The 103573-nt window shown below is 42.4% G+C and overlaps 6 protein-coding genes and 1 long non-coding RNA gene across 7 annotated transcripts; 3 read left to right on the forward strand and 4 right to left on the reverse strand.

Annotated features, from left to right (window-relative positions):
* Window positions 1-6381: 6381 nt before the first annotated feature.
* LOC115584950 (galactose-specific lectin nattectin-like) lies at window positions 6382-9587 on the reverse strand. The gene is made up of 7 exons (XM_030422918.1): window positions 9541-9587; window positions 8538-8596; window positions 8292-8316; window positions 7410-7501; window positions 7127-7261; window positions 6932-7040; window positions 6382-6740 (listed from the first exon to the last, which is right to left on the reverse strand). The coding sequence occupies exons 2-7, from the start codon at window positions 8592-8594 to the stop codon at window positions 6676-6678; spliced, it is 483 nt and encodes a 160-aa protein (XP_030278778.1). The 5' UTR covers window positions 8595-8596; window positions 9541-9587; the 3' UTR covers window positions 6382-6675.
* Window positions 9588-25496: 15909 nt separating this feature from the next.
* LOC115584949 (lactose-binding lectin l-2-like) lies at window positions 25497-28336 on the reverse strand. The gene is made up of 7 exons (XM_030422917.1): window positions 28298-28336; window positions 27531-27589; window positions 27276-27309; window positions 26363-26448; window positions 26101-26235; window positions 25906-26014; window positions 25497-25717 (listed from the first exon to the last, which is right to left on the reverse strand). The coding sequence occupies exons 2-7, from the start codon at window positions 27585-27587 to the stop codon at window positions 25653-25655; spliced, it is 486 nt and encodes a 161-aa protein (XP_030278777.1). The 5' UTR covers window positions 27588-27589; window positions 28298-28336; the 3' UTR covers window positions 25497-25652.
* A 6430-nt stretch (window positions 28337-34766) lies between these two features.
* Window positions 34767-48412, forward strand: LOC115584951 (suppressor of tumorigenicity 14 protein homolog). Its single transcript, XM_030422919.1, has 19 exons — window positions 34767-35216; window positions 37062-37224; window positions 37577-37707; window positions 37873-37943; window positions 38874-39067; window positions 39298-39333; window positions 39674-39902; window positions 40003-40139; window positions 41309-41406; window positions 41551-41651; window positions 42162-42295; window positions 42399-42503; window positions 43032-43139; window positions 43261-43377; window positions 43819-43944; window positions 44081-44264; window positions 44363-44634; window positions 44745-44881; window positions 45554-48412. The coding sequence occupies exons 1-19, from the start codon at window positions 35175-35177 to the stop codon at window positions 45713-45715; spliced, it is 2547 nt and encodes an 848-aa protein (XP_030278779.1). The 5' UTR covers window positions 34767-35174; the 3' UTR covers window positions 45716-48412.
* Window positions 48413-56866: 8454 nt separating this feature from the next.
* Window positions 56867-60726, forward strand: LOC115585007 (uncharacterized). Its single transcript, XR_003984637.1, has 3 exons — window positions 56867-56926; window positions 57161-57196; window positions 60301-60726. It is a non-coding gene; the product is annotated as an uncharacterized LOC115585007 (long non-coding RNA).
* A 7296-nt stretch (window positions 60727-68022) lies between these two features.
* Window positions 68023-68441, reverse strand: LOC115585679 (keratin-associated protein 4-3-like; the record flags this gene model as incomplete). The annotated part of the gene is given in 3 exon segments (XM_030424251.1): window positions 68023-68040; window positions 68043-68078; window positions 68367-68441. Coding segments are annotated over 3 exon segments (129 nt in total), but the record flags the coding sequence as incomplete, so codon positions are not given.
* A 5343-nt stretch (window positions 68442-73784) lies between these two features.
* Window positions 73785-79392, forward strand: LOC115584981 (uncharacterized). Its single transcript, XM_030422975.1, has 5 exons — window positions 73785-74290; window positions 75118-75417; window positions 76003-76077; window positions 76367-76397; window positions 78741-79392. Exons 1-5 carry the CDS (start codon window positions 73787-73789, stop codon window positions 78776-78778), a joined length of 948 nt encoding a protein of 315 aa, XP_030278835.1. The 5' UTR covers window positions 73785-73786; the 3' UTR covers window positions 78779-79392.
* A 6324-nt stretch (window positions 79393-85716) lies between these two features.
* Window positions 85717-99303, reverse strand: LOC115584976 (macrophage mannose receptor 1-like). Its single transcript, XM_030422966.1, has 6 exons — window positions 99174-99303; window positions 96239-96414; window positions 88289-88511; window positions 86760-87095; window positions 86393-86493; window positions 85717-85908 (listed from the first exon to the last, which is right to left on the reverse strand). The coding sequence occupies exons 1-6, from the start codon at window positions 99208-99210 to the stop codon at window positions 85765-85767; spliced, it is 1017 nt and encodes a 338-aa protein (XP_030278826.1). The 5' UTR covers window positions 99211-99303; the 3' UTR covers window positions 85717-85764.
* Window positions 99304-103573: the final 4270 nt, after the last annotated feature.

Consider the following 103573-nt stretch of genomic DNA (forward strand, 5'->3'; position numbering starts at 1 on the left):
TAACCAGAGAAAATGTACCTCAAAGATTTAACAGTTCTCAGATTCAACATGCCTGAGGCAGACTGAGGTGCCAGGACACTCATTAAGGTCTTCTCAAAAGAGGCTGAGTCACGTTCGCCACCTAGTGCTAAAATTCTGTATTACTAGTCTAGTTTGGAATTTGGTGTATGTCATTTGTTTACACTGGGCTAACCCTCCTTAGGATGAGCAACATAACCAGGCTCAGCAGCCTCCCCAGACATCATGACAAAGGTAAAAAAAAGACCAAAAGGACAATGTCTGAGGAGAGAAAGAGAGCAACCAAGCAAGAGACACGAGTCTCAGACTGGCTTTTAGTCTATAAGCCCATTTCTAAAGATAATCAGCTGTTAGCACGTTAAAGCCAGATGTAATGTTTGTGAAACCTTTGACTGCAGCATGGGAAAAGCACAGACATGATGATGACTTCTTCTGGAGACACCAACATGCTTTTATTCTGATAGAAAGAATGAAGTGTTCATCTTCACTTCCTGTCGCTCCTCTCGCTGTTTAAAGTCAGACTGCTGTGTCGTCACATTCACACTGCAGCTCTGTGATCAAACCTACAGTCAGTCATGAAGAATATATCAAGAAGCACACACAGAAACATCTGCTCAGATTACATAATGACTCCTGAACGTGTTGTTTTAATATTCCTGTTTTCTTATTGTTGTTTTCATTGTTTGCTTTAGTTTCATCCATATATACTTCACATATATAAAGTGTTTTTTCATCTTCTGTTTATTCTGATGATTATTTTACTGCTTTTTCACTATAATATAATCCTTCATTTTATGTCATTTGATTGTTCTCACATTTAAATAGTTTGGACTTTCTTATCACATGTATTTGTTGTAAAGCAGCACATCGTCAGTTTCTAATGAGCATTCTTAAAAAAACCTAAGAACCTTTCACAGACATTTGTAATATTAGTTTTATAATAATTTATGTTTGTCGTTGTTTTTCCACTCTTTCCACAACAAACCTTTCTTGATGTGTAAATACACTAACACATGAACACACAAATACAAAAAAAGTTACGAAAGCAAAAAAAACTGACCCAATTTTTATTTCTAATTTAATTATAACTCATTAATAAACCAATCAAATTGAACAATTCGAAAGTGATTTATTGATGATAAGCATCAAATTTAAAAAGATTTTGTGACTTATTTTCTGTCATTATTGTGTTTTGAAACAATTACTCAATAATTGGACTTTACAACAGCAGAAAGTTTCATTCATTAAATTATAGAATACATTACATTTTTTAAGTTTAAATGTGAAATTTAAACACAGAATAAGTAAAACAACATACTCATGACTTATACCAAACACAAGTTATTGATTTATTCATAATTATGTTATTTTGGTTATTTTAATGCATCATTTCATATGTGGTAAATTCATTCATCATTATAAAGTTTTATATTAATATTCAGGTGGCAGCTTCAGGACTCTGTACCCGGGTCCGTTCTGGTTCTACAGTGGCAGTAAATAACTAAGTATATATTTACTAAAGTACACAACTTATTGATGATATTTAACTATTTTATCTTTGACTTCATATTTCTGCTTGTCAACAGCTCGCAGAGAAATAATTAGATGAAAAATTAAAATTTGCACACAGCTGCAGGGTCTTTCATTCATGCAGTGAATCATGTGAGATGAAGTTTTTCTCAACGCGTTCCTGCCCGTGGAGGGGTGACTCGACCTGCAAGTCTCAGGACCATCAAACCAATTCCAACAAGCTTTTTATTAACCATGTCACTCAAACAGCCGGTGTGTACACCTCAGTGATTGTGATTTTTGTCTACAATATCATGCTGCAAAAGGACCTACCGTGCACCCGCAAAGAACAACACGCAGTATGTTATATCTGCCTCAGCCAGCATGTTTAAGTTTAATCTTTATGCTCTGGATCAACAAAACATTTCAGACAGCATTTACATACATCGGTCACGCTGGATATAAATGTCACTTTTGTGCTGTTTGTTGGATTCCTGTTGGGAAATCAGTTTGTGTTGGTTCTCTGTGGGTAGTGTCAGTGTTACTGGATGGACACTGGTTAGTCTGCTGTTGAAACAAAGAGACTCATCAGAAGTTAGCTTGTAAGAAAAAGGCAACGAGCTGATGACTGTCGCTGTTTTACAAGAATTGGATGTTGGTCTGCAGGTGGCGAAAAACAAATCTCCAGGTTCATTTTGACATTTATAAAGAGAGACTTTACATTTTTAATTTAGAATTAAAAAAGTCAAGGCAGTCCTTCTTCTCAGACATTATCACCAAGAACAAAAATAATGCTCGTGCCTTGTTTGCTACTGTCGACAGGTTAACAAACCCTCCTGTGCCAGTAGCAGCTGAACATCTGTCTACCAGGGCCTGTAATGAATTTGCATCATTCTTCACTGCCAAAATTCAGAACATTAGACAAGCGGTCAGTGCCACTCTACCAGGTACTGGAGGTGTGTTGTCGTTTTGTCCACCTAAACCCAACTCTAATACCCTGACACAATTTGATCCAATTAATGACAAAAACCTTCAAGACATTATACAGCATTTGAAGTCTTCCTCCTGCAGCCTGGATATTTTACCAGCAGGGTTCTTCAAAAAAGTTTCAGACTGCATGATTCCAGACCTGCTACAGATTGTTAACACATCTCTTCTCTCAGGTGTCTTCCCCCAAGCCATTAAGACAGCAGTCATTAAACCACTCCTGAAGAAGAGAACTCTAGACACATTAGTAATGAATAACTATAGGCCCATTTCAAACCTCCCAATTTTAAGTAAAATAATTGAAAAAGCTGGCTTTCAACAGCTGAACAATTACTTAATAATAAATGGCTGTTTTGATGTTTTCCAATCAGGATTTCGACCACATCACAGCACTGAGACGGCCCTCGTTAAGGTCTTCAACGACATTCATTCAAACACAGACAGCGGAAAAATCTCAGTCTTAGTATTACTGGATCTCAGTGCTGCGTTTGACACAGTCGACCATAATATACTACTGGACCGACTGGAAAACTGGGTTGGACTCTCTGGTACAACACTAAAGTGGTTTAAATCTTATCTAAATGAGAGAGATTACTTTGTGTCTATTGGTGACTACACATCTGAACGGATGAAAATGACAAGCGGAGTACCCCAAGGCTCCATTCTGGGGCCTCTACTATTCAACATTTACATGCTCCCTCTAGCTCAAATAATGGAAAACAATGAAATTTGCTACCATAGTTATGCAGATGACACACAAATTTACATAACCATATCACCAGGGGACTATAATCCCATACATACCCTGAGTAGATGCATCGAACAAATCAATGATTGGATGTGTCAGAGTTTTCTTCAGTTAAACAAAGATAAGACTGAAATAATTGTTTTTGGATCCAAGGAAGAACGACTTAAAGTCTCTGCTCAGCTTCAGTCTGTAATGTTGAAAACTACAGACCAAGTCAGAAACCTCGGTGTGACTATGGACTCAGACATGAATTTCAGCAGCCATATTAAGACAGTTACAAAGTCAGCCTAGTATCACCTTAAGGATATATCCAGGATAAGAGGACTTATGTCTCGGCAGGATTTGGAGAAACTTGTTCACGCATTTATCTTCAGCAGACTCGACTACTGTAATGGTGTCCTTACAGGACTCCCTAAAAACTCCATCAGACAGCTGCAGCTGATTCAGAACGCTGCTGCTCGAGTCCTAACAAGAACCAAAAAAGTAGATCACATCACTCCAGTTCTTAGATCTTTACACTGGCTTCCTGTCTATCAAAGAATAGATTTCAAAGTCCTGTTGTTGGTTTATAAAGCATTGAATGGTTTCGGGCCAAAATACATTTCTGATCTGCTGCCGCGTTATGAACCATCCAGACCTCTGAGATCGTCAAGTACCGGTCTGCTTTCAGTCCCCAGAGTCAGAAGGAAACATGGAGAAGCAGCTTTCAGTTACTATGCGCCACATATTTGGAACAAACTCCCTGAAAATTGCAGGTCTGCTCCAACTCTCACCTCTTTTAAATCAAGACTTAAAACATTTCTTTTTGCCACTGCTTTTAACTGAAACAAGTCAAGTCTCTCAAGAGTTGTTTTTTTTTTGTTTTTTTTATAATGCAATTTTTAATGTCTTTTAAATGAAATGTTTATGTCTTTTAATGTAATTTGTGTGTGCCTGTAAAGCACTTTGAGTTGCCTTGTGTCTGAATTGTGCTATACAAATAAACTTGCCTTGCCTTGCCTTGCAGGAAACCGATTTTTAAGGATGACGTTAGACATTATCAGACACTACATCAGTTACAGAGAGATTGTATAGAGAGTTTATGATTTATATACTTCCACTTACAACAGCAAATACATCACAAACACGTTTTATATCAACATAATGAGGAAATGCTCCTCATAAGCATTCTATAAACGTGTGTTGGCGGCTTCACTGACAATGTATCAACTGAAGCATGCTTTATGCTTTTCGTGGTTCTGTTTAGAGAACTCACAGCTGTTGCTGTAGGTCACCCAACCTGTTGAACGAACCTGAATAAAGACAGTACTCAGGATATGAACCCCTGAAAATTACATTTTCCCCAAAATATGACAAAACAAATTGATATCATAGAGTATAAATGGAATTATTAAGATACAGGGCGGTTTGGCTATAAAGACACCTCACTTGGTTTCTATTGGGATTTCTTCACATGTTTGAGCAAATAAAAAAGACTTCAGAAAGGAAGTGAGTCCTTTAGTTGTTAGCTGGATGTCTCTATTGTCCTTTGTTATCAAAAGTAATGGAATTCAAGATAATCTGAAATCAAAATACAGAAGTCAGCTTGGAAGGATATAATATAACATACTAACGTGATATTTTTAATGAATGAATGATAGATTTATAGTTAATTAAACTTTAGTTAAAGCAACATTATTTAGCTTTTTGTCCTAAAAATAACAGCTTCAGAATCATTTGGATGGTGAAGTGTCTTGTTATAGAGTTGACAGTGTAATTTGTTTCTGCACTATGTGACCTCATTGGGAGAATCACAGCGTAACATACATGTTTACTTCAACATACATGTATTCATCGCATAAAATTGTTGTGAAGTAATAAGTTTTGTTTGTTGTTAGCATCTACATTATGTCTGACAAATTGTTACAGACCTGGGATTTGTATTTATCAAAGTGGTGCTGCACTCAGAAACTGCGGGGGGCGACAAATCATACAAAATGACAATTTCTACATAATGATTCTGAATAGTTATTTGACCGTTAACAGACAATGAAAAGCTCTACAGGTATAAACCATTTATTAAACAATTGTGAAGGTTTTTAATCAGCAGGTGCAACTTTTTAGTCCCTGTAGAAATGCTGTTCATAGATGAACTACACAAGTCCAAGTTTATAATTCTGATACAGAACAATAAATTACAGTATCATCAGCATAGAACAGTCTTTGGACCCACAGATGAAGTCATTCATTGTGGAAGTTAAAATGTACTCTGAACTGAACTTGGTGTCCCAGAATTCTCCATTCTTCACACCTAGGTGCAAGATTCAGCTCTGAGCTACTGTTGGTCAGGATGACTGACCCCCTCTGACCAGATAGTCAGAATACATCAGACCTTGCACAGCAAGAACAACATTGTTCAACATTGGAATCCCGACCTTCTCCCGTAACCACCAGCTCCTTTTCTTCAAAGACTGGTAACGCTGAACTGGGCTTAGATAGCATAGCATAGCACAGCTAAGCACAGGACTTTAAACACTGGCTGATGTGATGCATATGTGTTCCATTTATGTGTTTGAGACTGATCTGGTGAATCTTCTCCAAGGGTGGTGCCTCGAGGTGATCTAATGTAAATTGGATAATTTTCTGTATCATAATTAATGATCATCATCATCAATCATTTATTATTATTGATCGCCAAATTTAACCCAAAACTCCCTTTTAATGCTCTATGATCACTGCATGATGGTGCCCCGCGTGAAGCTGTGCACAACAACACTGTCTTTCATTTCTTATCAGTAATCACATCATAAAAATATTAATGATGACCCTGGAATAGAACCTTGGGGCCAAACATTTTATTAATCTTAAGAAAGTTACTACCAGGACACAAAGGGGCTTTTACCCTGATAGAAGGACTGTTACTTTGATCACAAAATTATGTTATTTGTCTATAAATATTTGCCTCACCAACACTGCAAAGAAAGGAATCAGAAATATCATGAAAATATCAAAATTCAGTGGAGGGGGGCTTTAAGTTAAAAATACTCATTACATAACTGCGGTGAGTTTTGTCTGTCATCACCTCTCTGACATTAAATGTGACACACACACACACACAATTAAAGAAACGTATTATGCTTAAAGAATATTTTTATTTCAGTGTATTTTTTTTGTGTTGTTTGTGGTTGAAATGAAAGATAGTGAGTATATGACAGTCAATGAGAAATTAATCAAAAATGTTAAATCATAGTTTAATTAGGCAATCAAATATGCTGCCATTTACTGATTTGGTTTGATTTAAAGCATTAATTGAAAAGTGAATCAACAGAGAAAGTTTGCTCTTATTTAAGTGTAAGATCAAACACAAAGTAAAGTCGTCATGGTGGAAGCGGCATCATCTCGGTACACATGAGGGCAGATGGAGGATGGAGGCATCAACGTCTCCTCACACAAACGGAAGGAACCCTATCGGTACATGGTCTATCATTCCAGTAGTTCCCTGTAAAAGGAAAAGAGTGACTGAGTACAACAAATGTCTTTGCAGTTAATGACTCCTTGAACTGATCAGAGTACATTTAAATATAATGCTTGTTCCACAGACAAATAAAGATGAAACATGAACACAATTATCATATTGTTTTCTTGTCTGTAAAAAAACATTGGGAAGTTTAGAAATAATTTTCATATCACCGGAGTTGATTTGGGTGCAGTCTTCTCTTCCACGGTAGTTGTCAGGCTGCTTGCGAGCCCAGCGAGTATACCGGACCTTTGACCCATCTGTCCACAACCACTTCCGCTCCTAGAAGAGAAAGCTGATTGCTGAACAGCTGCATTGATCGCAGGTTACAGATATGTCTGCAGTGTCAAAGTATAAAAAGGACTCACCTGAATTGCATCAAACATCCCAATCCAGGTAGGCCTATAAGAGCGAAGGACTCTTCTGATCAGTCCCCTGATCCAGGCGTGTTCACTGTAGCTGCGGATTGAGGCCAGGTTCCCACCAAGACGAATGCAGTTGAGCTGATGGAGGAGACAGTGGGAGACAACAGAGAAACAAAATCAGGAGAAAGAAGATACAAGATAGAGGAGATAATACAAGATGGTTCTGAAAAGCTAAAACTTGATCATCGACTACCTGAAGGCCATGAAAGAGCGATTAACTACGCACCTCTGCATCAGCCATCGTCATTCTTCTGGGCTGAACGATGAAATAGCGCGAGCCATACCGAGCCCAACCAGGATTCACAGGACTAGGACAGACTGCATCACAGTTTTCATGTTAGACAAACAGGATGAGGCTCAAATCTGAGTCAGAAGTTTTACATCATATTCATTGGAGTTGCCAAGACACTACAGGTGAATTATGTAAATAATTTAACTCATCAATGTCACCATAAAACTTCCCCAGTTGATCACTTACATCATCATTGAAATCTGTCTAAATTTTTGTTTTTAAATCTGGTTGTAGGCTGCCTGTATTTGTTTTGTGTATAAATTTAACTGGTGAAAAAATCTTACATATTGCACCTTAAGTCAATTACCTCAGAGTTTTCAGAAATGGTAGGCTTAAATAGGAAAATAATACAATTAATGAAATAATATCACCAATGAGGATCCGTCTATAAACTGTACAATAATTAGCATTTAATTGTCTAGGACAGAAATCTGGACTGAAATAGACACATACGTGTGTTTTAGTTGTTTTCTATAGTCTGAAAGAAGACATGTTATGGATTAATGTACGAATATATGATGGCTTCTCCTGTGGTGTCTCCTCTTTTAAAGAAATTAACTTTAACACCCTCCCACCATCAGAACCATTTGAAAGATGCTGTAATTACTTGGGCTCACTTCAAATAATTTGTGTCAGTGGTTTATATAAACAGTCTGATGACACTGTGTAATTTTATCGTTCGATTCCAGAGTGACAACAGTGTTTTTTGCATTGATCAGAGTAGCTGGTGGTGTGTGTAATGAATCGAGCAAACAAGATGATGTGTTTGGGATGAACTTTTGTCACTGGACAGAGTTGAAAATTGTAGCTACCTACGTTTAAAACGAGGAACACTTCGCCCCTGTGAACATGAAGAAGACATTCATGAAATCAGCTCAGAAGGTGTTTGTTGTAGTTAAATCAAAAAGTAGAAGTAGACAAAAAATCATTACTGATTATTACTGTGAAGAAAAAAGGGACATAAAGTGTGAATTTCGTACTGCTGAGGATGGAATAATAATTTCAGAAAAGTAGAAAGGGTCTAATGTAGGTCTGAATAAAACAAACTTAATCATCACTTACGTCCAGCTGTCCGATGGCCAAACAGAGGAGCACAATGAGAGGAAGAGCCGACCCCATCTCTAGAAAGTTATATTAAAGAACTTAGGTTGTTCTGACATCAATTAACAATCAAAATTACAGTAACTTATAGGTTTTGGTTATATACTTCTCTTTGTGAAAGTACTCATTAAACTACTGGTTCAATAGTTTTATACTGCAGGTAAACTTGTTTACTTGAAATATTTCAATATCAACATATGTTAAAGGAAAACTGTAGTTTTGGTGAAAAAAATCAGAAGAGAAAAATCTGCCAAAACACACTTAATAATCAAACCCTCTTTGTTTTCAGGACTACAAGATACATAACACAATTTGTACTGTTTTCCTTTGTTTATATGTGGCGGACCCTGCCACCTTTCTAGGTTTACAAACTCTGCGACGAACTTGTTTATTCACTAGTGGGAAACAATGATTATTCCTGATATTGTATTATTACTTCATTAACATCGTAAATATTAAAATTCTGAGTTTGAATTTCTTCTCTCAAACTACATAGTGCCCTTTTAATATTTGTATATATTATTTTGTAAAAGTATCACAGGTTTTTTTATTTAGGTATAATTTTACATTCTTATCCTTGAAAAATAAAAGAATACAGTGAAACACACATACAAAATCTGAATCTAATTCTTGAGCAAAATATTAAATAATATATATTTTCCAAACATGTGTATACTTATGTAGTTTTGTTAAATGTATCTCTGATAAGTTCATGAAAAATAATACTTTTAGTTTAACAGCAGAATATTAAAAGTCAAATAAACTTCTTTCTTGGAAGGGAAGGTAGCACTGTAAACACCTACAACCTAGAGAGAGATTGCCTCATTAAGTAGACACGATGCAATCAGCTGATATATTTAGTTTTTCTATGATTACCTGTAAATCAGCACTGGGTTATTATCCTTTTCTAAAAGTCTTTTCTGTGAAGCTGGTGCTGTGATGAAAGACAAAGTTAAAACCTTACCGCGTTATGATGATCAGATTCAAGTTGCTCGTGCAGTAGCAGGTTGAAGGATGTCTTGGCAAAGGGAACGCAGCCTTTATATAGTTTTATTCTGGCAACTTATTTCTTTAACTTGTTTGTCATCCACTGAACACAAGACTGTCTGTTTTCTTAGTAAGTATTATTTTACATATTGCCGCAGCCTTGAGTAAATGTGTTCTTTAAACAATTCTATAAAAACATTTGGTTACGTGAGACATCAGCGCCACTTGACACATATTGTAAAAACAATAGTGTGAACTGTCGCAGTACACTGTCTAAGGATACACATCGGGCTGTTTCATCTGAAATTTGATTCTAGTATCAATAAATTTAGGTAGAAAATAAATAAAGGTTGCTCCTCAAGGACAAGGAATAACTTCCAGTCAGACACATGCCGTCTGCACGGGGACAACATTTTTACAGAGGACTACACAGGACTGATAGAGAGCTTCACCACATGGTGCAACAACAATCACCTGAAGATCAAGATCAGAAAAAACAAGTTCATTATGAGAAATAAACAATAATACTTGTGTGTGATCCTATTTTTGATTGATGAATCTAACTGTGGTTGAAGATCTCTGGGAAACATCCATATTTTAAATATGTAGCTTCATGTTCTGTCAGACAGAACAGAAGATTTCTAGGTAGGCACCCGAGGTTGATGTCACTGATTCAGTACCTGATCAAATGTGAAACACAATCTCCCTTCTTTTCCTGACTTATGGCACTGAATATGGATAGGGACAGAATGGAATGGAAATACTCAAGAAAAGTATCTGAAAACTGTACTTAAGGACAGTATTTGAGTAAACTGTACTTCATCGGTCCCAAATATCAGTTTTCAGTCTTCTTGATTTCCAATAATTCTTAATGTCCCTGTAAAAGACAGCAAACCTCTGAGATGAATAATAGCCAGAGTAGTATTTTAGTTGATTATGATAAAGTCACAGTGAGGTTGACCTTTGAGATATAAAATGCCACCACTTCATCATTTTATTCTATGAGACATTTGTGGGAAGTGTGAAATTTGCATTTCAAGTGTTACTGCGATAAATCTGTTTTTGACATCACAAAGACATCTGACAGCCAAAGTCAAATCAGTTAATCCCTGGGTCCAAGTGGACGTTTCTGCCAAATTTGAGGAAATTACCTCGAGGTGTTTCTAAGATGTTGGGTTCCCAACACGAGTGCAGACATGAAAGTACTTCCAAATGTCATTCTTATGGCTTGTCAACTTGTGATCTAGCCGGCTGAACAAACCTTAAGTATCATTATCGCAGTGGACCGCATGCTTCTGCAAACATATCATATGAATGAGAGCATGAAATGTAAAATATACTCAAACAAAAGAAGCGCATGACTACTGTTTGGCTGTTGACACATCCACTGTACCAGGAAGATGTTTTAGCTGAAAACAAATCTAAAACAAACATATCATGAGTGTTCTGTCAAAGCTGCTGGCATGCTGCCCTCCCTCATCTCTTCAAGCCATATTTAATCTTCAGTTCACTCAAATGCTTTTTATTGTTATTATAACAATTATATTTCCAGTAACCGCTACCAATACACACCTGTTTCAAATATGGAATATTAGATAAGATGGAATAAGCAGATTGTGAATGTGGAACACAATTTAATAATGCTGAAGCATTCAGTCGAGAGTCTGACTGTTTGACTCACTTTGTTTTCTCATGTTTGTGCAGATGGCATGTATATAAATCAATCCTTCATATGTATGAATATACAGTAGGTATGTGCACCACCATACTAACCTGTTACTTTTCTCATCTCTTTCATTATTTTATATTTCTATCATCATTCATTGTTAATATTATTTCTAATAAACTAGATAAGATTTTTGCACCTGACAATAAAGAATTAAAGAATAAAGCATGTAGAGAGTTTTTCAGAGCACACTGTGGTACACGAGTCCGACCTGTTGTTGTGCAAATACACTGCTCAAGCATTCAGTAATGATCGTGGGGTAAAATAACTTGTTAAGCTGTTGCCAAAGCCTTTGGTCGTATCCCATGGCCTTCTTCTGTTGATGAAACATGATGAGAATCCTCCACTGAGATTCAAGACCAGAACTGACACCACTAACCCAACTGGGACTATTTTCAGAAGAGGACAATACTAAGACTAAGTTTAGACTAAGTTAATTTTTTTCATCAATTTCTTTGTTAGCATTGTTTGTAAAGTGTCGCAGATTGTAGATCAACAACAGTCATTTACTGCCAGTCAAATACGAGGAGCTGCTTCATCCAAAAGAGAGGCGAGGGCTGCTCTCATAAAAACACGACTGCTGAGTCGATCACACCTCTGACTCCTCCACCTAACCAGAGAAAATGTACCTCAATGATTTAACAGTTCTCAGATTCAATATGCCTGAGGCAGAATTGTTGAGACTCAGTCTGGTTAAGGTCATGTGTTTTTGTTTGTGGTCTTCCTGTTTTAATTTGTAATTCTTACCCTTCCCTCTCGTTTCAGGTGTCTTGACTTCCTGCCCTCATGTTCTCCTGTGTGCTGATTTGCAGCAGCCCCGCCCTGTTTGTTCTCACCTGTGTCTGTGTCTCCCCCTCCCCTTGTGTATTTAAGTCCTGTGCCTAGTGTCTGTCCTTGCCAGTTTGTCCTGTTGTCACGTCGAGTGTCCCAGCCTTTTTCCTTGAGTTCTATAGTCAAGTCAGCAGCTCTTAGTTCCAGTTTAGTGTTTGCTGCCATTCTGTTTTGCCTTGCCTTGTGCATTAAATTTGAGTTCTTTTCTGAACCGCTCTCTGTGTATCCAGTCATGCATTTGAGTCCCTGCCACTGACCCCTCTCAGAATGAGGTGCCAGGACACTCATCAAGGTCTTCTCAAAAGAGGCTGAGTCACGTACGCCACCTAGTGCTAAAATTCTGTATTACTAGTCTGGTTTGGAATTTGGCTGATGTCACATGTTTACACTGGGCCAACCCTCCGTAGGATGAGCAAGATAACCAGGCTCAGCAGCCTCTGCAGACATCATGACAGAGGTAAAAAAAAGACCAAAAGGACAATGTCTGAGGAGAGAAAGAGAGCAACCAAGCAAGAGACACGAGTCTCAGACCGGCTTTTAGTCTATAAGCCCATTTCTAAAGATAATCAGCTGTCAGCACGTTAAAGCCAGATGTTATGGTCGATGGTTCAGGTTACGTTAGCTTGACATGCTGTTACTATTCTCAGTTGTGTGTGGCGTTTGTGAAACCTTTGACTGTAGCATGGGAAAAGCACAGACATGATGATGACTTCCCCTGGAGACACCAACATGCTTTTATTCTGATAGAAGGAATGAAGTGTTCATCTTCACTTCCTGTCGCTCCTCACGCTGTTTAAAGTCAGACTGCTGTGTCGTCACATTCACACTGCAGCTCAGTGATCAAACCTACAGTCAGTCATGAAGAAAATATCAAGAAGCACACACAGAAATATCTGCTCAGATTACATAATGAGCAACTCCTGAACGTGTTGTTTTAATATTCCTGTTTTCTTATTGTTGTTTTCATTGTTTGCTTTAGTTTCATCCATATATACTTCATATATAAAGTGTTTTTTTCATCTTCTGTTTATTCTGATGATTATTTTACTGCTTCTTCACTATAATATAATCCTTCATTTTGTGTCATTTTATTGTTTTCACATTTAGATAGTTTGACCTTTTTTATCGCATGATTTTGTTGTATAACGGCGCATTGTCGGCTTCTAATGAGCATCCTTAAAGTAAGGGATAATGCCCAACGAGGTGAGATGTGGAGGGGCATCCAGGCCCTTACCAACTACAAGATCACATCCTGCAGCAGCAGCAGCACCCTGGCAGAGGAGCTGAACAGCTTCAGGAAAACAGGTGCTATGACAAGAGCTATTTGAGGATGCTCTTCATGGACTACAGTTCAGCGTTCAATACAATCACCCCAGACATTCTTCTCAGCAAACTGATGCAGATCCCCCTCCCCACCTGCATCTGGATTAAAAACTTTCTGTCGAGCCGCCCACAATCCGTGAGACTTGGCCCCCACCACTCCTCCACACTCACACTCAGCACTGGTTCCCCACAAGGCTGTGCTTTGAGCCCTCTACTGTACACCTATGACTGCTCTCCAACCCACCGAACCAACTGCATGATAAAATATGCAGACGATACCACTGTGGTTGGATGCATCTGTGACGGGGACGAGACAGCGAGCAGCTACACTTTCTGGTGTCCTCAGGAAAAGCAATCTCGACACAAAGCTGCTGCTGGCCTTCTACCACTCGTCTGTGGTGAACGTAATAACGCACTGCCTGAGTGCGTAGTACGCAGGCTCCACAGCTGAGGACAGGAGGGCAGTGGAGCGGGTCATAAACACTGCACAAAAGATCATCGGCTGCCCTCTGCCCAGCCTGGAAAACTCAGAAGAAACAAGGCCATCACAGGAGACCCCTCACCGCCTGCCTACCCCCTGTTGGTTCTGTTGCCCTCTCACAGAATAAGTAAATACATGTTCTCATAATGTATAACTAATACTGCCAGTTGATTTTTAAAAATTATTTATGTTTTCTTATCTTTATGCATTATTTCACTGTCAGTTAACTCATTTATAATATTAAGTGTTATTTTATCATTATAAGGTTTTATATTAATATACACGTGGCACCTTCAGGTCTCCGTTCCTGGGTCTGTTTCGGTTCTACAGTGGTGGAAAGTAACCACATAAATATTTACTCCAGTGCAGAACTTATTAATGATATTTAAGTATTTTTGTCCTTTTACTTCATATTTCTCGTCAACAGCTTGCAGAGAAATGATTAAGAACTGACAAACTGGCACCTCAGGGGCACAAAACCTAAACCACCTTCAGGGGCCTCAAATCCACAGGTGAACAGACCTGTGCGCCATGGACAGGGGACCAGTATGGACGACGAGAGGTTGCAGCACAAAAAACTGAGGACTTATGTGCCCTCAGGCCTCAAAAGAGCCAGAGAAAATTGTTTGTGATCATCATTTGGCCCTGTTAGAGATGCAATAAAGTCTTTCTTTGACAACGGTGTATGTTTGTGTGTTTGCCTCACCAACACCACTCACCAAAAAAAAATAAAATAAATAAAAATGGGGTCAAGCACTTGCCTGTCCTGAACACCAGGGCTGGAGTCAGGAGGCATGTACCAGCTCAATCCAGCAGGGGTCCTCCTTCCATTGCTAAGTGAGTGTTTTTCACCTCTCTTCCTGCTCTCCACAAGCCTCACAGGCTGATCTGCAGGCCTAAAAACAAAATACAAAAACATTAATAACAAGCGTGGAAAATAATTGTGGTGAAACAATGTTTATTTTGAATTCAAAGGTGTACTTTTTATATGTACTCAAACACACAGCTGCACCCATGCACAACCTGATGCACCTCTAATTGGTACAATGGTCGGTGTGGATACGCACAACTGTGGGCAGGACTCTGTGCCCGTGCACTGGACCCACAACATGTGGCGATTTATGAAACACTCCACCCTACCTAACCTAGCCAGCTGCCCGGGGCCTGCTCACCTTGCCGATCTACACCATCATGGTACAATCCATTGAACATCCAACGCCCGATATGTTGAACTTCAAGGGACCTTAAAACCTCAAAATTTCAGTTAAAATACGTTGGTAAGGGGCGCTGTTTAGCTCAGTTGGTAGAGCGGGCGTCCCATGTGCAGAGGCTTTGTCCTGGCTGCGGCGGCCCTGGGTTTGAGTCCCGGCCTGGCGCCCTTTACCGCGTGTCTCTCTCCCCCTCTCTCTCATCCCGTTTCCTGTCATATCTTCAGTTGTACTATCAATAAAGACAATTAAAGGCCAAAAAAAAATAAAAATAAAAAATGGTAATGCTCAGCATGATGCCTTTGGAAGTAAAGCCTTCACTTTCAAACGTTTTCAGGGACAACAAGGGATTGAATGTTTTGTTTTATTATTATGGTCAAAACATTTACAACTATTTACAATATACAGCATAAATAACTATTTATACATTATTATTAATATTAAATATTAACAAAAACAATTTAAAAAAAAAAACAGTATTAAAAGAGTTACAAGTGATGTACAGTAACAGGCTGAGCAGGAGTCCCTGCAGTGCTGCTGGGCTTGATGGGATGCCACAATAAAGACCCTGGCGTCAGTGGGACATCATCTGGGTCGGTACTCAGGGTGTTTGGGGGTCCAGTCTCTTCTGTCTACCACATCGTCCATCAACTGGGTTTGCAGTTCTGACTCGATCGAAGGCTGCCATGTCATTAAGAATGAAGAAAGAGGCAAGAATTATGATTTCATAATATCATTATAATAATAATAAATCATTACAACAAACAAAAATATCTACCAAACACATTAAATAGGAATAATGCTTTTAAAATTAAAATAAAACCATATGTGGTGATCAGCATTTTATATGTCTAGCATTAACGTAATGTGTCGGTATGTTAAAGACACCAAACTGTTAGCTAGCTAATGATGATAATATTGATAACATTACTGTGGGTTCAGAACAGGTTTACCTCTCCACAGTCCTCTCTACCAGAGACAAATCAGCGCCGCTTCTCCTCTTCCTCCACAAGCAGGAGGATTAAAAAATAAATCAAGAATTCCTGTAGCTAAAACAGATTTGAAAGTAAAACTTTACTCTTCTTGTCTCTCTAGCGGACCTGGGCTGCAGAAATAGTGATGTACCGGTATGGGCGGGAACATCTGGTGACATAACCAGGAAATGCTCCGAAGTCTATACTGTCCCACGAAACAATGGTTGATGTGGTCTCGCAGGTCTCTTTGAAGTATCCAGCCTTTTGTTGGCTGCGAAGGCCGGGACTTTCAAAGGATGCAGACCCTGAATGGAGACACAGCAATTGTGATAGTGCTCCTTTAAATTAATCCATCCGGGTAGGCAGGAACATCCTATCAGGTGTCCCTGATCTCAACCTATCACACTGTTTGATGAGCCTTGGAGGAGGGACTTGTCTCCCTACCCCAACGTTGTATCTACCACAATGGCTCACCACTACTGATGGCAAAATGAAGCCTCATGAACCAACAAAGCCTTCAGTCCAAATGCATTGAAACATGATTCCATGCTCGAAGCTTCAGACTCTATGGTGACATCTGCTGGTGAAAGTTAAAGTAGGCATTGTGTCATGAATTCACATCCACATTGATTAACTACCATATTCTATCTTTGGGTGTTCAATATGAATTAAATAAATCACTGAATAAATAAGCGTACACTGGACACTGCATTAATTGAAACAAGAAAATCATTGCCTTCTTCACAAAATCATCATCATAATAATAATAATAATAATAAAGTTGGTATTCTGCATGTGAACATTTCTTGTGTTTGTTCATTAGGGAGGAGGATGAATCAGAGATGAATGAAGGTTGGGTATGAACATTTGCTCACATTTCTATGATAATTGTAAGTATCTTCTCACAAAATATGTGAAATAGGCAGAGCCGTATATTCTAACAATCTGCCACTGCCAGTGCAGAAATTATAGAAATGAAGTGCTTTGACAGTACATATAGGACAAAGCCTATTCTGGGAGAGTGATAGTGCTTGTGGACAGGTACATTGGAGTGTTAACAGGGTGGGGTGGTGCTTGTGGGCAGTCCGAAAGGGGGCATTATTGTGGTTGGTGACTGTGTTAGTTTTTCTTACATTAAAATTGATATTTATACAGGAACAGAATTTGTTCCACTGTACCTGGACTGAGTCTGTTCCTCTTCTTGCTGACCACTTTGCAAGCCTTGAAAAAAAACTCTTTCTCATGACGCAGAGGAAGCAGGTGTACATAGAGCACCACGGGCCAATACATACAAATTGAGGTACACGTGTTTGTGTTGTGCCCAAAACTGTATTGGGTCTTCAGAGCGAGGGATATTGGGGTCGTTGAGGTAGTGCTGAAGATCTTCTGTGGCATTTGCTGTTGCACTTAGAACCCTCCTAAGGGGTGTCTCCAACACTTGGTTGTCCAACAGATCCTAAAGGCCAGTCCCTGAAATTGTGACAAAAACATGTTATGAAAGGCCACAATATGATTATGACAATACTGACCATAGATTCATACCTGAAGATTCCCCTGCTGGCTCTGGAGGTGCTGAAACAGGTGTGCTGTCCCTGAGAAGAGATGCACATTTACTGGTTAACCGCTGCACAGCACTTGATGAATTGGTTGGGTTACAAAAACCCATGGTTTTGAGCCTGGGATCAAGCAATGTGGCCATAGAGTGCTGGCTGGCCGTCTCGTAGCCACTCAGCTTTCCCCCCTTGAGATGCAGTAGATTGCTGCAGAGCTGCACAGCCATAACATCTCTCACTTCTCTTGATTTTACCACTATGTTGTGCCTCAACATCCAGACAAGAGTAACGATTTGGGATCCAGACCCATTTTTTTCTGAGGACAGTTCCACAGTGGTCACTTTCAAGGGAGAGAGAACATCAAGGCCCTCTGACATGTGGTACTCAGCAGAGGTCAAGGCAGCCAAATCGGTGTGCAGTGACCCAAGTGCTGCACCCACTGGTCCCCGCTGCTCATATAGCCTGGCCATCATGTCATGGGTACTGTTCCATCTTGTCTCCACCTCCTGTATCAATTTATGGGTTGGAACCCCCATCTGCTGCTGGAGTTCCAGCAGCTGCTCCCTGGCCAGGGTGCTGGTTCTGTAGTATGTGGCGATCCTCCTCGCCTTGCCTCCCAAATCACCCAATCCTTCAGTTTGAGGCAGGGCTTTTTTCACAACATGGTTGAGTACATGTGCAATGCAGTGGCTGTGTCTGATCTGAAGGCTATTTACAAATGCAACCATATTTGCTGCACCATCAGTAACCATGAACGCAACCTTGGACCAAACACCCCATTCCTCCATGAGGGCATTTTTTACTGCTGCTATGTTTGCAGCTGTGTGGGACTCAGGGAACTTCCCCACCTTCAATAAAATAGATGCCAGCTGGTCCTTACTGTCCACAAAATGGCAAGTGACAGCCAGATAGGCATCTATGTGGATTGATGTCCACATGTCGGAGGTAAGACCGACTGCTGTGGCCTTCTGTAATTCCTCCCTGGCCTTCTCTTTCTCCTCCTTAAACTTTGTCACAACCATGGTCTTCAATGCTTTCCTTGATGGCAGAGTATAATTTGGATCCAAAAGGCTCACGAAGGTTTTGAAACCTACATCCTCTACTATAGTGAATGGCTGGCAATCCTTAACAATCATGTCCAGCAGTGCCTCATCAATCATCTCCTTTCTGTTTCCTATAACACAACAAAAGCATGTTAATAAATTATACAGTAGAACTATGGCTACACATAGGCCTAATAAATAGGTAAAAAAGAAGATACTTGCTAGTCCTGACTTGCATGTCTTATTTTGGAAAACACAAATTAAGACACACTTGAGAAGGAAGAATTGAATCATAGAAAAAGTAGCATTCACCCTCAGTGATGGCTGCACCTTGATCAGAGGAACCAGCATCATCACGCTTGGCACGGAAGTGCCATATCATGCCGGAGGTGTTGTTATTGTAAGCCAGTTGCTTCTGACAGATCAAACACTGGACCTTATAAAGACAAAACAATTAATTTCCACTACTACAAATTACGAATAGGCCTATATGAACTTTATCTTGGTTATATTATAGCTCTTCTACATAGCATTTCCGCATCAGAACGCCACTTTACACCTAGCAAATTATTATACTAAAATAAAATAACCTTGTTGGGAGTAACCAGATTGAAATGTTCCCACATCTCAGACCGTCCCCTCTTAGCAACAGGCTGCATTGTATCAACCACAGACAACAACAATTCACAAATTTTACTTGAATCATTTTTCAAAGCAGTCACGTGGGTGTGCGTGAAACAAAGCTTTTGAAGTCACTGATCATGGGTCACAGAACGAATGAAGCTCTGATACAAGCTTTGCTTTAGACCAGTTCATTTTTTCAATACAAACGCCGAAGCAGAGGTGTTATGGGTAACTATTCACCACTCGCTGCTACTCCCTCTGATGAGGAAGCAGCTCTGCTTCGAAATGTCAGGGACAACAGGCTGAATTGGGCCCAACCTGGCAGCCTTTTATAGCCAACATATTTGTTTGTTTTTTTTGTTTTAAAACATTTATCAAAAAATAAAAATTACATTTTTAATCATAGTACATCTTTGTGAGGACCCGGCCCCCTTGGCCCTGCTAGCCACCACCACCAACAGAGCCTGGAAAACAATTGTTTGGACAAAAACAGACAAGTACTTTTCCTTTATTGAACTGCAAACTGCAGAGAATACTAACCTCATACACTGGAAGTACTCCATCTCCACCATCCAGGTCCAGCATCTAGACAGCAGGCCACAGCATAATCAACTGAGGCCTAGGATTGCAGCCAGCAGAGCCCTCAGGCTTCTGCTACAGGTAGCCTCACTATTGACAATGACTTACTCTTACAGGTCCGAGGCGACCCAATTCAGCCTTGCAGCGGGGGCCAGTGCACAGATGAATCATAAACATAGGGCATTTCAAACACCAGTACACACAGTAATATCATTGATGCAGCAGTCACTACTCACACTCCTCCTAAAGACATGGGCAAACAAGTAGCCAAACTCATGGCCTTTATCAATCCTTCTTCACCCACAGACTCGCTTTCAGACAGGTCAGACAGGCTTTAGCCGAAAACATGCAGTCCTGGATGTCAAATACACTGAAAATTCTTAATTGCATTACCTTGACAACGCCAAGCATTATAGTGCCCTACCATATGACAGTGTGGCCTTCCCTACTGCAGTTAACTGGGCCCGAAAAGGTTTTAAGGGCAGGCTACACCACACTGCAGTAGGGGAGGCCCAAGCCCTACTCCAGGAAGGATCTGAACACTCACACGAGTAAGATTCAACACCAACTACTCCCTTGGGGTCCCTGGTGGGGGACAGCCCCCCGAGACTGTACCTGGGGACAGGAGCCTCGGCTCGCAGTTGCAGCCCAACATGTGGCTCTCTCTGCTCCCCAGGTCCAGTCTCTCCCCTTCCCCCGGCAGACAGAGCCAAGAACGGACAGTCCATTAACGGACTAAGAGTCTGCTGCCACTGTCATCCTCCTCTGACAGGGGTTTTGTCAAGCCAAAACAAATACACTCACCACACATACCTGATGTCGTCATCTTAGATGACCTCTGCAGTCTGTGATCTCCATGTTGCTTCTGCAGGGTGTGTGGCGGGACCTTGGAAACCTTACCAGGGCCAACACTGGGCTCACAGATACTACAACAGATGGCTTGGGATAAATTATGAGATAGAGGCATTATAGGCACAACAATGCTAACCTCTTGGTGAAGACCACTTCCTCTGACCCCACCACTTAAGCATCTCTGTTGAGCCGATGCCTGAGACCTCCCCAGTCTCTTCACGCACTCACAGTGAGCTGCAGGCTGTGGAGGTGAGGCCCAAAAAGTCATCTAAACAAGCTAAGCTGACATCTCAGCCTATCAACCACAGGTCCGAAAAAGGTCACAAACTGACAAACTGGCACTGCAGGGGCACAAAACCTAACCCACTTTCAGGAGCCTCCAATCCACAGGTTGCGGCACAAAAAACTGAGGACTTAGGTGCCCTCAGGACTTAAACAAGCCTGAAACTCTACCTGGATGTGTTTGTGATTGCAATTTAGAGATGCAAAAAAGTATTTCTTTGACAACGGTGTATGTTTGTGAGTTGCCTCTGTTGCTCAAAATTGTTTCACCACAAAAAAAAAAAAGAAAAGAAATGTTAAAATCTGCAAACAGCTACATGGTTTTTAATTCACACAGTGAATCATGTGAGAAGAAGTCCAGCCCCTTTCATATGTTGACAAATTCCTCATTTTGCCAGATCTTCTCTGCCATCTCCTCCGGTGCTGAGCCGTCATGTGTTCTGGCTTTGGTTATTTCATGAACACAGCTTCTAAATTTGTGTCCGGCTCACATTTACACTACAAAACAGAGACACGAAGATTTAATTTGATTTGTGTCCGATGGTTTGAGAGACAGATAGACAGACAGAAGCCCTTTTAGATAGAAAATGTGGCACATTTGCAGCAAGGTAAAGGCTGCAATAGCCATTTTTACACTGGGCAGCAAGCCGCCAATTTGGACATCTTTTTTGCGGCTAGGTCCGCGGATTCAGACAGAGGGCGGTAAATTGGGGGTCTGTTTTGGTCCGCCAATTTGCCACCTGGGAGGGTACACTTATTTCCACCTCGACTGCTATCTAAATCCAAGGCGACCCCAGCTGTGGGTCACACAACAGTGCACGTAATCGACACCTCCGCCCATCTCACACAATTGCCGGCACATAGACAGCTCAAGAAACATAAGCCCCCTTTAGATGGAAAAGGCGGCACATTTGCTGAAAGGTTTCTTTCTAAAAGGGAGGTGTAGTATTCCTCCTTTTCCAAAAGCCACCACTGGGGTTGGCATAAAAATGTCACATGACGTGAAGCCAAAGTTGGGCAGTGAACAGTAACAACAGATTTGTCTTCAAAATAAGAGCTTTACATTGCACCCCATTGGAGTTTAGAAGTGGGTTCTAAACTCTTATTTTGAAGAAAAATTCGTTGTCACTGTTCACTGCCCAACATGCTTCACATCACGTCACATGTTTACGCCTACCCCAGTGGTAACCAAGTGGCGGCTTTTGGAAAAGGAGGAATATTACACCTCCCTTTTAGAAAGACAAGGTGGCACCATGCCCCCTTTACCTTGCAGCAAATGTGCTGCTTTTTCCATCTAAAAGGGGCTTTAGATAGCAATAGAGGTGAAAATAAGTGCACCCTCTATGGCATCAAATTGGTGGACCACAACAGATCCCCAATTTACCGCCATCTTTCTAAATCCATGGACCTAGCCGATAAGAGGACAGCCAATTGGTGGCTTACTGCCCAGTATAAAAATGGTTATAGATAGTGAGAAAGTGCCGGCCTCGATAAAGCCGGTTAATCAAATGAATAATAAGTTATATGCTGATGGTTACATTCAGCCCACTTAGATGCAGCCCCAGCAACCCACCTCACCCCCCACCACCTGAACCAGTCTGAATCAATGGTCTGAAAACACAATTCTGCCCCCTCCATCTGAGACCAACTAATCACGTTATAACCTGATACAGATTTTTATTCATTGTTTTCTGGTATGGCAGCAATACCCTTCGGTACTTTAGTATACAAGTCTACTACAGTAAACAATTTCACATGTATTGAGTGAGTAACTTTTTTCTTTGCTAGAATTTAGAGAAAACGTTGTCAGCTCTTTTCTGTAGACTACTTTTCACTCATATATATTGTGAGGGTTTGTTTCACAAAAACAAAATGTGTTACGTTTTCTGTTCCATATTCATTTTCGTGTTTTGTCTGCTTTCTATCACCTATAATATTTGCATAACACAATCCAGATTGCATGTGTGTATGTCTTCCAACATTTCAGTACACCGATAATATTTATTCCAAGAGCACTCATTTAGTGAAGTTTTTGTCTCTATGAGCTTTCAAACACATTCTCTATGAATTCACTTATATTTGATTTAGATTTGACCTATAAAACATTCTTCTAGTTTTTAAAGTTATTCATATTTACGATTCATGCTGGTATGCTTAAAGCCAATGTCGTTCTGATGGTATAATATTTTTTTTCTCATTAAGACATCCATTTTGGTGGTTTAATACATAATGCACCAAATTATTGCATTTTCTTGATAAAAAAAGTGCAACACCTGCATTTTGTAATTACTGACGCAATATGTAAGAACTTCATGCAAAATGCTGCAAAGTTTATTACATATTGCATTCAAGAATTGTATTACAAAGTGTGACAGATCATTACAAAATTCGTCGTTATTACATTATGAATTGAAAATGTTTTACATTATTACATAATGTGGCGTTATCACATCTTGTGGCACTACACACCTCATCGGGTTTCTATTGGGAATTCTACATGTTTGTGCAAATGAAAAAGACTTCAGAAAGGAAGTGAGTCCTGTTAGCTGGATTTCTTTATTGTCCTTTGTTATTAAAAGTAATTGAATTCATGTTAATCTGAAATTAAAAAACAGAAGTCAGCTTGGAAGGATATAATATAACATAATGATATAATTTTAATGAGTGAATGGTAGATTCATAGTTAATTATTCTTGGAGCAACATTATTAAACTTTTTGTCCTAAAAATAACAGTTCTCGAATCATTTGGATGGTGAAGTGTCTTGTTATAGAGTTAACAGTGTCATTTGTTTCTGCACTATGTAAACTCATTGAGAGAATTACAGTGTAACATACATGTTTACTTCAACATACATGTTTTCATCACATAAAATTGTTGTGAAGTAATAAGTTTTGTTTGTTGTTTGCACCTTCATTATGTCTGACAAATTGTTACAGACCTGGGATTTGTATTTATCAAAGTGGTGTTGCACTCAGAAACTGCGGGGGGCGACAAATCACACAAAATGACAATTTCTACATAATGATGCTGAATAGTTATTTGACTGTTAACAGACAATGAAAAGCTCTACAGATATAAACCATTGATTAAACAATTGTGACGGTTTTTAAACAGCAGGTGCAACTTTTTAATTACCGTAGAAATGCTGTTCATAGATGAACTAAACAGGATTCAAGTTTATAATTCTGAGAAAACAATAAATTACAGTATCATCAGCATAGAACAGTGTTGGGACCCACAGATGAAGTCATTCATTATGGAGTTCAAAATAGACTCTGAACTGAGCTTGGTGTCCAATAATTCCCCATTCTTCACACCTAGGTGCAAGATTCAGCTTTGAGCTACTATTGGTCAGGGCGACAGACCCCACACACAGACTCAGGGTCTGTGGATGCAACTAACCATCTCGTCTAACCCTGGCATCACACACACACACACACACACACACACACACACACAAACCTGGAAATAGTACATGTTAGTACTGTGTTTTATGAGACTGATCTGGTGAGTTGGCTCTTTTCCCCTCATCAAGGTGGTGCCCCGAGGTGATTTAATGTAAATTGGATATCATTCTATATCATAATTAATGATTATTCCTGATAATCATTAATTATTATTGATTGCCAAATTTAACCCAAAACTCCCTTTACATGCACTTCATAATGGTACCCCGTGTGAGGCAGTGCACAACAACACTGTCTTTCATTTCTTATCAGTAATCGTATCATAAAAATAATAAAGATGACCCTGGAATAGAACCTTGGGGTCAAACATTTTATTAATATTGAGAAAGTTACTACTAGGACACAAAGGGGCTGCATTAACACAACCTGTTCTTTGATGCTCTTTATTTTAGATCAGTGGTGTCAAACTGATCAAGTAAAGGGCTGTGTGGCTGCAGGTTTTCATTCCAACCAAGCAAGAACACACCTGATTTGGATCTTTTCTTCTTGTTACAGGGATCAGTGAGATATTTATCTGCTGTAAAGTAACACAACAACACTGCAGCAAACTGTTCTCAAGACATAAACAGGCTATTATTCCGATAGAAGGACTGCAACTTTGAGCACAAAATTATGTTATTTGTCTAAAAAAATTTGCCTCATCAACGCTGCCAAGAAAGGACTCCGAAATGTCATAAAAATATCAAAATACAAGTTAAAAATTCTTAGTGAGTGTGGTGAGTTTTGTCTGTCATCACCTCTCTGACAGTAAATGCGACAGTCTGGTCAACAAATACAAGTCTTCCACACACACACACACACACACACACCACACACACACAATTAAAGACACGTATTATGCTTAAAGAATATTTTTATTTCATTTTTGTTTTTTGTATTGATTGTGATTAAAATGAAAGAAAGTGAATATATGACAGTAAATGAGAAAAAAATCAAAAATGTTAAATCATAGTTTAATGAGGCAATTTCTTATGCTGCCATTTACTGATTTGGTTTGATTATTTGATTTAAAGCATTAAATGAAAAGTGAATCATCAGAGAAAGTTTGCTCTTATTTAAGTGTAAGATCAAACACAAAGTAACGTCGTCATGGTGGAAGCGGCATCATCTCGGTACACATGAGGGCAGATGGAGGATGGAGGCATCAACGTCTCCTCACACACACAGAAGGAAACTTGTAATCACAACGGTAATCATTCCAGTAGTTTCCTGTAAAAAGAAAAGAGATGCTGAGTACAACAAATGTCTTTGCAGTTAATAACTTATCGAAATGATCGTAGTGAATTTAAATATAATGCTTGTTCCACAGACAAATTAAGAAAAAATATGCACAATTTTTATCAATTCTTCTTCTTAGGTAATAATACCATTGGGACATTTAGAAATAATATTCGTACCGTAGTTGATGTAGGTGCAGTCTTCTATTCCACGATAGTTGTTGGGCTGCCCGCGATACCAGCGAGTGTACCGGACCTTTGTCCCATCAGTCCACAACCACTTCCGCTCCTGGAAGAGAAAGCTGATTGTTGAACAGCTGCATTGATCGCAGGTTACAAATTTGTCTGCAGTGTAAAAGTGTAAAAAGGACTCACCTGAACTGCATCAAACAGCCCGATCCAGGTATACCTGTAAGAGCGAAGGACTCTTCTGATCAGTCCCCTGATCCAGGCATGTTCACTGTAGCTGCGGATTGAGGCCAGGTTCCCACCAAGACGAATGCAGTTGAGCTGATGGAGGAGACGGTAGGAGACAACAGAGACACAAAATCAGGAGATAGAATACAAACTGGTTCTGAAAAGCTAAAACTTGATCATCGACTACCTGAAGGCCAGTAAAGAGTGATTAACTACGCACCTCTGCATCAGCCATCGTCAGACTTCTGGGTTCAACCACATAATAGCGCGAGCCATACCGAGCCCAAAGAGGACCATAACGACAGACTGCATCACAGTTTCCATGTAAGACAGACAAACAGGATGAAACTCAAATCTAAGTCAGAAGTTTTACATCATATTCATTGGAGTTGGCAAGACACTACAGGGGAATTATGTAAATAATTTAAGTAATCACCATGAAACTTCCCCAGCTGATCACTTACATCAACAATGAATGTCCAAATCTTTGTTTTTAAACCATCCAATAACTAAAATTATTCACAGAATGTGAAATAGCAGTAACTCTGGTTGTAGGCTGCCTTTATTTGTTTTGAGGTATAAATTTAACAGGTGAAAAATTGTTAGATATTGCACCTTTTAGTCAATTATTTAAGATTTTTCAGAAGTTGTAGACAAATGTGCAAATAATAAAATCATTGAAAATATATCACCAATGAGGATCTGTCTATAAACTGTACAATAAGTAGCATTTAAATGTCTCGAACAGAAATCTGGACTAAAATAGACACATACGTGTGTTTTAGTTGTTTTCTATTGTCTGAAAGAAGACATGTTATGGATTAATATATGAATATATGATGGCTTCTCCTGTAGTGTCCCCACTTTAAAAGAAATTGACTTTAACACCCTCTTACACCATCAGAATTGTTTGATAGATGCTGTAATTACTTGGGCTCACTTCAAATAATTTGTGTCAGAGGTTTATAAACAGTCTGATGACACTGTGTAATTTTATCGCTCCATCCCAGAGCGACAACAGCATTTTTTGCATTGATCAGAGTAGGTGGTGGTGTGTGTAATGAATCAAACAAACCAGATGATGTGTTTGGGATGAACATCTGTCACTGGACAGAGCTGAAAGTTGCACCTACCTTTACCACGAGAACTACCTCTAACATTACGGCCCTGTGAACATGAAGAAGAAATTCATTAAATCAGGTCAGAAGGTGTTTGTTGCAGTTAAATTAAAAAGTAGAAGTAGACAAAATATAATTACTGATTATTACTGTGAAGAAAAAAGGGACATAAAGTGTGAATTTCGTACTGCTGAGGATGGAATAATAATTTCAGAAAAGTAGAAAGGGTCTAATGTAGGTCTGAATAAAACAAACTTAATCATGACTTACGTCCAGCTGTCCAATGGCCAAACAGAGGAGCACAATGAGAGGAAGAGCCGACCCCATCTCTAGAAAGTTATATTAAAGAAGTTAGGTTGTTCAGATATCTATTAACAATCAAAATTACAGTAACTCATAGGAACTGGTTATATACTTCTCTTTGTGAAAGTACTCTCATTAAACTACTGGTTCAATAGTTTTATACTGCAGGTAAACTTGTTTACTTGAAATATTTCAATATCAACATGTGTTAAAGGAAAACTCTAGTTTTGGTGAAAAAAATCAGAAGAGAAAAATCTGCCAAAACACACTTAATAATCAAACTCTCTTTGTTTTCAGGACTACAAGATACATGACACAATTTGTAGTGTTTTCCTTTGTTTATATGGGGCGTAATTATGTAATTCTTGAGCAAAATATTAAGTAATATGTATTTTCCAAACATTTTTAAACTCTTCTCCATACTCTTCAGTATAAACTGTGTATACTTATGTAGTTTTGTTAAATTTATCTCTGATAAGTTCATGAAAAATAATACTTTTAGTGTAACAGCAGAATATAAAAAGTCAAATAAACTTCTTTCTTGGAAGGGAAGGTAGCACTGTAAATAACTACAACCTAGAGAGAGATTGCCTCATTAAGTAGACACGATGCAATCACCTCATATATTTGATTTTTCTACGATTAACTGTAAATCAGCACTGGGTTATTATTCTTTTCTAAAAGTCTTTTCTGTGAAGCTGGTGCTGTGATGAAAGACAAAGTTAAAACCTTACCGCGTTATGATGATCAGATCCAAGTTGCTCGAGCAGTGGCAGGTTGAAGGATGTCTTGGCAAAGGGAACGCAGCCTTTATATAGTTTTATTCTGGCGGCTTGTTTCTTTAACTTGTTTGTCATCCACTGAACACAAGACTGTCTGTTTTCTCAGTAAGTATTATTTTACATATTGCTGCAGCCTTGAGTAAATTTGTTTCTTAAGCCATTCTACACAAACATTTGGTTACGTGAGACATCAGCTCCACTCAACATGTAAAAACAATACTGTGATATGTCACAGTACACCGTTTACAGATACGCATCAGGGTGTTTCATCTGAAATGTAATTCTTGTATCAATAAATTTAGGTAGAAAATAAATAAAGGTTGCTCCTCAAGGGCAACCTGTCGGCTCTTTCTGGGAACACCATCTTCACAAACGAATCAACACCTTTCGTTTGAATGCCTCCACGCACCAGTTAAGTAGCAGTGTTGACCTGAATCATCCCAGGGAATAACTTCCAGTCAGCCACATGCCGTCTGCACGGGGACAACATTTTTACAGAGGACTGATAGAGAGCTTCACCACATGGTGCAACAACAATCACCTGAAAATCAAGATCAGCAAAACCAAGTTAATTATGAGAAATAAACAATAATACTTGTGCGTGATCCTGTTTTTAATTGATGAATCTAACTGTGGTTGAAGATCTCTGGGAAACATCCATATTTTAAATATGTAGCTTCATGTTCTGTCAGACAGAACAGAAGATTTCTAGGTGGGCACCCGAGGTTGATGTCACTGATTCAGTACCTGATCAAATGTGAAACACAATCTCACCTTCTTTTCCTGAGTTATGGCACTGAATATGGATAGGGACAGAATGGAATGGAAATACTCAAGAAAAGTATCTGAAAATTGTACTTAAGAACATTATTTGAGTAAACTGTACTTCATCCCAGTGAACATTAGTCCCAAATATCAGTTTTCAGTCCTCTTGATTTCCAATAATTCGTACTGACCCCAAAAAACCCGTCGACCTCTGGGATGAATAATAGCCAGAATAGTATTTTAGCAGATTATGATGACATCACAGTGAATTTGATCTTTTGGATATAATATACCACCACTTCATCATTTCATTCTAATAGACATTTGTGGGAAATCTTTACAAAATTTGCATTTCAGGTGTTATTGCTAAAAACCTGTTTTGTGACATCACAAAGACATTTGACAACCAAAGTCAAATCAGTTCATCCCTGGGTCCAAGTGGACGTTTCTGCCAAATTTGAGGAAATTACCTCGAGGTAATCATAAGATGAAGAAGATAAATTGGATCATCAGCACGAACATAGAAATACTTCCAAATCTCATTCTTCTGGCTCGTCATCATAGTGTCTGCTGTGGTTATGCAGAATCATCCAAACATTCATCTACAGAAAAAATATTGTCGCAGTACACCCTAAATATATCATGAAACTGGAATCAGAACATTTTGATGTTTTTCATAATGTTGAATATTGTAACTCAATAAAGTAGTTTGAGCGCTGTTTGTTAGTCGGACATGTTTGAGCCTGTAATCTAGCCGGCTGAACAAACCTTAAGTATCATTATTGCAGTTGCATGCTTCTGCAAACACATCATATGATGAAAGCATGAAAAATATATGTAAAATATAGTCAAACAAAAGAGGCGCATGACTTCTGTTTGGCTGTTGACACATCCAGTGTACCAGGAACATGTTTTACATGAAAACAAATCTAAAACAAACATATCATGAGTGTTCTGTCAAAGCTGCTGGCATGCTGCCCTCCCTCATCTCTCAAAGCCATATTTAATCTTCAGCTCACTCAAATGCTTTTTATTGTTATTATAACAATTATATTTTATTACAACACACACCTGTTTCAAATATGGAATATCAGATAAGATGGAATAAGCAGATTGAGTATGTGGAACACAATTTAATAATACTGAAGCATTCAGTCGAGAGTCTGACTGTTTGACTCACTTTGTTTTCTCATCTTTGTGCAGATGGCATGTATATAAATCAATATATGTGAAGGCATATGGATCCTTCAAATGTATGAATATACAGTAGGTATGTGCACCACCATACTAACCTGTTACTTTTCTCATTTCCTTTTATTATTTTATATTTTTATCATCATTCATTGTTAATATTATTTCTAATGAACTAGATAAGATTTTTGCTCCGACACCTCTGACACCTCCGACACCTCTGACACCTCCAACACCTCCGACACCTCCGACATCTCTCCGACACCTCCGACACCTCTGACACCTCTCCGACACCTCCGACATCTCTGACACCTCCGACATCTCTCTGACACCTCCGACATCTCTCTGACACCTCTCCGACACCTCCGACATCTCTCCGACACCTCCGACATCTCTCTGACACCTCCGACATCTCTCTGACACCTCCGACACCTCCGACATCTCTGACACCTCCGACATCTCTCTGACACCTCCGACACCTCCGACATCTCCGACACCTCCGACATCTCTCTGACACCTCCGACATCTCTCTGACACCTCCGACACCTCCGACATCTCTGACACCTCCGACATCTCTCTGACACCTCCGACACCTCCGAGATCTCTGACACCTCCAACACCTCCGACACCGCCGACACCTCCGACACCTCCGACACCGTTTTGACTATATTTTACAATATATGTAAAATATAGTCAAACAAAAGAGGCGCATGACTTCTGTTTGGCTGTTGACACATCCAGTGTACCAGGAACATGTTTTACATGAAAACAAATCTAAAACAAACATATCATGAGTGTTCTGTCAAAGCTGCTGGCATGCTGCCCTCCCTCATCTCTCAAAGCCATATTTAATCTTCAGCTCACTCAAATGCTTTTTATTGTTATTATAACAATTATATTTTACTACAACACACACCTGTTTCAAATATGGAATATTAGATAAGATGGAATAAGCAGATTGAGTATGTGGAACACAATTTAATAATACTGAAGCATTCAGTCGAGAGTCTGACTGTTTGACTCACTTTGTTTTCTCATCTTTGTGCAGATGGCATGTATATAAATCAATATATGTGAAGGCATATGGATCCTTCAAATGTATGAATATACAGTAGGTATGTGCACCACCATACTAACCTGTTACTTTTCTCATTTCATTTTATTATTTTATATTTTTATCATCATTCATTGTTAATATTATTTCTAATGAACTAGATAAGATTTTTGCACCTGACAATGAAGAATTAAAGAATTAAGCATGTAGAGAGTTTTTCAGAGCACACTGTGGTACGCGAGTCCGAACTGTTGTTGTGCAAATACACTGCTCAAGCATTCAGTAATGATGGTGGGGTAAAATAACTTGTTAAGCTGTTGCCAGAGCTTTTGCTTGTATCCTATACACTTTGCTCTGAGACATAATGAACGCTTCACATGTACGTTCTTGCCTTTTACCTCAAGGTGATTAAAGTAGTGTCTGTAATTCCACTTTGAAAACATTAACTTTCCCTCCTGACTCGCCATTGCTGCAGCTTACCTCTGCTAGTTTATGTGTGTGAGGCTGCAGTGTGCATGTTTAGTTTGTGTGTAAACTGAACGCTGCCTCTGATTGGCTTACAAACTCTTACTCTACCTTAGCCAATCATCAGCACTTGTGCAGTTGTCTCGCCCCTCCCTCCTCCCTCCTCCCTCCGCTGGCTGAGAGCTGAGTCGGGTGACAGCAGCTTCAGTTTATAACGCATGTAACGGTAACAGTGTTGTAATGATGGAAATACTAATTAAATAGATTACTTGTTACTGAAACAAATAATGCAGCTCATCACTTGTCAGAAGATGTAGCCAAGATCTCTGCTGTTACATCATAAACACATCCAGATAGGAAAAGATCCGAGATCCAAGAGGGTTTCCTGTCATTCCAGACATATACCCAGTAGGTGCAATGAAATCACGTTTCCCAATAAGCTTCAATGCAAAAAAACAACAACAATAATACCAAAGGCTACATGGAACTGCTGAGTCACAGAGTCAAACTGGGGTGTTGTCTGACATCACCTGCCTCAGCTGTGGAGGACTCTCCGTCAGTGGGCCGTGTGAAGAAGGCCGTAAACATGAATCTATTCTTTTAATAGATAACTATCTGTTTGCTGTGACAAATGAATCTTACAAAAACAAAAACAACACCAACACCTCCGACACCTCCAACACCTCCGACACCTCCGACACCTCCGACATCTCTCCGACATCTCTCTGACACCTCCGACATCTCTCTGACACCTCCGACATCTCTCCGACACCTCCGACACCTCTGACACCTCCGACACCTCCGACATCTCTCCGACATCTCTCCGACACCTCCAACACCTCTGACACCTCCGACACCTCCGACATCTCTCTGACACCTCCGACATCTCTCTGACACCTCCAACACCTCCGACACCTCCAACACCTCTGACACCTCCGACATCTCTCCGACACCTCCAACACCTCTGACACCTCCGACACCTCCGACATCTCTCCGACACCTCCGACACCTCTGACACCTCTGACACCTCCGACACCTCCGACATCTCTCCGACATCTCTCCGACACCTCCGACACCTCTGACACCTCCGACACCTCCGACATCTCTCCGACATCTCTCTGACACCTCCGACATCTCTCTGACACCTCCAACACCTCCGACACCTCCAACACCTCTGACACCTCCGACATCTCTCCGACACCTCCAACACCTCTGACACCTCTGACACCTCCGACATCTCTCCGACATCTCTCTGACACCTCCGACATCTCTCCGACACCTCCAACACCTCCGACACCTCCGACACCTCTGACACCTCCGACATCTCTCTGACACCTCCGACATCTCTCCGACACCTCCAACACCTCCGACACCTCCGACATCTCTCCGACACCTCCAACACCTCCGACACCTCCGACATCTCTCCGACACCTCCGACACCTCCAACACTTCCGACACCTCCGACACCTCCGACATCTCTCCGACACCTCCAACACCTCCAACACCTCCGACATCTCTCCGACACCTCCAACACCTCCGACACCTCCGACATCTCTCCGACACCTCCGACACCTCCAACACTTCCGACACCTCCGACACCTCCGACATCTCTCCGACACCTCCGACACCTCCGACACTTCCGACACCTCCGACACCTCCGACACCTCCGACACCTCTCCGACACCTCCAACACCTCCGACACCTCCGACACCTCCGACATCTCTCCGACACCTCCAACACCTCCGACACCTCCAACACCTCCGACATCTCTGTAACACCTCCAACACCTCCGACACCTCCGACACCTCCGACACCTCTGACACCTCCGACACCTCCGACACCTCTGACACCTCCGACACCTCCGACACCTCCAACATCTCTCTGACACCTCCGACACCTCCGACACCTCCGACACTTCCGACACCTCCGACATCTCTCTAACACCTCCAACACCTCTGACACCTCTGACACCTCCGACACCTCTGACACCTCCGACACCTCCGACACCTCTGACACCTCCGACACCTCCAACATCTCTCTGACACCTCCGACACCTCCGACACCTCCAACACTTCCGACACCTCCGACATCTCTCTAACACCTCCAACACCTCTGACACCTCCGACACCTCCGACATCTCTGACACCTCTGACACCTCCGACACCTCCGACACCTAACCAGAGAGATGTAGCTCAACACTTCACAGTTCTCAGATTGAACACTGCTGAGACAGACTGAGGTGTCAGGACACTCGTTAAGTTCCTCTCAGAAGAGTCACGTTCGCCACCTAGTGCTAAAATTCTGTATTACTAGTCTGGTTTGGAATTTGGTCACAAATGTTCTGATAGAAAGTAACTAAGTAGAGGTCAACATAGACATACACACATATATACATACACTTATAACACTAAAATATTAAAAGACGTATGAATAAAAGTAACATTTGGAGGGAAAGCAAGAAGTTCTGAACTGACTTTTTTTCTTATTATAATCAGTAAATAAAGTGAAAAAAAAATTATACATTATTTATTAATGATTCACATCAAATTAATGTCATAAGAAATAAAAATGATAATAAATGGGAATGTTTTTGTCTCAGTGTTCTGTTTTTAAACAATAAAATCAAGAATTTAAAAGTCTGACATTATTAATTTAAAATATAAATCAACGTTCTCATAATGTATAACTGATACTGACTGTTGATTTATTCATGATTGATTGATTTATGTTTTCTTCTCTATTTGCATCATTTCACTGTCAGTTAACTCATTTATTAGATTAATAAAGTATTATTTTATCATTATAAAGGTTTGTATTAATATTCAGGTGGCAGCTTCAGGGCTCCGTACCCGGTTCTGTTCCGGTTCGACAGTAATTTACTCCAGTACACAACTTATTCACGATGTTTCCTCTCACAGAGAAACGCAACAACCTGCGGGGAGCTGCGGGGTTTCAGTCGCGCAGTGAATCATGGGAAATGAGGTGCGGTCGCTTTGATGTGTGTGTAGTCAGTTTCCTCCTTTTTGTCTCCAGGTGTTCGTCTCTCTCTCTCCTCCGAACCGAAACCGCCGTGTGTCTGCTCCGGTCTGAACACGTCCGCCCGGCTCCGACACAAACGACTCCGAATCAGAACCGAACTTTTTAGAGTGGTTAAACACCGTTTTTCTCGACACATTCCTGGCCGCGGCCGGCGGACGGAGACACCTGTCGCTGTTCACCTGTCGCTGTTTACCTGTCGCCGCCATGATGTCAGCGGGTCGGTAATGTCAGCAGAGCGCGAGCGCGACCCGGAGAAAACACCTGAGAGGAGCTGCGGGGAGTAAAGAGACCGGAGGACAAGAAGAACCGAACAACATGGATTTACTGGACTCAGGACAGAAGTTCAGCCCGAGACAGGTGAGTCTGTACCTGTAACACTAACCGGCGTGACGTCACAGGCTGTACCGGTTTGTCAGTTTCACCTGAGATAAAAACCAGAAATCAAACAGAGAAGATCTGAACAGTATGCAGACGGTTGGACCGAGTTCTGCTGCAGACTGAACCCGTGTTAGTGGTTCTGTGTGATCTCACTGGGTCAGAGGCGGTCCCGGTCCGGTCCAGTGCAACACGTTTATATTCTGATGTGAAACACAGAAGTTTAAAAAGAGAAACAAACGTCAAACATTCTGATAAAAAACAAAACAATCCATGAAGAATTCTGCTTCAATCTGAAAACCTTGATGCTGTTTGTTACATCAGGAGGTGGTGGGTTCCTTTCCCAGCAGAACACCACAGCACCAGAACCACCGGTGACGTGTGTGTGGGCCGTGGTGTCTCCTCCACGCTGCAGTAATGCATCCAAAAGGAGCTGAGAACAAGTTCTGATCGTGTGAATGAACATCGTTTTCAGACGGTCGACATTTCTGTGTCATGAACCCGGTTTTGGATCGGTTCTGATATGTTGAGAAACTGGACTTTTGGTTTTAATGAGCTGTAATCATCAGAATTAAAACAGAGAAAGGCCTGAAACATTTCACCTCATATGTTATGAATCTAGAATATACGACAGTTTCTTTTCTTGAATTGATTTCAGAAATGAAATGAACTTTTCAATTATATTCTGATTTCTGGAGGTGCAGCTGTAGATCGTATACCTTTGCCCTCTTAAAGGGGACCAACGTAGTTTTGAAGAAGAAGAACGAAGAAATTCAAATTCACAGACGTTTAATATTTACAATATTAATGATGTAATAAGACGTCAGTATGTCAATATCAATATCTGAGTGTGAGTTCGTGTTCATAAATCAGAGGATTTCACTTAAACATGAGCAGTGTGACATCATCTGTGTGAGACGTGTGTAGCCTAGCTTAGCACAAAGACTGGCAGCAGAGGGAAACTGCTAGCCTAGCTCCGCCTTGTTGTTTACATGTTGGATGTAGTTTATTAAACAGGTGAAGGAGACGTTTGTTACCTGCAGCTGTCACACACCCTGTCACACAGTGTAGCAGGGTGTGTGTGTGTGTGTGTGTGTGTGTGCGCGCAGCAGAAACATTCCTGTGGAACAACACCCTGCTGCTGCTGCCACACAGTCCGACAGGTTCCCACAGAGCAGCTTGTCTGTGACGCTGCAGGTTGTTACTCATCTCCTCGTCTTTGTCCTCAGCTGTGAGGACGATACTCGAGTGCAGCTGGGCTGCTGCAGGTATCAGCCAGGTGTCACCTTCAGGTGTGCATCATATAGACATCCAGCTTCAGTGATCAGCTCTGAAGATGTTCTGTTGATGATTATTTTTCTGATGATTGACGAGTTGTTTTTAGCTTCAGTGACATTTTATAAACAACGATTCAGAGAAGTTGAATCTCAGCAGCACACTCCACCTGAGATCTGTGTGTGAAGATGAATCTACTTTAAGTTTGTCTGGAAAGGTGTTTGACTCTGCAGTCGATCAGCGTTTTGTCTTCAACCCGAAGATGTTCAGTTCACTTTCAACGAGCTGACAGCAGAGTGCAGACAGTATGTAAGAGAAGGCCACCTCGTCTGGGAACGAGACTCAAATCAACTTTTATTACCAATAGGACCTTTGAGAGCTTCATCTCTGAGATCTGAGGTCCAAAACAAGTAGATTCTAGACCCAGTTAACCAGCAGAGTGCTGTTACTCTGCAGAACCAACACAAATAGATCCAATAAACCTCCTGACAAAGCGCTTTGTTCACATCGCTCTCCTCCTCCTCCTCCTCCTCCTCCTCTGTCTCCCTTCAGGACCCGGACTGGGATGCAGCCCTGGAGTTTCTGCCCGCCTCGGACTCCAAGCGGCTGGAGAAGAAACCGGGCCGCAGGAAGAAGCTGTGGATCGGAGTGGGCCTGCTGCTCTCTGCTGCGGCGCTGTCTCTGATCACTGGACTGCTGGTGTGGCACTTCCACTGTGAGCTCATTCAAACAACCTTTATTTAAACACCGGGAGCTGATTGGGCCGGTACCAACTCTCTGTTATCAGGTTGTTGACGCTGAACTTCCAGATATGGGTCGTGTTGGGCTGTCGGCTCACCCACTGCTTCAAACTGTTTACATTAACAATATGTAATGTACGTGTGCAAAGATAATTATTGACCTGGGCTCTCTTTAAGTTGCTAAGAGAAGTAGAACTGAGCTGCAGGTGAAGTGGATTTATTAGTTCTTGATGGAGAAATGAACAACACTTTGTTCACCTTGTTCACCTTTAACCCACTTCCTGTTTCCTGTCCGAGTGTTTGAGGATGTTTGTGTTGTGTCGTCAGTGCGCAGTGATGTCAGAGCGAAGAGGATCTACATCGGCTCCATGGGCATCAGCGACCAGCGTTTCCTGTCGTCCTTCGAAGACCCTAAAAGTCCTGAATTTGTAAACCTGGCCTCACTGGTCAGCCAGCAGGTGAGCCGTCACACAGCCCCACTGCATCATGGGAGCTCTGACCTCTCCACCTCACTAGGTACCTGAGCTGTGATCGTTCTGACCACTTCTGCTTCCCGGCTTCCTCTTTCCTGCAGTTCTTCTATTTATTGATGTGAATATTTATGTGACCTTTTTCTGTTTCAGCTGAAACTGATTTACTCCAAAAACTCAGTGCTCGCCAAATCCTTCAGAGGCTCCTCGGTCCAGGCCTTCAGGTACCGACACACCTGGAACTCTGTGGTTCTCGTCTCTGAGACGGCGCTTTCATTACTTTAGGGTTAGGACGTGGGTTAGGGTTAGGGTTAGGGTTAGTTAGGGTTTAGTTGAGTCATTGTTAGTTAGTTGTGCATAGTTGTTTTTTAAAAGCATTCCAGGAACAGGAGGGATTGAGGGTCCGTGTCCACAGGGCGACATTTAGTTTGACTTAAACAGGCTCCACCCTCCATCAACCAGCGCTCACTGACTGGACCTGATTTGATGAACAGCACTGCACCTGGATTACAAACTGGACCAACATGGCGGCTCATTTGGCAACTTTCTCAAACACAGCTCCGTGAAAAGTTTCTGAAAACTTTTAGATTTGAAATAAGACACAGTCTCAGAATCTGTCTTCATTTTAACTCGACAACGTTTAGTTTTTATTTTGTTTAGAGAGTGTTTGCTGGATGCCCCTGAAATTACGAGCAGGCAACTTGACGCAACGCCTCGTCTCTCGAATGCATTGCACGGCTTCCTACATCGCCAACGCGAGGTGTGAAAACTAGAGATCCTGTGGAAACGGTCCTTCAGTTATTCTTTTGTCTCTGGAAGGTTTTTAATGTGAAAACTCTGGACAGGAAGTGTTGAAGTTTATTTACAGCGACTTTAGTTTCTCACCGCAGTAACTGACCACAAACACACTGTTAAAATTAAACTCACGTGTTTAATCGTTTGATTTTAATCAGTGACATTTAGAAGTGCTTTTATTTTTGAACTTGAGACAGAGTGAGGCTAGCTGTTTTCCCCCTGCTTCCAGTCTTTATGCTAAGCTAAGCTAACCACGTCCTGACATTGTCTCTGAGTGAACACAGATTAGACTCGTATGAACATCAGGGAATACGTGTAACTTGTGGCTGTAAATCCTCATCTCGTCCGTGTTTCTGCAGTGAGGGAGACGGCGGAGGCGATGGCGTGGTGGCGTATTACGAGTCAGAGTTCGACGTCCACGTCTCCCAGCAGGCTTCGCTGGACGAGGCCATCAGGTCTCTGGAGCCGCCGGCAGGAAGTCAGCAGGGTCGTCACGGTCGCCTGCTGCTGAAACCGGCCGACGCTCTGAGCGTCACCAGCGTGGTGTCAGGAGGTGTGTAGACAGTGTGTTACTTTCTGTGAAGGTGAATAATGCTCCAGGTGAGTGTTTTCATGGTGAACGTGTCGGTTCCTGCTGCCGTGCAGAACTGTTCTGTGACCCGACTGTGCTGCTGCTCGATGGCATGAAACCAGAAATTCAGGTTTGACTCTCGTGAACGAGTGAACGCTGCAGACTGAACTGTGATGAGTTTAAGTAAAAGTTGTTTCTCTTTCTATTCACAGCGATCGACCCGCGCATGACGAGGAATAATTTATTTGGTGAGAATTCATATTGATGGAAGTTTTCTTTATATCGGTTCTTTCAAAGTAAAATTACTCCAGGAACAGACGGAGACATTGTTCCAGTCTCGAGCTGTGACAGGTGAAGCTAAAGGTTTGAGTTGGGAACAATCAGTTTGATATCAGTCGATTAATCTTATTGTCCTATAAGTTGATCAGACACAACATGCATCTCCACACGATTTAAAATACGCTGGTTGGAAAGTCTTTGGCGCTGTTGAATGTTAGTCACCATCTGTCAAGACTCGAACATGTCTGATGTCTTACTGACAATAATTGACTTAATTCATAAACGTGTTTGTCTTGTTATGTTTTCTAGTGAGAAAGTCGTTCAGTTCCCACGTCAGAGAGCCGGGAGTCGTCCAGTCTCCGGGGTTTCCGGACTCGTCGTACCCGCCGAACGTCTACCTGCAGTGGAGGCTGCGGGCCGACCCAGGACACCGGGTCCGACTGGACTTCCACACTCTGATCCTGGAGGACGACTGCGAGCAAGACTTCGTCAAGATCTACGACTCGCTCGCTCCGATAGAGAACAAAGTCCTGACAGAGTGAGACACAAATGAGAAACTTTACCAAAGATTTCTGTAGTTGATTCTTTGATTAGAAAATGAAGCGCTGGTCCAGTAAACGTGCTGATCGTCTCTCCAGACAGTGTGGATACCCTCACAACTCGCTGTCCTTCATGTCCTCTGGAAACGTCATGCTGCTCACGTTGGTCACCAGCGACGAGAAGAACTTCCCCGGGTTCAGAGCCAACTACTCCCAGATCGCTGCGACCGAACAAAGTACGACAGGAAGTAGAATCACAACACTGTTCAGTGTTTTTAATGCTGCCGGTAGAAAACCAGAACAAAAGATTCACACGGCGTCTAAAAAACTGACAAAACGTGCAGCTGCTGTTTAGAAGTGTTTGCTTGATGCTGGAGTTGTGATCCATCGGATGTTATATCATCCTAATCTAGAAAGATACTGACGTTTGATTCAAAGATAAATTCTCCAACAACTTTCCATCAAAACACAATTTTTGGGGAAACAAGCAACGATTCAGCCGCGAGCTCGATGAACTCCAGTTCTTTAAACTTGGAGTTTGAGTGAACAGTCGATCGACAGGAAATTAAACTGCAAATATTTTGGTAAAACTCAAATAATTTCAGTCATTCTTCAACGCTGAGAAACAGAATATATTTAGGATTTGGACAGAACAAGACATTTATAGACACTGTGACCAGCTTTTCTTTCTTATTCTTACATTATGCAGATAAAAAAGAATCAAGAAGGTATAAAAAAAAAAAAAATCCAATGTGAATTGTTGTGAAGACCTGGGCTACGTAAAGCGTCATTCACTCAGAGGATGATGTGGTGAAGGCTACGTCACGCGTACATGTGGAAGTAAACAAACCAGGACGTTCTTTCCACAGGGAGGTTTTTCTTTCATCATCAGTTCACACCGATGAGGAAACTGATAACAGACAGTAGAAACAGCTGATCAGTAATACGAGATGAATGTTCACTGAGTTTATACGATAAATCTGTTTTCATCAAACATTTTGTGCCTTAACTCTGAATCACAAACAACAAAAAAACACCTCTAGCAAGTGTACACACTTTTTGTTGTGAATTAGAGGAAGAATTTGCAGTTTCTATAAAACATATAATGCGTCTTTCTTCAAAGTGCTTCATGGAAACATGGCTGGTGATAATAAATGTGAAGGTGAAAATAAGTAAAGATGATTTGTAGTTTCAATCCTTCACTGGGGGAGTTCACCTTGTTTCAGGTATTTTCCAATCAAATATCAGTTTATTGAATCACTTGAGTCTTGAAATGAGAAATAATCTCAAATAAAAGTAGGATTTTTAAAAGGGAGGAGATGTTCAGATTTCAGCTGGAGACTTGATGTAAAATGAGTAAAAGTGTCCTGAAGGTCTAACAGGTGTGAACTGTCTCGTTGTTCAGAGTGTGGAGGAACACTGAGTAGAGACAAAGGTTCCTTCTCCTCGCCGTTCTTCCCGTCCAACTATCCTCCAAAAACTACGTGCGTCTGGAAAATCGAGGTGAGTTCATATTTTATATTACATAATGTCCCTCTGCTGTCTCATAATGGCTGTAAGAAACAGAACAGACTCATAATTTCACCTCTTTCAGAGTGTGAGCGTTCTGTGAGGTGGAAACGTAAAGTTTGTCTTTACATTTTTCAGACCACGAAGGAAAAGTTTGTGAAAGTTCAGTTCAGCAAGTTCAAGCTGGGAAACGACAGCAACCAGTGCTCCAAAGACTACGTCGACATCAACGGTCAAAGGTCAGCCATCGCTCTGTTTCTGCAGGAAGGTTCTGGTTCTGGTTCTCTGTCTCCTCTCTGTAATGTTACATTTGTGAAGTAAAGTCCAGTTCCCCTCTAGCTCAGTCAGCAGCACAGAACCAGGAGGTCAGGCTGATCGACAGGAGTGAAGAGAAAGTCGTCTCTGAGCTCGCTGAACGGCTGCGGATCAGAACAGAATCTGTCAGCACTCACAAGATTGAAGTCTCGTTCAAGTCCTGAAATTTGTGTTTGGGTCAAAAATAAGTCATATTTATTAGGAACATATTTATAAGAGAAGATTTCAGTGAAGCAGGTCTGTGATGTTACACTTGAACTTTGATATTTTAGACTGATGCTCTAAAGATTATGTTTCTGCACTAAATCAGTCAACAGAATCACTCTGGACCTGATCAGAACCAGCAGAGTGTTTCTGAACCTGCCGGCCACCAGCTGACGTGTCCTCGTCTGGTATCCGTCCTGCTGAGTCTTCTCTCTGTGTCTGTGTTGCAGACTGTGTGGCAGTAAGCCTGAGAGCACCGTCATCACCAGCAGAAGCAACGTGATGACCATCAAATTTCACTCGGACTCGTCCTACGTGGACCAGGGTTTCACCGCCGAGTACGAAACCTTTGTCCCAACTAACCGTAAGACCGGATCTCCTTTCCTTCTTGTGCATCCTACAGTTTTTGTTCAGTCCTTTCACGGTGCTTTGTGTTCGGTGTCTGACTGTTTGTTGCCGTCGATCAGCGTGTCCCGGACGGTTCCAGTGCACCAACAACCTGTGCATCAACACGACGCTGCACTGTGACGGCTGGAACGACTGTGGAGACGGCAGCGACGAGGACAACTGCAGTGAGTCCGAACCACGAGCTGTGGACCAAACACAACAACATGTGACCGGATGTTTTGTTTTGAGTGTGGCCGCGATTCAAGATTATTAATATTGTTGATGAATTACTTTCTAGTTTAAACAATAAGTTGTTTGTTTGAGAAAATGCCAGAAAATGTTGTTAAGTTCAGTGTTTCAACAAAATTTTAACTTTTATTTCTTTACAAAATTGCTCAGACAAATGAATCGATCATCAGAATAATTTATTACTTTGATAGTTTAGAACTTTAGAGCATATGAATAATCTCAACCCTTTGTTCCCTCACTTGTTTCCTCCGGAGCTTTCGACCACAGCTGACATCCTGCTGCTGTAAACAGAAAGTAGTCCCCAACAAACCGATTATTATCTCCTTTTTGTTCTAAAACCAGTGAGGTTTCTTTTATTAAGTTTTCCGTCATCAGTGTGAACCAATAGGCTTTGAGCTGAGAGCCTCAGACAGGAAGTCGGCCGGTACCGACAGACCGACCAACATGTTTCTGTGTCTCCTCAGCGTGTGAAGCGTCTCAGATGAAATGTAAAAACGGACGCTGTAAACCGAAGTTCTGGGAATGTGACGGCTTCGACGACTGTGGAGACGAGACGGATGAGCAGAACTGTGGTGAGTCGGACCGAACTGTGGATGAAGCTCAATACTTCGTTCTGTCGTTCAGGTTATAAAACTTGATTCCGTTCATTAATAATGATCTCACAGTTAGAGATGTTCTTTTTTTCTCTTTCAGTAAAATGTAAACCAGGAGAGTTTTCCTGCAGGAACAAACGTTGTATCCCCGAGAAGCTGAAGTGTGACGGAAGAGACGACTGCTCGGACGGATCGGACGAGTCGCAGTGTGAGAAATGTAAGAAACATCACTGCATGATGATGATGACGATGATGATAATGTGTCAGTGACATCACTTTAAAGTTCAGAGACATGCAGGTGGGCAGGAGAATACTTAATTCTGATTGGCTGCAGGGTGTCAATTAACTCCTCAAGTAGTTCCAGTGAAACGGTCACGATGGTCAATTAACGGACGCCTCGTCTGTTGATTCCTGATGAGACGCCTCATCAGGTGATACAGAACAGAGAGTGATGTGTTTAGTTACTTAAATAATATCTGAAGAATATTTTATAGTTGTTAGATAAATTATTAAACATCAGGATGCTTTTAATTGATTGCTGTTGAATAATATATCTCACCTGTCCAATATAGTTTATGACGATATCCACATGCTTGGACCTTTATTAAAGTGTGTGTGTGTGTGTGTGTGTGTGTGTGTGTGTGTGTGTGTGTGTCAGCTCTGGTTCTGCAGACGTGTTCAGAGTTCACCTTCCGCTGCCGGAACGGACGCTGCATCAGTAAACTGAACCCAGAGTGCGACGAAGAGCAGGACTGTGAGGACGGTTCTGACGAGGACGGCTGCCGTACGTTCACCTGACGCACACACACACACACACACACACACACACACACACACACACACACACACACCAGCTTCACACAACACATCATCATCGTACATTAATATGTGTGTGTGTGTCTATGTGTGTGTGTTTTCAGAGTGCGGGACCAGGCCGTACCGCAGCTCTCGTATCGTGGGCGGTCAGGTGTCGCGGGAGGGGGAGTGGCCCTGGCAGGTGAGCCTCCACATCAGAGGGACGGGTCACGTGTGCGGAGCGTCGGTGCTGAGTAACCGCTGGCTGCTGACCGCCGCTCACTGCGTTCAGGACAACGGGCCCAACAAGTACGAGCTCCAAGCCCACAGCGTGTTCACAAACGGCTGTTATTCTGGTTCAGGTAATGACCTTTGACCTCTGAGCTCTTTCCTGTGTGCTGCTGCAGGTACTCGCGGGCGGACCAATGGGAGGCCCTGCTGGGTCTGCACGTGCAGAGTCTGACCAGCGAGTGGACGGTGAGGAGGAACGTGCGGCAGATCATCGCTCACAGCGAGTACAACCCTCTGAGCTACAACAACGACATCGCTCTGATGGAGCTGGACGCCAACGTCACCCTCAACCAGAACATCTGGCCCATCTGCCTGCCCTCCCCCACCTACGACTTCCCAGCAGGCCAGGATGCCTGGATCACCGGCTGGGGGGCCACCAGAGAAGGAGGTGAGTGGACAGAGCTGTACTCAGCAGTGCCTCATAACTGTGGAGATATACTTAGTTACTTTCAATATTGAAAAGTACTTTAACACATCCTCTGATGATGTCGCTGTCAGGCCTCGCCGCCACCATCCTGCAGAAGGCCGAGGTTCGGATCGTCAACAGCACGGTGTGTAAGAGTCTGATGAGCGAAGACGTCACCGACAGGATGCTCTGTGCCGGAGTCCTCAAAGGAGGCGTGGACGCCTGTCAGGTGAGTCAGAGCGAAATACAGGAAGCTTATAACAGGTGACACCAGGATGAAGTGTGTGAAATAAAACCACTGCAGTCACAACATGTTCATTAAAACTTCTTCTGTTCGATGTTGATTGTTGAAATGATCACATGCAGCGACCCAACAGTCAGACGGTTTTCAGACGCTGTGCTACGAGCTGCACTCATGTCGGTAGTTAAAGGAACAGTTCACTCAAAAACTAGATACCACATTGATCTGAGAAGACGTTATTCACTCTTCTGAGGTGCGGTCGAGCTCGTGCACCCACTACAGAGGGTGTGCACGCTAACACTGTTAGCTGTTGATGCTAACAATGACTGGCACCAGTCAGCTGATCGCCTTCATGCACACAGAATAAATCTTTTCTTTTTGCCTTCGGATGTGTTCAAGTAGAGAAACAAATAACCCGGAGAACCGTCAGTCCTGCTTTCATGATGTAATTTTACCTTTTACAGAGAAAATCCAGATAATAATTTGGTGGAAACTCTCTTCTACAACTCATTGTAACAACAATAAACTTTCATTTACAACCGTTAGAAAGTTACTTTGGGGCGTCTTCAAGCGAAGAGCGAGTGTTCGCTCTTATACTTTGACACTTCCTGTGTGGATCTTCTGCTCAGTGACTCTGACTCTCCTCTGTGACTCCCTCAGGGCGACTCCGGCGGGCCGCTGTCCGTCACCGGCCCCAGTGGGCGGGTCTTCCTGGCCGGCGTGGTGAGCTGGGGCGACGGCTGCGCTCGCAGGAACAAACCGGGCGTCTACACCCGAGTCACCAAGTACCGCCGCTGGATAAAGGAGAACAGCGGAGTGTAGCGGACGACTCGTGCTCCTCATGGACATTTATGACGGAGGTGAACGTGGACCGACAGCAGAGTCTGTGAACTACACAGATACTGTCTGAAGTTTTATAGGTTTATAAATCATGTGTCTGATTTCCGTGATTCAGAGTGCAGCGAGGCAGCAGCTGAGAGCGAAACACGTCACAGCTTCTTCTTATATGATAATGAAATACGTAGTGCACTTCCTCCTTCAACATTTCTGAGACAAATAACTGGATTATTATGTCTTCAACGAAAAAAAAGTTTCCAGTTTTATATGAATAACAGTTGAATAACATCCAGTTTAAATCACTTCATGCACGTCATTCAAATCCAAAATCTACCAACAGCTTCATTCACATTTAGAAAACCAAATGATTAAAAGTCGGGCCGGATGGTGATTCAGTCTCTGGTTTGTCCGTTCTGGGCTACTGTAGAAACATGGCGGTGCAACATGGCCGACTGTGGAGGAGGAGCTGCTCCCTCTGTCCATATAAAACTATTCTTAGTTTAGTTTAATCACCCACTGATGGAAACATGAAGATGAATGTTCCTGTTGTAACCGTCAGCACTGTGCAGTGTTTTAACATCACAACACAAGAACATTTACGCCTTCTTTCATCGAGATAATGAAGATTTGATCTTTTGTTTTTTAATTAGAAGTTTATAATCAGCCTCAGCTGCCGTCTGCTTCTGCACGTGAGACAGAAAGAAAACACTCTTCAAGCTTCTTGTGTTTCAGTAAAGACACAAACTGTGATCCTGTTTGGAATCAGGTAGATTCTCACCGTCACTCTGTGATGGTTTTAACTGAAACACTTGACGTGTTTCCTCTTGAAGTTTACTGTCGTGTAAATACTGATGATGAAAATGTTTCTCAGGGCTGAAAGGAAAACACTTAAATATAATCTGACTTTATGTTCAGTGTCGCTGCAGATGTGGACAAACTGGGTCCGTCTTTACTGAAGCTGCTGAGAGTCTGTCTGATAAATCCAATTTTATATAGGACGATATTAGGACATGTATATAATCGACCTATTTATCTGTAAAGCTGAAATTCTCGCTGATAATATTGATTTAACGAGAGAAGCATCCAGGGTTGGAGTTATAATGTGATCTTAGTGGCGGTCTGTAAAACAACTGACCCAACTAACATCAGGCTGTATATAGATAAACAGATAAACAGGAATATAGCTGAACATCAGTTCACACCTGGTGCTAAATGTGTCTGGAGTTACCGGATCTCACTTCCCGGCTGTATATGCAAATATTTGACTCAAAGAAAGAAATCTTTCATGTTTAACTTTGCCGAATGAACAAGAAGGCCTGAACAGTTCAGGATTTGTTGGATGCAGCTTTTCTCAAAGTTTATACAGTTTCTTCTAACGAGAGATCTCTAAATTGAGCATTTTTTAAAGGGAGTCTGGTGACGTTTTCCACTTTGTTCTCCAAAGAAGTAACACATATAGTTACTGGATCTTTTTTTATTTCACATGTTCACTGTCAGGAGGTTTTATTCATTAATACATTTGGTCTTAATGGTGACATCAGTTCAAACTCCTGCTGAAACACTTTGAAAGAGTCCGATGAGAAAAAACAACAAACACTCCAGGCGAGCATCATGTTCGCCAAACTTCCTTCATTCTGAGATTTTTAGACTTTAGAGACTTTATTTGTCTTTAATAACTCGTCATTTAAAAAAATAAACGAGTGCTGGTCGTCTGATTGAGATGATTGATTGAACTGCCCCAAACATCCAACCACCAAATAAAAAAACTTCTGTAAATGTAATAAAGTTACATTTAATCTCTAATTTATTAAATGATTTAACTCAACTGGTCAAGTTGGAAAGTTATAGATTGGAAATGTTTATTTTAGTGCTTAAAAGAAACAAATTAATTTCAGTTTATTTTGCTCGTTTCTAAACTTATAAGTATAATAAAGATAATTTAATCTTTATCGTCAACATGCGATGATTTCACAAATAGATTTGAATAATTGAAGTTTCTCACTTTAAAAATCTCGTTCACCCAGAAGGTTCTGTTAAATGCTTCACAGCACAAAACGAGTCGTTCTTATCAAAGCGAACTGAACAAAAACTTTAAAAGCTCCAAATATAAACCTCTTATTAAAACTGTCTTCAGTAAAGTGGATTCGTGCTGGTTTGATGTTTTCCAGTGTTCTCCAGTTCGTCACGTGGATCATTTTATTTTCTCTTCTCTGTCCGTCTCTTCGTTGGCGGCCATCTTTGTTACACTTCCTGTTTGCGTCGTCTCGTCGGTGCTCTCTGTGGTGACGTGTTTCTGCTGAATGTATTTATTTGTACAGTTTCCTCGTTGGGTTTGTGGAGTTCAGCTCCACGTCTGTCTTTACTTTTATAATAGTTCTACTGTAGTTTGGGGCGCAGGATTCTGAAGATGCAGTAACAGAATTCACAGGACGATTGTTAGTTGCTGCTTGACAAAAGGTTGAATTAAACCATTTGAAGTTTGTGGTTGTAGTTTAGTTTTGTAGGATTGCAGATGAAACCAGCAGACAGGTGTGGGTTTATAAAGCTGCTGCTTCATTACGAGTTCTGATTAAATACAGGATACAAATACAAACGTGTTCATGATATTTGGATGGAACTGAATGTTTAACTGCCAAAAAATATGAAATCTAATAAATAAACCAAAGATGAACATTCACACAACACTCGGCTTCTTTGAGTTTTTATCTTTGAGACTCTCAAAAAGTGAAGTTTGAACAAATGAGCACTGTGAGGAATTAAAACTGATGTGTATGAAACGGAAGCAGCCTGAATCTTAATGATGTCGTACGACTGACATCTCTTTCTTCATGGTGACTGTCAGAAACACGCTGACGATTATAGAGTCTATAGTTTTTAGAAAATCATGGAACAATCTTCCTATTATTTATGATTTCTAAATCTGTGACGTTGAATCGAAGATGTTCTCTTATAATCCCACAAAGTCATCTGTCGTTCTCATCATCTGTTCACCGTCACTTATAACAGTTTCTTTCTTCAGGTGCGTTTGTAAGTTCACATCAGAAGTTCACAACACGAAGAGTTCAAACATCGAATGACATCTGCAACATTTCTAAAGCGTGAACCCGTTCACACCAACACGATGAGGAGAGAGCGTTTCTTTTCTGCTTCATGTGTCTGTCAGCTTTCTGCAGCAGCTTCACCACAAACACTCATGCTTCCTTGTTCTCATGCAGCTTCATGTGAATCGCTTCTGCAACACTCACCATCTTCACATGAATCTGCCCTCACAGTTTTAAAACTCACTGAAAGCAAAAACAATTAATAATCGGTCTTTCTGTACGCTGCAGCTGTTCTCAAAGCTGTTGGTTTCCACTCGTGTCGACGTGTAGCTGAGGATGATCTGTGCATTCCTGAGAAAACTAAATGTTCAAACTTTATCACAACATTTCTGCATTTAACCTCGAGTCTGTTGGTCTCGACAGCTCTGTGAAAGATGACATCATGTTTCATGTGCAGCAGTTTAAACTCTGATAGAGGAGCTTCAGTAAAACTGAACGGTGACACTCAGCTAACCAGCTGCTGATGATAAAGATGATGAAGATGGTCTACAGCTCAGATTTACCTGTCAGAGTTCATCCAAGTTAAACTCGCAGCATAAAATCCATGTATATTTCATTTGCCCCACGAGTGAGGAAACATCCACTGAAGCTTCACCTGTTCAGGTGTGAGCCGGGCTTCAACACAACAACAGCAACCTGAAGATCTTCCATCAGTTTTCATTCTGATGCTCAGGTTAGGGTTAGAAACACATCACGGTCCAGTTAAAATGCCTGTTGTGGTCTCAATTAAAACAGCTAAAAGTTTCCATGTGTCCTTAAAAATATCCAGCGGTGTGACTTTAACTGTGGTCAGCTGTTCAGCAGCCTTGTTGGCTGTAACAACACCAGCTGCTGATGAGAGCTCATATATCACATAACACGTGAACGTGAAGTTCCATGTTTGCTTCACATGTGAACCTCAGACGTCTGACATTACATCCTGTAGACTGCAGAGGAACATGGTGATGATATTCTGTCTCTGACTTCTTACAGTGTATCTGTCTTCCTCTTTGTCTCAGAGTGGAAACAACGTCTCACCTGTCAGAAGCAGCCGAACACAACAAGACTGAAGTGATGATAGCACTGTGAGAAAACGTCTGACCTGCTCAGTGCATCAGAAACATCTTTCTTTCTCTTCTGGCTCACATTCATATCAAACCATGAGTCAGTTTTTGATTTACAGGAGACAGAAATCACTAAAGCTGCAAAGATGAATCAGTTATATGTTGTTGTCAGTTAGAGATTATTAAGTTGTTATTAACATCATGATATCATGAGAGAGGTCTTTTTGCTTTTCAGAAGTAAAGTTGTAGAGTTGAGAATCAAAAGATTCAGGACAGTGATTTAAATAGAGCATGTCTTGCCCCATGCACTCCCGTTCAAAATTAACTGCCCAAAACCGAAACTACAGTAAATCTTAAAAGTGCCTCTTTCGTCCTAATTATGCTTTCACATGAAGGTTTGACTCATATTCAATCCCAAATAAAGCCTCGGTTGCTTTTTGGCGAGAGCTTCACTTTAAAGTGCTGACTGCAGCGACTCTAAGGTATAAAATGAGATCTGCTCATCCATCCATCAACAGGAAGTGACATCATCAGCAGACACGTCCTCCTCTGCAGGCTCTTTAGCTTTTTAGTTTTTCTTTTCTGACTTGTGTCTCAGGATTTCACCTGACCGAGTGAACAGAATGAGTCAGCAGATGTTCACAGAGCAGAAACAATAGAAAGACAAAAAGCTTTGCACACATCGTTACTGCAGAGCGGCAGTAAGACGTCTGTAAGAACTGTTCATTCCACAGCACAACCACAAGAACTTGTGGTTTCTTTTTCTCACATGATGTCCGTGTGAATTTCCTGTCACTGCAGCGTTCTACTTCGTATCATCTTGACACACTTTATCTGTAAAACAAAGCAGAGGTCCAAAACAAAAGAAATAAAAATCTTTCCATTGTTGCATCTGTGTAAAATTCTGTCTGTTCTGTCAGTATGTCCTTTGATATGTAGAAATGTGTTGTGGTTTTATTTCATAAAGCATGCAGTGAGGAAATGAAGGCTGGGTATGTTGCAGCAGGAAAAGGCGTCTCTTCCTGTTTTTCAGAGGCGACCAGCAGCAGCAGCCAGCAGACGCAAACATGGCACCAAACATGAAGGGCGTCTTCCCAAACTTTCCTCTTAAACAACTCAGCCCCTACATCGCATTCATTGTGATTTTTGTTCACAATGTTGTGCTTGGCTATGATTTGCCGTGCTCATGTGATAAAGAACATGACTACTGCGGCACATACATGGCTCTGCCATTTTTCATTCTATTTTTTTTACAACTCTGGATGGACAAGACATTTCAGAGAGTCTGGAAATACACATTTGTCTGCACACGTGGAGGACAAGCAGCTGTAGAAGGAGCCGGTGGAGGACAAGTCAATGTAGAAGGAGCCGGTGGAGGACAAGCAGCTGTAGAAGGAGCCGGTGGAGGACAAGCAGCTGTAGAAGGAGCCGGTGGAGGACAAGCAGCTGTAGAAGGAGCCGGTGGAGGACAAGCAGCTGTAGAAGGAGCCGGTGGAGGACAAGCAGCTGTAGTAGGAGCCGGTGGAGGACAAGTCAGCTGTAGAGCGTGAAGGACAAGCAGCTGTAGTAGGAGCCGGTGGAGGACAAGCAGCTGTAGAAGGAGCCGGTGGAGGACAAGCAGCTGTAGAAGGAGCCGGTGGAGGACAAGCAGCTGTAGTAGGAGCCGGTGGAGGACAAGCAGCTGTAGAAGGAGCCGGTGGAGGACAAGCAGCTGTAGAAGGAGCCGGTGGAGGACAAGCAGCTGTAGAAGGAGCCGGTGGAGGATGCTGGGATTCATGCTGTTGCAGATGCAAATTTGTCCCTGTTTTGTTGTATCACTTTATCAAGGCAGTTTTCATTGGTCTGCTGTGGGTTGTGTATGTGTACATTGATGGAGACTGGTACGTTTGCTGTAAGAAGGATACAAACTCTACAAAGTTTTCAAAACATCCAGACTTGGCCTGCAAAGACAAAAACAAGAACATCACACTGGAGGAAAGAAAACTCATCGCTGAACTTAAAAGTGAATCCTTGGTGAGTTTTTCCTTCTATAAGTCATGACAGTCTCTGTTTCTCTGCTGTTTTACTGGAACTTTATCACATCAGCCTGTGTATTATCTGTAAACTGTAGAAATAACTTTACTGGCTGATGATGTTATCATTTTATTCTGTTTATTATTTTGAGATCAAGAGATTTAGTGAAAAAACTAAAGTTTGTTTTCTCCAGATGATGTGATGATGACGTCACTGTCTTGAGAAAATGAACATTTTCATCCTGAGATAATTATTTTATTTCGCCTGTCTTCATTTACTGAGCAGAGCAGCAGCAACTTCACAGGACGGTTTTTTTAAAGAATGCTTGATAAGGTGGATGATACACAGCCACTCATTTTGTAGTTGAATATGAGATTGTGTTATGCTCAATGTGGCTGAGTGACTCCTGAGGCAATAAACTTGTTATGTCGAAGTAACAGACTTAAATTAATGCAACCACAGCTGATTCTTCTATGCTGATATCGTCATGTTTTTGCATCTTTTTCAGGGAATCGGTCTCTGGATCCTCTGTGGCCTTGTTGCAGCTGCCTTACTGTCATTATTAAGATGTTTTAAATGCTGTTGTGAAAACTCAGATTGTTGCAACAAAGAAAATTTTTATTACAAAGTGATTTTAGAAGAGGAGGAACATGTTCTGAAAGAGATTCTGACAACAGCAGCAAAAGAACATTTGACTAAAGGAATCAAAGACAAATTAAGCAATGATAAATTGACAGAATGTTTCCATGTGGCTGAACAACTGATTGACAGAAAGACTAAACCTCTCGGAGCAGATAGTCAGGTAATGAACCAGCTTCACATGTCTTTGTCATCTTCATGGGTTTTGTTGGCAGTAAACTGTGTTTTCTGTGTCACACTGACGATCTCTTGGATATTACATCTAAAATGATACAAAATTGGACGATTTTATTTAAAAATCTAAAACTCTATTTTTCAATCATCAGATCAATGTATAACTTTTGAAATTGTGTTTAATTTTTTTTCTCTTGACCAATCAGTGAGGAGGGGAAGAATTTACACAATCTCACCGTGCTTTCATCATCACACCTGTTTTTTAGTGTTACTGTCTCCTGATTGGAGACTCCTGAGAAGCAGTTTAATTTAGAAATTACTTTTCAATTACAGCAGATGCTTTAGTCTACAGTGACTTACAGTAATTCATACATTCACACTGATGGTGGCTGCCATGCTGACCAGCACATCAGAAGCAGTTTTTGGCTTCGTATTTTGTCCAAGGACACCTCAGAGAGGTGCTGCTTAAATTCAAGTGAGTGATAATGTCTGACGAGGTGTCCATTATCAGGAATTAATGGACGACGCGGATGCATAAAAACCGTCCGATGCCAGCTAGTGTATTAATTTAGAACGGTGAACAGACAATTTGACTGGAACTACTTAGTAGGTGTCCATATATCAGGGGTTAATGGACACCCTGCAGCCAATCAGAATCGAGTATTCCCCAAGACCATGGTTTAAGTATGATGAATCCTTTGGTCTTAGATTGGTCTAATGTCATATTCTAATATTTGAGATGCTGGATTTCTTTAAGTCGTAACCATCACAATTAGAACAAAAAGGCTTGAAAAATATTTAATTTGATGTGTACTGAATCTAGAATAAATGAAAGTTTCACTTTTTGAATTAAGTTACAGAAAAACAAATGACTCTTTCATCATATTCTATTTTTCAGATGTATCTGTACAAACAGCTGGAGGAGGATTATATGATTTTAGTGCAACTAAACACACTGACTGCATGTTTTATTACAGAATCATCATATTAATAATCCTGTATTCTGGCTGAACCTCATGTTCTGTCATCATAACGAGGCTGATCTGTGATCTGTACAGAGGCCACTAGAGGTCGCTCTCCATCAGACACAAGTCTTTTATCTATCGAAACAAGTGTTGAGTTCACTTCAGAGGTTTCCAGAGGTTTTGTTGCAGTCGCAAAAGGAGCCAGGACCCCGGGCAATTTATCACTGAGCATCGCTGTGGTTGCCGGGCTGGCATAACGACAGGGCTGCCAAGTTTCAGAAAATGACGAGAGTGAGACTTTAGTCATGCGATGCGTTTGGCGAAAAAAATTGGCCTTTTTTAACATCGATTTATTCCTCAAAACTGATGTCCTCACCTCCATGCCAGCAGCTCTCCCTGCACTGTGGCCTCCTAATGCTAGTCTTAATTAACCAGAAATAAGAAATGAAAACTGTATCAAGAATTTTGACAAAATACACTCATCATGGTTCTTGCAGGTTTCAGTAAGTCAAATTGAGGGCCTTTTTAAGACATTTTAAGACCATAAAAATTTAAATTTAAGACCTTCACATCGCATATCCAATAGAAATTTAAAATCAAATAAATTCTGAAAGAATCATTTTATTACAATCAGTCATTAACAGATAAACAGGCAAAAAACAAACTTGCCTTCAAATAGAATATATTTAATTTCATATTAATTAAAAAGCGCACTGTAACTTATAAATGCAAGAAAAAGAAGCACATACTCACACTCTCTCTCTCACACACACTCACCCGTGCTCTCTTTCTCTTTCACAAGATCTGCAGTAAATTCACCAAGTTCTTCTAGGAACTGGGTGTAAGAGGTCTGTACAGTACAACCAGGTGAAGCCTGTTCCCTGGACAAGGATGTTACTATTTGATGAGGATGGTTTTAAAACCAGAGCCTCAAATGAAGTAAATTTAATATCCTGGTTGGAGTTTAGGCTGAGAATAGATTTGTAGATTACAGCAACACCTCCCCCCTGTTTAGAGGCCCGAGCAACATGGGTGTAGTTATAGTCAAGAGGAGAGGCTTCATTTAATGGCAGAAAGGTATTAGGTTTCAGCCATGTTTCACATAACCCAATCATGTCCAGCTTCTGCTCAGTGATCAAATTATTAATCAGTAAGGCTTTGGCTGACAGTGATCTAATATTGATAAAACCAAATTTGAGGGTTTTAAGCTCACTGGAGCAGTTTCCAGTGACCGGCCGTTTGGTGGAGCTTATGGTAGATAGTTTAGGAATTGGAACAAGGTACCTTTTTGTAGTAGTAGGTTTTGGCTGCCTGTGCAGGAAGGGATGACGGGATGCAGTAGTGATTAGCTTTGGTATTTTATTATGTAAGACTGTGTAAGGTGGTTGCTGAGACATTTCCCCACTGTCAGAGGTGGAGATCCAGATTAGATTATTATGATTTACACATTTAGAGGATGATTCAATGGAAAAGTGGCGAGGGGAGGTGACAGTCTCAATGTTATGAACTAAGCTATCAGTCTGGTACTCTGTGCTATGTCCCTGACCAACCATGTTAACTAGGCTAGTGGACTCCATACCAGCACTAACAATAACACTAGCAGGCTCTCTAGAGACCTGCGACCTGCTGAGTGTTACATCCCTTGTGTCAAACCTGCTTCAGACACCTGTCTATATTGCTAGACAGAACAGCAGCGCCGACTCCAGTAGGATGCAGGCCGTCTGCTCTCAGCAGGTGGGGGCGACCCCAGAAAGAGGGCCAGTTATCCACCAACCTGTATCCCTGCTCCCTACAGTGACGCGCCAGCCAGCGGTTCATAGCTGTAAGCCTACTGTACGTCTCATCATTACCCCACTGGGGTAAGGGACCAGAGACAATTAATCACATCTTTCTTGCAGCCTGAAAAGTCCTGGCTACACTATTTTTTGTAATCTCCGACTGCTTCTGACGAATATTGTTGGTGCCAGCATGAATTACAATGTTGCTGTAGCTTGAGACAGAGAAGAGACATTTTCTGTTTTTGTCTTTGCAAACTCCTTTTATTTATTTTGTTTTAAACTTCAGTGTGACGTCTCACTGAGTACAACTAGATAAGGAACAAGTCGCCTCTCACATTAGCCATGTTTATACTGGGCAGCAAGTCGCCAGTTGGACGTCCTTTTTGCGGCTTGGTCCCTGGATTCAGACAGAAGGCGGTAAATTGGGGGTCTGTTTTGTTCTGCCAATTTGCCGCCTCAGAGGGTTTAATTGTTAAACTTTGACTGATTTTCACTGTTTAAAACTCTTTGCAGGAGACTCTTCAAATGGAAAAACTGAGGCTGGAGGTAAATCTGTCTGTCTGTCTGTTTCACCTGGAGTTTTAGTAGTTTTATTAGTTTTACTGTTCAAATAAAGTCGTAGTTATCTAGTTCATCACAGCTCTGCTGCACACTCTCTTGTTTAGTTGTGTTATTGAGCTGGTGAACAATGAATTTCTGTTCTATTATTGTTGAAGTTACATCTTTACAATCAAAGCTTCTCAGATTATGTTCCTGTGATTTCACGTGTTCTCGTTTCCTTTCTGACTCTGTGAAACTCTTTGCAGGTGAAAAAACTTCGTGCTGAAGAACAGAGACAAGAGGTAAATCCATCCATGATGAGAGTTTCAGACAAAATGTGTCAAAAATCAAAAAATGTCATTTTCAACCATCAGATGAATGTATAATTAAGATTTTGTTGGACTGATTGATGAGGAAGTGAAGAGTTCACAGAATCTCATCATGCGTCTGATCGGCTGATCTAGTTGATCATCACGGCTGTTTTCTAGTGTTACTGTCTCCTGATTGGACGACACTTACAGACTCAGCTACTATAGGAGGGTTATAATGTTGTTGTCCACTGATACAAACTGCATGTGTCTTTGTCATTTGTCTTCATCAGCCTGACACTGCAGCAACAGGAGGAACAGGAGGAGCAGGAGGAGGAACAGGAGGAGCAGCAGGAGGAACAGGAGGAGCAGCAGGAGGAACAGGAGGAACAGGAGGAGGAACAGGAGGAACAGCAGGAGCAGCAGGAGGAACAGCAGGAGCAGCAGGAGGAACAGGAGGAGCAGCAGGAGGAACAGGAGGAGCAGCAGGAGGAACAGGAGGAACAGGAGGAGGAACAGGAGGAACAGGAGGAGCAGCAGGAGGAACAGCAGGAGCAGCAGGAGGAACAGGAGGAGCAGCAGGAGGAACAGGAGGAACAGCAGGAGCAGCAGGAGGAGGAGCAGGAGGATCACAGGTGTGTTTGTGTGTTAATGAGTCAGTAATTAGTAATCTTACCATAATATCTGTTCAGCTGACCGTCAGTCTGTTTATCAGCAGCTTCCTTCATGTTGAGAAGAACTGTGAAAAGTAGATGATGTGAGACAGAACACAAGGAAACAACAGCTTCTGCACTTTTATGTCATTTAGATTCTTTTCTTTTTTCTGTCTGAAATCTAAACTTTGACTCACTGTTTGAAACTGTTTGCAGGAGGAAGCTATTGAACTTCAAACAGTGAATACAGAGGTGAGTCTGTCTGTGTGTCTGTGTGTGAATTCAGACCACTCTGTGGTCGCTGTGCTGCTTAAATCCAAGTATGATGAATCCTTTGGTCTTTGATTGGTCTAATGTCATATTCTAATATTTAAGATGCTGGATTTCTGTAAGTCGTAGTCATCAAAATTAAAACAAAAAAAAGGCTTGAAATATGTTCTTTATTTTATGTTCAATGAATCCAGAATATATGAAAGTTTCACTTCTTGAATTAAATTAGAGATAAACAGATGACATTTCCACCATATTGTATTTTGTCTGTACAAACAGCTGGAGGAGGGTTATATTATTTTATTCCAACTAAATACACTGACTGCATGTTTTATTACTGAATCATCATATTAATAATCCTGTATTCTGGCTGATCCTCATGTTCTGTCATCATAACGAGGCTGATCTGTGATCTGTACAGAGGCCACTAGAGGTCGCTCTCCATCAGACACAAGTCTTTTATCAGGAGGAGCTGACTGACTTCAGATCAGAGGAGACCTCAAATATAAAGTTTAACCTGTGAACACTGACTCAGTCCTCTGCAGCAGCTGCAGCTCTGAGCTCTGCTGAGAAAAGGACAGAAACAACCACATTATAAACATGTTTTATTCACAAATAGCTTAATTCATTATATTCAAACGATCATAAATATTCTAGTTCACCATTCAAACTGCATCAGTCCCTCTGTGGCAGGTTGTAAAGTCAGAGCTGCTGCTGCTGACCTCTGCTGTTTGTTTGTTTGTTAGGGAATCAAATCTAACATTTAAATTCATTATTCATTTTGTTTTGTGTCCATAACTACAACATACGCCCCCTAGTGTTCACTGCAAAGACATGCATTTAAAGGAGTCATCACCCGGAAATCTCAATTTCTCTCGTTAAATCATGCATATTGGTGTTGGACCTCTGTTGAAACTTGCCTGAAAAGCTGGAGTTTGAAAGTGGCTTATTTTTTTCGCTTTGGCTCTTTTTCTGAACAGGAATAGCGCACAGTAGTGCGCGTTCCTAAAGCAGGAGATTTTGACTCTGCTCCTGTGGTGACGTTACCACAGGAGGCTACTTGCATATTAAGCACCTGCTCACAGCCGTCCTCAGCCAGAGTGAGCACGCCGAATCTGCTTATTTCTCTGTCATTTTCACGCCATACATCGTCACCGCCAGCATTAAAACTCAGGTCTTACATGTAAAACACGAGTGTGAAAAGTAAGAAGGAAAAAAAAAGAATTTACCATTCAGAGACGTCCTGCTGTAAACGTGTCTCTTCCACCGTCTCTGCCTCTTCACTCTCCCGTTCGGGTTCCGACTCCGGCTCGTACATAAATGCCTGAATTCCGTAAGGTTTGTCATTTAGTGTGTGCGCCATGACAGGGGGCTGTTTATGTTGTGGAGTCTGTGTGCATGCAGGCTCGCCCCCCATTCCGGCTCTGTCCTTCCTGCGGCCAATCAACGCGCGCCTCATTACATATTAATACAATGCACATCCGGACCATTCAAAACCTTGCGCTCAATCTCATGTGAGAAAGTCGCGGTATGAAAAAGGGTCAGAACAAGCTCTATGTTTGATATTTTTTAATTATTTTTTTTCTAATAAGTTTTAAGAATTGATCCAAAGCGATCCAAGAGGGACTGGATATGCAAAAAACCAGGTGATGACTCCTTTAATGAGAAGAGGACATGTTCCGTTTTTATCTTTGCAAACTCCTTTATATATATTTAGTTTTAAACATTGTGCTTGATTCTGAAATGAAACTTCAGTGTGATGTCTCACTGAAACTAAATAAGGAACAAGTTGCCTCACAGATTTTATACTCTGTAACTGTTTGCCTGCTTTTTAACCAGTTAAGTGAAATATTTTGTAAAAAGACATTTAGAGACGTATGAAACACTGACGTTAAGCTCTTTATATATCACACAGCTAGCATGCTACCACAGTTAGCTAGAAAAAAAATGCCTCATTTCAAGCATTTAAAGGTACAATATGTAATAATTGGCCACCTCTTGCATTCATACATACAAACAATAATAAGTATCTCACCAGAGTAACTGCAAACTGCTGCTAAATGTAGCTGCTGTTAGGCAGTTAGCTCAGTTTGCAGTGCAGCTAGTGGTCCTATTAGCTGACTCTGTCAGGCCTCTGATCTCAGAGCACCGAGCAGTTTTTGTAGACATCGTCAAAACTGTTCTTGATTATTTTAGTTTAAAGGTGCAATATGTAAAAATGTGTGTTTAAAACATTCCTAAATTAACTAAAATGATCAACTGAATGTGAAGAAATAACTGTTTTGATGTTATGATAAATATTTGTATTGGATTGCAGAAATATGTATTGAAGTTAGCATGCTAACCAGCTAGCCCCTAGCCACTTTGAACGTCATCATCATGAGATGTCTCAACACTCGCACTGTGCTCAGAGCTTCCAGTCTGGTCAGAGTCAGCTAATAGGATTGCTCGGTAGCTGCATGGTTAACTAAGCTTATGAGCTAACTAAAGCTACAGTTAGCAGCTGCTATGTTTGGAGTTGTTTGGAGTATAAATATGGCAGGTGGCCGAGTCTTACATATACCACCTTCAAATTTGGTCTGTTTGGAATTAAGTCAATGAGAAAACGATCCTCAGTAAACAGTTTACTGCTGAGTTTATGATCTCAATCGTTCATTTCAAGTCTTCCTCAACACAGCAACACATGTTGTGATTTATGTTCCGACAAAAAATACAATAGAAGATAAAGCAGGTATGCTACAGGGTGGGACGTAGTGGCATGCACAGACCTTTGGAAGGGCAGGGGCGAAAAGGAAAAAAAGGGCACTTTAGCACGCGTTTTCAGCAATTGGACCACAAGAGGGGTCGACCCCTTGTGTCACTTCTGGCTCAAAAAAACAAGCTAGACTCAAGGCTTTAATGTGGTACTCCATAAACTAATGAGTGAGGCCATGTTACACTGTCACGTCCTGAATGTCCTCCTGTCCTCCTCAGTCTGTCTCCGTCTCAGGTGAACTTGGTTATAATAATATATATTTAATATGATATATTATATTATTACTGTGTGTTCATGTAACAACTCTTGAAACTGTGTTTTCTCCAAATAGCAAAGTCCTCTTCTTGGAGCCAATGTCCATGAGACATACAGTGAAGATGAGTCGGGACCCATGTGATCGTACATTCTCCTCCTGATGAAACACTTCAGACTAAGTTTTAAACTGTGACTGTGACGTTTGCGATTGGAAGCAGGCCGGAGATTTTTTGTTGTTTTTGTTTTTTCTAACGGCAGCTTAACAAAATGTTTCTGTTGTGATTTATCTTTCTGTATATAACTATGAGACGAGCTCTCAGCTCTCAGTGCTCTGCTCAACTTAATCAGGTGTGTGATTGCAAATTATGATGCAAATGTGTCATGACTGTAGATCTGTTTGTTGTGTTCTTGTCTGGTTTTGTCTTGTGTTTTCTTGTATTTGATTTCCATGTCTCTGTATCTTGTCTTGTGTCTTGTTTTTGCATACCCTCATGTGTCCTTTAAGTTCTCCTGTGTATTTTCCTATGTTCCCTCTGGCTCCCTCTGTCTATTGCTTGGTTCCCTTCATGTTCTCGTGTGCTCCTCCCCTTCGTTACCTCACCTGTTCCTCGTCTTGTCATCAGTGTCTGTGTATTTAGTCTCTGTGTTCCCAAGCAACCTTTTTTTCCAGGCCACAGCCCAAACCCATGCATCAGCTCCAGCCCCAGCCCATGCCGTAGCCACAGCTAGGCTACCAGCCCAGGCCTCAGTCTCGACCCCAGGGCCTGCAAGTCCTGAGGCGTCTCCTTTCTGGGGAGCCCGCCTGGCCTTCAAGGTTTCCCCGCTTAGGAAGCGCCGCTCTCGGTGGCGTCCGGGCTCCTTGAGGTCTGGCGCCCTCCTTTGCTGTCCGGCGCCCTCCTTTGCTGTCCTTCGCCGACACCTGCCAGTGGCCTTCAGTCGGCAGCCCGGTCGACACCTGCCAGTGGCCTTCAGTCGGCGGACCTGATGGCGCCTGTTCCTGCCAGTGGCCTTCAGTCGGCGGACCTGATGGCGCCTGTTCCTGCCAGTGGCCTTCAGTCGGCGGACCTGATGGCGCCTGTTCCTGCCTGTGGCCTTCAGTCGGCGGACCTGATGGCGCCTGTTCCTGCCAGTGGCCTTCAGTCGGCGGACCTGATGGCGCCTGTTCCTGCCAGTGGCCTTCAGTCGGCGGACCTGATGGCGCCTGTTCCTGCCTGTGGCCTTCAGTTTGTGATTGGAAGCAGGCCGGAGATTTTTTGTTGCTTTTGTTTTTTCTAACGGCAGTTTAACAAAATGTTTCTGTTGTGATTTATCTTTCTGTATATAACTATGAGACGAGCTCTCAGCTCTCAGTGATCTGTTCAACTTGATCAGTTGTGAGACTGCAAATTATGATGCAAATGTAAATAAAAAGATTAAAGTTCTGTACAGGAGGTTCAAATAATAATCTTTTCAAAATATGATCCTGTCAGAAGATGGTCTCTGGTTATTTTTATTTAGAATGTTTGAGGGAAATTTTCTAATGTCCCTTATTATTTTGATATGTTGTTCTTACATATGAAGGAGTTGTAGATGCAACATTATTATGTATGTAAAGTGAAATCTTATATCTGTTGACTTCTGACATGAGCTCTGTCTGTAATAGTTATGTGGAGGAATAATGCTTTATTGTTGTGGGTTATTATAAAGGATGAGGAGAGACGGCCTCTCTTCAGTCATCATCTCTGTGCTGCTGATGTGGGATTCTTGCTTGCAAACAATAAAGAACTTCTAGAAAATAAATATTGTGTCAAACTCTCATCTGCACTAGACAAGCGGTTGGTTTTCAGTTACCACGACAAATGTGTGACTTAATGAATGCACATTTATTTTGGACATGTGACAACTAAACTAAACTAAAATTATAATTAGTTAGACAAATAAACATAATAAAATGAAAAGCATGTTACAAAGTATATTCCATGTACAAGCACTAGCTCCATTCACACTGACCTGTGAGTGCAGGGATCCTGCAGTTGGCAGCTAGAATCCTGAAATTCAACTTTCATTCAAATTATAACCCCTCTATGAAAGAAAAGTTTCTGAATATTACCTGGCAGTAGTCCAAGAACTTTAACGCACAGGAATTTAAAAACAGTAAGCTGCTGTGAACTTCATGAACTGTTCTTATACCTATTTTTTTGAAGTGTGAAAAGTGTTTGCAGTGCAGTATTTTTCAGGGGGACGACTCAGAGACGTTCACTTTGGTTTCACATCCCTCCATGTTCTGAGGTGTAAATGTTCCAGCTCCTCTTTGTTTAAGGTTTGCTTTGTTTTCAGAACACACCTGTCTTCACTCACCTGTTGTGCTTTATGCAACATTAATAGGGTTTTGGGTTAAATTTGACTATCAATAATAATTAGTGATTATCAAGGATAATTATTAATTATGTTAATTAATAAGATCCAATTTTTCATCTGATCACCTCGGGGGACCACTTTCACGTTCTGTGGATGGTACCAGTGATTTTCTGTGGATGGTACCGGTGACGCTCTGTGGATGGTACCAGTGACGCTCTGTGGATGGTACCGGTGACGCTCTATGGATGGTACCAGTGACGCTCTGTGGATGGTACCGGGGATGCTCTGTGGATGGTACCAGTGATGCTCTGTCGATGGTACCAGTGATGCTCTGTGGATGGTACCAGTGATGCTCTGTGGATGGTACCAGTGATGCTCTGTCGATGGTACCAGTGATGTTCTGTGGATGGTACCAATGATGTTTTGTGGATGGTACCAGTGATGCTCTGTGGATGGTACCAGTGATGTTCTGTGGATGGTACCAGTGACGCTCTGTGGATGGTACCAGTGATGCTCTGTGGATGGTACCAGTGATGTTCTGTCAATGGTACCACTGATGTTTTGAGTGGTTTTAATCACCTCTGTAGAACCTCCCTGTCCTGGGTCGTGATGAACCATGACAGTTTGTGATGTTCCCGGTCAGGATGCGTTTGATGCTCGTCTGTAAACCAGAATCTTGCTCTGGACTTAAGCCGTGCTAAGTTTCTGTATGAAGTCGATCCTTTGAGGAAGAAGAGGCGATGAGCAGCAGATTGTTCTCTGTTGATTTCCTCCAGATACGACACGGCCGATGATGGTGGCGTCGTCAACAAACTTCACAATCTAGTTCTCCTGATGACAGTCAGTGCGGTCATGTAAAGTCCTGTGGTTTTAAGACTTGTTGCATTAGGAGAAATAAATAAAAATAGCTACAGTAAATTCTAAATCATTGGAGTCTTCTTGTAAATTCTGCATTGAATACAAAACATTAAGTCAAATCAAATCAAATCAATTTTATTTATATAGCCCAAAATCACAATCACATTGCCTCAGGGGCGCTGCCAGGGATTTTGGGCCCCATGAAAAGAAATATTACTGGGCCCCTGCATAGCCGGCCATAAGGCCAGCGAAAATTTGTTATGCTGTTTACATAAAACTGTGCATTTTAATGATATTTTTGACTATAATGTCCTATATGTGTGAAAAGAACAACATGACAGTTCCTTGGTAGGGGAAGCACTGAACACTCAGAATACAATGGAATTTAGATTCATTGTCTGCAACTCTGCAACTTTAATGGTTAAAATATAAAATTCTCTTAAATTACCTGAAAAATACAAATGCATGACATACATGAATTATATAGAATTTCCTGTAATACCATTTGAAATGGCATCACAAGATTCAGGTTTCCTCCCACCATTCTGTTTTACTGTCAGCGATTTGATCAAAAATAACAAAAGAAAATGTGATTTTCACAACCGGTACCCCACTGCTCACTGTCTCCCTCTTGTAGCCCTGCATTTAGGTCTAATTTATCTCCAAAATTACTATTATAGCAATACCACACAATTTCTCTTTCAAACATGCACATCACCCCCCCCCACACACACTTAGACCAGCCACTGCACTCAATGTAAAAACTGTATGCTGTCTTACATTATGTTTTTGTTGTTGTTTTTATTAAGTTTGTAATATGCGTTTATATTTTGTTAAAAAAATCTATTAAAAATAATAATAATAATATAATTTATCTCCAAAACTGTACATGGTGGAAAAAGAGTTGTGGTGGAATTAAACACATAAACGAGGCTCTATGGTTGTTGCGATTTAAATATTGTTAAAGTTTCTCTGATTGGATTGAGAGCAGTCACTTAGTCTGCAAGAACCAAAACATTTCTCCTCTTTTCCTACTGCAAAGCAAGGGGTGAGAGTCCCAAACTACTGACCAAACATAGTATTTCAGTGAGTTTATAGTTCAGTTTCAGTGATAGCTAAATTTCAACAAAACAAAATAAAGTTATAGGCTATATGCTTTTTAAACCATTTAAATCATTCTGAAACAAATACATGTGTTTTTATTCAGAATGCTCTTTATTCATTAATTTCAATTTATCTTTTTTTTCCATAATAATAGATTAATTCAACACAGAGCTGCTCACCTCCTTCCTCAGTTGTGGGTAGGCCTACTGGGGCTGGTTCAGGGGTAGGTGGGGTACTGGGGCTGGTTCAGGGGTAGGTGGGGGTACTGGGGCTGGTTCAGGGGTAGGTGGGGGTACTGGGGCTGGTTCAGGGGTAGGTGGGGGTACTGGGGCTGGTTCAGGGGTAGGTGGGGGTACTGGGGCTGGTTCAGGGGTAGGTGGGGGTACTGGGGCTGGTTCAGGGACAGGTGGGGGTACTGGGGCTGGTTCAGGGGTAGGTGGGGGTGCTGGGGCTGGTTCAGGGGTAGGTGGGGGTACTGGGGCTGGTTCAGGGGTAGGTGGGGGTACTGGGGCTGGTTCAGGGGTAGGTGGGGGTACTGGGGCTGGTTCAGGGACAGGTGGGGGTACTGGGGCTGGTTCAGGGGTAGGTGGGGGTGCTGGGGGCTGGTTCAGGGGTAGGTGGGGGTACTGGGGCTGGTTCAGGGGTAGGTGGGGGTGCTGGGGCTGGTTCAGGGGTAGGTGGGCCTACTGGGGCTGGTTCAGGGGTAGGTGGGGGTGCTGGGGCTGGTTCAGGGGTAGGTGGGCCTACTGGGGCTGGTTCAGGGGTCGGTGGGGGGGGCTGGGGCTGGTTCAGGGGTAGGTGGGGGTACTGGGGCTGGTTCAGGGACAGGTGGGGGTACTGGGGCTGGTTCAGGGGTAGGTGGGGGTGCTGGGGCTGGTTCAGGGGTAGGTGGGGGTGCTGGGGCTGGTTCAGGGTTAGGTGGGGGTACTGGGGCTGGTTCAGGGGTAGGTGGGGGGTACTGGGGCTGGTTCAGGGACAGGTGGGGGTACTGGGGCTGGTTCAGGGGTAGGTGGGGGTGCTGGGGCTGGTTCAGGGGTAGGTGGGGGTACTGGGGCTGGTTCAGGGGTAGGTGGGGGTGCTGGGGCTGGTTCAGGGGTAGGTGGGCCTACTGGGGCTGGTTCAGGGGGTAGGTGGGGGTGCTGGGGCTGGTTCAGGGGTAGGTGGGCCTACTGGGGCTGGTTCAGGGGTAGGTGGGGGTGCTGGGGCTGGTTCAGGGGTAGGTGGGCCTACTGGGGCTGGTTCAGGGGTCGGTGGGGGGGCTGGGGCTGGTTCAGGGGTAGGTGGGGGTGCTGGGGCTGGTTCATGTGTAGGGGGCTCACAGGGCTCACAGACAGCTGCGGCTGCTGCTGCTGCACTTGACGTGTCTGTCAAGGCGGGGGGTTAAAGGGAAGAACTATGGAAATATAGGAGTTGGACCCAAACGCAGATAATCAGAGGACAAGAGGCAGCAATGAGGGGAACAAAAGGCGAGCTTTAATAAAACTAAAGCTGAAGTACAAAAACCAAAAAGGAGCAAGACCAAAAACGAGACAAAAGCAAAGTAGCAACCAAGAGAGCTAAACAAAGTGCAAACAAAAGGACAAAGTACAAAATCAAAAATGCAGATTGCAAAACTCAAAATCCAACACATACCATGAGACACGAGAGGAGGCAAGGCAGGAACATGGACATGAACAGACACTGGCAGAGACAATGAACGGACAAGGAGTGCAGGGGATTCACAGACTAAATACACAGACTAATGACCAGACAAGGAACAGGTGAGGAGAGAGGAGCCCAGGTGAGGTAACGAGAGGGAGGAGCATGGAGGACAAAACACTGACAGACAGAGGGAGACAGACTGCAACTGGGAAAATACACAGGAGAACTTAAAGGACACATGACACAAGAGGGCATGGAAAATCAAAACATGAGACACAAGACACACAACAACATGAATACAGAGACATAAAACCAGAGTCATGACAGTGTCTGTTCAAACATGCATCATTTTTGACAGGAGGGGTGGTCAACTGATTACATATGGGCAGCTTGCTAAACGTGAACAGTGAAATCTAAAAATCCAGAGTTTGTGAGAAAAGTGAGCTAGCTTAAAAACCACAAGGTTAAGATAAACAACAGACTAATGTGTTCCAGAACTTTCCACCACATGAACCAAACCCACCTTGTTTCTGGAAAAACTGGGTGACATACCGACGCCCCTTTGCTTCTCTCTCCTTTTTTGACTACCCGACTTCTGGGGCATTTTGCCTTCTCTCGGTCTGAATACACCGCACAGCAGTTCAGTTGATTGATGGGAGGACCAAACCATATTACGTAGGGGGGGGGGGGGGGGGGCCTTGAGAAATGTTTCCAAAATAAACTTAGTGTTATTATCAGTGCATTAAGTGATGCATATGTATGATTATAAACTAACAAATTAGTGTCATATTATTTTTGTCAGTATTATAATTTTATTAGGGGCCTTTCTGGGCCCCTGTGAATGATGGGCCCCTAGAATCCTTCCCCTTATCCCCCCCTTTTCGGCACCCCAGCATTGCCTCAGTGGGCTTTACAATCTGTACAGTGAACAACATCCTCTGTCCTGAGACCCTCGATTCGAGTGAGGAAAAACTTCACATGTTGATGGAAAAAAAACCTTTTAACAGGGTAAAAAAACAACAATGGAAGAAACCTCAGGAAGAGCCACAGAGGAAAGATCCCTCTTCCAGGACGGACAGACATGCAATAGATGTTGCGTGTACAGAAAAGAGCAACAATTCACAGTTTATAAGTAACATCAACAGAAAATCTGATACAAGTTATGTAAAGTGAGTGGATCCAGGAGACGACCGAGCAGCACGAGGCATCACCAAGTGGAGCCCGAGCCAGACGACCTCCTGTCCACCATGATGACCAGGAAGAGGGCAGGCCACACAACATAATTAGTAAGACAGAGAGAGGCATCAAGGTTAACAGAAATATAGATATGAGGAGATAGTGAAGCGGAGGAGAGCAATGATCCAGCAGAGCCCTGAATTTTGAGAGTGTAATGCCCGAGTTGGAATATATGGTTTAATTAGATCTGACATGTACGACGGGGCAAGGCCGTGTACAGTTTGTATGTCATCAGCAGCACCTTAAAGTCTGATCTTAGATGAATTGGGAGCCAGTGCAGAGATGCTAAGATTGGTGTAATATGAGCAAATGTTCTTGTACGTCTTAAGACTCTGGCTGCAGAATTCTGAATCATTTGAAGACTTTTAGTGCTCTCATGTGGAAGACCTGAAAATAAGGCATTGCAGTAATCCGGCCTAGACGAAACAAAGGCATGAATCAGGATCTCTGCGTCCGCGGCGGACAGGAAGGACCTAATTTTAGCTATATTGCGCAGGTGGTAGAAGGCGATCTTGGTACAGGAGGGACAGCAGGAGGAACAGGAGGGACAGCAGGAGGAACAGCAGGAGGGACAGCAGGGACAGCAGGAGGAACAGCAGGAGGAACAGCAGGAGGAACAGCAGGAGGGACAGCAGGAGGAACAGCAGGAGGAACAGCAGGAGGAACAGGAGGACAGCAGGAGGAACAGCAGGAGGGACAGGAGGGACAGCAGGAGGAACAGGAGGGACAGCAGGAGGAACAGCAGGAGGGACAGGAGGGACAGCAGGAGGAACAGCAGGAGGAACAGCAGGAGGGACAGCAGGAGGAACAGCAGTAGGAACAGCAGGATGGACAGCAGGGGGAACAGGAGGGACAGCAGGAGGAACAGCAGGAGGGACAGCAGGGGGAACAGGAGGGACAGCAGGAGGAACAGCAGGAGGGACAGCAGGAGGGACAGGAGGGACAGCAGGAGGAACAGCAGGAGGAACAGCAGGAGGGACAGCAGGAAGAACAGGAGGGACAGCAGGAGGGACAGAAGGAGGAACAGCAGGAGGGACAGCAGGAGGGACAGGAGGGACAGCAGGAGGGACAGCAGGAGGGACAGCAGGAGGAACAGGAGGAACAGCAGGAGGGACAGCAGGAAGAACAGGAGGGACAGCAGGAGGGACAGGAGGAGGGACAGCAGGAGGAACAGGAGGAGGGACAGCAGGAGGGACAGCAGGAGGAACAGCAGGAGGAAAAGGAGGGACAGCAGGAGAGACAGCAGGAGGGACAGCAGGGACAGGTGTGTTTGTGTGTTAATAAGTCAGTAATTAGTAATCTCACCATAATATCTGTTCAGCTGACCGTCAGTCTGTTTATCAGCAGTTTCCTTCATGTTGAGAAGAACTGTGAGAAGTAGATGATGATGTGTTGAGAAGCAGTTTAAGTTAGAACAACAGCTTGTGAACCTTTATGTCATCTAGATTCTTTCTTTACTGTTTGCAGGAGGAAGAATTTGAACGTCAACCAATTGAGATACAGGGGAGGTGTGTCTGTCTGTGATTCTGTCTGTCTGTGATTCTGTCTGTGATTGTAAGCTGGAATTTATCTGACTGGCTGGTAAACGTTCCCTCCTGTCTCCTGATAATCAGCTGCATTACAGAAGGGTTACACTGTTTAATTCCAACTAAATACGCTGACTGCATGTTTTATTACTGAATCATCATATTAATAATCCTGTATTCTGGCTGATCCTCATGTTCTGTCATCATAACGAGGCTGATCTGTGATCTGTACAGAGGCCACTAGAGGTCGCTCTCCATCAGACACAAGTCTTTTATCAGGAGGAGCTGACTGACTTCAGATCAGAGGAGACCTCAAATATAAAGTTTAACCTGTGAACACTGACTCAGTCCTCTGCAGCAGCTGCAGCTCTGAGCTCTGCTTGTTCTAACGTCAGTTTAACAAAATGTTTCTGTTGTGATTCATCTTTCTGTAGAAAACTGAGATGAGCTCTCAGAACTCTGCTTAACCTAATCAAGTGTGTGATTTCAAAGTATGATGCAAATGTAAATAAAGAGATTACATTTTAAAAACTATGATCCTGTCAGAAGATGGTCTCTATTTATTCTATTTTCATTATTTAAAGTCCCCAGAACGCAGAAAGAAAGAAACATTCTGAAATAGTTGTAAATGATTTGTTAATAACGATACACGTTATCTTGTCCATTCAAATTAACATTAAAAACATGACTCACACTATTTTGCCTGCCAGCGTTCCTGCTGCAGCTGTGTGATCCCATCACAGTGTACTTTCTATGTTCCTCCAGTTATTGTAAATGTAGTGTGTCAACTTCTCATGATAATTCCTCCTTTTTTCATCTGAGCTGTGAGCCAGTTCATCAGCTTATAAGAAAGCTGTCTGTAATGCCAGAGCAGCTTATTATTCAGCCCTTATGGAGGAAAATAAGAACAGCTGCAGGTTTCTTTTCAGCGCTGTAGCCCGGCTGACAGAGTCATCCCTCTATTGATGCTTGTGTTCCTATAACACTCAACATTAATGACTTTATGGGCTTCTTTAATGATAGAATTCTGCTTATTAGAGACAAAATTAATCACTTCATGACCTCAGATTGTAACAATGTAGCCTCTATCACAGATTCCTTAGAAACGGCTATAAAACCAGGTATATATCAAATTCTTTTTTACTCTTGAGCTTCACCAGCTAACAATGATTACATCATCCAAACCATCAACGTGTCTGTTAGACCCAATCACAGCTAAATCTCTTATTAAAAGGGATAGTTGGTGTTTTTTGAAGTGGGGTCATATAAAGTACATGTCTATAGTGGATCTGTTTCCTGCCGTAATCAGCGATCAGCGCAGCCTCAGTTTGGAGCAGCAGAGAGCCGCTCCAGCCCAGACGCTCAGCTTTGTACTGCAGTGAACGGGTCCAGAGAAAAAGAGAAATTAACCACCTAAAACATCTATATAGGTTCAAGTGTACGTTATATAGGTAATGACAGCGATGTAAAGCGGTGTGCATTTTCTCTATACAACGTACATTTGAAATGATGTAAACATTTTTAGGTGAGTCTTGTTTTAGTGGGCATGGCCACCCCTGGAAAATTGCTGGCCACCCCACTGGTTCTCTGATTGGTCGTGTGCCAGCTGTATGACCATTCTTATTGGCGGTGTGCTAGCAAATCAGCGCGGTGTGTGGGAGGGGCGGAATACTGTGTGCGCATTGTTATTATGTCTGTCCAGGACAAATTAATCTGTGTTTGTTTAGTAATGCCTCGCTGCATGTTTAGTATGCAGCTGTTTTTGTCTGAAATAGTTAAGTTTCGTTTTGATCGAAAGTAAAGAGAGTTGCGTGCATAAACCTCTAGTCCAGCGTCTTTAACACTAGAGCCACCAGCTTATTGCATCTCGCACATGCGTAGAACGTACACGCTACTGTGGAGCTGGCAGCACGTTGAGGCGATGTGTTCAATGACACTTTTCTGCCGAACGGGTCAGACGAGAGCAAGAGAGTGGTTAGAGTACATCACAGCACTGAAACAGCATTGGTTAAGGTTGCTAAAGATCTCTTCATTGCATCTGATGCAGGTCTTGTCTCTGTGCTAGTCTTATTAGTTGTTAGCACGGCTTTTGACACCACTGATTGTCACGTCCAATCACAAAGACTGGAACATTTATCTGGTATTGTAGGAACTGCTTTGAGCTGTTCTATTTATCAGACCGATCTCACTTTGAACAAGTTAACAATGAAAACTCACTGTATTCCAAAATTAGTCACGTTGTTCCACGATGTTCTGTGCTCTGACCAAAACTACTCCAAAAGGCCCAAATCATGTTCCTTAACACCTCCTGGAGGAACAATCTTGGCCCTGACACTCAAATTTCACCTCTGATCGATCCAATTCACTTTGCAGACCTGCCACTGACCGAACCTGAACCCAAAGTCCAGGTACTACAAATAATTCACTTTATATATGCTTCCTTCAGGGAATTTCATTAGACGACACTTCATTAAATTACATTATTATGCAGAAGATACACAATTATACTCATCCATCAAGACAGATGACACTAATCAGTCAGCTAAACTTCAGGAATGTATTAAGGATGTAAAAACCTGGATGACCTGTAATCTTCTTCTAAACTGTGCTGGGCCTGAACAAACTTTACAGTAGCAACTCTTCCTCTGTATTCACTGTGGAGGAACTTCAGAGTTTCTTCCTCTTCCTCATTTTTCCCAGCAGTTTGTTACCGCCGTAGTTACAAATGTACATGTGGAAAATTTTTCTGTTGGACTTCCTGTGAAAGCAACTCAGCTTCTAGCATCCAGAAACACACTGTTGTGTTATCTGTTAAACAATAAATAAAAAGTATGTGGCAACAGAAGTTGATTACTTATTATTATTGATGCGACCTGAAGCAGCTGATGTTTTATTTAGATCTGATCAGACACACAGACTGAGCAGTCTGTAGCTCGTCCAGCTCTGCAGAGTGCATCACATTTTATAATAGCACGTATTCAGCACAAAGCTTCACCACATGCTTCCTTTTTCTCAAGCCAGTTATTTCCTTTTGTGTCGTCAGCTTCATGTGAATCTCTTCTCACCGCAACACTCGCCATCTTCACATGAATCTGCTCTCACAGTTTTAAAACTTTTTTTAAAAATCTTTCTGTACGTTGCAGCTGTTCTCAAAGCTGTTCTCTGTTTTTAAAGCATTGTGCATCGATGTGTAGCTGAAGATGATCTGTGCAGCTTCAGTAAACCTGGACAGTGACACTCAGCTAACCAGCTGAAGATGATGATGATGATGATGATGATGAAGAAGATGGTCTACAGCTCAGTTTTACCTGTCAGAGTTCATCCAAGTTAAACTCGCGACACAAAATCCATGTATATTTCATTTGACCCCACGAGTGAGGAAACATCCACTGAAGCTTCACCTGTTCAGGTGTGAGCCGGGCTTCAACACAACCACAGCAACCTGAAGATCTTCCATCAGTTTTCATGCTGATGCTCTGGTTAGGGTTAGAAACACATCACGGTCCAGTTAAAATGCCTGTTGTGGTCTCAATTAAAACAGCTAAAAGTCTCCATGTGTCCTTAAAAATATCCAGCGGTGTGACTTTAACTGTGGTCAGCTGTTCAGCAGACTTGTTGGCTGTAACAACACCAGCTGCTGATGAGAGCTCATATATCACATAACACGTGAACGTGAAGTTCCATGTTTGCTTCACATGTGAACCTCAGACGTCTAACATTACATCCTGTAGACTGCAGAGGAACATGGTGATGATATTCTGTCTCTGACTTCTTACAGTGTATCTGTCTTCCTCTTTGTCTCAGAGTGGAAACATCGTCTCACCTGTCAGAAGCAGCCGAACACAACAAGACTGAAGTGATGATAGGACCGTGAGAAAACGTCTGACCTGCTCAGTGCATCAGAAACATCTTCCTTTCTCTTCTGGCTCACATTCATATCAAACCATGAGTCAGTTTTTTAATTTACAGAATCCAGAAATCACTAAAGCTGCAAAGATGAATCAGTTATATATTGTTGGTTGTTGTGTTGTTAGATCCCGAGTGTCCAGGAGACACTGGACCAGCTCTCTGTTATAAAAGGTTTGATCCCTAAACCTACAAGAGGTTGCTTTAAATGTGGGAATTTAAATATAGATTTTATGAGCTGTTAGTGAGGAGACTCGCCTTGAGTCTGAACGTCTACCTGCTTCAGTGCATGTACAAACATTTTGAGGGGGAGCGACGTAAAGAAAAGGCACAAACCAGAGGCAGCAGATGTCCACAGAGCAGACACAATAGAAATACAAAAAGCTTTGCACAAAGTGAAACTGCAGAGCGGCAGTAAGACGTCTGTAAGAACTGTTCATCCCACAGCACAACCACAACAACCTGTGGTTTCTTTTTCTAATGAGAGCTTCATGTGAATTTCACTGCAGCATTCTACTTCGTATCATCTTCACACACTTTATCTGTAAAACAAAGCAGAGGTTCAGAACAAATAAATAAAATCTTTCCATTGTTGCATCTGTTCTGAAATGTGTAGTTGTTCATCATTGTTGTGTGACGTGATCTGATCTTCATTTTCATTATGAAATGACACCAAAAAAAAAAATCTAAATGTTTAAACTTTAAATTACAACATATCTACATGTCTGCTGTAAAGGTCATCCATCCACAGCTTCTTTGTGAAGGATGAGGTCAGCATGTCCTTTGATATGTAGAAATGTATTGTGGTTTTCTTTCATAAAGCATGCAGAGCATTGCTGTACAGCATCGAGGAAATGAAGGCTGGGCGTGTTGCAGCAGGTCAGGTGCATCTCTTCCTGTTTAAAGGAGGCGAACCAGCAGCAGCAGCCAGCAGATGCAAACGTGTCACCAAACATGACGGGCGTCTTCCCAAACTTTCCTCTTAAACAACTCAGCCCCTACATCGCATTCATTGTGATTTTTGTTCACAATGTTATACTTGACAGGGATTTTGAGTGCTCCTGTGGAGACCAGCAGCTGGAGTGCTTTTTATTCATGGCTCTGCCAGTTTTCATTCTTTTTTTGTTACAACTCTGGACAGACAATACCTTTAAGAGAGCCTGGAAATACACCTGTGTCTGGACATGTGTAAGATGCTGTGATTCAGAGTGGTGCAAAATCTGCAACTGTAAATGGAAATTTTGCCTGTTTTTGTTGTATCACATTACGAGGGCATTTTTCATCAGTCTGCTGTGGGTTGTGTATGTGTTCATTGATGGAGACTGGTACGTTTGCTGTCTGAAGGCTACAAACTCTGCAGAGTCTTCAAAATATCCAGATTTTGCCTGCAAAGGCAAAGAGAAGGACATCACACTGGAGGAAAAAAAACTCATCGCTGAACTTAGAATTCGCTCCTTGGTGAGTTTTTCCTTCTATAAATCATGACAGTTTCTGTTTCTCTGCTGTTTAACTGTAACTTTATCACATCAGCCTGTGTATTATCTGTAAACAGAAAATTAATTTTACTGGCTGATGATGTTATCATTTTATTCTGTTTATTATCTTGAGATAATGAATTTTATTGAAATAAGTAAAGTTTGTTTTCCCCAGGTGACATGATAATGACGTCACCGTCGTCAGAAAATAAACATTTTCATTGTGAGATAATTATTTTAATTTAAAGGGATATTCCGGTGTAAGTTTAATCCATGGTCTAAATCACTGTGAAACTGTGTTAGACTCCCTCTGGAGAGATCAAGTTAGCAGACCGCTAATTTACAGAGTTGTATCAACCTCAGAAACGACCGCACGACAACAATACACTGCAGTAAATGGATCCAAATATATAACATTTTCATCCATGAGCCGCGGAACTCTACTGCACTCGGTAATCGTCGCGTCGGGACTTCCCGTCAACAGGAAGCTGCTGCAGAAGAGTGGTAAATTTAGTCAGCTTTTCAGTAGAAATCCAGCTAAGCTAGCGGAGGTTAGATGCCCCGGACTATGTGCTGAGACCCTATTTGTACTGTTGCTGAAGTTTGGTGCTGTTCTGAGCATTATTTGTGGCTTTTTGGTGGCTCATTTTAATATGAGACTGTGTTGTGCCTGATGTACACAGGATGTTATGTTCAATGACTCCTGAGACAATATACTTGTCATGTCAAAGTAACAGAATTAAATTAATGCAACCACAGCTGATTGTTATCTTCTATGCTGATATTGTCATGTTTCTGCATCTTTTTCAGTTCATCGGCCTCTGGATCATCTTTGGAGTGGTTCTTACAGTTGCCTTTGTGTCCTTTGTTAGACTGATAAAATGCTGTGGCAAAGGTTCAGATTTTTGCAACAAAGAAAATGTTTATTACAAAGTGATTTTAGCAAAGGAGAAAAAGGTTCGGAAAGATATGCTGACAACGGAAGCAATAAAAGATTTGAATGAAGAAATTGAAAACAAAATTAGCAAAGTTCCATGGACAAAATGTTTCGATGTGGCTGCAGAACTGATTGACAAAAAAACTAAACCTCTCGGAAGAGGAAGGGGTCAGGTAATGAACCAGCTTCACGTCTTTGTCATCTTCATGTGTTTCGTTGGCAGCTAACTGTGTTTTCTGTGTCACACTGATGATCTTTTGCATAATAAATCTTGAAGAATACAAAATTGGAATTTTTTTTAAGTACACTTTTTTGGCCTTTATCGGCTGTATTAATAGACCAGCTGAAGATACGACAGGAAACAGGATGAGAGAGAGAGTGACACACAGGCCGGGATTCAAACCCAGCTCCACTGCATCGAGGACAAAGCTTCTCTACATGGGATGCTGCTCTACCAACTGAGCTAAATGTCGCCCCCAAAATTGGGCAATTTTATTCAAAAATTTAAAACTGTAGTTTTCAACCATCAGATGAATGTATAATTAAGATTTTGATGGATCGCTTGATGAGGAAATGAAGAATTTACAGAATCTCAACGTGCGTCTGATTGGCTGATCTAGTTGATCATCACACCTGTTTTCTAGTGTTACTGTCTCCTGATTGGAGGACACTTACAGACTCAGCAACTATAGGAGGGTTATAATGTTGTTGTCCCACTGATACGAACTGCATGTGTCTTTTTCATTTGTCTTCATCAGCCCGACACTTCAGCAACAGGAGGAGCAGGAGGAGCAGCAGGAAGATCAAGAGAAACATCAGGAGCAGCATCACAGGTGTGTTTGTGTCTTAATGAGTCAGTAATTAGTAATCTTACCATAATATCTGTTCAGCTGACCGTCAGTCTGTTTATCAGCAGATTCCTTCATGTTGAGAAGAACTGTGAGAAGTAGATGATGATGTGAAGCAGTTTAATTTAGAAATCACTGTTAATAAAAAGAGAATTGTTGGATGTTGGCAGAGACAGAACACAAGAGAAACAACAGATTCTGCACTTTTTGTCATATTGTTTCTTTTTTATTTCTGAAAACTAAACTTTGACTCACTGTTTGAAACTGTTTGCAGGAACTTGAAGTATTTGTCAAAAAAGATACAGGTGAGCCTGTCTGTTTCACTGTGCTTGAATTCAGACCACACGGTCGTCAGTGTGCTGCTTAAATTCAAGTAAGTGATAATGCCTGACGAGGTGTCCATTATCAGGAATTAATGGACGACGTGGAGGCCTAAAAACCGTCCGATGCCAGCTAGTGCATTAATTTAGAACGGTGAACAGACAATTTGACTGGAACTACTTAGTAGGTGTCCATATATCAGGGGTTAATGGACACCCTGCAGCCAATCAGAATCGAGTATTCCCCAAGACCATGGTTTAAGTATGATGAATCCTTTGGTCTTTGATTGGTCTAATGTCATATTCTAATAATTGAGATGTTGGATTTCTGTAAGTCGTAGTCATCAAAATTAAAACAAAAAGGCTGAAAAATATTTAATTTTGTGTGTAATGAATCTAGAATATATGAAAGTTTCACTTTTTGAATTAAGTTACAGAAAAACAAATGACTTTTCCATCATATTCTATTTTTTAGATGTATCTGTACAAACAGCTGGAGGAGGGTTATATTGTTTTATTCCAACTAAACACACTGACTGCATGTTTTATTACAGAATCATCATATTAATAATCCTGTATTCTGGCTGAGCCTCATGTTCTGTCATCATAACGAGGCTGATCTGTGATCTGTACAGAGGCCACTAGAGGTCGCTCTCCATCAGACACAAGTCTTTTCTCAGGAGGAGCTGACTGACTTCAGATCAGAGGAGACCTCAAATATAAAGTTTAACCTGTGAACACTGACTCAGTCCTCTGCAGCAGCTGCAGCTCTGAGCTCTGCTGAGAAAAGGACAGAAACAACCACATTATAAACATTTTTTATTCACAAGTGAATTAATTCATTATATTCAAACAATCAGTAATATTCTACTTCATCAGTCAAACTGCATCAGTCCCTCTGTGGCAGGTTGTAAAGTCAGAGCTGCTGCTGCTGACCTCTGCTGTTTGTTTGTTAGTGAATCAAATCTAACATTTAAATTCATTTTTCATTTTGTTTTGCGTCTATAATTACAAACATGCACCACCTAGTGTTCACTGCAAAGACATGTATTTAATGAGAAGAGGACCTTTTCTGTTTTTATCTTTGCAAACTCCTTTACATTTATTTGTATTAAACTTCAGTGTGACGTTTCACTGAATACAACTAGATAAGGACTAAGTCGCCTCTCACATTTTAAAGGAAAACTTTGGTCGATTTAAACATGCAGCTTCATTGCTCAAGCTACCCTTGACTTGCCAGTACCGAAGACGTGAACACATTTGGTCCAGCCATTACAGAGCTCCGTGAACGGAGACTTAGCATAGACAGCTAACAGCATGGGGTCAGAACTTTACACTGTTTAAAGCGTCTTAACATGCTCCACATCTCACACCAAAAGTTATGCAACATCAGCAGACACCTTAGCACACAGCACTGTAGCGTGTATGACTCAAACTGAATAAAAAAGTAGTTAAAACAATGTGAAAATAGTGTGTTTGTGCAAGCAGCTACTTCCCTGTTTGTTGACATCCGTGTGTTCCGGTAGCTAGACCAAACTAGCATATCCATCGAGTGTGCACTTAACAGGCTTAACAGGCTATTGTAAGGCTCATGGCTCATGACAGGCTGTAACATGGACATGTACATTATGAACAGAAACACGAAAATGCTGGATTACGTTTCCGTCTCCGCCACTGAGGGAGTAAGTGCACGCTCGACGGATTGACTAGTTTGGTCTAGCTACTGGAAGACGCGGATGTCAACAAACAGGTACGTGGCTGCTTGCTCAAACACACTTTTTTATTCAGTTTGAGTCATACACGCTACAGTGCTGTGTGCTAAGGTGTCTGCTGATGTTGCGTAACTTTTGGTGTGAGATGTGGAGCATGTTAAGACGCTTAAAACACAGTGTAAAGTTCTGACCCCATGCTGTTAGCATTCAATGCTAAATCTGCGTTCACAGAGCTCTGTAATGGCTGGACCAAAAGTGTTCGCGTCTTCGGTACTGGCAAGTCAAGGTCAGCTTGAGCAATGAAGCTGCATGTTTACATCGACCAAAGTTCTCCTTCAACTTTGTTACAGTATTTAATGTTGTACTCCATTAACCAATGAGTGACGTCACGGTGAAAATACTGATACCGGCAGAGTGTCGGCTGTTAGAGCAGCACACTGATGAACGTGATGTCAGAGTCATGTTACACTGTCACGTCCTGCATGTCCTCCTGTCCTCCTCAGTCTGTCTCCGTCTCTGGTGAACTTGGTTATGATAATATATATTTAATATGATAGATTATATTATTACTGTGTGTTCATGTAACAACTCTTGAAACTGTGTTTTCTCCAAACAGGACAGGCAAGCAGTGAAGATGAGTCAGGACCCGTGTGATCAGACATTATCTTTCTGATGACACACTTCAGACTGAGTTTTAAACTGTGACTGTGATGTTTGTGATGGATGCAGTCCAGAGATGTTTTTGTTGCTTTTGTTTTTTCTGACAGCAGTTTAACAAAATGTTTCTGTTGTGATTTATCTTTCTGTATATAACTATGAGACGAGCTCTCAGCTCTCAGTGCTCTGCTCAACTTAATCAGGTGTGAGACTGCAAATTATGATGCAAATGTAAATAAAAAGATTAAAGTTCTGTACAGGAGGTTCAAATAATAATCTTTTCTAAATGTGATCCTGTCAGAAGATGGTCTCTGGTTATTTTTATTTAGAATGTTTGAGGGAAATTTTCTAATGTCCCTTATTATTTTGATATGTTGTTCTTACATATGAAGGAGTTGTAGATGCAACATTATTATGTATGTAAAGTGAAATCTTATATCTGTTGACTTCTGACATGCGCTCTGTCTGTAATAGTTATGTGGTGGAATAATGCTTTATTGTTTTGAGTTATTATAAAGGATGAGGAGAGACGGCCTCTCTTCAGTCATCATCTCTGTGCTGCTGATGTGAGATTCTTGCTTGCAAACAATAAAGAACTTCTAGAAAATAAATATTGTGTCAAACTCTCATCTGCACTAGACACGCAACTGATTTTCAGTCACCACGACAAATGTGTGACTGAATGAATGCACATTTATTTTGGACATGTGAAAACAAAACAAAACAAAAATTATAATTAGTTCAACAAATAAACATAATAAAATGAAAAGCATGTTACAATGTATATTCCATGAACAAACACTAGCTCCATTCACACTGATCTTTGAGTGCAGGAATCCTGCAGTTGGCAGCTAGAATCCTGAAATTCAACTTTCCCTCAGATTATAATCCTCTTCTCTATCAAATAAAAGTTTCTGAATATTACCTGGTAGCAGTCAATGAACTTTAACACACAGGAATTTAAAAACAATTAGCTGGTGTGAACTTTATGAACTGTTGTTATACCTCTTATTTCAAGTGTGATAAGTGTTTGCAGTGAGCTTTCATGGGAGTTACCAACAAAGTCATCAAAGTATCTTTAAAGTCCCCAGAATGCAGAAAACAAAATCCCTGAAACTTTGGTTTCACATCCTTCCATGTTCTGAGGTGTAAATGTTCCAGCTTCTCTTTGTTTAAGGTTTGCTTTGTTTTCAGAACACACCTGTCTTCACTCACCTGTTGTGCTTCATGCAACATTAATAGGGAGTTTTGGGTTACATTTGGCTATCAAGAATAATAAGTGATTATCAAGGATAATCATTAATTATGTTAATTGATAAGATCCAATTTTTCATCTGATCACCTCGGGGCACCATGCTTGAAGATGGGAAAAGGGCCAATTCACCAAATCAGTCTCATAAAAAGATACTAAACTGTCAGTTTGTAACTCTGATTAATAATTAACTTACCAGTGATGTTCTGTGGATGGTACCAGTGATGTTCTGTGTGGATGGTACCAGTGATGTTCTGTCGATGGTACCAGTGATGCTCTGTGGATGGTACCAATGATGTTTTGTGGATGGTACCAGTAGTGCTCTGTGGATGGTACCAGTGATGTTTTGTGGATGGTACCAGTGATGTTTTGTGGATGGTACCATTGATGTTCTGTCGTTGGTACCAGTGATGCTCTGTCGATGGTACCAGTGATGTCCCGTCAATGGTACCAGTGGCACTCTGTCGATGGTACCAGTAATGCTCTGTGGATGGTACCGGTGATGTTCTGTGGAATCAGAATCCGAAATCCTTTAATGTCCTGCAGACGGGGAAATGTGTTTGTCACAGCAGCGACAGAATATCACAAGAACAGAAACAATAGCAAAAATAAGCAACAGAATTAAAAAGGGAAGAAATAGAATAGATATATATACATATTTACAAGATATAGTGCAAATTTAACAGCAGTTTTTGTTTTGTTTTGTTTTTTTATACGTAGATTTTAAATACAGATAATAAATATGGAATAAATATGGGTGTTAAGGAAAGTGACCAGATGCAAAAAACGGAAGTGACCTTTGTGCAGGCATACTGCACAGTGCAGAGTACAGGGTGAGGTCTATATGGAGCAGTGCTGCTTGTACAGTCTGACAGCAGCAGGAAGGAAGCACCTATGATACACCCAAAGTGTGTGACGGAGAGGTATCAGTCTGTTGCTGAAGGAGCTGCCCAGTGCTGTGACAGTGACCTGTGATGCTCTGTGGATGGTACCAGTGATGTTCTGGGTGGTTTTAATCACCTCTGACTCATCACCTGGTGGTGAGTCAGATCCACTGGCAGGGGAGGAAGCTGGACAGACCTGGCAGACCCAAACATATTGTGAGGGTCTGTTGGGAACGTCTGGCGGAACCTTTTGTCAGGGAGATCTTTAACTCCTACCTCCGGGAGAGCCTTTACCAGATCCCAAGGGAGGCTGGGGACATTGAGTCCGAAAGGACCATGTTCTCCACTTCCATTGTTGACGTGGCTGTCCGGAGCTGTGGCCGTAAGGTCTCCAGTGCCTGTCGTGGCAGCAGTCCCCGACCCCGGAAGTAAGTGATGTTGTCAAGTTGAAGAAGGAGTCCAATCGAGCCTGGTTGGCTCGGGGGACTCCTGAGGCAGCTGACGGGTACCGTTGTTGCGGCAGCAAAAACTCGGGCCTGGGAAAAGTTCGGGGAGGCCATGGGGGAGGACTACCGGTCGGCCTCGAAGAAATTCTGGCAAACCATGCGGCGCTTCAGGAGGGGGAAGTAGTCCTCCACCAACACTGTTTACAGTGGAGATGGGGGGCTGTTGACCTCGACTGGGGACATCGTCTGGCGGTGGAAGGGATACTTCGAGGATCTTCTCAATCCCACTGACACGCCTTCCATAGAGGAAGCAGAGGCTGGGGACTCAGATGTTGACCCATTCATCACCTAAGCCGAAGTCACTGAGGTAGTCCGGAAGCTCCTCAGTGGCAAAGCACCGGGGGTGGATGAGATCCACCCTGAGTACCTCAAGTCTCTGGATGTTGTGGGGCTGTCTTGATTGACACGTCTCTGCAGCATCACGTGGCAGTCGGGGACAGTGCCTCTGGACTGGCAGACCGAGGTGGTGGTCCCCCTATTCAAAAAGGGGGACCGGAGGGTGTGTTCCAACTATCGGGGGATCACACTCCTCGGCCTCCCTGGGAAAGTCTATTCCAGGGTACTGGAGAGGAGAGTTCAGCCGATAGTCGAACCTCGGATTCAGGACAAACAATGCGGTTTTTGTCCGGGCCGCCGAACACTGGACCAGCTGTATACCCTCCGCAGGGTGCTCAAGGGTTCATGGGAGTTTACCCAACCAGTACACATGTGTTTTGTGGACTTGGAGAAAGCATTCGACCGTGTCCCTCGTGGCATTCTGTGGGGGGTGCTCCTGGACTGCGGGGTCGGAGGCCCTCTGTTAAGGGCTGTACGGTCCCTGTACGACGGCAGTAAGTCAGACCTGTTCCCGGTGCATGTTGGACTCCGGCAGGGCTGCCCTTTGTCACCGGTTCTGTTCATTATTTTTATGGATAGAATTTCTAAGCAAAGCCACGGGCCAGAGGGAGTCTGGTTCGGGGGCCACTTGATTTCATCTCTGCTTTTCGCGGATGATGTGGTCTTGTTGGCTCCTTCGAGCCAGGACCTCCAGTATGTCCTGGGGCAGTTTGCAGCCGAGTGTGAAGTGGCTGGGATGAGAATCAGCACCTCCAAATCTGAGGCCATGTTCTCGACCAGAAAAAGGTGGCTCGCTCCCTCCGGGTTGGGGAGAGACCCTGCCTCAAGTGAAGGAGTTTAAGTATCTTGGGGTCTTGTTCACATGTGAGTGAAGGATGGAACGGGTGATTGTCAGGCGGATCGGTGCAGCGGCCGCAGTAATGTGGTCGTTGTATCGGTCTGTCGTGGTGAAGAGAGAGCTGAGTCGAAAGGGGAAGCTCTCAATTTACTGGTCAATCTACATTCCTATCCTCACCTATGGCCATGAACTTTGGGTAATGACCGAAAGGATTAGATCCCAGATACAAGCAGCTGAAATGAGTTTCCTCCACAGGGTGGCAGGGCGCTCCCTTAGAGATAGGGAGAGGAGCCAGCTGAGGTGGCTCGGTAATCTGTTCCGGATGCCCCCGGGACGCCTCCCTCGGGAGGTGTTCCTGGCATGCCCCGCTGGGAGGAGACCCAGAGGAAGACCCAGGACACGCTGGTGTGACTATGTCGCCCAGCTGGCCTGGGAACGCCTTGGGATCCTCCCGGAAGAGCTGGAGGAAGAGTCCGGGGAGAGGGAAGTCTGGGTGTCCCTGCTCAGGCAGCTGCCCCCGCGAAGCGGAAGAAAATGGATGGATGGATGGATAGCAGATATTGTTGGCACGGACAGGCTCCTGTAAATGGGATCACCTGCTCATCTATAGACACGCATTTGGGTCGAGCCTGAGAATTGCAGCCTTTCAGAATGCAATCCAGAAAAGGCCTCACCTTCCACAATTTGTCACGCTCCCTCAGGTCTTCTGGAACATCATCATCAATGAGCACTTTTAGTGATCGCCTCAGTCTAAAGAATCTGTCGTGTGTGACTCTTTCAGTGATGGCAGGGAATCGTAAGGCTTTGGACCAATACATCCTGATTTGTGGTTATGGGACGCAGGACATCAAAATACAGGCACCAAAAAAATAATACATTTCATCAACAGAAGTGTTGAGTAGGCCCCCACTTCTAGCCAGTGACGGAGCATCCCCTCTCCAGCCTTCTCTTTTCTGCTCAGTTTCCTCCTCATGTTCAAACTGGACTAGGTTTGGCGTCATCGGAGTAAAAGTATGTAAATATTAGTATGAAAAGTAAAAGTAGTCAGAGTGCAGTAAAATGTTCCCTGTTAGTGTTAGCTGTCCTGTGAGAAACACGTATCTGTAAAAAGGCAGAAAAACTGCCTGTTTTCAGCTGTGACGAAGCATTTAGCAGCTAATCCAAGAGGGTTTTTAAAGAGTTCATGTAGTTTAAGAAGGAGGAGAATTCTGTGAACACATGAAGGAACACTTCATCCTTCAATATATCACAAACATTCACCTGCAGCACATCTGGAGATACGAGGTTTTCAGGTGTGTAATATGCCAAGTAACTAGTAAATAAAGCTGATAGTATTTGCTTCTGAGATGTAGTGGAGTACAAGTGTAAAGTAGCATAACATGCAAAGACTCAAATTAAATACAAGTACCCCTAATTTGTACTCAAGTAAAGTAGTTGAGTAAATGTACTCAGTTACATTCCACCTGTGCAGACTGTAAATCTAGAAGAGGCTGCAGATCACAGAGGCTGTTATGGGAGGTGAATATGTTCATCAATGAACCCAATTTAATAAGTGAAGAAATGATTGAGCTCAACTCATTATGAAATGTTAATTCATCATTACGTTCATAAAAACAGAAACTGGATATTATTTTCATTTCATAAGAGACTTTAAAAAAACTCTGAATTGTTCCTGACATTTTCTCAAACCACACTTTATTTAATTTCACACTTTTTATAAGGACACACTTTATTTCATTCTGTCATTTTTCACATTTCATTGACAGTGGTGATGTTACCGCCCCCGTCATCTATCAGCCAATCACATGTGCCGCCTCACTTCAACTAGCAAACTGAACCAGTGCTAATTTAGCCAGTTAGCTCCTGTTAGCTGGAGCAACAACATCAGAGTCATTCTGAATCAACCAACCAGAGGCTGCTGCTGTAAATACACACAGATTGGCTCCATAGACTGAAAGGTGAGCTGCTGAATATCACTCTGAAATGAACAAAGACTTTCTTTTCTCATGAAAACACATTTTAAAGATTCTTCAAACATTAAAGTTCATCTTTTTAATGTTTTCTTCACTGCAGTTTCCTCCAGTCGATTCTGATCTTATCTAACCTGCAGACATTTATCTGATCACACTATTTTATCTGATCACACAGTATTTTATCTAATCACACAGTATTTTATCTGATCACACAGTATTTTATCTGATCACACAGTATTTTATCTGATCACGCAGTATTTTATCTGATCACGCAGTATTTTATCTCATCACACAGTATTTTATCTGATCACACAGTATTTTATCTGATCACACAGTATTTTATCTGATCACACGGTATTTTATCTGATCACACAGTATTTTATCTGATCACACAGTATTTTAACTAATCACACAGTATTTTATCTAATCACACAGTATTTTATCTGGTCACACAGTATTTTAACTAATCACACAGTATTTTATCTAATCACACAGTATTTTATCTAATTACAGTATTTCATAGAGTGAATAAAGTCTGGTATAAGTTCCCACAGCCCAATGAGATCACTTTAAATGTCTTGTTATAATGGACAAAGAGTCTGAAACACAAAGATATGAAGTTTATGATCATATATGAAAAGAAAACATCAGATGGTCACATTTAAGAAGCTAGAACCAGAGAATATTTGGTTTGTTTAGCTGACAAATAACTAAAAGGATTAACTGATGATCAAAATAGTTCATGTGACTGATCAATTCATCCACATGTTGCAGGTCTATTCTGACACATTACATGAGGACTTTGAGGAACAATCACAGAAATTCAACATTAAAGGAGCATTCTGTAGTTTTGGTGAAGAAATGTTAATGAGCAGAGAAAGATCTTCATTGGCTGATTTTTTTTCTGCCTCAACAAACTAAATAAACAAACTCTCTTTGTTTTCATGACTGAATAAACAAACTGACCTTAAAGGAAAACACAGTTTATACTGTTTTACTCTGTTTATATGTGGCGGACCCTGCCACCTCTCTAGCTTCAAACAGTGTTCTGGGACCTTCTTCTCCTCTGAGAACAGCTCGTTGATTCACTGATGGAAAAGATCAATATTTCTGAGTTTGTATTATTGCCTCATTATATTTTAAACATTAAAATTATGAGTTTGAATTTCTTCTCCAAAACTACGTAGTGCCCCTTTAAATCTCGTCCCTCTTGCGACGGGTCTTCTTCTTCTTCTTTGTCTCCTCCTCCTCCTCGTGGAAGACCTTTCCATCTGCCTGCTTCCTCCAGCTCAGTTTGACGTCTCCTTTCACCCCCTGGTCCTTCAGCCTCTGTTGGACCTGATAAAAACTCCTCAGCATCATCACTCACATAGAGATATTACATTCTGCATTCTTCTTTATATCTTCCTCTATTTTAGGAGCTCTGCATCACATTTATACATTCACATGTTTAGTTCCCTAAGATGGCGTCGACCTGTTGGCCTGTTGTCCTTTCTGACTTTCTCCTCCTCTCTCTTCTGTTGTAAAGGCTCTGGCTTTTCTAAAACTGATAGTAAAGTTTGTGCTGAGCGTCGACTCTGAACGAGTCACAGTTCTGCCTCAGTCGGCCTGCAGAGTGGCACGACGACACTCTTTAATCCTGCACATATGTACGTGCACAGCTTCCTATACGATGCTCAGCTCATGTCATGTTGATCTGTTTCCTGCCTCTTCACACTGTTTCTTGTTCTGCTCAGTTTTCCCTCGGGGGATCAATAAAGTCTGATTTTATTTGAATTTGTTCTGTTTGTGTGTAAAATTAGAAAGGTCCAACATGATTTACCTCCTTCAACATCTGTTCCATCACAGCAGGGTCGTTGAGATCCAGAGAGGAGTCCTTTGTCTCCAGACGCACTTTGATCACTTGCTTTGTAGTCATAGCGACTGTGAAGAAAATATGTTCATATGAATATTGACATTCATCAGTTTGAACACTGACAGTAAAACTGTGCTTCTATCCTCCATCTGTGGCATCTGTTTGATAACTTTACAAATAATTCATATCAATGATAAACATCAGGAGTGTTTACATTTTATTTTCTGTCCATAACTTTCATATTTTGTGTTTTTGTTACATCATCATTGATTTGATGCTAAATTAAACCAAAACCCAAAATATAAACACTAGTTCATGAAAAGTTAACACTCACTGTAGCAAATGAACGGTCTTTTCTTGTCACAGACATCGTCCCACCATTTTCCATCTCTGCCAAAGTCTGATGTCACACAAGCATCTTTCCCATCACTGTTATCAGGTTGACGTTCATACCAGTGCCTAAATGAGGAGCTACTTCCATCCGACCACTTCCAGGAGTCTCTGAAAAGTCCGATCCAGGCCTTTTGTCCTGCAGGTACTGTGTCATTTACCTGCTGGTTCTCTGCCGTGTTCCTCACACTGGCCAGGTCTGTGTGGTGTTCTCTGCAGTAGCTCTGGGCCTCAGTCCAGTTCATGAGAGTTGTGATGAGGACAAACGTCACATTCAGCCCTGAAAACAGAGCACAGTGCTGTGCAGAGGTACTATAACATACAGTTTACCATCCATGTGGTGTCTGTGGCAGAATTCACAGCATTATAAATCCACTGAATTAATGACTGTAAAATAAAAATGGAAGACATGATCATCTTAATAAATGTTACTGAGTATTTCTTCACCGTCTCTCCACATTAATAATCACATCCTTAAAATCTACATCTAATAGATTCACACATTCTGTTTCCTACATGTGAATATGTTCTCAGATGTATGAAACACAAACATACGGCCCTCTGAAGGGTCACCAGATACATCTGAGGGGTCGTCACATGGTTGATGGGAGAGGAAAGAAAAGAAAAACCTTCTGATACACAAATCTGTTTTCAGCTTTTCTTTTCTTTAACTTTCCTCCAATATTTGCTTTTCCATAAAACATTGGATCATTGGACTTCTTTGGACGTCACCATGTGAGAAGTTTAGTGGGGAAATGTTTCTTTGGTGGAACTAACAACACATGAACATGTGAAACATGACAAGAAGCTCCAGCAGACAGAGCTTTGTGTTAGAGGTCACCAGCAGAAAGAAACACAAAGGTTGGGATCTAGTTCAATATATAACAACGTGTTGTATTTTATAAGCTTCTCATATGTTTTTAATGTACATATTAATCTGAACAGTAACACGTAACTACAGCTGTTGAGTAAATGAAGTCAATTCAAAAACATCATTCTTCCTCTGAGATCCAGAGGAGTTATAAAGTTACATAGTAAATAAAGTACTGTAGTAATAGAGTACATGTACTCAGTTACTTTCATGTGGGGTGTGTAGCCAGATCTGAGTTTTATTATCTGAAACAGCTGAATTGCGGCCACGTCTCCGTCTGAGTGACTCAGAGACTGAAGCGTGTCTTTAAATCCAGCAGGATGGACGATTACAACGCTCTTCTATCTGCTCGACACAAACAAGTCATTCATCACCTACAAAGTTCTGTTTCTCATTCTCATCTGATCGCTGTCACATCATCTATATTAATTGCTGCCTTATTGGCTTGTAAGTCGTCTGTAAAGCTCTTTGAGTTGTACTAACTTTGATGGAAGGTGCTGTAAATAAAGTTTGACTGACTGATCCTGTATCAGCCCAAATAATGAGAGAGAGCTCAACAAACTGAACTGGTTGTTTTAAACTTCACAACTTAGTATTCTCACCTCTGACATCCATGCAGACCGACTTAAAGTGACTTTCACAATCAAAGTCCTCCCATTGTCCATCATACATCCCTGTGCAGTACTGACTGCTGTTAGCGTTGTTTGGTTGTCCAGTCTTCCACAGTCTGAACTCAGTCTCCCCGTCTCTGTAGAAGCTGGTGTCTGACAGTGACCACCTCCAGCTGTTCACGTCATCATACAGCCCGATCCAGAAATACTGAAGCTGAGCAATATTTAAATTTTTGTTTCTTTAGCCTCACATTTATTACACAGCAACACAACATACACTGAAAAGTGAATCTGAGGCTTCAGCAGTCAGAGTGACACAAATCAACAGGCTTTCTAACACAACATTCACTCCTTTTGTTTCCATCCACTGCAGCTCAACAGGGACACTCAGTCTGGTGAAACACAACCAGGGAATTTTATATTAAAACACTTTACAGCCCGATTCTAAAAGAGTTGGGACGCTGTGTAGAATAAAGACACAACACAAACATTTACAAAGAGCTGACTTCAGTTCTGCTGTTCCTGAGCTCATGTAGTAAAATCATTTCTACAATCATGTGTTTGACGACCTCGCCCCGTCCTTGCTTGTGAACGACTGAGCCTTTTGAGGACGCCTCTTTCATACCTGATGATGATACTATCACCTGTTACTGATGAACCTGTTCACCTGTGGAAGGTTCCAACGCAACAACTGTTGAAGCTTAATTGGCGAAGTTTCAGGAGCAGGACCACACCTCAACAGCGCCAACTTCCGCATTTCTATAAATAACCACCTGACCCTCTCCTCTGCTGCGCTCTCGTATTCTGCGCTCTCGCACCCAGAAATGAGATCACGCGACATCGCCTCGCCCGAGCACATCCAAACTTTTGTACGAGCAACATCAGGCTCTACTCACCTCATCATGGACTTCGTATCACTATCCCCGTGGGACGATCTTTCAGACGAGATCAGGATCACCATTCATCTGAAGCCGACAACTTTCCCGTCACCTCCGTACCCGAGACCCTGATTCCAGTGGCCCTACAGCCGGCTAGGGCGCGAGCGAGTCCGCAGAGCACCAACTTCGTCTCATCCATGGTTCGCATCCCGCCTGGTTCATCTCTCCTCAACATCCAAGATTATCATAGTTCGTCCGACGACTCTCCCGTGTCTCCCAGCCCACCTCCTTCCGCAGCAAAGAGAGGACGAGGAAATTCCGGAACAGAAAGTCACCGTCGCTGCAGTTCGCCACAGTTCGCCGACTCCTTCACCTCCAAGAAGCGAAGCTTCCCGCCATCGTTCCGCCAACACCGGCCGAACAACTCACCGGTCTCAACGTCTCCACGCTCCGGTGAGTTCCCCCGACCGGCTTTCATCTTCTACAGTCACCGATTGGACAGTAGCCGCTCCCCAGAAAACTTTAAACGACAAATGAATTCTGTTTCACCGAATGGACTATAAAGCCAAACTTTCTCCACACGCATGTGTGCTTCTTCCGTCAACACCAGCTCTCTTCCGGGTGACGTCATCACGCGCACGCAACACACCCCGACGTCGACGCTCCTGTTAAAAGGGACAGTACAATTAAATACTACAGCCCAAAGACAGCAGAATGATCGTAGACAACAGAAAGTGCAGCAGCAAAAGTGGAGACAGAGATCCTCAGCCAGATCAAATGACTCTAGAGCAGTGGTCCTCAATAGGCGGCCCCCGGGCCGCATCCGGCCCGCCGGCCTCCTGTTTGTGGCCCCTGAACTGTTATTCCTTCGTCATGTGTTTTGGTTGGGTCAGCATGTGTACACCGGGACTTGTCTCCATGCCAACGATACACAAACAGCTGGGTCACTCACCGCTGCGATCGCAACCTTTAACTTTCACTTTCGCTTTCGGAGCAGTTCGCGTATTCACGTTCCGCCGGTTGTAAGAGATTGAAATGGCGTTTTCCAAGTATACTGCTATAACAAAGTGGACAATGAGAATCAGCCACTCAAAGTGGGAACTTTGCATTCATTCATCCTCCAACCAGGACAAAACCTACGAATCTGACGGTGGTGCAATAACACACACTTACGTTGTTTAACAGATATTATATTAGCAAGTCTCATCATGTGTTTTCACAGGAAGTGACGGCGAGTTTCTCCCGGCAAACACCCTTTTACTCACGGTGCCAAAATTTTTATCATCCTTGTTAAAACTCAACTCCATTTAATCACAGAACAAATGACGTGAATTAACCCACAACCATCTTACATATCATCTTATTCACAAACACATTCACAAACCATAATTACACCAACACCAACAGAATACCCAAGAGTCATTGCGCCACAGTCCACAAGGGGCGTTACAATATGCCAGGGGAAGCTGTGATGAAGATTTCCAATTTGAAACGGCATTATGAGACGAAGCATAGGAATTTTGAAGAGACATTTCCTCAAAATTCAGAGATGAGCACAACACAAATAAATGCACTGAAATCGTCATATCAAGCTGCAAGCAGGATCCTTGTCACATCTATGTCACAATGAAATAAAATAATGCATGACTGAAGTGATGGACACAATGTTTGAAGGCAAACAAAAAGAGGAAGTATTCAACTATGTATTTTAATTTATGTTAAAATGGAAATTACATTTTATTTTAGTTCGTATTTTGTTGTTTAGAATGAAAAGGACATTTTGTTTTGAATATTATAGTATTATTGCATGTGGCCTGACCGACCTCAACACATGGACCTTTGAGTCATTGAAAAAAATCTTTGTGGCCCTTTAAGATTTGTATTTGAGTACCCCTGCTCTAGAGTTTCTGCTACCACCTCTCGTCATCACTCCACTCCAAAGGGAGTGCCCAGATGGATTTCAGGACCTTCCAATCCCCATCAGGATTTTCATCATCGACACCAGCAACCTACAACATGGTGCCCACTGCCATCCAGTTCGAGCCACCACAACAGCCAATCTTTAAAAAAAAAAAAAAAAAAAAAACTCATGGCTGCTCGTTCCGTTAACACCAGATCGCTTCCAGGTGACGTCATCACGCACAGCCCTACAGGCAGTGACGTCTACGCTTTTGTTAAAGGGACAGTACAATCAAATAACACAGCCCAAAGAAAACAAAGAGCAGCAGCAAAAGCAGAGACAGAGATCCTCTGCCAGATCAAACAACTCCAGAGTTTCCGCCACCACTTCTCACATCACTACACTCCAGAGGGAGCGCCCAGATGCATTCCAGGACCCTCCAACTTCTATCAGGATTATCATCATCAGCTACAGCAACCTACAATCTCAAGGGCAAACGCCACAGTGCCCACCGCCATCCAGTTCCAGCCATCACCGCAGCTAACCTTTGCGGGGGCTCCTGGCACTGAGATGCCAGAGCCCCCCTGCTTCCTGTTTCCAGCAACCACAACAGCTCGCTTCAACCGGGGCTCCTGGCACGAGATGCCAGAGCCCCCTGCTTCCTGTTTCCAGTAACCACAGCAGCTCGCTTCAACCGGGGCTCCTGGCACGAGATGCCAGAGCCCCCTGCTTCCTGTTTCCAGCAACCACAGCAGCTCGCTTCAACCGGGGCTCCCGGCACCGAGATGCCAGAGCCCCCTGTTTCTTGTTTCCTGTTTCCAGCAACCACAACAGCTCGCTTCAACCGGGGCTCCTGGCACGAGATGCCAGAGCCCCCTGCTTCCTGTTTCCAGCAACCACAACAGCTCGCTTCAACCGGGGCTCCTGGCACCGAGATGCCAGCGCCCTCTGCTTCCTGTGTCCAGCAACCACAGCAGCTCGCTTCAAATGGGGCTCCTGGCACTGAGACGCCGGCGCCCTCTGCTTCCTGTTTCCAGCAACCACAGCAGCTCGCTTCAACCGGGGCTCCGGTCTGTATATAAAAATTACTGTCAATTCTTGCACTACATCATGTAAATATGTATATACGTCGACTCGATTCTATTTTCTTCCCCTTTTTAATTATAGTGTCTATTCTATTGTCTATTTTGCTATTGCGCTGTTCTCGTAATATTCTGCTGCGACAAACAAATTTCCCCGTCTGCGGGACATTAAAGGACTCTGATTCTGATTCTGATCCTGGCACCGAGATGCCAGCGCCCTCTGCTTCCTGTTTCGAGCAACCACAAGCAGCTTGCTTCAACCAGGGCTCCTGGCACCGAGATGCCAGCGCCCTCTGCTTCCTGTTTCCAGCAACCACAGCAGCTCGCTTCAACCGGAGCTCCGATGCCAGAGCCCTCTGCTTTCTGTTTCCAGCAACCACAGCAACTCGCTTCAACCGGAGCTCCTGGCACCGAGATGCCAGCGCCCCCTGCTTCCCGTTTCCAGCAACCACAGCAGCTCGCTTCAACCGGGGTTCCTGGCACCGAGATGCCAGCGCCCCCTGCTTCCCGTTTCAAGCAACCACAGCAGCTCGCTTCAACTGGGGCTCCTGGCACCGAGATGCCAGCACACCCTGCTTCCCGTTTCAAGCAACCACAGCTGCTCGCTTCAACCGGGGCTCCTGGCACCGAGATGCCAGAGCCCTCTGCCGCCTATTTCCAGCAACCACAGCAGATTGCTTCAACCAGGGCTCCTGGCACCGGGATGCCAGCGCCCTCTGCTTCCTGTTTCCATCAACAACAGCACCTCGCTTCAACCAAGTCTCCTGGCACCAAGATGCCAGTGCCCTCTGCCGCCTAATTCTAGCAACCACAGCACCTCACTTCAACCGGGGCTCCTGGCACCGGGTGCCAGCACCCTATGCCGGGATGCAGGGAGCTTCCATCTCCCAGCTCCATCAGTCCCAGCAGCTCATGTTGGCTGGGGTCGTCAGCACCGGGATGCCGGCACCCGTTCTTCCCCCTCAGCAGGCAACCACTAATTTCACTTTATACACAGCTACCCACACTGGCCGCACAAAAAACCAAACGAGAGCTTCAGCCTCCCCTCGCCTGTTGTCGGCATCTCCACCAGCACCCATACCTCCAGAACAGATGTCATCTACCCCTTCTGTCATCTTCCCGTAATCAACGGCGTATATAAGAAAGGCAGGCCCGCATGCACCAAGGAGGTCGTTCGATTTGCAACGGCTTCAACAGTACCGGATGCACCGTGTCCCAGTGCCGCTTCCTCCACGTTAACTCCTTCTGCGGCGGGGGCCACGCCCACCCCGAATGCCCGTACAACCTACTTCGCCAAAGCTAGTTTCTCATAAAGGACTTGAAGAAGGTCTTCACCCGGACTTCCACACAATTATCTATCTCTTTTGAAATCAAAAATCTTCAGTCGACCATAACCGAGCCAGATTCAGTTGACCGCACGCTCGCTAAGGAAGTTAAGGAAGGTCCAGAAACAGACCAGTGCTCTTAAAGTCCTCCCTATTCACACCGACTTCTGCCGTTTCTTCAGCATCCACTGGCGTGGTATATATTACTTCGCCGTTAGGCTCACCTTTGGTCGCAAAGCAGCCTAAACTCTTCGACACCCCACCTGAATCCCTCAGCTGGATCCAGTCTAATAATTTCCCCCCACCTCATCGCCACCCGCTTCTGGCCTGGTTACCATGACTTCAGTCTTCTCCAACCTCGGGATCCCATCGTCGCAGAGAAAACAGAGGGCCCCTCCACATCCCTCGAGTTTCTCGGAATCATTCTTGACACTAACAAGTTTTAGACTTCATTCCCGGTCGGAAAGCTCAACTGAACCTTCTTCTGCGCCCTGCGCCGCACCAAACGTCAACTTCTGTCCCTTCCGTCCCATCACTCTTGACCTCCATCTCCCTGGATAGCTCGAGCCTTGCTGAAATCCGTCCGTGACTCAACCCTCTCACCAGTTGGAACGGAATCACTTTCTTTTACGATGACCAACCGACTCACCCGCATGACATCCATCTGTACATCGATGCTGCTCCTTAGGCCGGTTTTGGGGGGTTTCTACAATGGAAGATGGCTTGCGGCAGAATCGCCCCCGAAGCTCGCTAATGAATGCCAGAAGTTCAGAAGCTGGCACCTCACGCAGATACCTTCCCTACACCAGTCGGGCGTCGACATTCAACTTGTAAATCGTGCGCTTATACCCCTGATAAGCGACTCCCAGAGCTCCACCATCAACAGCCTATCACCATCGTCCCTCTCTTCCAAGCTTCCATTACTTTCACGACCAATACAACACAACCATTCCGTCATTCGATCTCATCACCACGACTTCTTTCAGTACTTACGCCCATTCCTCATGACAAATCATGCATCACCAAGCTTACCTTAGCGGTATCAGCTTCTTTCCAAGACAATAACCGGCCGTTCGTTAACAGTTCGTTAAGCCCTCGCCGTCTTCCTCTTAATGCCGACTTGCTGTTATTCTGCCTCCACACAATCCGTTCCGGGTACTGCACTCCTCAAGTCGCCCAAACCTTGGAAGCCATGTTCTTGCTTGCCTTTTGGTTTCCTCAGATACTCCGAATTCACCTCCTCAACCATTCACTTCGACTCAAGCTGTCATGCTTGCATTTCTGACTTGTCTCGCTTTTCAGACGACACCATGGTGTTCCACTTAAAGCAAACCAAAACCAATCAATTTGGTCCGCCTACACCCGTCTTCTTCTTCAAGGTCCAATCACCACTGAATCCCTTCAAACCCTCGCAAATTTCTTGCAATTCCGTAAATCTCAAAACAATGACAGATCCTCTCTTCATCTCCGAATCCGGCCAAGTGGCTACTCGATTCTGGTTCCACCATCACTTTTGCCACGTGCTCTCATTGTCTGGTATTTTGCCCGACAACTACTCTGGGCACTCCTTCAGAATCGGAGCTGCCACTTCAGCCTCCCGTAATGGCTTCCCAGAACACTTCATATGTCTCATAGGCCGCTGGTCCTCCCAAACGTACCACCGTTACATCCGTTAAGATCTCAAAGATCTCAGATCCGCTCAATCTCTTCTCAAGTAATTGGAGGTTCTCTACAAGAATCCCCACAACGCACTCGAAGAACTCAAAAGAACCAAGATCTTCGACACTTCGTTTTCCTTTGTCACTAATAAATCCTTAAACGCATCTCGTTGACGGTGTGGTCCTTGCTAGTGAATTGAAGCTTAATTGGCGAAGTTTCAGGAGCAGGACCACACCTCAACAGCGCCAACTTCCGCATTTCGATAAATAACCACCTGACCCTCTCCTCTGCTTCGCTCTCGTATTCTGCACCCCTCCCCCCCAACCCATTTCTCTCTCCCCGTTTCTTCTTTCTCTCCTCTCCTTCGTAGGTCCATGAGGGGGTCCGTCGCTGCCCGGGAGCAGCGGCGGATTCTCTACAAGAATCCCCACAACGCACTCGAAGAACTCAAAAGAACCAAGATCTTCGACACTTCGTTTTCCTTTGTCACTAATAAATCCTTAAACGCATCTCGTTGACGGTGTGGTCCTTGCTAGTGAATCAGTCTTTGTTTGAAACGCGGTGCTGCAGAATAGGCATATATTTACAATAATCTGTGAAGTTGAACATGAAATAAATAAATTGTCTTTGTACCGTTTTAAATTGAGTTTTAGTCTAAAAGGAACAACAAATCATCACATTCCCCGATTGTGTTTAATTTGTATTTTACACAACGTCCCAACTTGTTTGGAATGAGCGTTGTATCCATATATAGACATGTAGACATTTAGTCTATGAGTACATCTCATGTTATAAACACATGAATATGAGGCATTTTCTCGAGGTAGAGGTAGGAGTAGTTTAAATTCAAGCTGCATCTTCATCAGACACAAGATTAAAGTGCTGCTTACAATGTCCTTCTGAGAAGTAGTGGAGTAGAAGTACAGAGTGGCATTAAATGGAAATACTCAAGTACAAGTACAGAACCTCAAAATGTTACTTCAAATGTATCTACTGACTTTACACCAATGTGGAAGTGCAAAACTTTCAACCTGCGAGTCATTTACATGATTGTTGAAAATGGCTTTGAGATTAAAGAAAGACATCAGTGAACTCACTTCAGACACTTTGCTTCTATCTACTGTGTTGTTCAGCATCTTCACGTCCTCCATGTTGTCTATAGTTGCCAGGTCAGTGTATTTTTCTCTGCAGTACTTCTGAGCTTCAGGCATGTTCTTCCAGTCATAAACAAAATGGTACTGACGACGGACCTGTGATGAGACGGCACTCAGCCCTGTAGTGACAGACATGCACACTGATTACATTTGGGTGAAACATGACTTCTATGATACATGTTGACTTTGTAACGTTGCATTTCAGTGTATTCAGGTGTGTCGTTGTCTCTGTCAGTAACATCACTGGTGGAATGTAACAAAGTCATTTACTTAAGTCCTGAACTTCAACTAGTGACAGGGTCGGGCTGTCTGTCGCCACTTTAAGGACAATTAGGAGTATTTCTGTTGATGTAACTTTATATTTCTACCCCATTACATTTCACTCTGTAACATCAGACTTTTACTGCAGAACTTTAATTGTTATTCAGATTTTAGTCTAAAAACACAAGACAACCTGACATACAAAACAATACATAGTTATATATTACACCAGTGGTTCTCTGGGACGTCCCAGTAACTCAGGTGGTAGAGCAGGTGCCTCATGCACAGAGGCTGATCATTAAAAGGGTACTACGTAGATTTGGAGAAGAAATTCAAACTCATAATTCTTATATTTAAAATATTAATGAGATAATAATACAAACTCAGAAATATTTCAACAAACAACGAGCTGTTCTCAGAGGAGAAGAAGGTCCCAGAACGCTGTTTGAAGCTAGAGAGGTGGCAGGGTCCGCCACATATAAACAGAGTAAAACAGTTCATGAGCAGAGAAAGATCTTCATTGGCTGATTTTTTTTCTGCCACAGTAAACTAAATAAACAAACTCTCTTTGTTTTCATGACTGAATGAACTGAATAAACAAACTGACCTTAAAGGAAAACACAGTTTATACATTTCTGCACCAAAACTACAGAATGCTCCTTTAATGCTCCTTTAAAGGATTCTGATACTTCAAGTCCATTGATCTGATAAAACTTTCTTTTTATTTATTTATATATTTTTAGGTGCAGTACAGGTGACGAAATTAAACGTACAAATGTGTGTGTGTGTGTGTGTGTGTGTGTGTGTGTGTGTGTGTGTGTGTGTGTGTGTGTGTGTGTTAAAACTGCAAAGATACAAACAAAGACAAAGATTTGTAGGGTATGAAACTGTATGGAGTGAAAGAGGGCATATTATATTATATTATATTATATGTAATAAGTGGGTAAATTAATTAAATGAGACAACATGTAGAGCAAGTAAATTAAATAAACACATAAAGAAACAAAGAAAGAGAAAAAAGAGAGAAAAGATATACATGTGTATTATAATTTTAATAATTGATAATAATAATTCTCTCTTTCTCTCTCTATATATATATACTCACATACATACATATATACATATATACACACACACACTTACATACCATCAATAACAATGAATAATTAATCATAATTATTAGAATATATCTATACGGGGCATCTCTGGTGCTTTGGGTCTGTGGATCTGGGGGTGGGCCAGGCAAGGTGAGCTGGGACATGGGAGCACTTTATTTTATTTCCCCATTTTATTGATATTATTGTTATTATTATTATTATCATTATTATTATTATTATTAGTGGTTGTACTGTTAATATGACCACTGTTGCAGTAATTATTATTATATAGAATATTTTATTTACTTCTTTATTCACTTATTTTATTTCATCCCCTTTTTTGTCGGCCCTTCAGGTCGGGAGGAGGCTGGCATGATGTGGTCGGACCTCTAGAGAGCAGCTCTCTCCCCTGCAGGAGGTTTGGCTGTTCAGTCGGGTCTGAGGAGCTTCCAACAGGGAAAGGGGGGTTTAGAGGGGCCGAGTCCTCTGGTCCTCCACCCTCCCAACCCAGTCCAATCCCAGAGTCCCCCCAGAGCCCCGGGGCCACAGAAAACCCACAATACAAAGGGTGGTAATAATCAACAATAAATATAAGAAAAACTAATAATAGTAATAATAATAATTATAATAATAATAACAATAATAATGCTGATAATAATAACGATCATGACAAATACAAATGATAATAATAATACAACAAAAGAAATAAAATAAGGATAATAATTAATTAAAGGTGGAAACGAAGGTGGAGGGTGAAGAGAAGAGAGTGTATACTATAATCCAAAACATGTATGAACATATGCATACACACACACACACACACACACACATACACACACACACACAGAGAGAGAGAGAGAGTGAAATGAAAAAAAACTGATTTAAAAATAAATAATAAAAACAAATAAATAATAATAAACAAAATAGTAGAATATCAATGATAAAACTTTTGTGGTTTTACTGAAGAGAGAGATTCACATTTTTGAAGTCTGGAGATTTAAAGATCCCGTCACAAAGTTTTGTCTCATCGGTGTATAAACTGTGTGTGTGTATAAATATATATACTGTATATATATTAATGAGTGCAGGTACAGAGTCTGAGAACATTCTGACTGAATCATCCCTAATTGTCTTTAAGGATAAATGAGAGCTGTGATCGGTTCCTGCTTTATTCAGACGGATCCTAGTTTATTATTGGTGGTTTTAAAAGTCAGTTCAGCATCGAGAAATATTGAGGAACTCAGTGATGGTTTGTAAATGAAAAACACCAAAGCTGGACTGGAAAAATAGAAAGCTAAAGATTTTATGAGCTGCAGCATCACCACAAAATATTTCAGGGTAAAAGAAATCAAATTCAGAGGATTCAGTTTGCATCAGTCTGTGCGTCAATCAAAGGAGAAGGATTATATAAATGTAGTACATCATTTATAATTTAGAATTCTGATGGCAGTTTTGTCCCCATAAGTTTATGTGCTGTAATAAAAGAATATCAACATGTATAAAACTAATAAACTACTGACCTGATGCAGCCATGATGAGCAGCAGGACTGCGTCCATCTTCGTCGGCTCTCTGTTCGTTCTGATGTGAGACTTCAGACTTGTGGCTGTTGATGTAGCTTATTAATGCTGACAGAGCTTCAATACAATACCTGACTGTCCACCTATTGTTTGCACACACAGTTCCTCAAAAATATGTTTGCATACTTCATTTGGCTACCAACGTGTTGATGACAGGAAAACAGACGAGAACAATAAGGGTCAGACCTCCACTGACCCGGTCTGACCGGAACAAAGAGATACAGTGACGGTTTCATGGAAATTGTCACTGTACCTCTTTGTTCTGGTCAGACCGGGTCAGTGGAACTCTTTCCTGACTCACAGGTGTAGAGATAATAAAGTCACTCATTCTGAATTTCTACAAATGTTTAACAGTTGAAATGTGATATATAATATTATTGTATGATGGTTTTTTGATGCCTAAATGTAAAGGTAGCCTATTGCTGGTGCTGCAGCCGGTCCCAGCTGACACCGGGCCGGTGGCGGGGCGCACCATGGATGAGTCAGCAGTTCAGCACTGAGCTGTCATATAGGGACACACGTGTTGATCTCGTTGATCTGCGTTGTCATGACAACCTAAAAACATGTTGTGTAACCAGCCATGGCAACAGACAGAACATCAGTGTTGATATTTCGGTAAAACCACAGGATGTGTGACTTACTGTTACCTGGAGATTTGTTTCTCATTTGTTTGGGCACGGTGAGAGGTGACAGCCGTCCGGTGGCAGCTCTGTGGGAGGTACTGAGAAAGTCCTGCCTTCAAAATGTTACTTAGGTAAAAGTATTCCTGGAAATATATGCAAAATCATCCTGAAACACCTCCCCCGGGCTCATGCAAAGATCATTCAGTGCTGCTGTTGAACACAGACCTGAGTGCAGACCTGGTGTGGGGCTCTTTTGAAAGGTTAAAGTCTGAATTTGTTTTCACAAACAGTCGAAAGCTCCGTACGTGCTTCTGGCATCGATCTGTAGGAATTCTTCAATACTAAAATGTTTTGATGCAGAAATCATCCTGCAAATGAGCTGTAACTGCCACTGTTAGCTTTAAACCCCCAATGTGTTGACATCATATAGTCTGACATGGTCCAAGTTCAAACTAGAAACACTGTCACTGGACCTGATCACTTCACACGTGTTTCTGTGAGGAAATATTCAGGAGCCAGGTGAAAAAAAATGCAATGTTGTGAGCTCAGAAAAAAAAGGTAGAAAAACTCATCACAGTTCTTCATTTCCTGATTCACACTAACTTTGTGCAGATGAAATCGTCATGAACAAGAGCTGAGGTGTAAAAACAGCCCATTCAAAGAGCACGTACATCAAGTTTAGGGCTGTAAAAACTGATATAATCTAAATATTACTGGATCTGAAATCTCATTGGCTACAGGATGCGTCAATCATCCGGAGGCTTGTGTGTAAGCAGCTCAGAGAGAGGAGGAAGAAGAGAGGGAGGGTCACTGCTCTACACGTTCACTCATTGGCTGTTGTCGGCTCTAGGGCGGGCACAGAAGCTCCTATCTGCTGAAATGAGCTGTCAATCAAACAGCAGCCAGCTCAGGATCTCTGCTGCAGAGGGAAGATAGAGTCTGCTGTGTTGTTATATGAGAGGTGGTTTTCACTCCTCTGTCTGTGCTCTGCTTTTGCTTTTCTGATTCCTCTCTTCAGGTCAGCTCTTGCAGCGCTGTATAGTTCTCTGTTTCCAGACCTGAAGGGAGTGCTGCGGTCTTTGAGGAGTGTCTTGGCTGGCTGTTCATCCAGGGCTTCTGATTGGGGAACACTCGGATGCGTTTATCCACTGTTACATTCCCCATACAGAACTTGGTGTAGGACAGTACAGCCTCTGTGTGTATGGTCAGGTCCTGATGTTCATAGACACTCCAGTCAGTGTGCTGGAAACAGTGCTGTAGTTGAGGAAGCGCATCTTCAGGCCAGGTCGTGATGGTCTTGGTTACTGGAGTTTTGCTTCTTCTTAGAGGCGTGTATGCAGGGATAAGGAGCAGAGAGAGGTGGTCTGACTGGCCTAAGTGTGGGAGTTGTATGGCTCTGTATGCATGTTTAATGTTTGTATAAACATGATCTAAAGTGTTACCTCCTCTCGTAGCACAACTTACATGTTGGTAGAATTTAGGCAGGACCGACTTCAGGTTTGCCTTGTTAAAGTCTCCTGCAACAATGTGTACGCCGTCGAGGTGAGACTGTTGTAGTTTGTTTATAGTGTCTGACAATAGCGAGAGAGCTATGCTAGTGTTAGCATCGGGTGGAATGTAAACAGCCATGATTAGCGCGACTGTTAGCTCTCTGGCCAGGAAAAAAGGACGGGCTTTAATTGAAATGAACTCTATGTCCGGTGAACAATGTGTATGCGTGACTATGTTGTTTTTAGACCAGTCGTTGTGTATGTACATACACAGGCCACCACCTCTGCTCTCCTATCGTTGCATGGAGTGGCCTGCTAGCTGCACGGCGGCATCGGGGATCAGTGGGTGAAGCCAGGTTTCAGATATGATGGAAACACAGCAGTCTCGAACATATCGATTACCCTCGGTGAGTAGTTCCAGCTCGTCCATTTTGTGGATCAAGGATCGTGCGTTGGTGAGAAACATACTTGGGAGGGGAGGCTTGTGTGGGTTCCTCCTCAGTCTGGCTAGTAATTCAGACCGGCAGCCTTGCTTCTGCTTCCTCTCTTTTTGCCGCCTTCGCCGCCTGCCGGCACCGACAACAATCCACGGAGCACCTGGGGGCCTCGCCTTAGCGTGTGGGATGTCGTAAGATCGACTCGACTCTGCTGTTATTGTCGATCTGTGGCTGTGTGCAATGTCCAGTAGCTCATGGTGACTGAAGACGTGTTTTCAGAACGAAAAGACATACGAAACACTCAAAAGAAAAAGAAAAAACTCAGAGCTGCGAGCCACTGCGTCTGTGCGCAGCGCCAACTTGCAACGTGCAAAAAGAGATTTGTGAGATTGTGACATTTGTGAATCAGAGCTTTTCTTCTTTCCGCTCCAGTGAATCATCTGACGACCCCTCAGATTTATCCGGTTGTACCCCTCGGTTGGGAACCACTGGACTAAAGGAGTTAACTGTATAAAAAGTAGTTTAAACTAGCTCCATCTGGAGCAGGTCCAACACTAACATGCTGCTCTGACACTGAAGCTGACCTGATGGGCCAGAACCATCAGGACAGGAGCCAGAACAAAGCTGACCCGACTTGGACCAAGAGCTGTTCCTCTAACCAGCCTTCTTTTGGCTGATGTCCGCTCACAGGAGAATAAAGTGGATGAGGTGAAACTCAGACTCACTCAGAGACTGCTGTGAGGACATCTAGACAGAGACCTAATTAACCCCTAACATCCCGGATCAAGCTATTGTACTGGATGGGCGGACCTTGTTCAGAGCCAACAGGCCACAGGACTCCAGTAAGAGGAGAGGACGAGGGCTCTGAGTCGACATAGATAATGTTTGGTGCTCAAACGCAGCTGAAGAAGATGGACAGAGTTCACTAGATGTTCAATGTCTAATGCAGAGATGTCGACTGTATTCTCTGCTCATAGAATTCACCAGTGTTTTTAATGATGCAGCTTATCCAGATCCCCACCAGAGGAAGAAATATCCTCCACCATGTGTATACTAATATTCCTGACAGCTACAACACCGTCCCACGTCCTTACTTTGGCCTATCAGATCATATTTCCCTGCTTCATCTGCCGTCTATCTTCCAGCTATTCAAAAGGGTCGAATCATCATCAAAAACTGTTAAAGTGTGGACAGATGAAGCTACAGCAGCCATACAGGATTATTTTAAGTTAACAGCCTGGGAAATGTTCGGAGAAACTTCAACTCAGGACAACAATTTCAATCAGTGACATCACATGTCAGCAAATGTGTTGATGATGTGTCGATCACAAAGACAGGAAGATCATTCCCCAACCAGAAGACCTGGATGAACAAAGAGGTGAGAGCTCTATCCAGGGACCATAAAGCTGCTGTTCGGACCAGTGACGAGGAAGCAAACATCACTGCCAGAGCAAGACTGAGAGCTGGCAGCGAGGAGGCAAAGAGGAGACATCTGCATAGACTGGAGAGGGACCTCAACACCAACAGGTAGGTCTGTTAGTGCTGGAACTGTAAGTGTCATTCAAATCAAACTTTGTTTAGCTTCCAGTCTTCACAATGACATGGTCTTAAATCTGTGATCTATAATGGATCCTACTCAGATCTGTTAGACATGTAGGAGCTCAAATCTGGAACATGGACTGAAGTCAAAAGATCAGCTGTTAGTTTCATATTGAATTCTTTAATAAAACTTTAGGAAGGTAGAAGGTAACCAACACTTATCAGTGTTGAGCCAACTGCTCATCAGGAGCAA

This window comes from Sparus aurata, chromosome 7 (genome assembly GCF_900880675.1).
Source record: "Sparus aurata chromosome 7, fSpaAur1.1, whole genome shotgun sequence".
Taxonomy (NCBI): Eukaryota; Metazoa; Chordata; class Actinopteri; order Spariformes; family Sparidae; genus Sparus; species Sparus aurata.

Coding starts and splice junctions, on each gene's coding strand:
- LOC115584950 (XM_030422918.1), bottom strand. CDS start 8,594: ATGGGGTCGGCTCTTCCTCTCATTGTGCTCCTCTGTTTGGCCATCGGA. Junction 8,317..8,537: donor TGGCCATCGGACAGCTGGAC/GTAAGTGATGAT, acceptor TCATGTTCACAG/GGGCGAAGTGTTCCTCGTTT. Junction 6,741..6,931: donor CTGCACCCAAATCAACTCCG/GTGATATGAAAA, acceptor TTCCTTTTACAG/GGAACTACTGGAATGATAGA.
- LOC115584949 (XM_030422917.1), bottom strand. CDS start 27,587: ATGGGGTCGGCTCTTCCTCTCATTGTGCTCCTCTGTTTGGCCATTGGA. Junction 27,310..27,530: donor TGGCCATTGGACAGCTGGAC/GTAAGTCATGAT, acceptor TCATGTTCACAG/GGCCGTAATGTTAGAGGTAG. Junction 26,236..26,362: donor TGACGATGGCTGATGCAGAG/GTGCGTAGTTAA, acceptor CTCCTCCATCAG/CTCAACTGCATTCGTCTTGG.
- LOC115584951 (XM_030422919.1), top strand. CDS start 35,175: ATGGATTTACTGGACTCAGGACAGAAGTTCAGCCCGAGACAG. Junction 39,334..39,673: donor GACGAGGAATAATTTATTTG/GTGAGAATTCAT, acceptor TATGTTTTCTAG/TGAGAAAGTCGTTCAGTTCC. Junction 42,296..42,398: donor AACCTTTGTCCCAACTAACC/GTAAGACCGGAT, acceptor GCCGTCGATCAG/CGTGTCCCGGACGGTTCCAG.
- LOC115584981 (XM_030422975.1), top strand. CDS start 73,787: ATGACGGGCGTCTTCCCAAACTTTCCTCTTAAACAACTCAGCCCCTAC. Junction 74,291..75,117: donor AACTTAGAATTCGCTCCTTG/GTGAGTTTTTCC, acceptor CATCTTTTTCAG/TTCATCGGCCTCTGGATCAT. Junction 76,398..78,740: donor ATTTGTCAAAAAAGATACAG/GTGAGCCTGTCT, acceptor TTCTCCAAACAG/GACAGGCAAGCAGTGAAGAT.
- LOC115584976 (XM_030422966.1), bottom strand. CDS start 99,210: ATGGACGCAGTCCTGCTGCTCATCATGGCTGCATCAG. Junction 88,512..96,238: donor ATAGAAGCAAAGTGTCTGAA/GTGAGTTCACTG, acceptor AATATTGCTCAG/CTTCAGTATTTCTGGATCGG. Junction 86,494..86,759: donor AAGACCGTTCATTTGCTACA/GTGAGTGTTAAC, acceptor TTTTCTTCACAG/TCGCTATGACTACAAAGCAA.